Genomic DNA, 144179 nt, shown 5'->3' with positions numbered 1-144179 from the left:
AAGGGGGTCATGAGGTACCATTGATCGCCCGCAGGACCGAGATAGGGGGGACGAATGTGTGAGTGCGTGGGTAACGGACGCTGGTCGGAAGTTGCCGTGAGTTTGTAACCTATCAGTTGAGGCGATTGTCCAGTCGTACGGGGACAGACATTTACCGGTTTGGTGACAATTACAGCTAGACTGTGGACGTACAGTCAGGGAAGTGGTTGCTTGGTCGGAAGTAACCATTTTTCAGTGTATGATTGGGACGCATGCGAAACCGCGAGACGAACAGAGAGAGGAGGGGGACTGCTGCGAAACGGAGGCGAGTGACGTCAGAGCCGCGCTGGGATTGGTCGGCTAGCGTGGAGCCGCGCTGGGATAGGGCGGTTAGTGAGAAGCCGCGCTGGGATTGGTAGATTGTCATCAGGAAGTAAACGAGTGCTGTAAACAAGGAAACGTTGTGGGTTTTCATCATGAAATGTTTTAAAGTGTTGCGGAAATGTTTCAGGGGCGACAACAAGATAGAACCTCGGGGTGGGGAGGAGGCTCCACCCGAGGATACTCCAGCTTATTATATGGCAACGAATGTTGGGTTACACACCATATTGTGGCTTAGTACCTGGTGTAAGATGACAGACGGAAACGGAGAATTGACATTTCCTAAATATGGAACGTTTAGACTAGAGGTGTTGTATCAGCTGAAAGCGATTATGGCTGCGTTGCGACCTTTGCCTAGATCAACACAGTTTGAAGCACTAAATGCATGGATCAGGGCAGCCCATGAACAGAACAGAGATAGGAGACAAGAAAGAGTGAAACGATCAGTTAGGGAGGTCCAAGATGCGAGATGGGATGCCCTGGCCAAGAGATGGAGGGTACAGACCATTGAAGGGGATAGGTTGTACCCGCTGCTGGAAAATACAGGGGAGACTCAGAGGAAAAGTACGGAGGATGAGGACAGTGAGACAGACGACAGCCTGATAGAGAGACTGTTGTCAGAGAGACCACCTCCATACAATCCTGAGTTGGAGGGAATGCACACACCAGCAAAGAACTGGGAAGTCTCTGAAGGAGCTAGTGAGGCTCAAATGGTGAGTGGGTTGAGTACCTCAGGGGACAAGTTTTGCCCAGAAAAGGGAGAAAAGGCACCTCCACCCTCCCCAGTGACGAGAGTAGTGGGGAGATTTACAGTACAAAAAGTTCGGGTAGAAGAGGGCGTCAACTCTCAAAAACTGCCAGATGCTCTTACGGTACCCATTACCATAGGTCCCATAGTATCAGTGTACAATCCAGAACAGAAAGAATGCGAGAGTCCGCCACGAAGGGAGAGCGAGAGATGTGTCAGTGAAGACTGGAGTAACGTGTCGGATGGGTGGAGGCAGTTGCCAAGGCACGTAGAAAGAAGCACTCCTTTGGCAGCATCAGCAGACTCCTCAGAAGAGCAAATGGGTTGGAGAGGACCAATGGATCTGAGGGGACCGCGGCCGAGGTCGATGAGAGAATTAATGCCAGATTTGAGAACTTGGGAAACCATTGTGGACACTCAGAGTGATAGATCGAGGAATGTGTTTGGGTCTGGGAACCAGGAGAATAGGATGGAGTTTCACCGTGCGCCTAGTGAAAGCAGGCAGGAATGGGAACGTGGAAGTGTGGAGAATAGGGGGGCATCCCACCACACCTCAGGAGACGGTAGACAGGAGTGGGACCGAGAAGGTTGGGAACACAGACGGGTTCCCCCTAACACACCTGAAGAAAAAAGACGAGAGAGTCAGGACTGTGGCGGGAGGGACTCTAATGGGACCTCTAGCCAAGGTACATTGAGGGCTGCAATTAAGGCAAGAAGGATAGATATGCTGAGGTTAAAATCAGAAGTGGAGGAAATAGTGGAAGGCACATTGCCACTAGAAAGAATCGAACTCTATGAACCAGACTAGCTGTTGTTTGTGGCGAAGGATGTTACACGGAGGGCTAGGACAGCTCATGAGAAACTCTCTGAATTAGCAAATAAGTATACTGTAGATTTGACGAAAACAAAAGCACTGCAGGGGGGCCACCGGTTACAGTACTCAGATCAATATCTAGAAGAAAAGAGGTTGATCGGATTAAAAACTCACATTAGGGAACTGATTGTGGGAATCCGAACGTGGTCCCAGCTGGAGAAATGGGAGGAAAGGTGGTCAAAGAAAAAGAGTGTGAGACGGAGTGTTATTGAGACATCCCCGGGAGGAGTGTTGATGCATACAGAAGCGTACCCCTTGCGGGAGGTGGCTCATGGGTGATATGTACATGTACCCTGGAGTAGGGGAGATCTGGCCGCCTTTACGAGAGTCCAGTGGGATGGTACAAGCAGGTAGAGAGGTTCGTTAAAATCTCAAAGGTGTTGTGGATTGATTTAAACACGCTGTTTGACATTGTGGTTCCAGGTGATTTGTGGATAGCATGTAAGGTCAGTGTGGAATGGCCCACAGCGGAGCCAGAGCGAGATACTGCCACCAATGGACCCTCGCCTAGGGTGATGGCAAAGTATGAGCAGGCGATCACGTGGTTAAAAACCAAGGTGCCACCACAGGACATTGACTAGGTGAAAATAGACCGGACTAGGCAGGAACCAAAGGAGACAGTGCATGAATATTACGAGAGGCTATTGCAGATTTTTAAACAGTACAGTGGGTTAGATGTGATGGACCCAAAGGACATGGGACAGTTCGTATCCAAATTTGTTCTGGGACTGAGGCCTGATATTTGCCTTATAATACAGCAACATTTAATCTGTTGGCAAAACAAGCCTCTGGATGAGATCTTGAGGTATGCGAGGTATTGCAGTGACGAGATAGACTCGAAGACAAGGAAGCTGAAGGACAAACTGATGTTAGTACAGATGCAATCGGGAGGACAGGGTCAGTCAGGCAATGGCACCTTGGGGAGGAAATCAGGGGGACAGAAGAGGGACAACGAGGAAGGTCCGAGACCAAGGATAGACATAGCAACTCTGAAAAAGACGACCAAGTGTCATCAATGTCATGAAGTCGGGCATTGGAGACGCGAGTGCCCCCATAACCCAGACAATCAGGTACAGGAGGAGGAGGAGGAGGAAGTTCAAGCCCCTTCGGTACGGAAGGTGACAGTGACCAAGTTCCAGACGACGAAAGGGGGGACCTCAGCCCCTAGGGCTCCGGTTCCCCAGCCACCGAAAATTTCAACCGGGAACAAGGTATACAAGCAGATGCCTTTCATAGTGGAAGGGGATGAGTGTTACCCCTTTGACCCAGTGACAGAACGGTACTTGGATGGGGAGGAGGGCTGTACTCTTGGAGCAGTACTGGAGGTAGATCAGAGAGGACCGTTTGTAGAGGCAGATGTAGATGGTCATCCCACCACCTTTTTGGTTGATACTGGCGCCTCTCGCTCCACGGTGCGGTCTGCGGTAGTCCCCAACTTACCCCTTTCAGGACAGACCATCCAAGTTGTAGGAGTTGCAAACAGGAGAATGACAAACCCCCTGACTGAGCCAGTCCCTGTGAAGATCGGTAGTTTCAGAGATAGACACCAGTTCGTAGTGTGTGATTCCAGTCCCGTGTGCCTGTTAGGAAGAGACCTCTTGTGTAAACTCAATTGCACCATCTATTGTACCCCAAAGGAAGTGGAGCTACAGACTGATGATGACGATGCTGACTTTAAAGTTGCAAATATGCATGTGTGCATTGAATTGTACCCTGCTTTGACGGTGGAGGAACTCCCTTGGGACCTGAGAGATTCGGTCTCACCGCAGGTGTGGGACTTCACAGGGGAGGAAATCGGATTGATTAAAGGAGTAGAGCCAGTCAGAATTCAAGTGAGGCCGAATGCTGAATTCCCAAGAACACCCCAGTACAAGTTGACCCCGGAAACAATTGTAGGGATAAAACCCGTGATTGAGTCCATGATTAGACAGGGAATCCTAAAGGAGGTTATGGGCAGTCCCTGTAACTCTCCGATAATGGGGTTGCAGAAGCCAAGTGGGAAATTCAGGATTGTGCAGGATTTACGAAAGGTTAACAACATAGTTGTTCCATGCTGTCCAGTGGTACCGAATCCATCAGTGATACTGTTTTGGATACCGTTCCAAGCTGAATGGTTTTCTGTGATTGATTTGTGCCAGGCTTTCTTTTCCATCCCATTGCACGAGGAGAGCCAATTTCTTTTTGCGTTCAAAATAGAGAGTCGCGTCTTAACGTGGTGTCGTATCCCTCAAGGGTATACAGAGAGTCCATCGATCTTTAATCAGTTGCTGAAAAGGAACCTTGAGAGTCTGGTACTGCCGCAGAACTCTGTTCTTGTGCAGTACATAGACGACCTCCTTGTTGCGTCAGACACAGAAGATGTTTGCAGGATTGACACCATTGCCTTGCTGAACCATTTGGGAGAGAATGGACACAAGGTGTCCCCCAGCAAGTTACAGTACTGCCTGCAAGAAGTGCAGTATCTGGGTCACAGAATAGAGAAGGGAAAGAGAAAAGTGTCGCCTGACAGGATTGAGACGATCATGAGAATGACTGTGCCCTCGACTCAAAGAGAGGTTAGGATGTTCCTAGGCATGGTTGGCTATTGCCGACAGTGGATTGCTAACTTTTCCCTGAAGGCGAAACCATTGCAAAAACTGACGCACAAGGACGTGAGTGATCCGGTACCATGGGACACAGATTGTATGATGGCCTTTCTCGAGCTGAGAGAGGACTTGTGTCGCGCTCCGGCTCTGGGAATGCCCGATTACACCAAATCATTTGCATTGTTCTGCTGTGAGAGAGAGGGGTTTGCATTGTCAGTCTTAGTGCAAGACCATGGAGGAGTCCGTAGACCAGTTGCATACTTCTCGGCTACCTTAGATCCAGTAGCCGCAGCGTTGCCCGGATGTCTCAAATCCGTTGCTGCAACAGGTGTCAGCATTGAAAGATGTGAAAGTATCGTGATGGGATATCCACTGACAGTGCATGTACCTCATTCTGTGGAATTGTTGATGACCAGGACCAAGACGCACCACTTGACCAACAACAGGCTCACACGCTACGAGCAGGTTATACTTGCTGCGGAGAATGTGACTCTTAGGAGGTGCTATGTCTTGAATCCTGCTACCTTGTTGCCATTACCCAATGGCATAGAAGATGATTGGGAAGACCATGATTGTCTTGATGTGACTGAACTATGTACCAAACCTAGGCCGGATATTGTTGATGAGCCATTGACGGACCCTGATGAAATTTACTTTGTGGATGGCTCATGTGTAAGAGACATTACTGGTCAGTTGAGAGCAGCGTTTGCTGTCTGTACTATTTCTGGAATAATTGAAGCAGCCTGCCTGGAAGGAGTACACTCCGCGCAGGTGGCTGAGATAATTGCGTTGACGCGTGCCTGTTTGGCAGCCAACGGGATTCGGATCACCATATTCACTGACAGCCAATATGGGTTTGGGGTGGTTCATGACTTCGGTCAGCTGTGGTCTCAAAGGGGCTACATGACATCATCGGGCTCCCCAATCAGGAATGGCGAATTTATCAGGTTATTGCTGGAGGTCTTGCAAGGTCCTGCAGAGATAGCCGTGGTAAAATGCACAGCCCATACCAAAGGTACAGATTTTGTGACAATGGGGAATCGTTATGCTGATGAAGTTGCACGATATTGTGCGGAGCAGGGATACTCCTTTACTGAACAAACAATTGAGGAACCAAAGGAAAGAACCGAACTAAGCATGATGCTTGAGGTGGCAGACACATGGGAAGAGTTGAGAGACATGCAAGGACAGGCGTCGGACTATGAAAGAAGGGTGTGGGAATCGGCTGGTTGTGTTAAGGGAGATTTGGACATGTGGGTTTCGGCTGACGGAAGAGCTGTGTTGCCGAATGAGTTGGTGAGTGCAATGGCACGACAGATACATGGTCCTGTGCATTTGGGAAGGGATGCGATGATGCGTGTGTTCAGACAAACGTGGTACAACCCGAAATTTAGACAGGCTGCGGAAGCAGTATGTCAGAGATGTGTAACATGTCAGCAGCTGAATGTTGGGAAAAGAACACCAGTTACATTGAGTCACATTGGGAGGTCCGGCGGACCTTTCTATAGGATGCAAATAGATTTCATTGAGATGCCGAGGTGCAATCGCCTTAGATACGTCTTAGTGATTGTGTGTGTGTTCTCTAGATGGGTCGAGGCATATCCCACTCGTAGATGCAATACACTCACAGTAGCAAAACTATTGTTGAGGGAGCTAGTGCCACGATTCGGGGTTCCGACCTCCTTGGAATCGGACAGAGGAAAGCACTTTAATAGCGAAGTTGTGAAGATGCTCTGCTCTGCCCTGAACATTGACCAGAGACTGCATTGTAGCTACCGTCCAGAGGCTTCTGGCATAGTGGAGCAAATAAACGGAACCCATAAAGCTCGAATGGCAAAAGTGTGCTCATCCACATCCCTGAAGTGGCCCGATGCAATGCCGTTGGTACTAATGAGTATGCGTAGTACCCCAGACAGGAGGACAGGGCTCTCACCTTATGAAGTGCTGATGGGGAGGGCTATGAGACTGCCATCTATTTCTACAACTGCTTTGCTGAATATCACAGATGACCTGATTCTTGATTACTGCAGGGGACTTTCTGATGTCATCCGTTCTGTGTCTCTTCAGGTGCAGGCTGCTGAAATCCCGGCTTCTAGCGACCTTTGTCACGACCTGTGCCCTGGTGACTGGGTCCTGGTGTGGAAGCACGTCAGGAAGAGCTGCCTGGATGTGCGTTGGAGAGGACCTTTCCAAGTAATTCTAGTGACTACTACTGCTGTGAAGTGTGGCGGATTGCCAAACTGGATCCATGCTTCTCACACCCGACGAGTCCCAACACCCTTGGAGGGAACAGCTCTTCTCGTAGATGAAAATAATAACGAAGAAGAGGATTCATCAGAGGGGACAAGTCAAGCTGTGGGGGTGCCGGTGGAAGTTGGGGACTCCCCTGATCAGGCAGGAAACTACCACGACGACAGTGATACTGAATCTGCCTCAGAAGGAGGAAGTGGTGGAGAAGGTGATCTGAGCGCAGAGGAGGTTGACAGTGGAGACGAACAGGGTGTGCAAACGAGAAGCAGAAGAGCAAGAAGTGCAGAGGCTCATTGGCCCGAGAGACGGAGGCGAATGAATGTGAGATTGGCTTCCGAAAGAGATCTTGCCCCTTTGTCCGAAAAATCAGATCCGGAGGAGGGAGAACAAGAAGCAGAGCAAAGGGGTCCGAGAAGGTCAAGGAGGGTGAGAGTACCTTGCCGAAGATACGCCACTCCTGAGTGGACCTACCCTTTTACAAATGCCAGGGGTACTGAGGTCCGGGAGGGTGAGGTCAGTGGCTGTGACCAGTACGATCCCAAACGTTAAATTGGAAGTGATACTGTTGGTACTTGGACTTGAAATTGAAGGCGTACTGACACTCACAATTCCCAATCCCCCTTACCTAAGCAAGATACGTGATTTACTCCTGGATAGACTGATTTTTCCTACATTTGGTCTGGATATACCAGCCTATGACGCAGTTGTGCTCCGCATGGAACTTTTAGACTATGTGTTGCAGGCAATTGGACCCAGTATCATCATAGACTATTAAAGACTTTGTAAATAGCTGTTTTACCTAACCTAGAGCCAAGTGGAAGAAGAACAAATTTAGGGACTTTCCACAGAGGACGGAGGAGGGTTAGGGTTGTCTGCTGTTGAAATAAAAGAAGAACCGAAACGGGGATTTCTGATTTCCGAGGTGGTTCGAGAGACTCAAATTACAAAGAAAGAGACTTTTGGGTACTTTCCGAGAACGAACTACTTTGTGCTGAGACCATGGCGCCTGGACACCCGAATAGTAGAGCCAAGTGCATAGTAGTCACTCTGTTAGGAGGAGTGATACTCCTTATAGCTATAGTAGTTTTAGTTTCCTATTTTGCACCACATGAACAGTTAGTGAAGACTGAGGGGACGCCGACACCTACCACCCCTAGCCAGAAAGAAGACAGAGAGCGAAGAGAGAAAGCCTTGTTGGCTGCAGAAAGTCGTAGGCTACATACAGATCTGTCAAAGGGAAATTTTGGGCAGAATGCGTATGCAAAGTTGTTGTATGAATACATTGATGCGATGGATGCGAAGGACTGTTATGTGTGTATGCAATTGCCAGCTTCAGTAGATGAGGGTATTAGATACCATCACCTTCCCTTGACATATGGAATATCCTGTAGTTTGCTGATTAGTATACTTTATGGGCGAAATCATTTTGAATATTTCTTTTCGAATTATGATGCTGTGTTGCCAGAAGTTCCGAATTACAAGCATTTGAACAAGTGGGATTATTATAAGTCAGAGGACAGACTTGGATATGTTTTCATTCCCACACAAGAGCTAGATACCCTGTATGCACACCGACACAACTTGACCTGCTCATTATCTGAGACGGAGAAGAAGTTCATTGAACAAGTGGAAGATAGGTACATGAAGCAAAAACAGTTGCGAGATTCAGGGCAAGGCAAGGTAGATTGGACGGAGGAAGAGAAGCAGCATAAGTCAAGAGGGAGTTATGGTCCAATAGCTCTGGATGAAGTGCAGAAAGGGAAGTTGTGTCTTCACAGACCACAGACGTATTATGAAAATGTGTATGTGGGTCATACTACGTGTGAACACACCTTCACATTGGAATATTAAACCAAAGATTTCCTGAAGAGCGTGGTGCAAGTGATTCCTACTGTATATTTTGTTTGTGGAAGGAATGCATATGTGAGGTTGCCAGAGAAGTGGTATGGAACTTGCTATCTAGCAATTATCTTTCCCAAGATTTATCATACAGAAGATTTTGCACTCTTAGAGGGAGGGCCTCAAAGGAGGGTAAAGCAAGGGGAAAGTGCTGGAGCAATTGTGGGAGATGTGTTTGGAGCAGCGATACCTATGTTGGGTGTCATTTTGAATGACATAAAGATACGGCGGTTGGCAACTGTAGTGGATGAATTGTCAATGAATACAGCTAAGTCATTAGTGCTTGTTGAGGGTGAGATGTTGTCGATCAGGACAATGGTTTTACAGAACCGTCTTGCCCTCGACGTCATTCTAGCGAAAGAGGGCGGGGTCTGTAAACGTTTGAAGGTCCAAGAATGTTGCACTTATATACCAGACAACTCAAAGGATCTGGAGAAATATATAAGCAACATTACTGCAATCCATTACGAAATTGAGGATTTGACACAAGAGAATGCGTGGGAGACGGTTGGCAAAGGATTTGGGAAAGTTGGAAACTGGTTTGCCAATGTGGGGAAGAGTTTCCTTGGGTTTGTACTGAAACCTCTTATCATAGCAGTGGCATGTGTGATTGGATTGTGGGGTTTGGTGAGATTGTACAAGTGGTACAAGTCCAATAGATTGGCGATATCAATGAGAGCGCAAGAGATGCGAATGGAGAGGCTGCAGGACAGTCAATACCGCAGCTTGAGAGCGTTGGAAATGCTCAAGCGAGGGAAAATGGCCACAAGCTCGGTTTAGAGCGGTTCTTACCTTGAGGATGGTGTAAGGGTGGTGATGACACGGGTCATCAAAGGGGGGAACTGAGAGAGCGCCATTTACAGTGAAATTTGTAGGGGTGCATCATATGTACAAGTAGTCAGCACCCGTATATATATAGAGGACTTTAATTATGTTTAGATGCGATGTGGGATGGAAAACTAGAGAAACTGGTATTCGAAATCGGAAGAGCCAAGGTTATGAATCACATCCACACTTGTTGTATAACCTTGAAATGTCGTTAAAATGAAATCTTTCACTTATGAGAAGTGCGTTTAAATGAGCACTATTGTGCATTTAGATCTGCTTATTGAATTTAACTGTGCCTTTATATTTGAACAGCTAGCTTAAAGTAGAAAATGCATTTGCTGTTAAGGTTGGAGGCCTAGTGAAACAAGGGATTGCTAATGTAAGATGTTGGGCCTTTAAATCAAGCTGAGGCCTAGTTCACAGAATTGATGCAGGCCTGTTCGAAAGTTTTGCTTAGCATTTGGATGTGGAAATGTTTTATAAAAGATGCCTTTAGAAAACTTGCAACATTTATAGAATGCGAGCCGAATTATATGTATTCCTTTGCAGGTGCACCATCAAGTAGACGGTAGAGTAGAAGGGCCCATTGTGTATGAAAGTTAGAAATGCTAGACTCAGACATGGAGGAGTAGACCAGGAATTTGAAGATACAACTTGAAGCGACGGAGAGCCTGAGACCCAAGGACGTCTGCATGGACAAAGATGGATAAGAGCCATACTGGAAAGTTTGGAAGTTAACACCTCCGAGAGGGGCGTACCTGAAGGCGTGTCGTTCACATTTTGGGGTTTCGTATTAGGGACAGCACCCCGAGGGTAGAGGCAGAGCAGATGGGCTGAGGAGCTAGAGAGAGCGGTTGGATGGTCAAGGAGCTTAGCTGTGAAGAAGAAGTCTCTAGTTAAGGGAGAATGTGGGCGAACTTCTTTGGGAAGTCACCACAGCTGACACCTTTTTATTAGTTTGGGCTGTTGTTGAGTAGGGATGTCACTTAGTATAGTGTAGGGACAGACTAACCTGAATTTATGTCTATTATCCTGATGAGTACCAGAACTCAGGTTATAGCGATTCTGTTCAGTCTGATGATTCTGGAATTGATCCTCGTATTATTCATCAGTCGCTTGAGACTTTTCCGTAGGATTATGTTTGTATTAGTGCCTGTTTATCTTTTGAACCTCTTGCTGAGGTGTTTGTACCTTCAGTTATTTTTGGTTATGTAATAAACCTTTAAACTTAGTTTTGGTCAGTGGTTCTTGGGGAAGTTATTGGGATTTCTAAAATTTGTTTATTTCCATATGAAAAGATTGCCTAATTCACTCTATGACAGGTAAAAAGGTCTAGTCGACCTGTGCCAGGATTCTGGAGAATGGTAAGCAGACTCTAGAGGTGAAATCCCGCCTTTCCACTATGCACAGGTCCTAGTATCATAGTGCAAGGGTTTGTGTGAGATGTCTGAAATAACATTTTCCCTGAATGGTATGCTTCTAGTATAAAATATTATCCTAAGGTATCGTTTTCAAATGTTCCAAGTTTGTAAATGTGTTGTACTTTAATCAAGGAGGCCTGCATTTTTAGTGCAAATTCTTGTCTACCTTTTTTTGTAGTAGGGCTTTGCATCAAATATCTATGGGTGCAATGCTGATATACCAACCACGGTATGCCCCTTGATGCAAAGCAGTGAATATTGCTACTATGAGTTACTTTAGAGTTACTTACCAGTTTTTTTCTGAAACATAAATTCAAATGTTTTCATTTGCACCAGGTCGCATCACTTTTGACACCTAACCTGGTGCAAAAGTGTTAGTCAATCTGCACAAAATCAATATGACCTGGCACATTTGTGCATAAGCAAAAAGAACAGGTGATGGATGGAATGCTGAACAATTCAAGTATTCACCCCTAGTCACAGATCTAGGTTTAATCCATCATTTTTTTGCTCACCACGCCACCCCAGTTTGGACCCAGTCATATGCAAATCAGTCTTGACCCTGCTCCTCTTGGGACAGTTCAGCCCGAACAGCCAGGCCTGGCTGATGAGGGGTGATACCCTGAAACTGGTCCCAGGATGCTTGTTTCCCCTTCCAGGGAGGACAAGGCCTGGCAGTCTGGGCTGGACTGTTCCCATTGTGGGGGGGGGGGGCAGGCTCAAGACTGATTCACATATGGCTGGGGCCAAACTGGAATGGCGTGGCAAGCAAGCAGAAGATGGATTTAAGGCAGGTCTGTGACTGAGGGTGAATGTTTGATTTATTCAGCCTTCGGTTCATCATCTGTTCTTTTTGCACATTTGTACACAAGACTGTTCCTCAATTGAATGAACATTGACTTCTGCATGATTGGGAATGCGTCTGATTGTTTAGTTGGTAAGGAAATTCACCTGAGAGCTAGCAGTCAAAACACTTTCTCAGTGACTTTAACAGTGCACTGCAGGTGACTACAGGACAGCCTGCATCAGCTTCATGTTATTTGTCAGCAAGCTACACTCCACTGAATAGCTTTTAGCCCCTTCCATGCTTATGATGAGCTCAGCTCGTCATGAGGCACAGTGGAGCTGTGCTCATGACGAGCTGAGCTCGTCATAACTGCAGCGGCCCTCCCACGTGTGGCTAATTCCCCGCCTGTGCGGGCATTCTAAAGGAGTGGGCGGAGTCGTGACGAGACCAGCTCATCATGAGCGCAGCTCCACTGTGCAGCATGACGAGCTGGGCTCTTCACAAGCACCGCCGCAAGTGGCCCCTCCTACCTCGCACCGCGGGGTAATTAGCCCGTGTGGAAGGGATTAAGGGAGAGCTGAGCAACAGAAGAGAGTGTAGTGGTTGCAGGAGTGTGACAATGTCCCTGACGGCCCAACCTATAATCATGGCAATAGGCAAAGACACAAAGTTTTGCTGATCACGGGGTAAAGACATATGTACCTTGTTTTCCACTTTTTTCCACCTTAAAATGAAATAGTTAGCTAATCCCTTCCCTTTGGATATGTCATTCTCAATGTGGTACACCAGACCGTATTCTCTTTTAGAAGCTCACAAAGTGCAAGGTAAATTTAACAAAGATTGCCAAACCATAAGTACAAAAGGTGAATGTCCACCTATTGGGTGTGCTAAGTGGTCACTGGTACAACATTTTGAGTGTTACTGTTATGACTGTATAAGTAGCCACACAGTAGCAAGACTGTCTGTTGCTGCTATCCCTGTACCTCGACATGCCACTAGAACCCACATATCTGAGGATCCTACTGGACAGTGGTATTTACTTCTTGCATGTTAGTATGGAACCATAACTATGTAGCAAGGGTACAAAGCTGACAGCTTAGTGATGGGCAATGATTTTGTTGAACCTGATTTTAGAGCCGATAGGTTTGGAGCGGGAGGTTTTCTACTTTCCTAACATTCAAGCAATTCATATTCAATACTCAATGATTGGATACCAGTGTGTTTACTTCTCTCCCAACTGTCAGACTTTCTAATCATTCCATCTCTTCTTTATAATACCTAATAAATGCACTTGACACAAACATAAAAACCAGCAGGCATGTGTGTGTATGTGTATGTGTAGGTTGTGTAGTGAATGGTCGGCTGCATTGCATATCTGCTAAGGATAGCACCTAAGGTAGATCAGGAGAGTTGCAATGTACAGTGAATGAGTTGGAGCATGTGTATGTGTGCTTATCCTCCTTGACACCAGACACTACCTGCAAATTTAAAGCCTCTGTTGCAGAACATTTCTCAACAGTCACCTAGATAAGATCCCGGATCAACAATGACAGTACTCTTGGGATCAAACCTTTGGCTTTGCTGAACCATCCACAGAAACTGTTGTACCTGCCTTCTCCCTTTCTTTAGATGCCTTCACTGTATTCCCCTCCTTAAAGTGGCTGCCTAAATTAACGCAATGCTTTTGCTATCAATTCTTCATTAGTCACCTGATCAAATTTTGAAAGGAAGAGCTCTATTAGGTTTGAAGATTTTGCACATAGATAAGTCAAAACCCCCCACTACAAGTGGCACTTATCCACAAATCGGTTTCCTGGCAATCAGGAAGATGCGTCGGATATAGGAGGGCACCAGTGCATATGCAATAAATGAAATAAGTGGCACTTGGAAAAAAAACATAAGGCATCTAATAACTGCGACCCTTTACCTCTTTGAGGAGTTACTGGTGCCAGAATAAACACTTGCAGCCAGAATAACCATGTAAAATAAAGAGGATCACCTGCTGTTCCCAGAATTACCAGCCCTTTTGCACAGGACTTTCCCATTTCTGAAGACATTAGCATTGAAATGTCCTACCTGTTGAGAGCAGTAGAGACCACCTGTGGGGGAGGACAGTGTGGGGTGGGAGGGCATTAAACAGATGGAGTATGTAGGATCTCCTGGGGAGCATTGTTTTGTCGCACATCATGTCTGTCATGGCATTCATGTGCGGGGTGTGCTTTTGCCCGCGAACACTGTAAAACCAGTCCAGAAACACTTTGCCCCTCGCAGTTGCCCAGAGTTGTATCCCCTCTGAGAGGATACTGTTCTAGGCAATTCATAATGGAGGCTAAGTTGCACTGAATATGGTTACTTCTATTTAGTCAGTTAAATCTATCAGACATTGTGGGTAGTACATATCTGATTGCAATAATGTCCTACTTTAAAAAAATGTTCCAGACTAGTTTGGTGCATCTGTTTGCACAACGAAGATCTCACACTGGCACCAAGACACCGATTTTAATGTTTGCAGACGATACTCTGATTTTATCCAAGACCCCGAGTGGACTTCAGCACGCTTTATCTATCTTTGATCAATTCTGTGAGGATCATGGACTAGAAATCAATGTGTCCAAAACAAATCTTATGGTTTTTAATCCAAGTCATGGCCGTAGATCTCGCATAGTTATGAATGGTCGCCCACTAGAGGTTGTCAATGCTTTTACATATTTGGGAATCCACATATCAAATGACTCAAGATGGTCCAAACATATAGACATTGCAACTATAAGACACAAACAAATAGCGGGTACCCTTGGCTCTGAGCACAGAAAATCCCTAACAAAACCAGTCAAACCAGCACTTCAGGTGTATGAGGCCAAAGCCCTCGGATCAACCCTCTACGGGGCTGAGCTGTGGGGGGACGAGAACCTCCGGTCACTGCAAACTTCGGAAAACAAGTTCTTCTGGCTCATTACTAGCCTCCCTAAAGGTACTCCTTTGTTGCCGCTTAGGTTTGATTTGGGTAGGAAGGCTGTAACTGATTTAGCAAGGTTGCGTCCAATCTTGTACTGGCGCAGACTCTGGACTACACCTGAACTCTTACATTACGCTGAGGGATTTAAGGACATAATCAATGCAGATGTGTTCCACAAAATAGGATGGCTGAAAGAACTTAGAAAAATGTTGGGTGTCCTCGGCCTACACACGCTATGGGAAAATTCTGAAGGAGCCTTATTCCCATCAAAGTCTATTCTCAAGGAGATCTATTGGGAAAAGGTGGCCGAACGAACCTGGAATGAAACTAGCTCAGAGACTATGGCTGGAAGATTCCTTGAAGTGAAGTTCTTTCCCACCCTCGAACTTTCCTGGGATGTCATCACTAGCCAGAGGGATAGGAAGTTGCTTTTCCAGACCAGAGCAGGTGCTCTTCCCCTCAGATCTCTGACAGGCAGGTGGGGTGGCCCATCGAATAGTTCTTGCCCATCCTGTGGAGAGCATGACGAAACAATTGGCCACTTCTTATTTGCATGTAAGGCCTATGTAGAGACCAGACGCATCTGGCTGACCCCCATGTGTAAGAACTTGGGTATGACTAGCAGTGCGGTAGCCTTAAGAATTATACGTACTAGTTCTTCACTGCCTATAGTAACAGCCACTGCTAAATTCCTCGGCTGGTCATGGGCCATTAGACAAAAGATCCTAGACAAATGATTACAGATGAGGTATTGTCAGAGTGTTTGTATTGTATTTTACCATGTAAAATTTTACCCGATAATGTACTGATGCACTTTTATGAACTTTTAGCCTTATTTTTTAACACAAATGTTTTTTAACATTTTTTTATCATTGTTTGTAAACGCTTTTATGAGTTACTCTCTAATAAAGCAAATTTGATATTGATAAGGCATCTAATAACTGCGACCCTTTACCTCTTTGAGGAGTTACTGGTGCCAGAATAAACACTTGCAGCCAGAATAACCATGTAAAATAAAGAGGATCACCTACTGTTCCCAGAATTACCAGCCCTTTTGCACAGGACTTTCCCATTTCTGAAGACATTAGCATTGAAATGTACTACCTGTTGAGAGTAGTAGAGACCACCTGTGGGGGAGGACTGTGTGGGGTGGGAGGCCATTAAACAGATTGAGTATGTAGGATCTCCTGGGGAGCATTGTTTTGTCGCACATCATGTCTGTCATGGCAGGCATGTGCGGGGTGTGCTTCTGCCCGCGAACACTGTAAAACCAGTCCAGAAACACTTTGCCCCTCGCAGTTGCCCAGAGTTGTATCCCCTCTGAGAGGATACTGTTGTAGGCAATTCATAATGGAGGTTAAGTTGCACTGAATATGGTTACTTCTATTTAGTCAGTTAAATCTATCAGACATTGTGGGTAGTACACATCTGATTGCAATAATGTCCTACTTAAAAAACATGGTCCAGACTAGTTTGGTGCATCTGTTTGCACAACAAAGATCTCACACTGCCTATTATAATATATGAGAAATACTCATTCTTTTTCTATGCATTTAAAATTATTTCTCAGCAAACTCAAATTAGATGGGAACTAACGCTTCCTCTGCAAATGTTACTCTGTTGAAGTTGTTGCCCAATATTAAGACTAGGGAGTTCCACATGAAACAGAATTAAGTCTGAGATGAAACAGCTGTATGTGGAAAGCTATTTTTCTGTAGTATCATAAAAACAGTTGGCATCACCGGGGACACCATCTGGAGCTGAATCAAACTCGAGGTGAAAAATCTGTTTTTCTGAAGCAGTTTTAAGCTGGCATCATTGGCACAAGAGGAAAAGCATGGGCCTTTGGAGGACAATCAAGGATCAGTGGAAAAATCTGTTTTTGAGAAATTGTTCTTCACTGGTATATTTCGTAAACATGATAGGTGAGGTGTTCCCCATGGAACAGACTAAAGCTAGAAATGAAACAAGCATTTATCATTAGCTAAGCCTCCATTGTAGCATATAGATAAAAATGAGCTAGATGGTATTGCTCAAGGAACAGTGTGAGGCTGGTGTGCCTGCCAACAACAGTGTTTTCTAGTACGCCCTCAATTGCAGCATTCGTATTATAGGAATTGTGTTAGCTTCTGTGTGAAGAAGTCTAAGCGGAAACAGCTGCTATGTGAAGTTTGGACAATTCTTAGAATAAATCAAAAAACGCTAAAAAGATTTAGGAAAACGTACACAAGTCTAACATACTTTGTGGCATTTGTTTGCACTTACCAAGAAAATAAGAAGTAAGACATCAACAGCTGAAAAATGCTAATTACAAGTACACTTAGGGCCTCAAGTAAATATCGTTTTTGGATGTCGCAAATGGCCCAATTGGTGTGACCTCAAAAAAGGATTTTGGATTTTGACAAAAGCCAATTTGCGAGTTGGGGGCCAGATGTAGGTAAAATCAAATGTGGGAATCCTTAATAGAGAATTTTACCGATTCGCTATTAAGGACTAGCAAAATTGAATGTAGGTAGGAATCGCTAAAATATTAGCGAATCCTTAATATTCCTTAATAAGGAATCGCAAATAGTGATTCGCTAATAAGAAATACCTACCCATTCATTCCTATGGGCTAGGAGGACCATAGGAACGAATGGGAAGATATTCTCCATTTGCGATTCGCTATTAATGAATGAATCGTAAATAGCGGGTGATATTTTAAGGGTGCCAGGTTATCAAAAGGACACCCTGTTGCACCCCTGAAATGTGCATGTGTGCACATGTGGCGCACATACATGCCCGAAGGGCATGAATGTGTGCCACATGGCACTTTAACTAAAGGAAAAAACTGTTTTTTTAAAGGAAATCGCTAATTACCATCAACTTGAAGTTGGTGGTAGTTAGCGATTCCTTAAGGCAAAAGTGCACTTTCTTTTGTGCTACTTACATTGCATTTAAGGAATCGTAATTTGCAATTCCTTAAATGCAAGAGCAAAATAAGGAATCATAATTTTGTGATTCCTCATTTTGTTAGTAGGTTTAAACTCACCTACATTGCTCGCAGCCAAAAATTTCGCGTTTGCGCTCGCTATTTGTCGACCTACATCTGGCCCCTGGTAGGGGCTTTTTTAGGGCATCCCTTCCAATTACTGAATTGCAGTGGAGTGTATTTTTGTTTTGGATTGAATTAAGGTCACAAAACAATAATTTTTTACCAACACCTGGAAAGAGCCTGTAAATGACACTGACATTGTGGTCTGGTGACCACAGCATGCCACCATCCCTGTGATGGATAACATTCCTAAAAGGCCGCAAACTGCAACCTACCTCATTAATATTCATGATTAGGTCTATTTGGGACCCACTGGAAATAGCTAATCAACTGTACTAGGGTTTCTTGTATTAGGAATTGTGGGATTTCTTAATTGCCATTTGGTAAGAATAGCAATTTGAAAATTTGAATTCCTAACTTTTGTACATTGTCAGTTCCTCTTGTCGATTTTTAAAGGCATGTAGTGCTCAATTTGTAAAATAAGTGCCATTACCAAAGTATTTCTCAGATGCCCACAATCAGTGCTGCTGAATGAAGGAGTTGCCAAAGAGCAAGGCTGTCTAGTCTTGATTGCAGCTTATGCATCTTTCTTCACCACCTTACAGTCCTTGCCCTTTTATCTCACTCCTGAAGTTTTTTTCATTCCTGCTGTCTCTCTTTCTGAGTGTATTTCCTTCTTTCTAATTTCTCCTTCACTCCCCTTTTTCTGCCATTCGCCCTCCTGTTTTGGCATTAATGCATGCAAAATAAGTCACAGACTACAAAAATGAGTGTGTGTGGTCCACACCTGCAACCCCTGGAGCAATTTTTGTACTGGATTCATGATATATAGGCAATGACAGGAATACAGCTTGGTCATCTTGACTGACCCACAGCAGTAAAAAAACAACATCTCTTCAGCCTCTGTGCCTAAACACTTCACACTCCTTAAAAGAGCCCCATGCTTAATATTCTCTTGCGGTTGGGAGCTGGGATGGATATAACAGGCAACATTTTCTCTACTGTAGTCTATACTACTATTATAAAGAGAGAGAGCTGAAAGCTTTGAGGCGGGTAAGCTCAAGAAGTACAGCACCAATCACAACACCCAATTCAGCATTGTAAAGGGGAGTTGCAGCAGATGGACATAGGCTATACAGCTGCCCACCACCTACATTACAAAGGTGAAAGAACCTTAGGGGTAAAGTAGTCCCTTGTGGGCGTGGGCGTTGTGCTGTCAGCGATGGGCGCGGCAAACAAATCTTCACAGGACTCCCTTGTGGGCGTGGGTGTTGTGAGAGGGGCGTGGACAAACAGCAAACAGCAATATGCGCGGCATTCACGGGACGCGAGGCGCGCCATTCCACGTCATTACTGGTAAGCAATATGCACGCCATTCTCACCGTCATTAGTGGTACAAGCGAAAACGGCATTGTAACGTAAAACATTAACGTAACACCGTTGTGGGCCTGGCCGTTGTCAGAGGGGCGTGGCAAAACTTGAATGGGCGCAGCAGGTACGGGCCGTGCAAACACCAATGGGCAAGGCTTAGAGGGGCATGGCCAAACACCAATGGCCAAGGCTTCACGGGCCGCAGCATTGCTACGGTGCTCTGGTGGGGGATCAACACACTCACACTAACAGCGGGGAGCACAAGATTCGCTTATTGCTCCGGTGCTCAGGCGGGGTATAAAGCCACTCAGCCTACCAGATGGGATCACACCCTTCGCTTTTACCACTGCACAATTTGCTCAGGGCCTCAAGCAGGGATTAAGGCGAATGAACGGACCAGCGGATATTACAAACGTTTGACAAAATAATATTTCACACTCGCCAATGGGCAAGGCTTCACGGGCCGCAGCATTGCTACGGTGCTCAGGCGGGGGCTCAACACACTCACACTAACAGCGGGGAGCACAAGATTCGCTTATTGCTCCGGTGTTCAGGCGCACATTCTATTTCAGCCCCGGACACAACGTCGGGAAGGGCTGCTAGTTACTCATAATTTAATGCATAATTACTCATAAATATATAAATATGAGTAATTCTTTGAGAAGCACAATATAAGATTCATCACTATTTTCTTAGTTGAAAATCATCCTTGCATCTAAAATGGAGCAGAGGATGCATTTTGCACTAATAATAGCATTAAATGCTACCGGACATGAACAGCAGTAGCCAGCAGCTGCTCGCTCTCTCTTAGTTCATTGATTGTGTGCTCCTGCAGTGAGATGTATGCCCCAAATTACTCTTAACTACTCAAACTGACATAATTGTGTAAGTTCCGTAATTTCGCATTAGCAGCATAAAACATAATTACTGAAATTACTTTGATTACTCCAATGTAATTAAAATTTCCCCCAGGCCAAGTTGGAACCAGCTCTTGTCCAGCCTTCAATTTTGTAATAGACACTTATACCTTACTTACACCCTTGACTCAGTGCTTCAAAGTTGGCATCATCTAAATGCATGCCCTTCGCATTCCAAGTCTAATAGCGCTAATAAGCATATACAATATCTACCGCTGGCATTCACAGTAGTGGACCAAGAGAGAAATCAATAAACAGTCTCCAGCAGAAGGAGCTGCTACCTCATGGCATCCTCATTGCTAACCTAATGCACCTTCATCATTTTATAAGTTTAGTAATTGTTCAGCTCCATTTTAAGATTTGAGGCTGGAGGGAAGCCGATCCTCATTATTATTTCCACAGTGCCTACAGAATCTTATTTCCACAGTGCCTACAGAATCTTATTTCCACAGTGCCTACAGAATCTGTTGCAATATTTGTGGTGCTGCACAGCAGAAAGTAGGGTGAGGTTGAGGTGTGCTGTAATTGAAAACCTTGGGATGATTCAGTGTATGGTTACTTGGGGATCCACTGTGACAACACTTAGCTCTGTCTAATAAAACCTGTCCTTTGTAGCTCTGAAATTGAGTGAGATTAACATCTCTTGGTGGCCATTTTAGGTAATCCAAGCCCGGCTGAGTACCCATTGGCACAATAAGCAAACAGGACCCTGGCAAGTAGGGAAAAAACATGAGGCTGCCACACCCAGTGCCCAGCCACCCAAAGGACTACCTTCACATCTGCAGCATTCTCCAAGAATGAACAAGCTACCAGTGCACAAGATACCTGCATGTGGACACAAACATAGGATTAGTGCTCAACAGACAAGAGCAGCAAAAGAGGTGACTTAACCCTGAAACCAAACCCTGAGACCAAATTTGTCAAATTTGCCAACATTATTTAACAGCCTGGATAACCTAACCTGCAGAGAGAATGCTTTCAACGCCTTAACACAACCGAAAGGTGATAAACAAAGACATGACACGCCAAATTCAAGAGCGCAATACTCAACCAGACGCAGTGCTTAATTTGCAAAAGAGTAAATTTTAGGGCCCAAAGTTTTGCTCAGAACAATGTGGGCAGCACTATTCTAGTTAGCATGCTGAATTCCATTCCTGTGTAGTCGCCTCTTTAATCTGTCACCAAACACTCTCTGTCCTGCTTTCTCTCTTTTTCAAATGTTTTCAGTTTCCTCCTCCTTTTCCCTGTATGTGTGTCTCTTGCTCTGGGTCAAAGTCTGATGAGGAAAAATAAGTGTCAGTCCTCAAAAAGGAGTGCTGGTGGGCCCCACCTGCAACCAGTGCTCAAATGAAGCACTGGGGTGTACCCTGTACTAATTTAAACACTTGGGGGCTTATTTACAGGCTCCTTGCACGGAGAGTGTGTCACTTTGTCCCATATTAAAAGTGACGCACCAGCAGCACAAGGGGCTTGTACATAAGTGCCTCGGTTATCACCAGGACTTACCCAAAAAGGTCAGCTATGAGGTAACAAGAATCTGTATGATAGAACACAGAATATCATAGTGATATTCCTCACTGCTGAGAAAGGTACATAAACCAGTTTCAGCACTAAACTGAAAACACACAAGAGTGAAAGTAGGCGCTTCTAACTGTGCTTTCATTTGCTCAATGATATCCTGTGAGACAGTTAAATTCTATATTAGCAGGGGAAAAAGACACACAAAGCGGTCAGCTAGATATACGAACATGACAATGAGTACAGTGGCAGCCGGCATGGCTTGCAGGTGGTGAGGTGGGCGGGGAGGGGGCAGCGGGGGGGCACAATGTGAATTAGTATATTTTATAAAACACTAACCTTTCCACCGGGTCCCGCATCTCCCCTCCTGCTCGCCTCCATCTCGGACTCCAGGAAGCACAGCCAAGCACCCCATACCAATCATAACACTGCAATGCAGTGTTGTGATTGATAAGCACCTAGGCTCCCCTACCAAGCACAGCGCTGCAATGCAGCTTTGTGATTGTCTGAGCACCGTGGTTCGGCGCTCAGCCAGAGACTGGAGGCCTTGTCATGTTTTCCATGCAGCTGTGATGCAGCCTGCATGGAGAATGGGGAAAGTGTGCATGACTGTTTTGGGCCACCCAAGAGGGCCGGCCAAACAGTCATTGCCAAATTAGGAGGGTTCTATCACTTCTCCCCTGCTCTACAGCCCCGTCCCGCCCCATCATGCAAAGTTGCCACAGCAGGAAGGCAAAATAAAATGATAATAACATTACGTTATTATAATTTAATTTTTTCCTTTTTTACTGCTTCAAGGTGGTTGGGCGACGCTCCTCTGCCTTAGCGGAGGAGCCCCCGCTGAATGTGTACATTATAAAATCTCCTCACTGGAATGCCTGTGTGATGTGCTAAATTGTGATTCATAAGAGTACGAAACCTTTCTGTGTCAATGCTAGATGTGCATCAATTGGTGGGTCTCGCCAGGGTCAGACTGGAAATCAAAACTAACCCTTGCAAAAATGGTTTAACAGCTCCACACTACAGGAGGATATGTCTAAAATGGTACCGTGGGCATGTAGCCGAGTTATGGCCCTTGCACCGTGCCCTGAAGAAGACGCCCTATCCTGCTGCCTACTGGGAAATTATCAGAATGTAAAATGGGTATCTAAGCAGGGAATTTGGACAAATCTATAAGCTATATCAGGACCTGCACGCTCTCGGTCTTATTCCATTCTACATTTCCCTCAGGTGTGACACTTCCTCACTGGGCATATCATGCTGGACTCAGTATCGTATATCAGCACTATCACCCCTATCAAAGTCATAATTTCAACTGCGGATCAATAGAAGATTAAGCTTCTGTCCTAAAATTGAAAAAACAACAAAAAATAAACAAAACAATCATAATAAAGAGAACACAAAATGTAATAAACTGGTGCCAATGACGAAGAACCCTAAAAAAAATTAAAAAAATTATATAAACCTTAAAATAAAAAATAAAAAATCAGAAAAAGTAAAATCGCTGCAATACCTTCCCTAGTGAAAGTTACACAGCAAATATGCGGTATAAACACATAGAGAAACTATTTTTCATTAAACAAAGAAATAAACACATCACATGGAGATTCCTTGTGGAGCAATATATGTTGTCTCTAAAAAAAGTAAAAAGAAAGCAAAAAAAAAGGAAAAGCTTCAGCTGAAACAAGTTGACCTGGGGCGGGGCAGTCATTAAGCTCTCATATACACCTAAATTGCTGTTCTTAACTTTGCCAAGGTTGCTTTTCATAAGTAAAAATTAAATTAGCAGCTTTGTGCATTTTTTAATTTCCTTTTTCCAGTCCCCTTGTCTAAAACCTGCAGGCCACAAAACAAAGTGTTCCTCCACTTAGAGATGCTGAGCCCAACCGACCACAAAACCATACAGGGAGAGGACTCCATAATGAAGCATGTCACACAGAAATATGGGTGTGGCAGTTTGCCAAAAAATAGGTGCTCTGTCTTTTGTATAGCAATACTTTTTTTGTCAATAGCTGAGTTTACCTCCTTGTGATTTTTGAACAAAGAGTTGTAGAGCAGTTTTGGTGTCACAATCCTATGCCTTCCTGCAGAAGGGGTTATGAGGAAAAATATTTAAATTTCTCCTCGTTTTTTCCTATTTGCATTTGTGCTGCATTCTACAGCACGCATACAAAAAGGAAAATGCCTTAAAGCATAGGGCCTCATTTATGAGGCCTTGCGTCAGTTTCTGCGCTTCCGATGCGTCACTTTTTGTGACGCATCGGCGGCGTAAAACATGCCTCCTGTTGCGCACTATTTACAAAGTGACGCATCTAAGCAGATGCGTCACTTTGTAAACCCCTGCGCTACATTATACCTGCACCAGGTATAATGTATGCAGAGGGGGCGTTCCCCCGCAAAAAGCCTCGTAATAGTGACGCAGTGAAATCTATGAGATTTCACTGTGTCACTTTTAGGATGCTGTTGCGTCAAACTCTTGCGCCTGCCTCACAGCAGGCGTAAGACTGACGCAAGCCCTTTCACATGGGGCTTTCCCCATGTGAAGGGACGCATTGCTGGAGTTGCGTCACTTTTCTGACACACCCCAGCAATGCGTGACTTTTGCGCTTACAGATACGTCAGAAATACTGACGTATCTGTAGCTCCTTGCGACATGATGCGTCATACTGTAAATATGACGCATCAATCATGTCGCAAGGAGTGCGCACTGAGAAGTGACGCATCGCTGCTTTCACGCAGTGATGTGTCATTTCTCATAAATGAGGCCCTCGCAATGCGTCACTTTTGCGCTTACAGATACGTCAGAAATACTGACGTATCTGTAACTCCTTGCGACATGATGCGTCATACATTAAATATGACGCATCAGGAATGTCGCAAGGAGTGCGCACTGAGAAGTGACGCATCGCTGCTTTCACGCAGCGATGCGTCATTTTTCATAAATGAGGCCCATAGTTTTTATACACCAAAACACTGACACCCTTGCACTATGGTGCAATTGAGTCTGCATTGACGCATGGCAGCCAAATGTGCGCCAGCACAGGGGGAGAGCTGAACAGTGCCCCATCTTAGTAAATATGGCGCTGTCCTGCTCTGTCCCATTAACACAACACAGTTTTACTTGCTGCACTGCGTCACCTGACTTTTTGTAAATCTAGCCCTGCATTCCTGATCTTTGCAGCGCGAATTATTTGTGTCAAATTTTAAAACAACTGGATATGGCATGGCTTTCTAAAACAGTCTTTGCAAAACATTCTCTTCCATTATCTATTTCAGATTGCCTGATCTATAAAATGTGTAAAAGCATGTGTCATAGTTTATTTTAGCAGATGAGCTGCAGCACACATTTCGCATACTCCCTTTCTTCTTTCCTTCCAATCAATACCTCATTCTGTAAATGGAAGGAAATGGAGGGATAATGGACATAATATTTTAGCATACACTAAGGACGTAAATCTGGACGTATGTTATCCGTTTACAGCGCAGCATTGTATTTTGTTCAATTACAGCACGCAAGACTGCATAGCTCAGCACCACCCAATCAGCTGATAAAATGTTCCAAGCAATATGCAAGCAAAATGAATTGTTACCTCTGACTTAAGGTTCGATACACCCAGGCTCATCAGCAGCTGACATTTTAGGCTAATACATTAGGATCAGGATTAGAATCGTGTCAAGTGGTTCTGGTGGTGGCTGCAGACTCTTCATGCCGTCTGGAGGTCTGACCACATGCTGACGTCGAAGGAAATTATTTTTCTGTGCACCATGTCAGCTGCTCTAAAGATATTTTTTACATTCTTACAAATGATATTGGCGGACACTGACATAACCCAGCCGGGAAGGACCCAATCATACGGCAGCGGTTACCAAATAATGCAGCATTAATAGCTACAAAAACAATGTAAACTTTAAAAGAAAGTAGAAATATTAGACATGGACAATACAAATGGCTTGATATCAGAAAAAAAGAAAATCGGTGTCACGATGGCCCATAGGAACATTGTTGTTTTTCACTAACTTAGCACGAGCATGTTGCAGCTTGCCAGCTGCTTTGCACACGTTACTACATGTCTTTATTTTTTGCAATATTTTCAAAGATTGCTTTCACATGAGAATTCATTGCTGTGTTCACTCTTTGCATGTTCCTGGGATTTTGACTGAACGTCATGTGCAAGATCGAACAATAATGCCCCTTGTTACTTTATTGTGGCCAGTCCTTAGCCCTTAGTCAAAACATACTGATACAGCTGTTGTTTGGACAGCGTACTTAGGTTTTTAGTAGGGTGCACGAATAGGTGACACACACTTGGAGAAGGACCTTTCCAGGGAGAAGAGAACCCATGATTTAGATATACCACCTATAGGCTAAGGTATAGGTTCTGCTGACAAAGCCCAGAGATCTTCTGTTATATAATAATACTTCTTCTTAGCAAGGGGAGGAAGGTTAGGCACTATAGTCCTTTCTCCATTGTCTTTTTATGATGACATCTCCCTTCATGATTTATGGACTAGCTGCTATGCTGACTATATTTGTATTAAGCATTTTCCTGCTTGTTGTGGCACATATACTGCATGCTAGTTAAAATACATATTTTAAACTGTTTCGTGTCTCCGTCAGATCTTATTGTAAACGAGTACAAGAGAGTGAGTGAAAGGGTGTGTCCTGTTACAGCGATTCCTGAGAGATATGAGAGTGTTGTGTTCTGTGGTGTCTAATCATTTGTTTCTCTGTGAGGAGTAGGAGAGCATGTGTGACACTATAGCTAGTCGGTCCTGGGTTTGTGGGTACTAAGGTGGTGGGAAGACTCAGTCCCTATACACCAAGGACACATTTCCTGTGCATAGTTCTATATTTGTGCAGAATCCCTGCAACACTGGTACAAAAAAACAAATCCAGGAGGAGATGGCTCGTTGGGAAAGAACTGGAATACAGCACACCCTAAGGGCTTCATTGAGAACAGTGCATTGTCATTTTGAGTACTAAGCTTTCTATCCACAGTCTATGCCAGCTGAGGTCTGTGGGATCAATGTAGGAAGGAACATAGTAGGTCCTCTCTTTCATACCTTACAAAGATGTGTCGTATTTCAGACAATGTCCGTAAGGGTCACACAAGTGTTTCTTCTCTAACCTCTCAGGCTGTGCTGACTGCCAAAGAGGCCTTACCTGAAGAATGTGGAACAGGCCAAATCAGAATAGAAGAAGAAAGGACTATACTGACTGAAACAAGAAATCAAGGAATTCTGAGTACTAAAGGATTCCAATAAATGAAGGGATTATTACAGCCTCATTCACTCTCCAGATTCTCCACCTTATTAATTTAAGCCATATGAAGAAATGCTTTTGGACCCAGTATCTTGTTCGCTTCAACAGCTTCTAAAATGCATAGATGAGCACTAAGGAAGATTTTGAAATGCATAAGGAATAACACGAGGATCAGGAAGGCTTGTTTAAATTGTCAAGGCTTGCCTTTATAGTTTTCATTTAGTGGGACATATGTGGATTGATGATTGTTTTTGGGTGTCCTATTGTCAGCAAGCATAACCTTTCTCTGCTCGTGAATAGAACATACAGAGGTGGAACACCTTGTGTGAACAGACAGATTGTCACATTCACTGTAGAAAACAGAAGGGAAGGCAAGACAAATCTACAGGGCAGATAGCACAGCTTTTCCAAGTTATAGGAGGATTTTCATACCAGTAAGGAAAAAGATAATATGACAATTATTTAAAATACGTTGGGAGAGGAGAATGTTGTGGGGGCAGTAATATGGGTGAAGAGAAAATGGAAATTGAGTAGATATCAGACCGCGTTCAGGAGGCCAGTAGCATACAGGGGCTACTGGGCCACAACCATGCACTGCCGTCCCAGGGCCAGAACTACAATGGCTCTACGATGAGGACAAGTCAGTAATTTATGCTCAGTAGTAATATGGGTCTGCAGTAATAGCGTTCTCATGGTGGTTAATATGGGGAAAATCAGGCTCAAGAATCAATACCAGCAGCACACTAACCCCCAGATTCATCAAAGTCCTGTTTTGCGAGTCCTTAATAGCGGTTTTTAAGGAATCGCTATTAAAGACTCGCAAAACGGGATGCATGTAGAAATCGCAATATTTTTTGCGATTACTACTGCTTCCTTATTTGCGGTTCGCTAATTGCTAATCGCAAATAAGGAATGGCTGTCCCATTCATTCCTATGGGCCTAAGTCATTCCTTATTTGCGATTAGTAAATAGCGAATCACAAATAAGGAAGCGATTTCAAGGGTGCCAGGGTGTCCAAAGGACACCCTGTAGCACCCCTGAAATGGTAATGTACACTGATGTTGCGCACACACATGTCCAAAGGACATGTGTGTGTGTAACATACAACTTTGAAAAATGAACTAAAGTGCATTTTTCTAAGTTTTCGCTATTTACCACGTAGTTAGACTTCGCGGTAAATAGCAGCCCCAGATTGCGAATTCGCAATTAAAATTGTTCATGAATTGCATTTAAGGAATCTCAAATTAGGAGATTTCTAGAATTGTGATTTTTGCTTTTGGGATGATGAATCCCAAATGCAAAAATAGCGCTCGCAAAGGGCCAGATTCTCAGAATCTGGCCCTTTACGAGACGATTTTGTCTTGATGAATCTGGCTGTAAATCCAATGTCCAACCCAGTGCTTTTTTTGTAAAAAGGCAAAAGCACTTGAATACACAAAAAACACAGATATCCAATACGCAATCAATCATTGAAGAATACCTAATTCATGGATGAAAGTCCTTGTGCTCTTAAGGACCTCTGCTGACTAGGCCTCAACCTGTCTCTAGTGGGTCAAATACCCTCACACTGGGTCCCTTTATGCAGGTTTGGGATTTAAAAAGCCTTTATTGGTACAGCTTTTGCCTCCCCTGGTGAATTGGAGCAATATGGGCCTGATTCACAACTGTATTTATCTGTAGCAAAGTAACGAGTGTGTAGTCTCCACACTTGTGGTAAAGTCTCTGTACTTGGGGCCAAATCTCCACACCCGGGGCAGAATCTCCGGAATGAGAACTGCAGTGCAGAAATGCTACACTGAGTGTGGAGATTCCACTCCAAGTGCAGTGACTCCACTTCGAGTATGGATACTCAGCACTCATAACTTTACTACACGTAAGTACCTTTGTGAATCAGCTCCTGAGTCTCCCAGGCCTCGAACCTGTTAGTCTTTCCCCAAGTGTGTAGTGGCTATCGCTGGGTCTTGTTCAGCCATACCACAGCAGCTGGATCTCACCAGAAGTAGGCTGGACCCTACAAGCAGCACGCGGCAGTCCAGAATCAGTGCTGGCACGTGTTTGGCCCTCCCACAGTAGAGAAATCTTCCCAGAGGCAGATAGGAACTTCCAGGCAGCAAATATCTGTCATTTAAAGGTGCACGCCTGTCAGCCATGCAGCACATCCCTCAAAGCGGAATGCAGCAGGAAATGAGGAATCTGTCAGTGGCCCTCTCCCGGGTGGCTGCATCAGATCACTGCTTGCGCCTGCACGCCTGTGGAAACTTGACTCACATTGTGGCTCACTCAGGTGCTCTCCCCACACCCACAGATGATGATCCCTCAGGGGGACAGACGTGAGGCGCTATCTTTGGCATGCAGTGCCTTAAGGCAAGAACCTCTATTTTCCATGATGATAATATAAGAAAGCATAAACACAGATGGTTATCTAAAACCTAAGCTAGCTCAAAGGCATGATGCTAATTGAAGCCTGAGGTTCCAATTGCAGGCACAGGGAACAGTTTCTGAAAACAAGTTAATTGCATCTAGTTGTTTTAATGAAAATTTCTTAGGTATTTGAGTACTAATAATGATGTCACCATTTCATGCACCTGAAGCTAAAGGTAAAGAGAAATAGAAAAATATTTGATCGCCCGTTGCTGAAGAACAGTTTGTGAGGCCCAGTACTGGAGTTTTGGAGCAGGGGGGGTTTAATCTTTTTACATTTATTTGTATTAATTAAACATAGAGTGACTGTAGTTGCATTTCATGTCTAAGGATATTGTAATAGTTCAAAAGCACCAGTGCAGATTTGACTACTTCTCTGACACATGAGACAGCTTGATATATTATGTGTTTATGTCAATATATAGGCAAGGTAATTAATCTATCATCTTGATAAGGGCAGGTGGCGTCATACCCCCATATTATTTACAAATCACACATATTCTTTGGTTACTGATCCATAATATTGTACTGTTACATAAATCAATACTGTTCATTTCACAATACTTCCAATATTTCTTACAGAGGCAACCTATAACCATCAATAATAAACGAAATGTCATGACAATACCACACACACCTCTTTATCATTAGATGTAGCACCTTTCATAGGTTCGTTCTCGTAATGTGGGCTGATTTCATCTTTGGGGGCTCTCCCAAGCTACAACCTCCTGCCTCCTCCCACTGTAGATTTACAACTTCCTAAAAAGTGACTAAGCCCAAACATAATTTGATTGGTTCTGATGCTCCGTCCATCACCACCCCCTTTTGTACCGCTTTTGGCTGCCATAAGAGTGGCAGGGTATGCTCAGACGTGAGTCCCTTGCTCACTTTGCCACTGGTTTCAAGCAAGCCGGGCTGAAGACGGCTGGAATGCCAGAAACCGGTCCTCGGAAGCTTGTTTCCAGTCCAGGGAAGGCATGGCTTGGCAGTTCGGGCTGGACTGTTCCCATGAGGCACAGGGTCAGACTGATTTGCATATAGCCATGCCGGAACTGGGGTGGCAGAGTGGGCTAAAGAACGGTGATGAATCAAACCCAGATCTTTTGACTGGGTGTGAGTGTTTGATTGGTTCTGATGCTCCGTCCATCACCACCCCCTTTTGTACCGCTTTTGGCCGCCATAAGTGTGGCAGGGTTTGCTCAGACGTGAGTCCCTTGCTCACTTGGCCACTGGATTCAAGCAAGCCGGGCTGAAGACGGCTGAAATGACAGAAACCGGTCCTCGGAAGCTTGTTTCCGGTCCAGGGAAGGCATGGCTTGGCAGTTCGGGCTGGACTGTTCCCATGAGGCACAGGGTCAGACTGATTTGCATATAGCCATGTCTGAACTGGTGTGGCAGAGTGGGCTAAAGAACGGTGATGGATCAAACCCAGATCTTTTGACTGAGTGTGAGTGTTTGATTGGTTCTGATGCTCCGTCCATCACCACCCCCTTTTGTACCGCTTAAGCCCAAACATAGAAATCTTCATGAAAACTTCGTCCAGTGGCTTACCAGAGATGACACTTCATCCTCAAACACTGCCTGCAGCTTTGTTCCGCTTGAACTTTACCTCCTCAGATCTTTTTCCTCACATTTTCTTCCAAGTCCGAAAGTATGTGCTCACTGGGTCAAATCCACTTCCTGTGTCCGACCTGTGCTCCATCGTGAATGGCCATATTTTTAAAATGTTCGACCACGGGGAGGAGCTACGCCAGCAACCAAGATGGCCGCGTGAGCTCCCGGCTCCGCCGACCTCCACCACCAGCTCGTATATCCTGTTCTCAATCCTGAATTCGCACCAGTCTCCCGGGTTCGTGAAGTATTCCTGTTTCTAAAGGTGTAATCCCGAGCTTTTTATCTTGTCGGATGCCAAAGATACGCCGTGTTCCCATTCTCGGCCTAACATCGTGTGGAAGCCGGGGCCTCGATTTCTAGCCAATCCGGGTTGGAGTTGATCAACAATGGCCGCTGGACCTGGACTGAGCCCGGTCCGCCGGAATGCATCGTGAACTGCTTGTTTGATGCTGACATTGGGAGCGGTCTACACCGTGGAGACAACAGTGTACCGCACCGGTTGCCGTGTTCGGGGGTCCGACGCCCGGAGACCCTGCCCCTTCCCGGGGTTGACGGGCCGGGGCCCTCGCTGCCGGCGAAGGTGTCGATCTGGCACGACGGAGAGCGCCCATTATTGTCATCGGATTTGCGTGGCCTGTTACCCCGGAGAAGCCGGCCTCCGCGGTTCGAATCCTGCTCTGCCTCTTCGTGAGAGGAGATGGGGCGGACGGAAAGTACGCCATCGCTACAGGCCGTCATGGCCGCCATTGAGGCGCTCCATTCACAATCCACCGCTGTATTCCGGACACTGATCGTGCAAGTGGACGGTATCTTGGGACCGGCACACGACTCTCTGTTTAGTCCTACTACATCTGTGGTACCAGCAGTGCAACGTACGCCTAGGTTTGAGGTCCCCGGGCAGAACCTGGATTCACTGTGCTTTGTCGGCCCCCAATCCACACTCAGCGAGCCCGTGATTGTCGCTATCGTTCCCTGCTCGATCCTGCTGCCGCCTCGTACAGATATGGACAGTCTTCTGTGCTGTAACAAGTTCCAAAGTGACTGTTGGGGAGCTTTGCTATTTCTGAACTCATTCCCTCACTCGTTTTGTGGCTATCGTGACCCTCTATCCTTTTGTCGATCCAGCATTACTGATGTGGACTTTAATGAACATTCTGCCTTTTCCTTTGTGATGGTGGTTCGAGTGAAAGTGACTCTCCCGAAATACCGTACTGGTCAGGGTTGAACTTGAGGGCTTGGACTTTATAATATGGCTTGACTCAATGCCGGGATTGTCACATGTAATGTGCTGGGAGTTGGGTGGTGCTTTGTTATACTCCCCCGGTTGATTTGTATATTTTGCTACATGTTGGCTCGATCATATCTCGGGGTGGTCACTGCTGGCGGGGGGTATGGGAGACCGGGGGTGTGTTTGCTTTTACGACATTCCCTCCTCCATCTTTTCCCTTCCTTGGGGTTAGTTTAGTGGGCGACAGGCACGCTGCTAGTGGGTTAGGTCGTAGCCATCCGCAGGGGTGCAGGGTGGGGGGTTGAGGGGGGGTTTGTTATTTTTCCTTTATTTTGTTCTATGACCTTTCTTTTTCCCTTTTACCTTCTTCACAAGAGATGTGGCGTATTCTCCTGATCTTTATTCATCATATTCGGGTATCGAGTGTCTGGTCTTCATCTCCTGTATTCTGGGTGGGCGGGATTCGGCGATATTTGCTTAGGTTAACGGTAACGTATTGTTTTGCCTCTGCCCTAAACTGCCATTGACGTCTCTCGGATGCTTGTAATCGTTGTGTATTTCCCCAATTGTTTTGCCCGTCCACCATTATGATTTGTTCCTCCGAAGGATGCCCGATATGTATATTTTTACTCTTGTGTTATAATTATTTAAAATATATATAAAAAAAAATGTTCGACCAGTCTTAGTTGACTAGAAGTCCGTGGTTGGCGCTCTGATCTTTTAGGCATTAGTTTTCTCTAAACACCTTTCAAAATTTATCACTCTAGTTCTACTGCTTGGCCTTTTATCATTTTGGTATCAAATTATTTATAATTTTTTTCTAAATTGGTGTGGATTTTTTCTTTTGCTTTGTTTTCACTTTAATACTGTTTGTATGCTGCATAAATACTTTACACAGTGTCTCTAAGTTAAGCCTGACTATTTTTGTGCCAGGCTACCAGAAACTTAATCACAGGTTACTTTAGTGATTTTTGTGGTTCACCCTAACAGGGAATATGGCTGTTGCTTGAACTGGGGTAAACCTCCAGTCAATCAGCAACCCTATTTCTCACTTTGGTGTTCAGTGGTGTGGTTGTGTTTGTCAAGTGCCAGACAGGGATTGGTGTTACACAAAAATGCCATATAAATAATTGGACACAAAGTTGATCTCTTTTGAATTTTCCTATATTGACCATACTTTTTTCTTTTTCCAAATTCGATTCCTGACTCACATTTTGTGTGTCTCTGACTCTTGCCTGTCATGGTGGAGTTGGATATCAACGTCATTGAAAGCTACAGCATGGCTGAGCTAAGGAAGTTATGCAGGGAGAAGGGCTGAGACTACGTAAAGGAACTCCAAGGTTTGAGTATCAGTTAGCCTTTGTAGCCTGGGAGGACCTCCACACAATGCAAGCTGGAGCACAGGAGTACAGTGATAAGAAGGATATACTGGATGAGGAAGAGGTGGAAACAGAGGCTGAGGAGGACAACTTTGCAACAGCTCGAGAGCTAGCGAGAGAGGAGCTTCTTATTTTCCTTGGCCCAAGGACCAGAAGACATGAGAAGACCCACAGGAGTGATGTTCCCTTCTGGGCCAGCAAGAGGAAGCAGTGTGTGTTTCCCAGCCCCAAGGACCTGGGAGAAGAGAGCTAAAGGGGCATGCCAGCTGAAGCTAGTGGCAAAAGCAGTGAGGGTGGAGGCAGAGCTATCTCTAGCCCTACAGGAGATACAGCTCAGTAGAAAATACACTGTTGTGGGCTCATGAACTGAGTCTAGAGGAGCCAGACCTAAAATTAAAACAAAGCGGTACAAAAGGGGGTGGTGATGGATGGAGCATCTGAACCAATCAATGAAACACTCACACCCAGTCAACAGATCTGGGTTTAATCTATCACCGTTCTTTAGCCCACGCTACCACCCCCGTTCAGACATGGCAATATGCAAATCAGTCTGACCCTGTGCCTCATGGGAACAGTCCAGCCCGAACTGCCAAGCCATGCTTTCCCTGGACCGGAAACAAACTTCCAAAGACCGGTTTCTGGCATTTCAGCCGTCTTCAACGAGGCTTGCTTGAATCCAGTGGCAAAGTGAGCAAGGGACTCACGTCTGAGCATACCCTGCCAACTTATGGCGAACAAAGCGGTACAAAAGGGGGGGTGATGGACGGAGCATCTGAACCAATCAAACACTCCACCCAGTCAACAGATCTGGGTTTAATCCATCACCGTTCTTTAGCCCACTCTGCCACCCCAGTTCAGACATGGCCATATGCAAATCAGTCTGACCCTGTGCCTCATGGGAACAGTCCAGCCCGACCTGCCTAGCAATGCCTTCCCTGGACCAATTGAGCGGACCGACTCCCTGGACCAGGCAAGCGGTCAGTGCACTACCCAGACCGGTAAGTCCCTGTTGGGTCTAAGGGAGCCTGAGGTGTCCTTGGAGGCTGAGACATTTAGTCTGCATAGTGCAGGGCTGCCGGAATCTGGGTTCCAAGAGAATCCTGTAGCCAAACCAACACAGCGCGATGGGGGAGAAAACCCAGTCCAGGTACCAATGCTGGCAATACCTACAATTGAAGCCCCGGATAAAGCAGTTGACAGTAGCAAACAGCTAGATACAGTGCTATCTGGGCAAATAAAGAAGGGGAAGAACATAGGGCAAAAAAGGGCCTTAATAAGGGATCGAATGACCCACCAGGGGCATCTGAGCAGAGTCCTCCTAACCAGGAGCTACGGTGAAAGCAAAAACCTGGGGAAACTCCAGGAACCTCAGTATCTCATGTGCTTGTAGTGAAAAGGAAATGGACTCGGAGGCTAATGACTTTTTCTCACTGTCGGATGCCACCTGGTCAGAAGTAGGGTCAGTCACTGGGTCCAACTCAGACTCAAGTGAGACAAATTGTGCACCTGGTACTAGCGGTAAGGATTATGTCACCACAACTCGAAAAACGCACGCCAGAGTGGGCAGAACAGACAACCAGAGGCAAAGGGACCTGAACTGGGACTATTCTCTCGGCGAACAACTAGTTGGAGATATCAATAAGACCACCAGTGATGATCAACCCTCAATACCTCCAACACCGGAGTCCATGCTGCAGTGTGTAGTAGCACATCGGGAAGAAGCTTGTCTGGAAAGCAGACGTTCACAGACCGCAGCTCGCAAACTTCAGGGGGCGGTAAGGAAAATCACAAAAATATGTAATGCCATCGGTGACCAGATGCCAAATTTGGAGTCAAGAACAACCTCCCTGGAGATGGACATAGCAGGCACGAAGAGACAAGTCGAAGCTCATGAAGCACAACTATTGGATATCCAGTGGAAGCTAGAAGAGAATGAAAAATGCCAGAGCCAAAATAATTTACGATTTTTGGGAATTCCGGAAAGAAAGGAGGGGCCGGATGCGCGAGTGTACATGGTTTAACTGTTGCAGAACTCCCTCCCGGAACTAGAAGGCTGGAACTGGTCTCATGAAATGCAAAGGGCACACTGAGTCCCGTTTACTCTCCAACAGCCAGTCAGCCCAGAAGCCAAGCCACTGGCATTTTTGGTATATTTTGGAAACTTTTTGCTAAAGCAAAATGTCTTTGAAGAGGCAAGACCAGAAGCTATGCGATTTGCGGATGGGTTTTCATTCTTTTCTAGACCAGATTTCTGCCATTTCACAGTTTAAAACCATTGACACCAGCACCAAATGATGAAACACTTTCAGGAGAAAGATGCACAGACCTTTCTCTTAAACCCAGGCCGATTGAAAGTAATCTGAAACGATCATACCACATTCTTCACCTCAGAGATTAAAGCAAAAGAGTTTTTAAATGCAGGTGGGGTATGATTTTGTGACTATCACTTTGACTAGGACTTCAAGATATATATGATTAGCTAGGATAAGTTCTGACTAATTGGTTATCTCTTGTTTAAGTGTCAAGTCTTTTGCTTGTCTCTCCCCGTCTTCTCTGTTCTCTCTTCCGGTAATACTAATTTTATGTAGTTGATTTAAGGAGGAACATTAAGGGCTTCAGTCAGGTAAAAAAAAAAAGAAAGGGTGAAGTGATTTGGAATCACTCTAGGGGTTTCACTTAAGTCATATATATGTTTAATAGATGCCACTATTTGGGAGGGCACCACAGACCATCATTTACACACCGGTATAGGTTTGGTGCTTCACAGAGCCGGGTTTGGGGGAAAGGGGCAGGAGAGGGTAGGGGAAAAGCTGGGGGTGAAGGTGGTGGGAAAAACTCAGAAAAACAGAATGGTGGTGTAACATAAGGAGAGAGGTAGGAGTAACTATGTTTAAATGGTACAATATCCAAGTTAGGTGCCTAGAAAGCTTGAGGGATGAGTAGGTTGACTATTTGTTCTGTAAACATCGGGGCCTTGAATGATAAGAGTAAGAGAGGTATGGTAAGTGAGGTATTACGATCCTTGGGGCAGATATTATCTACCAACAAGAAACCCACATCCCTTGGCAAAAGAGAGGGTTCAACGCTATCCCGGGGTATACCCAGGTAATATGCTCATCCCAGACTACCACGACTAGATGTGTTGCAATTCACGTTTCCAACTGGATGCTTCCCATAAAATATACACTATCGGATAAATGCCAATCGCCTCAATATCAAGTGACTTAACACTATGCATGATTTACGGGTCGAATCTAGATGACCCAGGCTTGTTGGAAGAACAAGAACTAGAACTGGCTTCCTGGCCATTCCCCCTTATTATCTGTGGTGACTTTAATATCTATGTGGATGCACATGGTCCCTTTAGGTAGGGATATCGGGGGAGAAAGCCACTGGTTTTCAAGTCTCTAAAAGCTCTGGTGGCAAGCCATGGGCTAATTGATATATGGTCTCTTAGAAAGCCAGGAGACTTATGCTACACATATTTCTCTTGTTCACATAGAAAATATGTTAGGCTCGATTATTTTTATGCCTCCGCCTCTCTTATTGAGGGTGCCAATATTAGTAAACTCTCTAAAATACTATCGTATCACAACCCTCTGATGTTGGAAATCATGGTACAGGGCCACGATCGACCTTGTACAAAATGGACTTTCGATAGGAAACTTCTGGATACTGAAGGATTCAATAAACACATCAGGGGGTGGACCCAGCAGTTCTTTGATATACATAGGTTCAGCACCTCCAGAGAAATTGTTTGGGATGCGTTTAAGGCGGGGTCAAGGGGGGAGATAGTTAGTTTCGTTGGGCAACGTAGGAGAGAGGAAATATACCAACTAATGGATAAGCTGTCCAAGTGTGAGGAGGAGCATATATAAGACGCTATTGCTCATAAACAGGTGGAAACAACAAACCCAGCTAGAACTAGAAGTTATAAGAACTAAGGCTAGAATTAATGGGTTTTATAATAAATCAGTGGAGGGAGCATTTCAAACTCACACTAGAGATAATTATGAATATGGCGAGTTAACATTGAAACATCTGGCACTTCGGCTAAGACAAAAGGCTGCAGCAAATAACATATTGAGACTAAAAGGGAAGGATGGGAATATGGCGACAGACACACTTTAAATATTTGTAGACTTCTACAAGGATTTGTATCAGACTAGGGATGAAACTCCAACAGTAGTATGTTCGGAAATTGATACAAATTCCCCTATCTTGAAGGGGCTAGAGGAAGATATTACAATCAATGAGGTTATTGAGGCACTCCAGACAATGGCCTCGGGTAAGGCGGCAGGCCCTGACGGGATCCCGCTGGAAGTCTATACGCCTGTACAGGTAAAATTTTGTAGACTTGTTCCTGGCCGTACAGCAGGCGTGGATCCCGCCTCATTCCTGGCAAGAGACTAACATTGTTATCTTCTTGAAGAAGGGGAAGGCGACTGAGCATCCGGCTTCATACAGACCCATTTGTCTGCTAAACGCAGATGAGAAATTATACTCTAATATCATTGCGCTCAGATTAGCAAGAATGATCCTCTCTCTGGTGAGCCCATGGCAACATGGCTTTAGCCCAGGGAGAGGGAATTATGGATCATGTTCGCCAGGTAATATCATTATTTGATATAGTGGAAGCCTCAGGGGAACAGATGTCCCTCATCCTGCTAGACGCACAACAAATGTTTGATCAGGTCAAATGGGCAGGCCTGTGGGGTAATTTAAGAGCTAATGAATTCGGACAGTGTATATTAATTGCCTTAAGGGCCATGTATGAATAATCTTTCGCAAGGATACAATTGATGGGTAGGGAGTCTGAAAGGATTCCGATAGCTTGTGGTACAAGACAGGGCTACCCTGCTCTATAATCCTTTTTGTACTATATGTAGATCCACTAATTAGATCAATTTGACAAGATCAGGCAATTGAAGCAATTGTGGTCAGGGGATTTAACACCAAAGTGCTATCCTATGCTTACGATATAGCTGTCATCACCCCTGACCAATGGGAGCAATAGAAAGGATCGAAGCCCTGGCCCTGGAATTTGGTGGCCACTCAGGGTATGGCTTGAATACTGACAAGACTAACATTCTATGTACTAAAAGCACTCCATGTCAGGATCCAGTGCAAGACGGAGGATGCTACATACCTTGGGATAAATATCTCTGCGGATGTTGGATCCATATGGGATCTTAATTCGACTCCTCCTATAGAGAAGAATGGTAGAGATCTAAGAAGAATGGATAATTCACATCTGTCTATTATAGAAAGATGCAATGTGCTTAAAATGATAATGTTTCCTAAGGTATTTTATCTATTCTTTTGCATCCCGTTGGAACCAGCAAATGCTTTAAAAAAAAAAATTAGACAGGATTTTCTCACAATTCATTTGGAGCTATAAGAAGATTTAGGAGATTGATGAAATTCCTGACTCTACCACAAGACTGGGGGGGGGTGTTGGCTGCCCCAACCTATTATTTTATTAATGGGTCATAACGCTGCAGCAAATGGTTATACTGTTTAAACCCAAAACACGGGCAGAAACAAACCCGGGAGGTCGGGAAGGAGAAACCCACCTTCCACCTTCGAGCTAGCTATAGGGGATGCAGCACCAGGGGTCTTATTGAGGCAGCTGGAGAGTAGCTATTACAAGAAATCATGCTTTAAGCCTCTGAGAGCAGCCTGGAATGTCTGGCACAAAGTGTGTAAGCCCCTTGAAATCCCCAAGTTTCGGAGATACCTATTATTGTGGCGATCACCAGTTTTTTTGGCCCCACTCCATGACAAAACAAGTAAAACCTGGGAACAGGTTGGAAATAGTAATTTAGGAGATGTCACTGGCCTGGGTTATGTTGTTTGCAGAACTTCAGGAGCGATAAAGTGTGGAATCCAGATCGCTCTTTAAGTATGTTCAACTTAGGGAGACAATTAGACCTGTTGTATCACAAATCATTAATACGGATTGAATCCTGTTGTTAGAGTGTATTGTGTATACGCAGCCTCAAGTCAAGGATTTATATTCTATAATATGTGCCAACTCTGATGACATAGTCAGGATTGAAAGTGCCTGGGCAGGTAAACTGGAGAATCAGGATGTTGATATAAGTAGATATTTAATGTTGTCTAAGAAGGTGTTTCTATCTGCCAATCTAAAAGACCAACATTTAAAAAAAAACTATTTAGTTTATACTTTACACTGACAAAAGTGTTTTTTGGGGGGAAAAGGGTGAATGATCATTGCCCAAGGTGTGGACAGGGCCCTGCAGATATGGTCCAAATGTTATCCGACTGCAGTAAACTAAATGCATTGAAACCTTTTTTTATCAGGCTTTAGGATGGGCTGTGTCTCTAACATCAACTATGATGTGATGAGACCTTACAGCTGGAATTGACTCAAGAATGTTTTTGTTTCATGGTAACAGCAATAACTTGTATAATGGTTGCATCAAAATGGAAGGATGTGGATCCTCCTACATTTCAAGCATGGTACGCTAGCCTCTTTCATGTATATAACTTGGAGATGGCTTTGTATAAATGTAAAGGTCAGAGAGCGAAGAGATGGGGCAGTCAAGTTGGGGTCCGTTGATGGATCAATAGAAAAGTATGGTATCTTGGTGTATTTTACCCAGTGCTTAATGTGTTAAATATGAAGTGCAGGTGCTCAAATGTTTGTTGGGGGCCATACCTACTTTTCTCTGGCTCCACCCACTACTTCCACTGGCTCCACCCACGTACTCTTTTAACGCCACCCACATCTTCAACTGGCACTGCTAAAAGTCAGATGTAATACCTTACAATTGGGGTGGGGTCGCACACTGCTCACACACCAGCGGGATCGCCCCTAAGAACTGTGGTAAATGTAGTATATGTAGTTCGATTCTCTGCTTTCTTCGCTGTCTTCGCCATCCCTGGACACGTGTTTCGGGGTATTTACCCCTCATCAGCAGGGATTAGGCCATCTTCTATCCTCTGGGGTTGCCGGTGGCTGCCAAATATCACCAGGTTTAGTACCACTCCAGGCGCGCAGGTGCGGGGTCCCGGGCTCGTCAGCCAGCTGCTCGAGGGAGCTTTAAACATTACAATTGGGGTGGGGTCGCACCCTGCTCACACACCAGCGGGATCGCCCCTAAGAACTGTGGTAAATGTAGTATATGTAGTTAGTGTTCTGCGATGCATCTTCTTTCGATTCTCTGCTTTCTTCGCTGTCTTCGCCATCCCTGGACACGTGTTTCGGGGTATTTACCCCTCATCAGCAGGGATTAGGCCATCTTCTATCTTCTGGGGTTGCCGGTGGCTGCCAAATATCACCAGGTTTAGTACCACTCCAGGCGCGCAGGTGCGGGGTCCCGGGCTCGTCAGCCAGCTGCTCGAGGGAGCTTTAAACATTACAATTGGGGTGGGGTCGCACCCTGCTCACACACCAGCGGGATCGCCCCTAAGAACTGTGGTAAATGTAGTATATGTAGTTAGTGTTCTGCGATGCATCTTCTTTCGATTCTCTGCTTTCTTCGCTGTCTTCGCCATCCCTGGACACGTGTTTCGGGGTATTTACCCCTCATCAGCAGGGATTAGGCCATCTTCTATCTTCTGGGGTTGCCGGTGGCTGCCAAATATCACCAGGTTTAGTACCACTCCAGGCGCGCAGGTGCGGGGTCCCGGGCTCGTCAGCCAGCTGCTCGAGGGAGCTTTAAACATTACAATTGGGGTGGGGTCGCACACTGCTCACACACCAGCGGGATCGCCCCTAAGAACTGTGGTAAATGTAGTATATGTAGTTAGTGTTCTGCGATGCATCTTCTTTCGATTCTCTGCTTTCTTCGCTGTCTTCGCCATCCCTGGACACGTGTTTCGGGGTATTTACCCCTCATCAGCAGGGATTAGGCCATCTTCTATCTTCTGGGGTTGCCGGTGGCTGCCAAATATCACCAGGTTTAGTACCACTCCAGGCGCGCAGGTGCGGGGTCCCGGGCTCGTCAGCCAGCTGCTCGAGGGAGCTTTAAACATTACAATTGGGGTGGGGTCGCACACTGCTCACACACCAGCGGGATCGCCCCTAAGAACTGTGGTAAATGTAGTATATGTAGTTAGTGTTCTGCGATGCATCTTCTTTCGATTCTCTGCTTTCTTCGCTGTCTTCGCCATCCCTGGACACGTGTTTCGGGGTATTTACCCCTCATCAGCAGGGATTAGGCCATCTTCTATCTTCTGGGGTTGCCGGTGGCTGCCAAATATCACCAGGTTTAGTACCACTCCAGGCGCGCAGGTGCGGGGTCCCGGGCTCGTCAGCCAGCTGCTCGAGGGAGCTTTAAACATTACAATTGGGGTGGGGTCGCACACTGCTCACACACCAGCGGGATCGCCCCTAAGAACTGTGGTAAATGTAGTATATGTAGTTAGTGTTCTGCGATGCATCTTCTTTCGATTCTCTGCTTTCTTCGCTGTCTTCGCCATCCCTGGACACGTGTTTCGGGGTATTTACCCCTCATCAGCAGGGATTAGGCCATCTTCTATCTTCTGGGGTTGCCGGTGGCTGCCAAATATCACCAGGTTTAGTACCACTCCAGGCGCGCAGGTGCGGGGTCCCGGGCTCGTCAGCCAGCTGCTCGAGGGAGCTTTAAACATTACAATTGGGGTGGGGTCGCACACTGCTCACACACCAGCGGGATCGCCCCTAAGAACTGTGGTAAATGTAGTATATGTAGTTAGTGTTCTGCGATGCATCTTCTTTCGATTCTCTGCTTTCTTCGCTGTCTTCGCCATCCCTGGACACGTGTTTCGGGGTATTTACCCCTCATCAGCAGGGATTAGGCCATCTTCTATCTTCTGGGGTTGCCGGTGGCTGCCAAATATCACCAGGTTTAGTACCACTCCAGACGCGCAGGTGCGGGGTCCCGGGCTCGTCAGCCAGCTGCTCGAGGGAGCTTTAAACATTACAATTGGGGTGGGGTCGCACACTGCTCACACACCAGCGCGATCGCCCCTAAGAACTGTGGTAAATGTAGTATATGTAGTTAGTGTTCTGCGATGCATCTTCTTTCGATTCTCTGCTTTCTTCCCTGTCTTCGCCATCCCTGGACACGTGTTTCGGGGTATTTACCCCTCATCAGCAGGGATTAGGCCATCTTCTATCTTCTGGGGTTGCCGGTGGCTGCCAAATATCACCAGGTTTAGTACCACTCCAGGCGCGCAGGTGCGGGGTCCCGGGCTCGTCAGCCAGCTGCTCGAGGGAGCTTTAAACATTACAATTGGGGTGGGGTCGCACACTGCTCACACACCAGCGGGATCGCCCCTAAGAACTGTGGTAAATGTAGTATATGTAGTTAGTGTTCTGCGATGCATCTTCTTTCGATTCTCTGCTTTCTTCGCTGTCTTCGCCATCCCTGGACACGTGTTTCGGGGTATTTACCCCTCATCAGCAGGGATTAGGCCATCTTCTATCTTCTGGGGTTGCCGGTGGCTGCCAAATATCACCAGGTTTAGTACCACTCCAGGCGCGCAGGTGCGGGGTCCCGGGCTCGTCAGCCAGCTGCTCGAGGGAGCTTTAAACATTACAATTGGGTGGGGTCGCACACTGCTCACACACCAGCGCGATCGCCCCTAAGAACTGTGGTAAATGTAGTATATGTAGTTAGTGTTCTGCGATGCATCTTCTTTCGATTCTCTGCTTTCTTCGCTGTCTTCGCCATCCCTGGACACGTGTTTCGGGGTATTTACCCCTCATCAGCAGGGATTAGGCCATCTTCTATCTTCTGGGGTTGCCGGTGGCTGCCAAATATCACCAGGTTTAGTACCACTCCAGGCGCGCAGGTGCGGGGTCCCGGGCTCGTCAGCCAGCTGCTCGAGGGAGCTTTAAACATTACAATTGGGGTGGGGTCGCACACTGCTCACACACCAGCGGGATCGCCCCTAAGTACTGTGGTAAATGTAGTATATGTAGTTAGTGTTCTGCGATGCATCTTCTTTCGATTCTCTGCTTTCTTCGCTGTCTTCGCCATCCCTGGACACGTGTTTCGGGGTATTTACCCCTCATCAGCAGGGATTAGGCCATCTTCTATCTTCTGGGGTTGCCGGTGGCTGCCAAATATCACCAGGTTTAGTACCACTCCAGGCGCGCAGGTGCGGGGTCCCGGGCTCGTCAGCCAGCTGCTCGAGGGAGCTTTAAACATTACAATTGGGGTGGGGTCGCACACTGCTCACACACCAGCGCGATCGCCCCTAAGAACTGTGGTAAATGTAGTATATGTAGTTAGTGTTCTGCGATGCATCTTCTTTCGATTCTCTGCTTTCTTCGCTGTCTTCGCCATCCCTGGACACGTGTTTCGGGGTATTTACCCCTCATCAGCAGGGATTAGGCCATCTTCTATCTTCTGGGGTTGCCGGTGGCTGCCAAATATCACCAGGTTTAGTACCACTCCAGGCGCGCAGGTGCGGGGTCCCGGGCTCGTCAGCCAGCTGCTCGAGGGAGCTTTAAACATTACAATTGGGGTGGGGTCGCACACTGCTCACACACCAGCGGGATCGCCCCTAAGAACTGTGGTAAATGTAGTATATGTAGTTAGTGTTCTGCGATGCATCTTCTTTCGATTCTCTGCTTTCTTCGCTGTCTTCGCCATCCCTGGACACGTGTTTCGGGGTATTTACCCCTCATCAGCAGGGATTAGGCCATCTTCTATCTTCTGGGGTTGCCGGTGGCTGCCAAATATCACCAGGTTTAGTACCACTCCAGGCGCGCAGGTGCGGGGTCCCGGGCTCGTCAGCCAGCTGCTCGAGGGAGCTTTAAACATTACAATTGGGGTGGGGTCGCACACTGCTCACACACCAGCGGGATCGCCCCTAAGAACTGTGGTAAATGTAGTATATGTAGTTAGTGTTCTGCGATGCATCTTCTTTCGATTCTCTGCTTTCTTCGCTGTCTTCGCCATCCCTGGACACGTGTTTCGGGGTATTTACCCCTCATCAGCAGGGATTAGGCCATCTTCTATCTTCTGGGGTTGCCGGTGGCTGCCAAATATCACCAGGTTTAGTACCACTCCAGGCGCGCAGGTGCGGGGTCCCGGGCTCGTCAGCCAGCTGCTCGAGGGAGCTTTAAACATTACAATTGGGGTGGGGTCGCACACTGCTCACACACCAGCGGGATCGCCCCTAAGAACTGTGGTAAATGTAGTATATGTAGTTAGTGTTCTGCAATGCATCTTCTTTCGATTCTCTGCTTTCTTCGCTGTCTTCGCCATCCCTGGACACGTGTTTCTGGGTATTTACCCCTCATCAGCAGGGATTAGGCCATCTTCTATCTTCTGGGGTTGCCGGTGGCTGCCAAATATCACCAGGTTTAGTACCACTCCAGGCGCGCAGGTGCGGGGTCCCGGGCTCGTCAGCCAGCTGCTCGAGGGAGCTTTAAACATTACAATTGGGGTGGGGTCGCACACTGCTCACACACCAGCGGGATCGCCCCTAAGAACTGTGGTAAATGTAGTATATGTAGTTAGTGTTCTGCGATGCATCTTCTTTCGATTCTCTGCTTTCTTCGCTGTCTTTGCCATCCCTGGACACGTGTTTCGGGGTATTTACCCCTCATCAGCAGGGATTAGGCCATCTTCTATCTTCTGGGGTTGCCGGTGGCTGCCAAATATCACCAGGTTTAGTACCACTCCAGGCGCGCAGGTGCGGGGTCCCGGGCTCGTCAGCCAGCTGCTCGAGGGAGCTTTAAACATTACAATTGGGGTGGGGTCGCACACTGCTCACACACCAGCGGGATCGCCCCTAAGAACTGTGGTAAATGTAGTATATGTAGTTAGTGTTCTGCGATGCATCTTCTTTCGATTCTCTGCTTTCTTCGCTGTCTTCGCCATCCCTGGACACGTGTTTCGGGGTATTTACCCCTCATCAGCAGGGATTAGGCCATCTTCTATCTTCTGGGGTTGCCGGTGGCTGCCAAATATCACCAGGTTTAGTACCACTCCAGGCGCGCAGGTGCGGGGTCCCTGGCTCGTCAGCCAGCTGCTCGAGGGAGCTTTAAACATTACAATTGGGGTGGGGTCGCACACTGCTCACACACCAGCGGGATCGCCCCTAAGAACTGTGGTAAATGTAGTATATGTAGTTAGTGTTCTGCGATGCATCTTCTTTCGATTCTCTGCTTTCTTCGCTGTCTTCGCCATCCCTGGACACGTGTTTCGGGGTATTTACCCATCATCAGCAGGGATTAGGCCATCTTCTATCTTCTGGGGTTGCCGGTGGCTGCCAAATATCACCAGGTTTAGTACCACTCCAGGCGCGCAGGTGCGGGGTCCCGGGCTCGTCAGCCAGCTGCTCGAGGGAGCTTTAAACATTACAATTGGGGTGGGGTCGCACACTGCTCACACACCAGCGGGATCGCCCCTAAGAACTGTGGTAAATGTAGTATATGTAGTTAGTGTTCTGCGATGCATTTTCTTTCGATTCTCTGCTTACTTCGCTGTCTTCGCCATCCCTGGACACGTGTTTCGGGGTATTTACCCCTCATCAGCAGGGATTAGGCCATCTTCTATCTTCTGGGGTTGCCGGTGGCTGCCAAATATCACCAGGTTTAGTACCACTCCAGGCGCGCAGGTGCGGGGTCCCAGGCTCGTCAGCCAGCTGCTCGAGGGAGCTTTAAACATTACAATTGGGGTGGGGTCGCACACTGCTCACACACCAGCGGGATCGCCCCTAAGAACTGTGGTAAATGTAGTATATGTAGTTAGTGTTCTGCGATGCATCTTCTTTCGATTCTCTGCTTTCTTCGCTGTCTTCGCCATCCCTGGACACGTGTTTCGGGGTATTTACCTCTCATCAGCAGGGATTAGGCCATCTTCTATCTTCTGGGGTTGCCGGTGGCTGCCAAATATCAGCAGGTTTAGTACCACTCCAGGCGCGCAAACATGTGGGCATAACTTGAGCCATAGCCCTCAGATTAGGGCAAACATGTTGCTCAATTGCAAATGCTGTCTCACATTGAGGGTGTGGGTATCAGATGAGAGTCAAAGTATGATTTGTGTGCCGTCAGTGTGTGACAGAAAGTTGAGTCCCGGGTCCACTAGCGGATTAGCAGAGGAGTCATATACAGCTAAGAATTAGCAGGTCTGAGTTGGGCGATGTGTGATACTTTACAGATAACAAAATCTGGCACTGACAAAATGAGGTGAGTGTCAGGGGTAGCAACCTTCCAAGTTTGACCGTACCTATCCCTCAGAATTGGTAAACAGTGCCTATGGTTCTGAACTATGTAGATAACTGTGTATATACTGAAATCACATAAGTATACACAAACATGGAATCCAGTACAAGCCCTTATACATACCTGCAGTGTAACAGATTTGCTAGCTGTGTAAAGTTGTTTGGATCCATGTCAAATATGAGCCCTTGGCCACATTAAGGCAAAATGTGCACGCAAGACAGCACAACAAGGCAGACTGGTGTGGTGCACTGCATGAAAGGCAGAGCACAGGCGAAAAAGTTCTACATGACCAAAGCTACTTTACTTACCCAGTGGCAGTAGAAACGTATGCGTACAAGATTGTATGGTCACTTATTTACTAAGTACTGCAGGCCAATATTATTCCAGTTGGATTACAGGTTAGGATTGAACCTGCAATCTTCGTGGACATGCCCAAGTTCATGTAAAACTGTAACTTTATAGCTAACAACTGCTTCCACCACTGGATGGTTCTAGGGTTGAGACTGCCTTGGAACAAGTAGAAACATTGATGTAAGAGAATGCTGATTTCAAATGACAGATTACCGAAGACACTTCTCAAGGGAATGCCAGAGAAGCTCTCGAACACTTAGAAAAAAACATACTTGATTTCGATACCAACACTCAGGCATGTAAATTAGACAAACTGATTAATGATTTCAGATTTTATGTCAAAAAGATAACATATCCTTATCTACAAGAAACATATTATAAACAGGATACACAGGGCAGATGTACCACGAGGGGAAGAGGGTACTTTAGAAGGTTCAAAAGATTCACAACTTTCTTCGAGTCCTCTCGAGTAAGTAGCACAGGTAGCATCACAGAACAGCCAGGAACCAGGGATGTACATGGAGGCAACAATGCCAAGCCAATCATTAATCTGTCATGTATGAATTATCCCCCAATGAACAACAGATACTCAGTAAAGGATTCACCATTGTCGCTTTCACCCTGCCCAATTCCTTCAACCTCAAAATGGAACTCCTTCAATTTTTCCGCAAAATCAGTTTACAATATTATTTCAGCAAAGTACCCACATGTTCAGCCCTCTCCAATACTTTGAGAAGTCCATTGACTTTCATACCTCCAGCCCAACACATGGCCCACAAAATATTTGCATATCAGCAAGTAGTCTTGAGGGATGTAATGAACTTGGTTTCTGAAGAAGAAATATGTCAATTACAACATCTCTAGAGCTGATCGTGAAACACTTAAATCACTGACAGAAGGATGACAGGGACATCATTATTATGTCAGCTGATAAGGGTGGTGCCATTGTTGTACAAAATACTACAGATTATAAAAAGGAGATTGACATCCAACTCGCAGATGGAGTTAGCTACACTAGGCTATGTTCTGATCCCATGAAGGAGATCAGTAAACTTAACAGGGCGATCACTGATATCAGACTAAAAGGGGAGTATCTCACAGAATTGGAATATGATTTCCTCAACAAGGAAAGTCATTGGTTACCTACTATTTACACCCTCCAAATGTCCGTAAAAATCTGGAACAACCTCCGGGCAGCCCATAGTCTCAGGATGTGGTTCCATATTGGTACCTATATGTAAATATGTCAAATTTTTCGTTAAACCCTGTGCTGAGTCCACCAAAGCCTTTTTGAGAGACACAGACAATGGTGTTTAAACTTGCCTTTAACCCTGTGCAACAACTACTAGTCACTATGGACATCATTTCCTTATCTACCAGCTTCCCACAAAAGCCTGCCTTGTAAGTAATAAGAACTGTTTCAAAGAATAGACCTCAACCTGTGCAAATTCCTACGGATTTCATTGTAAACCTACTAGAAATTGGTCAATTTTTTCAGGGAGACTACTTTCTTCAAACTAAAGGAGTTGCCATGGGTACCAGCTTTGCGCCGATTCTGGCAATTTTGTACATGACAATTAGGAAACCATCTTTATTTTTAATGAGGACAATCCATATCATCATAATATTTCCCTTTGGAGACGTTATATCAATGACATCCTACTAGTCTGCAGAATCTACAGCAATTCAATCGACATTTTAGATGTGGACTTTGCAAAGCATGTGCCCTTATGATTGAGACTAAAATGTTCAGCCACAAGGCACATACATTTGTGCTCAAGAGTCACACTAACTGCAATAGCGTACATGTAATATATGCTATTTTATGCCCAAATGGATTATTGTACATTGGCCAGACCCACCAGAAAGTCAAAGCATGTACACTACAACATTGTAGCCTCGTGAAATGCAAGGTCCAAGGTGTACCTCTAGTGGAAATATTTTCACACATTAAATCATCTAGTGGAGAGTCTTAAATGGCTAGTTTTAGTGAAGGTTAAACTGGGCCATAGAGGTGGGAACCTATTGGATATCCTGGATTTGTGTGAATGCAAATAGTTGCACATTTTGGATACTGTGAATCATGGGTTGAATGAGTATGAAGAGATCACAAGATAGGTGATTCTCTTAAACACAGGCTGATACATACCATGCTCAATCATTGTCGTTTTCCTGGTAATGCCACCTTCATATTGTCATGAGAAATAACACTTAAGGAGAGGGATATATCATACATCAGTATTAATTACTTTTGTACAGTTTTCAGTGCTGAGATTTCATATCATCATCATCATACTGTTGAACTATGTATATATACGAAAAATTATGCCTTTCAACTCAGCACATACATTGTAACATGTCAAAGTCCAGGTCAGTTTATTTAGTTGTGCAACTCCTTGTTGTAATTTGTTTATAATTGTATTTTTTATATTAACTTTGACAGATGGCAGTTAATAATAATTTTTTCACTGTCATTCTGAATCAATTTTCCGATGCAGAATGTAAAAAATGTGTGTGTATACATTCCCTTGTATTAATGAATTTGATTCTGCAGGTAATGCATTTGTTTGCATAGAATGTTTCCTTAACCAATAATAATTGTTTCAAGCGATCATAAGATTGCCACAGCCCTTTTACTCATACTGTTTTTTAAAAAGTCTCCTGCATGCTGTAATTACATACCTTCTGTTGTGTCATGCTTTGGCACGATTCACGCTCTGGTTCGCGGGTTTGCGGAAGCAGCTAGCGACTGTGCTCCCAGCATAAGCAAAGCCGCGTGACACTGACAGCACTCGGTGCTGTTTTTAGACCTTGATGTCGGAAGGCTCATTGAAACAGGAGACGCTTCTGGGGACACATTGTTGCCACAGGTAATCATCGCAGTGGGACCGCCGGCTGGCTGTATTAGTTTTATTTTTATTTTTAAATTTGACTTATGCATGGAGCAATCTGATAATTTGGATGCTCTCTTCTTTTTCTTTCCTCTCATTTCAGATTCATGACCTTGATTCAATCAGGATCCATACTTTGATTTATTGAGCAAATACTGAAATAATATTTGGAATTGTTTTGCCAGTTGCAGAACCTTCCCGGTATGTGACCTAGGGGTCGATTAGGATGGCGGACGGAAATGGGTACTGTCCGCCATGTTCGGGGAATTTTAACTCCCGGCAGCGCCGCGGAGAATCCACGGTTGCGATTAGGATATTTATGTCAAGAAACTCCGACCGCGGCGGACGGATCACATCAAACACCGTCCGCGGTGGACGGAACACAGCTAACACCGTCCGCGGCGGACAGACCCAAATTAACACCCACCGCCGCGGACGGACATGACCGCGGACACAGCCACATTTACCGCCATACCTGTGAAAACTCCGTGTCCACAATTAGGATAACGCCGCCTATACCACGGTACGCACAGCCGTCCACGTCCGCGGCGGAAAGAATGCAAGGAGAAACAGTGCATCACTGCGGAAGGCCAACACGAACAACATCCCTATCGTCAAACCAATGTCAAAAAGTGTGCCGCCAGTAAATAGCAAACACACGAAAAAGGACAACCCCCACCTGAAACACCAACACCAATCACAAGCCACTATGACACCCCCCCCAAGTACCCAATAATGCACACTAATCAACACACCCACCTACCACCTGACTGCCAACAACCATTGAGACACGACTATAAAATGACACCCACCCACTACCACAATCCTTTGCATCACAGCATTGCTGCTAGCAAGAGGCCATATACTATCTACAGCATACTCAAATTTAAGGCACACAACCACCACCCTACCACACCCACCACACAAACACCCACCACACCATTCCTACACACCACACACCTGCACCCCCAACTCACTCAACCCATTTCGAGTGTGTTGGGGGGTGCAGGTGTGTGTGGTGCATTTCGAGTGTGGTGTGCTTCGTGATTTGCTCTGTACAGTGCGTTCTGGTTTCACTGGGTATAGCGCTTTCCTCTTCTGGCCTGAGATAGTCTTACCCTTGCATAGCGCTCCAGTTATCATTGTGGCTTTTGTTGTTGGAGACCCTCGCAACATTTGTTTACCTGACTGCCATTTTGTTGATTTTCGGCCCGTCCCTGACCCTCCCTGCACCTCGCTCCCGCCTCCCAGCTGCCCCTCCCACCCACAGAGATACAGGCTGCGCACGCCCTCGTGGAGAGCTGTGACCGCCCTGCTGCTTCCAGAAGCGGTCGCTCCCCCACCTCCTCTCCTCTCCTGGTATCGTACTTATAGCTGATTCTGCTCGCATTTTACATTGTCCTATTGCTGATTTCTACCTCGCATTTTACATTGTTTGGAATCATAGCAGCGCCGTGCTCTGTGACACTGCTGTGCCTTGCTGCCTATTACTATTGCATTTCGAGTGTGGTGTGCTTCGTGATTTGCTCTGTACAGCGCTTGCTGGCTTCACTGGGTATAGCGCTTTCCTCTGCTGGCCTGAGATAGTCTTGCCCTTGCATAGCGCTCCATTATCATTGTGGCTTTTGTTGTTGGAGACCCTCGCAACATTTGTTTACCTGACTGCCATTTTGTTGATTTTCGGCCCGTCCCTGACCCTCCCTGCACCTCGCTCCCGCCTCCCAGCTGCCCCTCCCACCCACAGAGATACAGGCTGCGCACGCCCTCGTGGAGAGCTGTGACCGCCCTGCTGCTTCCAGAAGCGGTCGCTCCCCCACCTCCTCTCCTGGTATCGTACCTATAGCTGATTCTGCTCGCATTTTACATTGTCCGATTGCTGATTTCTGCCGCGCATTTTACATTGTTTGGAATCATAGCAGCGCCGCGCTCTGTGACACTGCTGTGCCTTGCTGCCTATTACTATTACATTTCGAGTGTGGTGTGCTTCGTGATTTGCTCTGTACGGCGCTTTCTGGCTTCACTGGGTATAGCGCTTTCCTCTGCTGGCCTGAGATAGTCTTGCCCTTGCATAGTGCTCCATTATCATTGTGGCTTTTGTTGTTGGAGACCCTCGCAACATTTGTTTACCTGACTGCCATTTTGTTGATTTTTGGCCCGTCCCTGACCCTCCCTGCACCTCGCTCCCGCCTCCCAGCTGCCCCTCCCACCCACAGAGATACTGGCTGCGCACGCCCTCGTGGAGAGCTGTGACCGCCCTGCTGCTTCCAGAAGCGGTCGCTCCCCCACCTCCTCTCCTCTCCTGGTATCGTACCTATAGCTGATTCTGCTCGCATTTTACATTGTCCTATTGCTGATTTCTGCCTCGCATTTTACATTGTTTGGAATCATAGCAGCGCCGTGCTCTGTGACACTGCTGTGCCTTGCTGCCTATTACTATTGCATTTCGAGTGTGGTGTGCTTCGTGATTTGCTCTGTACAGCGCTTTCTGGCTTCACTGGGTATAGCGCTTTCCTCTGCTGGCCTGAGATAGTCTTGCCCTTGCATAGCGCTCCATTATCATTGTGGCTTTTGTTGTTGGAGACCCTCGCAACATTTGTTTACCTGACTGCCATTTTGTTGATTTTCGGCCCGTCCCTGACCCTCCCTGCACCTCGCTCCCGCCTCCCAGCTGCCCCTCCCACCCACAGAGATACAGGCTGCGCACGCCCTCGTGGAGAGCTGTGACCGCCCTGCTGCTTCCAGAAGCGGTCGCTCCCCCACCTCCTCTCCTCTCCTGGTATCGTACCTATCGCTGATTCTGCTCGCCTTTTACATTGTCCTATTGCTGATTTCTGCCTCGCATTTTACATTGTTTGGAATCATAGCAGCGCCGCGCTCTGTGACACTGCTGTGCCTTGCTGCCTATTACTATTGCATTTCGAGTGTGGTGTGCTTCGTGATTTGCTCTGTACAGCGCTTTCTGGCTTCACTGGGTATAGCGCTTTCCTCTGCTGACCTGAGATAGTCTTGCCCTTGCATAGCGCTCCATTATCATTGTGGCTTTTGTTGTTGGAGACCCTCGCAACATTTGTTTACCTGACTGCCATTTTGTTGATTTTCGGCCCGTCCCTGACCCTCCCTGCACCTCGCTCCCGCCTCCCAGCTGACCCTCCCACGCTCCGCCCCCTCTACTATCTATTTTTAGACAGATGTCCCAACGCGCAGCGTCCACGCGCTGCGGTCGCGCCGAAGGTGCGCCAAAGGTAAGCCCGTCTACGCCCGTCCGCGCCTGGACCGCGCCCAGTGCCAGACCCCCTGGTCCCTGCATCACCCACCCCTCCCGCATTACATACGAGGCCTCCACCCTCTTAGCTCTTAACCCCGGCCAACTCCCTAACTGCTCCCAAGCAGCACCAGGACACACCCACTGACCCTTCAGCTGCCACTCCTGCAAATTCACCTGCATCAAGACCCACATCAAACCCTCAAACATCAAACAAAGATCCAATACCAACCACCTTAAATGCATCCTTCTCAACACCCGCTCGGTTCACAAACACGCCATCGACCTTTGGAATCTACTCGACACCATTTCTCCGGACATCGCCTTCCTAACAGAAACCTGGTTGAATGCCTCTTCAGCTCCAGACATCGCCATAGCCATCCCGGACGGCTACAAGATCATCCGTAAGGACCGCACCATCCAAACAGGAGGAGGCATCGCCATCGTCCACAAGAACACCATCCGCGTCTCAACCAGCTCAGAAGACAACCTCGCTATCGCCGAACACCTTCACTTCCAGATCCACACCGACCCCAAGACCACACTTAGAGGCACCCTCCTCTACAGACCACCAGGACCCCACACTAGATTCAGCAAAGACATCACTGACTTCATCACCCCACACGCCCTCCCCTCAGAGGAATACATTCTACTGGAAGACCTCAATTTCCACCTGGAAAAGATCAACGACAGTAACACTACCACCCTCCTGGACAACCTCGCCAATCTCGGACTCAAACAACTTGTAAACACCCCCACACACTATGCAGGACACACACTCGACCCTATCTTCACTTCCAGCAAGCACATCTCCTTCACGCACACCACACCCCTCCACTGGACGGACCACAGTTGCATCCACTTCATTTACAATAAGACCACGATCCACAACCACCCTCAACCAACTCTGCGAAGAAATTGGAACAAAATCACCATCGAGCAGATTTCCACATCGCTTCTTCAAAAAACCCCGGCCTACTCAACGAACCCTAACCAAGCCGCCATCAACCTCACACATTGGTTAACCCAAACCGCCGACAAACTAGCACCATTAAAAAACATCAAATCAAACAAGGAAGCAAGAACGTCCCCTGGTTCAACGATGACCTTAAGAAATACAAGAAGCTCTGTCGCTCCCTTAAGAAAACGTGGAAAAAAGACCCAAACACTATCACCCAAGCCGCCTTCAAAAACGCCACCCGCAAACACCACCAACTAATCCGGACAGCCAAGAAATCAGCACTCCAAGACCGACTAGACAAAAACGCCCGCAACAGCAAGGAACTTTTCAACATCATCAAAGAATTCACCAACCCCACTGCCAGCTCAAACGACATCACCCCCTCTCAAGTCCTCTGCGACTCCCTCACTTCATTCTTCCATGACAAAATCGCCGACATTCATAACAGCTTTGACAACCAACCCGCATACAATTCAACCGCACTTACCTCCGAACCTGTAACTCCTCCGAATAACCTTCTCAACTGGAACCCAATCACCACAGAAGACACCATTCGCCTAATGAACTCCATCCACTCAGGATCCCCTACAGACCCATGCCCCCATCACATCTTCAACAAAGCAAACTCCATTATAGCACCCCATCTCCGAGACGTCATCAACTGCTCCCTCAACTCCGCCACATTCCCAGAAAGCTGGAAACACGCCGAACTCAGCGCCCTTCTGAAGAAGCCCACAGCTGACCCCACCGAACTAAAAAATTACCGCCCCATCTCGCTCCTCCCTTTCCCTGCCAAAGTCATTGAGAAAGCCATCAACAATCAGCTTGCCGCCTTCCTCGAAACAAACAAATCACTCGACCCCTCACAGTCTGGCTTCCGAGCCAAACACAACACCGAGACCGCCCTCATCGCAGCAACAGACGACATTCGAACACTACTGGACAACGGAGACACAGTCACCCTCATCCTCCTTGACCTTTCTGCAGCCTTCGACACAGTATGCCATAGCACCCTGATACAACGCCTCAGTAACATCGGAATTCAAGGAAAAGCTTTGGATTGGATCATCTCGTTCCTCGCTGGAAGAACTCAGAGAGTCCGCCTCCCCCCTTTTAAGTCAGAGGCCACCGAAGTCATCTGCGGCGTCCCGCAAGGATCATCTCACAGCCCCACCCTCTTCAACGTCTACATGAGCCCCCTCGCAACCATCGCACGTCAACACAACCTCAACATCATCTCCTACGCTGATGCCACTCAGCTGATCCTCTCACTCACCAAAACCAACCTACATGAAGGGATGAAAGAAGTAGCCGAGTGGATGAAGCACAGCCGTCTAAAACTGAACTCTGACAAAACGGAAGTCCTTATGTTAGGCGCACCCCCTTCCGCCTGGGACGACTCTAGGTGGCCAACGGCCCTAGAAAAAGCCCCCATACCGACGGACCACGCACGGAACCTGGGCATCATCCTGGACTCCTCACTCTCGATGACCAGACAAGTCAACGCCGTTTCATCATCATGCTTCAACATCCTACGCATGCTCAAAAAAACTTTTCGCTGGATTCCCACCGAAACAAGAAAAACGGTCACCCACGCACTGGTAACTAGCTGTCTGGACTACGGAAACACCCTTTACGCCGGTACCACCGCCAAAGTGCAGAAAAAACTCCAACGCATCCAAAATGCTTCTGCCAGACTCATACTAGACATCCCCCGCACAGACCACATTTCTGCAGATGAGGAGACAATTGGGCAACAAGCTCCATCAACCGACGTCGATCAAGCCGGAATTTCCTAATCATCTCCTCGTCAACCATATCCTCCAGCACAGTGTATGGCCGATGCACATTTGGAGCCTAGGACCTGCGTGCTGGCCATGTCCACAACCGGCGTGCCGGCCATGTCAGCCACCGCCGTGCCAGGCCTGGCCTAGGACCTGGGTGCCGACCATGTCCACAACCGGCGTGCCGACCATGTCAGCCACCGCCGCCATGTCAGCCACCGCCGTGCCAGGCTGGCACGGCGGTGGCTGAGGTTGGCCGGCACGCCGGTCCTAGGCCAGGCCTGGCACGGCGGGGGCTGACGTGGCCGGCACGCCGGTTGTGGACATGGCCGGCACGCAGGTCCTAGGCCAGGCCTGGCACGGCGGTGGCTGACATGGCCGGTACGCCGGTCCTAGGCCAGGCCTGGCACAGCGGGGGCTGACGTGGCCGGCACGCCAGTTGTGGACATGGCCGGCACGCAGGTCCTAGGCCAGGCCTGGCACGGCGGTGGCTGACATAGCCGGCACGCCGGTTGTGGACATGGCTGGCACGCAGGTCCTAGGCCAGGCCTGGCACGACGGTGGCTGACATGGCCGGCACGCCGGTCCTAGGCCAGGCCTGGCAATGCGGTGGCTGACATGGCCGGCACGCCGGTCCTATCCCAGGCCTGGCACGGCCGGTGGACGGTGGATGATGCAATGTGACTGTAAGAGGGGACATGAACTGCCATGTCCATTGACTACATCTAAAGGGTGTGTAGTCCTGCACCTCCCCCGCAGAGTACGTGCACCGCCATGGTGGCGCCAGTGATAGAACATTGTTGCAACTGAAGCACCCGTGCCGGAAGCTTGCACGTGCGGTTGCCGATGTGTGACCGCGACGGTCCGTGCACATGCAGCCAATGGGAAGAGGGAACGCTGGCCGCGTATGGCCAATCGAAAGTAGCGGAAGCAGTGCACCGCAACACCAGGGCCAGTCATTGGCCCTTTTACGAACACGCTTCCAGGGCTGACCAATTGCTGGCGACGTATGCCACTGACACGTGCTGAGGGCCCTATATATGTGTGATGTCCCAAAGCACACATCCTACCATGGGAACCAGTGCTGCCTCTTCACCTCGACCTGCTGCTGCTGAGCTGACCACCGACTGCTGCCTGTGACCATCACCTCGACCTGCTGCTGCTGAACGGACCACCGACTGCTGCCTGTGACCATCACCTCGACCTGCTGCTGCTGAGCTGACCACCGACTGCTGCCTGTGACCATCACCTCGAACTGCTGCTGCTGAGCTGAGCACCGACTGCTGCTCCAGTCCCATACTCCGTGATCTTGCCATGTCGAGAGCAAAAGAGATCCGGTCTCGTCCCTTCACCGCCGCGGAACTTGATGTCCTCGTGGACGGTGTGCTCCGCAACTTTGGACGGCTCTACGGCGCACCCGGACAGGTGGTAAGTGCAGTGTGGGACATGTTGGTGTGCATGAGGTGGCCAATGACTCCTGGTTTCAGCAATCTTAGCTGTGTACTGTGGCCTCGACATCTTTTTCGGATTGTGCATGGCGGATGACACATACGTGTTGCCCCTATCTGTGTGACAGGCCAACTGTCCACTGACTTGCACCCTTTTGTCTCCCATCATGGTAGGTCAAGCTGCACCTTCGCAAGGACGTGTGGAGGAGCATTGCACGTGATGTACGGGCATTGGGGGTGTGCAACAGACGACATACACACTGCCACAAACGCTGGGACGACATTTCCAGGCTGAGCAAGAATGTAGCGGAAGTGACACTGGGGATGATTCCAAGGACGCCACGTCTGGCCCGACGCTCCATGACCCCTCTCATGCACCGTATCATTGCTGTGACACATCCTGACTTGTCCGAACGGCTGAGTGTGGATCAACAGCAAACTAGCGGTGAGCATACTGTCTGTGCAATGCATGTATTGATGCCCAGACACAGTATTGAGTTCCGTGGTGCGTATGCATCTCTGCGATGCCATGTTGGTGCCATTGGGTGTGTGTAATTTGACATCCAGGTCCGGCTTGTTGACAAGCCACTTGCTTAGTAGTTGAGTGTTTAAGCACATGCCGTAGTGGTCCGTGGACCCATGGCAACACATGTGTGCAGATGTACGTGCTCCTGCCCTGTCCGCATGCTGTACATGTGTCACGGCCACCAACGCTTATGTAATGTGAGGATGACTGGTAGAGGTGGGCCGTGTGCTGGATGGGGGCTAGAAGAACTTTGTCAGCTATGGAATTAGGGATTCCTTGGCCTTCTGTACGTGAGTGTGCCCATGACTTACACCTCTTTTCTGTGCATTTCAGCTTTGACAGAGGGCACTCAGCCACAGACGGCGGAGATGAGTGGAGGCAATGCATCCGGATCAGACTTTGCACACATGCTGACTGACACAGAGGAGGGCAGCGCCGGAGAGGGGGACAGGTCGTCCCTGAGGACTCGCATGTGGAGACACCATCGTCCTCATCTTCGGAAAATCTTGGTGAGCCTGCACTGTTGTCTTAGACTGGGAGTGGGCAATCAACACCTTCTGTCGGGACACAGCCCACAGGGCCCACACTTCCGCCAACTGCACCATGTACTGTTCGTGCACGCAGGAGTAGGGGGAGCAGAGTGGCATTCGGTGCAGGCACCGCTGCCCCTGCCACGGTGAGCCAAAATGCACTGTGTGCTGAGGCTGTTGATCTGCTGCGACAGCTGTGTGTGGGGCAGACCAATATGACAAATGCTTTCCAAGACCATGATAGGAAGTTGGGGCAGGTGGTGGCATTCATGGAAGGGATGCATGGCGATCTTGCTGGTCTACACAGGACAGTTAAGTCATTGGCAAGCAGTGTGTCATCTGCCATAGTACAGTCGCATGGACAGGGTGCTACTTCTGTTTCCCCATCTCTACCACTGGATATCTCAGGGGGTAGTGAATATTCTGACCAGGACTCTAATACAGGTTATTGCACTAGAAGCAGCGTCAGACAGCACGTCAGGGCACGGAGGGCACAGACACCATCCCCTACGTCATCAAAATCTGTTCACGAAGACAACATCAGATACACTGGAGTACACACACAGGATCCACAAGTGATGTTGGGGGACATGCCTTCACATGCTACACAGGCATTCAACACAGAAGGTACTCCCAAGGCAAGGGATACTCCCAAGTCCATGGACAGTCCCTTGGACATGGCTGTCAAAAGACAAAGGCAGCTCCTAAGAGCAGGGAGAGTCCCAAGGGCAGGCCCACAGCAGAGGAAAGGGCCACGCCCAAGGACATGGACAGTCAAAAGACAAAGGCAGCTCCTAAGAGCAGGGAGAGTCCCAAGGGCAGGCCCACAACAGAGGAAAGGGCCACTCCCAAGGACATGGACTGTCAAAAGACAAAGGCAGCTCCTAAGAGCAGGGAGAGTCCCAAGGGCAGGCCCACAACAGAGGAAATGGCCAATCCCAAGGACATGGACAGTCAAAAGACAAAGGCAGCTCCTAAGAGCAGGGAGAGTCCCAAGGGCAGGCTCACAACAGAGGAAAGGGCCACTCCCAAGGACATGGACAGTCAAAAGACAAAGGCAGCTCCTAAGAGCAGGAAGAGTCCCAAGGGCAGGCCCACAACAGAGGAAAGGGCCACTCCCAAGGACATGGACAGTCAAAAGACAAAGGCAGCTCCTAAGAGCAGGGAGAGTCCCAGGGGCAGGCCCACAGTAGAGGAAAGGGCCACTCCCAAGGACATGGACAGGGACAGTCATAAGACAAAGGCACCTCCTAAGAGCAGGAAGTGTCCCAAGGGCAGGCCCACAACAGAGCAAGGGCCATCTCCCAAGGGCAGGGACACACACAGTGAGCAGGTGTCTTCTGGATACAGGTACACCACAGACGACAAGTCTGCTGGCAGGAACAGGGCACCGTCCAGGGCACAAGCAAAGTCCAGAGACAACACTCCACCTACGGATAACGCACATCCTAGGGACAAGGATTCTCCCATGGACAATGGTGCAGTCAAGGACAGGCATACGTCACCCCTGGCTGCACTGCGGCTGATGTTTTCGAATGAACGGCAAACAGATGTCTCCGCGGCGGAGTCCCCCCATATCTCCACTCCCATCCAGGCCAGTCAGAGGCAGAGGAGGGAGTCCCCTGTTGTTGCATCCCCCATTACACATGATTCTGAGTCCAGGCGGCAGGCACACAGCAAACGACAAGCAGGCTCCAGCACGTCCCCAGAAAGCCGATCCCCGGCAGCAGATGCTCCACCTATGGTGGGTGATATTTGTTTTGAGTCACCACCACTTGCCAGTCCTGTCCTGTCCAGGGTGCTCTCACATATCCCTAAGAAACGCAGACACACACCATTGACACCTGCCCACCCCGATGTCGCTCAAGTACAGCTATCCCCAGCTCCCAGTGCCACCCTGCCTCCTGGCCCATACAGCCCTGTGGCTCATCATTTAAGTGGTCCCAGTGGCGCAGGTGCAGTTGACTCTCATGTATCAGATAGTGCCACTGTGTCTGTTGTTTGCTGTCATGCATCATGTAGTAGCACAGTCTCAGTTGTGCCCTCTCCTGTTTCAGGTGCTGGCAGTGTATCTGGGTCTATGGCTCATGTGTCTGTGAGTAGATCTGTGGCTGTGTCTCACACTCCTGTTTCTGGTGCTGGCAGTGTGCCTGGGTCTGTGGCCCATGTGTGTGTCACTCGGGCTGTGGCTGTGTCTCACACTCCTGTTTCTGGTGCTGGCAGTGTGTCTGGGTCTGTGGCCCATGTGTGTGTCACTCGGGCTGTGGCTGTGTCTCACACTCCTGTTTCTGGTGCTGGCAGTGTGTCCGAGGCAGGTAGTTCACACAGTCCACCTGATTCTGTGATGTGAGGTGCTGTTCACTTCACTCACATGTTATTTCACATGGTGTGTGCATTGTCCATTGAGAACAGCCTTGCACCGTTGTGGTCCCTGGGACAGGTTGGTTGGAACACGTACTTGTGCTGCCTCTGATGTACCTGCTCTGTTGTCCACATTGCCCTGTTGATGCTCTGATACTGCATTCTGCCCTCTCGTTTACTGCCTCTGATGTACCTGCTCTGTTGTCCACAATGCCCTGTTGATGCTGTGATACTGCATTCTGCCCTCTGATGTGCTGCCTCTGTTGTACCTGCTCTGTTGTCCACAATGCCCTGTTGATGCTCTGATACTGCATTCTGCCCTCTGATTTGCTGCCTCTGATGTACCTGCTCTGTTGTCCACAATGCCCTGTTGATGCTCTGATACTGCATTCTGCCCTCTCGTTTACTGACTCTGATGTACCTGCTCTGTTGTCCACAATGCCCTGTTGATGCTCTGATACTGCATTCTGCCCTCTGATGTGCTGCCTCTGATGTACCTGCTCTGTTGTCCACAATGCACTGTTGATGCTGTGATACTGCATTCTGCCCTCTGATTCGCTGCCTCTGATGTACCTGCTCTGTTGTCCACAATGCCCTGTTGATGCTGTGATACTGCGTTCTGCCCTCTCACGTGCTGCCAATGATGTACCTGCTCTGTTGTCCACAATGCCCTGTTGATGCTGTGATACTGCATTCTGCCGTCTGATGTGCTGCCTCTGTTGTACCTGCTCTGTTGTCCACAATGCCCTGTTGATGCTCTGATACTGCATTCTGCCCTCTGATTTGCTGCCTCTGATGTACCTGCTCTGTTACGAACAATGCCCTGTTGCTCTGATACTGCATTCTGCCCTCTGATTTGCTGCCTCTGATGTACCTGCTCTGTTGTCCACAATGCCCTGTTGATGCTGTGATACTGCATTCTGCCCTCTCGCGTGCTGCCAATGATGTACCTGCTCTGTTGTCCACAATGCCCTGTTGATGCTGTGATACTGCATTCTGCCGTCTGATGTGCTGCCTCTGTTGTACCTGCTCTGTTGTCCACAATGCCCTGTTGATGCTCTGATACTGCATTCTGCCCTCTGATTTGCTGCCTCTGATGTACCTGCTCTGTTACGAACAATGCCCTGTTGCTGTGATACTGCATTCTGCCCTCTGATGTGCTGCCTCTGATGTTCATGCTCTGGTGCCCACTTTGCCCATGCTCACGCATACACTGTGAATATATCCCTATTATGTGTAATAAAGGTAGTCAATCATGTCTCATGGTTTGTCGTTGTCATTCCTGCTTGCGTACTACAAATGTGGATTTCTATTTGCTTCTCATCAGTGGTTTCGGTAACATGACACTCCCCCTCCCTACGTCACGACCCTTGCAGGTATTCCCTCCAGACAGCCAATGGTTTGTGCCTTACCTGCGTCGGCGTCGATGGTGGGCCAAGACTAGGACGTGGTGGATCGCGAAGAGCATCGGGAAAGCGTGTAGCGCTGGGTCCATGGTGGCGAACAGCTTGTGGTGGGTATCTCTGCTATGTATCTTATCTTCGCTGTGGGGAATCCGCCGTGTTCAGACAGGTTGTTTTTCCGCTGCGGTTTTATGTCTATTTTCCGCCATCTTGATTTGGGGGACGGTCTTAGACGTCAGTACGTACGGCGGAGTCTCAGGATTTGTTCCGTCCGCCGCGTGGTCGGGTGTAGTTGGGCGGCGGTGCGTGATTTTCCGTCGCGGACGGAATTTTGACACTATTTCCTATCCTGATATGGCGGACGGAGTGTCATCATAATGAGCCCCCTAGTGTGGAGAAATCTGATACTCGGATGCTCTTTCCTTTTCTCTTGTTCCAGATTGATTACCCTGATTGATTTTTGGGTGCATACTTTGAATTGCTTAGTACGTATAGAAAGTAAACTGGCATTGCTTGGCCAATCCAAGAAGTCCATTTGGTGAGTATTTAGGAGCAGTCAGTGGCTACTGTCTTGATATGTTAAGTAATAGCTAACTTCTTGATGTGCTATTTAATTACAGCACAACAACAACATTTTGAATCTGTTCTAGACCAATGAAGGGGTCCTTGTTGGTTCCTCTGATTAGGATCTGTCTGGCCCTCCTTTAATCCTCCCCACCACTTGGTATATAGCGATATTCAGGTGAGCATGTGCACCATGTATCATTGTACCCATGTCAAAAACACTGCAAACTAGATTTTGGCTGGTGCTCTCTTTCTATTTTTTAGTTAACTCACTTTTTTTCTCCTGATAAAGACCCCACCTTAAAGTTTAATTGGCCTTTCCACTTTCTGGGGGTCGAAACGTCATCAGTCTTAATTCAATTGACCTGTACTGAAAACCATGTCCCACACAAGTATAACATGGAATTGTTACACCGTATCTTCTTATTGTGGATTACAAATATGTAAAGGTTTCAGTCCATGTGTTTGTAAATATTGCTTCTATATTTCTTTACTATCTCTTCACTTATTCACGAGCACTTATCCTAAACATTCATTACCCACTTATCTTGGAGCAACTTTTTTATACTGAATAATATATGTATACTGTTGAAAATCATTACAAATTCCGAAATCATTTTGACTAAACGTGTGATTATTTAAGGTGTTATGATTGTCTTGGGTACTTCTTATTGTTTAACCCCTTGCGTGCTCCCTAGTGCTGCCAACGGCCAACGGAGCCCCGCCCACCCTACAGAATGCCCGCACCTTAAGGCATTACTATAAATACGCTCTGTTGGGACCAATTTTGTTTTATGTCAAACTATACCCATGTCCAATGGTCTACTGGGTTTCCCCATTATTGTGTAATGGGTGGACTGAGTAGTGGCCAGAGAAAATGTAGGCACCCTGGTGACTTGCAGCAATGTGTACAGTAGCGGTGTTAAAAAGGTGAAACTCCATTCAGTGTAGCTCTCGTGAGGAAGAAAGGCAATCTTACCTCAGCTTACACTCCCTGGCAGGGTAGGCCAGGCTAGCACGCTGTGTAACTGTGTTGCAGTGTGTGCTATGACACATATTTTCACCCTTGTGACACAGGGATCCTGAGAACAATGTAGAGATATTGCCATCTGAAAGGCAACTACAGTGAATATGGGCCACAATTCCTATGAGTAATATATGTCCTACACATCAATGTTTAACTGAGAGTGAATGAGAATAATATATCTATGTCTGCTAAAGGTATTCAAGTCAACGTCTAGCATAAATCACCATTAACATATTTCAATTTCATTGCAGAGGGAGAAACAACACCTCCTGACGACCAGCCTCTCAAGACTGACACATCTGTTCGTGGTGAAATCCTGCCTTCTAGGGACACCTTCCAGCAACTCATGGACTCCATTGTAGCACCTTTTCCAGTCAAGCAAGGGGTGAGAGTATTGCTGGTTCTCCAGAAGAACTGCCTACCACAGAACATGCCCCATCTGCCATACAAAATCCTGGACTCTGGGGACCCCCATGTTGTCTTCCAATGGTGGTAAGAGTCTAGCAGAAGCTGGTAGATGAGTTTCAGGAGGGGAGGGAGACCATTGCAGGCAGCCCAGAGAGAGTCCATAGGTGCTTCAGTGCCAATTAGGAGTGCTTTGAGGTATCAAAGGCATTAACCTTCTCTCCATAGAATGGAACAGTCTATGGCTGACATTGCTGTTGTCATGAGGCAGAGGCAACAACAGTCACACCAATGTGATACAAGTAATGGCCATAGTGGCCATCTGCACTATCCTCCAATATATGGAGAGGAAGCAGGACTCCTACATTGCTACTGTGGGTGCCTTCCACCATGACTTTCTTGTTTTGCTAACAGCCCTCAGGCCCTTGTCAGTACTATGAGGCCCTCCTTGCTGGAACAGAAAAATTCTGCCGGGGACAGGGAGACACATCTTCAGCCCCTGATGTGTGTGTGCCTCAGATGGCTCTTGCATCAACAACGCCACCCTCAGGGGAGACATAACACACATCAGAGGAGGAAGATGTGGTATTCACCACTTTCTGGGGGCGATCTACCCAGCAACATTTGTCTGTGCCTTTCGGACCATTTACCATTGGACCTGTGTTAATTATCATCCTATTGCTCTTGTCACCTGGTACCATCCCCTTTTACATGCCCACCTGGTAATCTGATCCATTTGTGGACTATCAATGAGGCCTACCTTCTCTAATGGCAATTTGGACCTCCTCCTCACTGGAATATTCTTCTTCTCAACATGTCATATGACATGTATCCCCCATGGACTCTGTCTGGACGTCCTCTGGCTCTTGAAAAATGTTGGGGTTGTTGCTGCAAGAAGTGATGCTTTGAATTAGTCCATGTACACTCCTGTAAATAAATACACTACCTTGAACACGTGTATAGTATGTCTGTTGAAGATAGGACTAACTAGAGCATCCTGGGTGTGCAGAACTAAAATCCACTTCCTACCATCTCAAGGAATTTTAGCTACAGACCCTAATACATGCTCCTGTTGGACATGGGCAAGCATCATGAGCTTTTCTTGCCATGGCATTATGTGGAAAATCGCCCTGAACTATTGAACGTCATGGTGTTACAATAAGCATATCTACCTTGAGTGCCACACAGTGAAAAAGGCCAACTAAGCACACAATTGCAGAACTTCACAAATTGGGTCCTGTGAGGCATGTGAACTAATACCACATGTTCACATCTCCACAGATATCTTGCTCAATTATCATGATAATGTCATCATGCACATATGTCAGCCTCAATTCTTGAATTTAAGATATCCTATGAGTTCTATTATAATGCATGCACTGACAATATACAGATGCTAAAGGCCTGACCCCTTCTGTATAGCATCATACCTATGCCACCTAAGGATGTAGAAGCTCAGTGCTACACCTTCGATGTTATGAAGCATGAACTGCAAATACTAAGTATTTAGGGTTGTGTGTCAAATGACAAATGGTGTAGTAAGGCACCCTGTGATATGTAGGAACATTGTGTTTGTTTGCCCCTAAGAGCCCTCACATGCATTAAGTGTGAGTGTAATCACACATTACATCAATTGTATTATACACACACACACACACACACATAACAATATATGGGAGCCAGAGCACAGACCAGGTAACCAAGCTACACATCCTTATGGGAAGAGGAAACATCAGACTAGTGTATTTTCTAGCCTATCAAGTAGATGCACAAACTCACATTTAGCAAGTACTCAATGCCAAGGATGGTCGACATTTTCAGGCAGATGGCGGTCACTTTTGTGGATACACATAAGCAAACAACAATGACATACTAATACAGAGGTGAAAGGTTGGGTGCATAAGTGGCAGGTATCCGTGTGTGTCTCAACACAGCCATGAATGGGTACATTGGGGTGACAGATTCATTCCTACTATACATGTAGTGTTGGACTTGGCCCTTTTTTACAGGATCATCCAAGAACTTTTTGACTTCCTCCCGTATTTTTTCTGACCTTTTGTTAGTGTTTTTATGACTCCGGGCACTTTATCACTGCTGTCCAGTGCTAAGGTGCATGTGCTCTCTATGGTGAAATTGGTAAGATTGGTCTGCACCTGTTTGGCATATTTAATTTACCTGTCAGTCCCTTGTACAGTGGTATCCCATATACCCAGGGCCAGTAAATGAAATGCTACTGGTGGGCTTTCAGCGCTGCTTGTGCCACCCAACAAAGTAGCCTTTCAAACGTGTCTGAGGCCTCTGTCACTGCAGGGTCTGTGCACACAGTTTATAGCCGGTGTGACGTGGCACATGAAGAGGCTGCCACGTCTGTGACTCCCCTTTTACTACATATCAGTCACCCCTAAGGTAGGCCCTAGCTAGCCCTATGGTCAGGGTTCAGTGTAGGTAAAAGGTAGGACATGTGCTTTATTTTTTTTATTTTTTTAAATGTTTTATATAGTGCTGGCTAGATCCAGAGGTATCAGAATGCTTTACATGAGGAAGAAACATTGCTTCAGAACAGGGTTACAAAGTTACATCAATTACTGAATCGTGGTTACAGGAATTACATGAGAACCACAGCATAGCAAAAACATGAGGAAAACGAATAGGCAAGTGAGGAGAAGATTAGGCGAGATAGAGGTAAGGAATAGGGGAGTTAGACAGAGAATAATGGAGGAAGGAGGAGGGGGAGAGTGTAGGAGGCACAATGGGTAGACGAGGAAAAACAGTGTCCGGCATCCGGCTGGGTAAGTGACGGCCGAGGAGTGAACCAGAGCCAAACTCCTCTATAGCTACGGGGGAATGCTCCACCGGTCATCAGCCAAAGGTTGCTCGTGTACCGCAGTAGATACGGAAAGGTTATAGTTTTAGCCTAGGGTGGCACAGTCCAAAAGTTCCATCGAGTGCACCGATCACGGTGTACGGTGCTGTGCTTCCAGTGGTAATGGAATGAAAACCCAGGCCTCTGCTGTGTGAGACTCCCTAGTTGCTGTAGACTCTCTCAGAGGGGTCCCTGAGACTCCAGGGCATAAATGCTGGATCCCTCCCAAACAAGGGGAGAAGGAGTGCTTTGGAAAGCGGCCCACTCATGTTGGCCTTTATTGGAAAATGATAGAGATTGAGAAAAGGATAGCGATCAAGGAATACTCTGAGAATGTCAAAATCCTAAGGGAGTTGCAAGAGAAGCTGACAGGAACCGGCTGGGGGCCTTGAGGTGTATTTATCTGATAGAAACCGGTTCGGGGGTATTTAATAGAGAATGCATTGCAGCCCAATGGTTCCAGTTTTAAGTCAATTCTTTGAAACTGGGAGGTACTTCCTGGGGTTGTGAGAATTCTATGCTGGCTCTTCCGCAGGTTAACACAGGAATACTTGAGCAGTATAGAACGCAGTGATTGTGCTAATATTTCTGATTAGTGCTAATTTACAGTTGTGGGGAATATAGAGTTTTTCATGTTAAAGAGCTTGTTCTCAACGTTTCCAGGTGTCTGTTTCCAAACTTGAAGGATTGCCAATGATTATGTGCCATTTCAAGATGTCTGCCTGTTTTGCAGGCTGTTTTTGCATTGGTATATGAAGCAGTCTTCTTTTTGTTTCTGGTATTCTTTTTCTCAGTTCTGATCTCTGGGGGGTGCCATCTTGTGTGGGTTGAGTGATTCTTCCTAGATTTGATCAGCTAAAATGGTGGGAAGATTTTTATTTATTTGCTCATTGTAATCCTCAGGCAGTTGGCATATCTGCATCCTTCCCTCTTGACTTGAAACAATAGCCCTGCGCAAGACCAGAGGACAAGAGGTCTGGAATGTTCGACCTAAAAACCATAGAAATTCACTGCTCGGGGGTATCCTCGCTCACTGTGGCCAGCAGAGTCCTAGCAGACGTCATGTTTGCGGTGGACCCTGAGATGGTCTCCAGTGCAGGGGTTGCAATACGGGCCCTGATTCAGTCCCTCATTGCGGTGCCGCCCTTCCTCTCATGGCGGCCGTCACTGCCGGCATCTGCGCGCTGCTCCCACAGGTGTCCGCGCGCTCGACCCTCCACCGCCGGCGCGTGACCAGGCATGTGTACTGCCCTGCAGCACAAGCACACACCATTTCCTGTGCTTGCCCTCCATGTCTGATAGGTAATAGTCTCCCCTTGGACCGTCACAGCACGAAAGAGGTGTATACACCCGAAACTACTATGCAGCTGTGACCCCCGTTGCTGCTGCTCCTGTTAGTACCACGGCCACCTCCCAGCCTCCCCAACATGGCCCCCCACACACACACTTCAGCAACTTTCGAGACCTCTGACCACTTCGGCTATTTCCGGCACATGTCGGTTACCGAGTCTCTTTGATTCTTTCCGGTTAAGTTCGGGTCCCACTTAAAAAGGGACACGAACTGTGCTTTAACTGTGTGGCATGTCCTAGTAGTGACAAACAGCCTATTATGGTTTCTCACTGCTATGAGGCTGCCCTCTCATAGAAATGCATTGGGGAGTCCCTGATATGTGCTTCAATGGTCATTCCTGATCTGAGAGGGGTAGCGTGAATACGTTTGGTATGTTTGGAATAGTAGTGATAAATCCTGCTTATTGGTGAAAGCAGATTTAGTATTACTATTTTAGAAATGCCACTTTAGAAGGGGGTTTTCTGTGTGCTATGTGTCTTTGTGCCTGCCTGATGTGTACTGACTCTCTGGTTCTGACTGACAGGGGGAGAAGGGATGTGCATTCCCTCCAGCCAGGCTTGTGGGGGTTGAGTTGCGTTATGCCCCGCCTGGGTGACTCAGCGCTAGGCTAAATAGGCCTGGTCTGCATTTGGGGTGGTGGAGCACCTGCACCTGAATAGGGCTGTGCCTGCCTTCCACAATGATGCCTCCACCCAACTGTGTGTGTCTGGAGCCAGGGCTTGCACTTTGAAAGGGGAGTGTGGTGCTCTTTAATTATATATATTTTTAGAGTGCCCCAGAACAGGTTTAAATGTGGGCTCAGGGCCCTGTGCCAGGGCAGAACAAATACTTTTTGTACTATATGTGACCCCATGTCTAATGACCTGAGCTTGCTTGGAACTAGAAGAGACTGCATGAGACAAGGGGGATTGATATGGTGTCAGGGAACCACCATCTGGACTTTTCCTGTGTGCTGGCATGAGCCTGCTTCCTGCCCAAGGGGGGCCTTCCCCACAACGCGAGCAGAGGAGCATGGTGTGAGACCTCGACAGGGGCCCCCTGAGTCAGGATCGCTTCCCCTTTCCTGGCGTTGTTGGGATTGCATCACCTGATTGTGAGCAGTCGCTGGTTCACTCGCAGTATCAGGGGCATTATTTGGCAGAGGCAGGGTGAGTTGCACCCTCGCCCCCTTGCTTGTGGCGTTGTGACCCGAAAACGGTTGAAATCTCGACGGAGGTCCCTGGGTACGAGGACTGCTACATTTCCTGGTGTAGGTGGGCACATGGCCCGGAAGCCTATACAAAGGACACCAGGTACCCTAAAGAAGAGGGCAGGTGTCACGCTGATGGTGGTGCTCATGTAGTAGTGTGTGCACCTTACAAGTGGTTAGGGTGATGCACTGTGGCTATGGTTTCTTTCCCTAATGCTTTTGCCTAAATGTGTACACTGCTACAAGTGAGTATGGTGCACAACTGATGCTGGAGCTGAATATCATTAGGGTGCAATGTGGCTGATTATGTTTTACATAGTGTGTTTTGCGAAGTGCAATCTTCCCAGTAGGTACTGGCGACCCTAGCTGTAATGAGATTGGCCAAGTGATTTATGTAAATCCCTGTAAAGTCATGATCAGTGGCACAGTGTAATAAATGTGATTGGGTTCTAGTGTGTTTTTATGGATAATACAAAGACCATTTTTATATAGCCTCGTGTGTGAGTGTGTTCTGCAAACGCTTTACACATTGCCTCTGGGATAACCCAGACTGCTCTGCCAAGCTACCAAGGGGGTGAGCAGGAGTTATCTTCAGTGTGTAGCTCCCTTGCACAGACTAGAGTGGTAGGTTCTGTCTGGCTTAGGTGCATACCCTAGCCAACCAGAAACCCCATTTCTAGAATTTAGCATAACTTACACACACAGTGCTACAGTAGGTGACTATCTGTGTTAAAATTGTGCGGCCATTCATACAAAGAGTGCACAAAGAATGTTGAAGTTTCCCTCAGTGACTCCATTGCAACGTTGACTCTTGTCCACAGGCATCTCACAAAGTTAAACATACCAAGAAACACTGTAGGGAATTCCAACATCTTTTACACAAATCAACCCATGCAAGTATGACAACTCCTACGCAGTAAATTATTAATCATTTGTGACAGAAGAAATTGCTTATATATATGAAATTGTATTATATGAAATTGTTATACTCACTAACTAAAACTACCTACCTTACACTAACACTATCTAAACTAAGCCTAAATGAACTTAACCTACTTTTTCTATTCTAACTTACACCATCTAAACTAAGCCTTAACTAACTTAACCTACCTATCCTACAGTAACATATCTTAACACTATCTTAACCTACCTGAATTTAGCTTCAGACTTGTAGAGAAAATCATGAGGAGTCATACTTAAACCTACTCATGTACACACGTCATCACAAGGATTCATTTGGTGCCATATATTAAATGAATATAGTATCTCAGTTGCTTGTGTCTGCTTGATGACTAGTCATGTGGTGGAAATATTTATTTGATATGATACATGGAGCCATGCTCTATAACGATGAGTGAGGCTCAAGTACCACTGAGGCTGGATGACAGCAGACATACCTCATGGTAGACTAATACATCGAACATATAAATGTCCATCCTATGAATAATAAGGACAGGAAAAACACACATGTCATTTGTTGTCAGTCATGGCCCAAATATATTACGTATGAAGTTGTAGGTCCGTCACATAAAACATATGCTTCAACTAACAAATTCTTTTGTGTTTACATAGTGATGGCAACCCAGATGCCACTGACATACATGTTGACATATTTCTGCATCCATTTTGTCATATTGCTATAGGTATAGTTATGATTTCTGCAAACATTATGCATAACACAGAAGATATGTTTGCCTACCATTTTAATCAGTGAAACTGCAATATTTCATCTGCAAGTCCCAGAGTGCTGCATGTTTGAACCCATGATGCTGGATGTCAATGGAACATATGTTGTAGGATCACAACATGTCGGAATCTTATTCCATGTCACATATCCTGTCCATGATTGGTAACAATGGCTTTGTAGAAATAATGCACATCATCTGGTCAGTTTTACTGTACAAATTTGGTGTAGCCACGTTTAATTTCAGACCGTTTCCTGTTGCGGACACTAGGCCTACCCACATAAAAAAGGTACAATTTTTCTAGGAATACTTCGGAGAACACAGAATTGTAGCGCAACTGTTATTATCTATTGACTTTTCATGCATTTCTGCCTTCCAAATGTAAGACACTGTTTAAAAAAGAAGTCACTTTGAAAAATGTCCTAGAATTCACATGCTAGTATGGGTACCCACAATTCCAGAGTTCTGCAAATAGCTACTGTTTTTAAAATCTTTATTTTGTTCCCATTTCAGAAATACATAGGTGTCTTTCAGACCAATTTTTCACAGCTTTTATTTTCCCAAATGAATTGCTATACACCCTGTACATGATAAAAAACCATTGGAAGACGCTGCTCAGTTATTGGCTCTGGGTTCCTCGGGTTCTTGGTGAATCTACAAGTCCTATATATCCCAACAACTAGAAGAGACAAGCCGATGTAACTGCATATTGCTTTAAAAAGTCTGTTATACTTGGAAGAAGTTACAGGTGAAAATGTTGGAACAAATGGCAGTTTTTCTCAACTCATTTTCCATTTTTTCATATTTTTAGCTGTTAGTTTCTATTAAAAAAAACTCAAAGGATCTACACAAATGACCCCTTGCTTAATTCAGAATGTTGTCTACTTTTCAGAAATGTATAGCTTTACGGGATCTAATATTGCTTTTACATCCATTGCTACCACTAACTGGAAGGAGGTTGAAAGCACAAAAAGTAGCAAAAATAGGCTATGTCCCAGTAAAATGCAAAAACTGGGTAAAAAAGTTTGCTTTTCTAACAAAAATCTGCCTGTCTCTGAAATCTGGTAAGATGATGATTTCAGCACCATAAACCCTTTGTTGATACCATTTTGCTATATTTTGGCTAATTTCTGGGTCCCGTCTAGGGGAATCCAAAAACCCTGGATACCTTTGAAATCCCCATTATGTTTGAAGAAAAGAATGCAAATTTGGTGTGGATACCTTATGTGGACAAAAAGTTACAGGGGTCTAAGTGCAAACTACCCCAAATAGCCAAAAAAGATCAGCACGGGGGGGGGAAACGCCTAGCGGCGAAAGGGTTAATATGTGATTTTGGTGCACACCTTCATGCAGTTCACCGATGTCACATGGATTGTTATGATATTTATTATCAGCATTCAGCTGTTGGTTTTGGCAGAAAAGTTTTCATGTCACACTTTGATTGACACACGAGCCAGACCCCTTATACATGTAGCCCTATCTCCATCAACAGACACAGAGCTGGCTATTTTGTCATACATTTCTTACTTCTAGTAGTTATGTTATGTTCTTCAGATTTGCTTACCAACAATTAGGCCATTCCCTTAGTGACCATTCTGGAAGTGCTAATTGATGATGCAGTGCCTGAAGAGGTAGGCATCATGCACACTCCCTTTTTATTTTGGTAGCACATTGGTGAACATACGCCATTGTTCCACGATGGCCTGGACGATGATAGCATAGGTGTGTTTCTGGTTCCTGTACAGGTTTGATGTTGCTGAAGGGGGTACCACTTACACATGTGTACAATCCATGTCACCTAGCACATGTGGGAATCCGGCAATGACATAGAAACCTTTCTTGGTTTCCAGCTGCTGTTGTTGTGTCTTGGAGAAGAGGAGGTACTGGGGTTTTAGGCATATGACGGCATCCAGGACAGAGAGGAGGAAGGCAGAAAAAAATGGATGCAATATTCCTACCTCTCTGGAATGAACCAGATGCCAGCATCAGCTTGACCTTAGGAGGTATGTTGGTAAGCCTGGCAGTTGGTGGCTGGAGACTTGGAGTCAGTAGTATGTGATGACCACATCTTCCCTGAGGTCAATGTGGTAAGTCTGCTGGCAAAAGACATTCTCCCTTTTCCTGTTCCAGTTGTGAGTCTCCTCACAATTCCCAGCTGCAAAATAAGCACTTCCATGGCTTGGTTGAAATTGCTGAACTGTTTTGAGTGGCTTGTGTTCATGTACCACAGCCAATGCGTCATTTCCTCTGCCTGGGTTGCAGATGTGCAGGAATATTGGTGCATTTCAGGTTCTGCGTAATGCTTGACAATGATTCATTACGCATTGACAAAACCATAAATATCAGTGCATGGGTTTTATGCTGTATTTTACGGGGAAGAGCCTACCTTGAATATTTTAATCGCTGCATGGCACAGCCAGTTCCGGCACAGGTATTTTCCGACGCTGGCATACCAAAACTGGTGCATTTGGCCACATGCATCTATTGGAAATATGGAGTACTGCCTATGCCGCCTACATATCAAAGTGAGGCAGTGGCGGCACAGGCCCTCTCATAAATAAGCCCCTTAGTATCTTTTCAGATGGTTGCAACACATTTATTCGTAGAACACTGAATTGGTTTTCGAAGGGAGCACAAAAAACACACCGTATCTGAACACATTTAGAGATTGGGAAAATATTTTCTGAACTGCAATAGATTTTATAATTCTAAAGTAGAATTTTAGGATTTCAAATACTGTGACATACTAATTCAGAGAGTTTGTGTATACTAGAGTCCTTTGTTAATCTGGCCCAGGATAATACATTTTTCTAATCAATGTCATCAAATACTGCCAGCATCGTAAAAATGCAGCATGCTACAGGGTTTCTTTTCGTCAGTGCAGCTGCTCATTGATCACTCCATGTATTTCACACAATAATATCTAAATCTCTCCCTTATTTAGTATTCTGTAGCTCTGTTTAATTTTTCAGCCATTTCCCCTGCTCATCCATTCAGAATTCTGAGCGTACCTGCATTATATAGATTTCTTTCTCCTTTCACCCAGGTATGCAAATTATACGTGTTTTTGTATGAAGCTTTATTCCTTTTCATTATACTGTTGTCTCCTCAATTTAGATTCATGTGTAAATTTGAACACCTTGTTGCACTTTGAGCCTTCTTTTATATAATTTTGATAAACAATCCAAGCTTGGGATCAAAGACTTGATATCTGCATGGTAGTTCACAATTTGTAATTTATTTGAGGATGAAAGATTGGATATTGTCCAATTTAAATATCATCAGCCTCTTTTAAAGTTATTAAACAGCTCTCATGAATGTGCTACATTGTATCTATGAATAATTTATGTTTTTTACTAGGGAAGAGTTTTTGACCTTCATTTTCTGGAGGAAGAATAATAGTGGCTTAACAGTGAACTTTTTCCAAGTTCCTTTCTAATAATTACGTTATCTTAGTCTATTTAAAAGCTGGCATGACTTTTATCATGTGTCTAAAATCAGAAACTAAGCCATGTTATGAGAAGCAGAAATTCAAGTAGTCATTGATGGGCAGAACACTTAAGTGCTCTTTCAGCATTAATCTGTTATGCCGACCAGGACACACAAATAGGATTTCTGCCCAAATTGGGGAACCAAGTATTACACAAATTTTCTACAGATCTAAAGGATATCCTTCACACAAATTACACCATATAGCATCAAGGGAAAATGTGTGGTAGTTCAGTGTTATTCCCCGTTGCAACCTGCAGAATTCATAATCGTGAGGTAAATCTGCATGGGGCAAGCCCATGGGATAGGTATTTAACCGGATGATGTTATCCCCACGATATTTCCTCAAACCTTGAAATGAGGCACGATAAACCAACAAATAGATAGAAGACATGGGGCAGATATTCTTAGTCTCATACCAAAAGCTGACTTTTTTGTTTTCTAAACACAATCATGTACCTGCATGATTATTTAAAGTGCATAACATTTAATTATTTTTCCAATGTATAAGTCTGACTGGTTACACCTCACCATTTTACACTGTCTTGTTAGCCAATCTGTGGCAGTCCTTTTTTTTTAAACAACCCAGCAATAACAATACTGGGAGTTCTTATGAAGCGTGTCTATTGTTTCAAAATGAAAATGAAATAAATGATCTGAAGTTGCTTCCTAAGATGGAAATGTTAAGATCTCTGCAACTATCAATTATTAATTAAGTACCAAAAAATAAATAATGTTTCAATCACACTAAACTATTTATGAAACTCTTTGAATTTCTGGCGGATAATGATATCAAGAAGTATCAATAGTTGATTGAACTTCTATTTGAAAATCTTCTGTCACTGAGGTTTAGTGTCTCAATATCTGCCTCCCCTCAAAAAAGACTTGGGGGCAGATTTACAAGCCCTTTGCGACACTTTTGCACCGCGGTGGAGTAAACAGTGTGTGAGATGTGTCACGTTGTAGAGGCCTGCGCCACATTATACCTGCGTCAGGTATAATGTATGCAGGGTGGGCGTTCTCACACAAAAAAACAAGCCTTATGGAGAATATGGTAGCAGCATATATGAGGAGACAGCAGATGAAGATGAAACTGTGTGTTAACTAGGAGGCTAAAAAGCATTGTTGGTGCGTGACCTATTGATTTTTAGAAAACTAAAATGTCCTGAAGCTGTGTGAAGTTAATAGAAGGCTTTCCAACAACACAACAATAGCTCCTGAATATTCCTTTGAATCACATCTGGCCACAAGGTGGTCTCTAATTATTAAGTGTCGGATAAATCCTTCTAATTCAAAGCATTCACAAATAAGTCAACCAATTCATTTTGGCCATGTAGCCTTGTAAAACTGCTATCTTTAGACACCACTAACTATTTTGACCTTAAGAATACTTTCTAATTGTTTTATTTAGAGCTATATGTGATTTAACCAGTTTGTCCTCATGTAATGGTAAAAACTCTGTTAAATTGTCAAACATGTTTTGACCATAACCCCTTAATAAGCATAGAGGATTTTTTCTTATCCAGTCGAAATCTGTGCTCATCAATCACACCTAGGAATGTACTGAAGACTCTTATCTAGAACATCCAATTCATGGCCAGTTCCCCAAGGTGTTGCAGAAATAGTGGTGGTGGTATAACATTCTGCTTGGTGACCTTTCAGAGAATGAAATGTTGTCATTAAAAAATTGACAATTCCAGAAATCACATATAAAACGAATAATATGTGAGAAACAACTAACTGAGGCTTCATTCCAACAGAAAAAATACATACAAATTAAATTGGGAACACTATATATAAAAGAATTAAATTAATGATGGCGTTCAACATATGAACATATAGGGCCCGATTCACAAAAGTAATCTGAGACAAAATGCTAACTTTACTACTTTCGTTATTCACAAAAGGCACTTAGGAGTAGTAAAGTTAGGATTTCTAACATTAATACTCCTAAACTGAGACAAAATCCTAACTTTATGACTTTTGGTATTCACAAAAGGCATTTAGGAGAAGTAAAGTTAGGAATCCTAACTTTACTACTCTTAAATGCCTTTTACGAATACCAAAAGAGGTAAAGTTAGGATTTTGTCTCACTTTAGGAGTAGTAAAGTTAGGAATTCTAACTTTACTACTTCTAAATGCCTTTTTTGAATACCGAAAGTTGTAAAGTTAAGATTTTGGCTCAGACTACTTTTGTGAATCGGGCCCAACGTGCTTCTTTGGAAAGGGTGCATATTTCTGTGATCTGATCTGCAACTGACTCCAATTGCACATAAATTCTGGTAAATGTATCTACATCCTCAACGCTGCTGAATGTAGATCACTGTAATATTCTCATATTTATTTTTTAAATTAATAAAGTTGCAAAGAATGAAGACCATTGCTATCTTTCAATATCTGTGTCTAGTGAACACTTGACATGCTATGCAAAGTAGCAGTGAGGAGACCAAGAGGAATAAACTTCATTGTGATATACGTTGTCCTTCCACTGGAAGTAGTCACAGTAACAAGGTAACGAACAAGAATAGGCATCACGGAGAGATTGAATAAGACGACACCCAGCTGCTGTCAACAGATTAGCGTCCTTTTTGGAACACATGGATGATGTGTTAAATACCATGACAGAGTGTGAGGGTGTGTGTAAGTATGCTGCTTTGCACAGCTCAGGAATGATGCACTGAAAATCAGAGCATGTGGATGTTCCTGCATAGAATGGTGCCTTCCACACCCCAAATGAAATGTAGGCAACTGCAACTTGTACAGCTGGTCTTCAGCATCGAAAGGCAGAGTGTAACATGCACAAAGAAACAGCCCCTGACCTAATTACTTTCCGAAAATCAAGATGGGAAGAACACCCCACCAGAAATTATTGGTCCCGAATACAGAGAGAGTCTTGTATGCAAAGCACCTTCATAGGGTTATAATACATTACATTACTTAGAATGGTTACTGTAAACAAGTCAAATTCTCCACCTAATGTGAAACCAAAATGACAGTCTCAAGCTAGCATGTTGAAGAAAACCTGAAGAGTTTATGGTCTTAACAGATACAACACAGAAACCTGTGCCGATACCAGGACCCAATTGGCATGGAGCTTGGAAGTCCACATAACCATGTACAAAACCATAGAGAAACCATAGAACACACCACATGGACACCACATCCTCATCCTCTCTCTCTTGGATGTTAGCACCCACACTGAACACCCCAAATAATGTCTTACATATTGACATCTGAATATTCAAAGGTGTGGCAAAATATTGTCCTCATGCCTCACTGAAGGCCCTCTAAGGTCCCCACCAATCTCACATTATGTTCAAAGCTAGTTTCATCACTTTACAGAACAATAATCAATGCACTGGCATGCATGGCACCTCACAAGATCAACATAACAAAAATAACCCTAATGTAAGGGATTAAGCTGTTTCCATCCATGCACTGAGGATCTGAAATAACAACCATCCACAAATCAGTGATCCAGCATTACTCTTGTATTTAAGGAATGTGATAACAACCCATTTCTTGAAGCAGCACCAAATAGTTGAGAGATAAAGTACCTGTCAGCTCCTCAAGAATCTGCACTGAAAACAGACATCTCCTTCGCCACTCTGAAGTGACATTCTACACAATCTCCAATGATGCCTTCCTTTACACAAGCATAGTTTATAAGCTATCCAATGAACAATGTACCGTTTCTTCTCCAGTAAGAATGTTCTAAATCCATATTGATGCAAGCATTCACATTCACTTTATATTTACTCAAATGAAAAAACTATAAGGTAATCAATGTTCAAAAACAATAACATATATTTAAGTTAACATTTTAACATGTAATGCATTGATGTATTATTTGCTACTTTCCAAAAGTCAAGAATTGTATGTAAATATTCTTTCCAAAGACAATTTCTTTCATCACTTTCAAAATGCAATCTTTCATCCTAATCGATAGTGAATACTTAACTGTTATAACAACATCTACAGTTCATCCTTTGCATTATATTTCAAATCAAGACCTGTATAAACATTGTTTCATTGTTATTTTTTAAATCTATTATTTAATTTAAGCAGTTCAATGTGATTCTTAAATATTTGAACATTAAACCGAGTGCTAGGATTGTCGTCCTAGGGAAATTCAGTCATGGTTTGCAGACAAAAAATGACAGCATTCAATTTCAGATGTAAGTTTACAAATTAGAGGAAAAAGAGAGACTATATTTCGAACAATAGCACAGATTATTAGAAAGAAGGGAAGTATTGAAAGGATGTCAGTCTGTAGGTATGGGATAGTGTTAAACTTTCTGACATAAGTAAGGAACTGAGTGAAGATTTGCATGTGTGTTTGTGGGTGTGTGGGTGTCTTATCAGAAAAGACCAGAAAACGTCTTTGAGAAAAATACTATGAGACAGAGATGAAAGAGGAAATTAAGTAAGACATAGCCTTACTAAGGTTACTCTGGGTCCCAGATGCTGCGTCCATCACCACCCCCTTTTGTATCGCTCTATCCTTGTTTCATGGCATTCCAAATCAAGCTCCACAAACACAGATGGGAAAAAGTCCCTAAAAACCATCATGCTTCTCCTTTAAAATAACTTGGCTGACCTAAAGGCATTAACGGCCAAAGCTGTTGAGGAATGGAGAAATCACCAACTGCAACTTTTAAATACATCATGAGATAAATAATGTGAGGTATGAGTACAACCTAATGTAAATAAATACCATCATGTAACTACCTTTAATACTAAATTTTCAACCTGAAACAGGAAAGTTAAGAATAAAAATACACTTAATCAATATATAGTATTAGTCTGCGGCATCTTGCTACACGTGCTAGCAAAGGAAAGGGGCAAATCATTTAAATAGCCAAACAAGGTATTTGATGGTGATGATATCAAATTATAGACCGGGCCATGAGTGGATTTATTTCCCCTGCTTACAAAGATTTAGTCTGTTTGAAAAATTTCTTTGGATTTTGAATAATTCTTGTAGCTCAGTTAACTGAAATAATATGTTTCAAGTGGTGTGTAGAGAAGGTTTCATCAATCTCCCTCCAAAAAAGACATTTTTGTTGAAAGAAAGACAGAGGGCCCCTAAAGGTGAGGCAAGATGTGTAGCTATTTAGCAACTCAACTCAACTCAACATAGACCACAACTAGCTAGATGACCTTCATTTAGGATTCATGGTGGATTGCAGCACAAAAACGGCTATTATGCACAAAAGAAGTGACACACTGTGCCTAATTGACTCTACTACTAACCTTTAACTTTCAACATCCTTTCACCACAGTCAGCCACAACATACAATTGACTATCTTAGAAAAATACTGAGGATAAAAGAAGTTGTCCAGAATTTATTCACTTAATACCTTAGAAACTGCCTTCAACAAATAAAGCTAAGTGTAATTCTTCAGTTCCCAAAATCCTAGGACAGAGAATGTCACAAGGCTCAATACTTTCCACAACTCTCTTTTATTTCTAATTGGAAATTCTCACCATGCTTCTCAACTAATCAAACATGTATTGCAATCTCTTAGCAAATGATATACAATGATTTTTTTAATTTGACAGCCATAAGGACATACGGGCACATGCATCAACGATAATTGCATTCGCAAACGGTGCGAATCGCAATTTTCGGCCGTTTGCAAATGCAATTATCAAAATTGCAATGCATCATGTATTTCGCAATTTTAGGAATCGCAATCATGTTGCGATTTCTAAAATTGCGATTGCATTTCAGAAATCGCAATTTCAGATTTCTGAAATGCAATGCATGATCATTTTTAAATTGCGAATTATCAATTTGGAAGGGGTAAATTAGCATGAGGTTGAACATCGTGCTAATTTACCGAAAACCTTCAAACATGCACAAAAATGCATTTTTAAAAGTTGCATTTTACACACTCACATGTCCTTGGGACATGTGTGTGTGTAAATTGCAGTTAAGTTTAATTTCAGGGGTGCAGGGAGGGGTTCTTTGGACCCCCCCTGCACCCTTGAAATTGCATTTTCAATTTGCGATTCGCAAATTGAAAATCGCAAATTGTAAATGCCTTCCCATTGATTCCTATGGGCCTCTTGGCGCATAGGAATCAATGGGAAGGGTTTTCCTTAATTGCGATTCGCAAATTGTGAAAAATACCGAATCGCTAAAAAAAATGCGAATTAATCATGCATTGCCGTTTGCGAATCCTTAATTGCGATTCCTTAATTTTCGCAATTAAGGATTCGCAAACGGCAACATTGATGCATGTGGCCGATAGTCCTTTTAAGAAAAATATTAGAGAACTTCCAGTCAGATTACTTTTTCACCCCCTACTGGTAAATGCTTTAAAAATATTTCCTCCTCATCTTCTCTTTGTAGAGCTCAGTTCTAATTGCACCTTGTCTGAACTCACTTAACATACTGGTATTGCAAATTTAAGATCCCCAAAGGAATGAAATTACTTGACTTCATACTAGGGAGAAGCCTTAACATATGCACGCATTAATGTAGTCAGAACCAGTTGAAACATTTTAAGGAGTCAATCCATTTACACCCATGAAAGACCTCAGAATGATGGTGCAATTACTTGTACCATTAAGATGTAACTATGGAAGCACTCTGCTTATCGGCATTGTAAAACTACACCTGGCTCTCCTGAAGAGAATTATACACACAGAGCGAGGGTCATCACAAGAAACATTTTAGAGACATCATGCTAGCTCTAAGACTTTTAATTTGCTTCCCTTTTTACAAGAAAATGCAAAGCCTTCCGCCATGTCTTACCAAGATAACTGGCACTGAAACTCAGCACTGGAGCATGAGACCCTCTCATTGTGAAGTAGTGAATCCATACTTCTGGAACTGCCAGGATTCAAGAAACATAAAGGTAATCATGCTTATTATTACTAAGAATAAACCTTTTGTTTAGATCTTTCAAAAAGGATCTGAAACATCTAATGCTGCAGGTTGTATGACAGAATCAGGAATGGCTAAACCATGCCTGCTTTAAGAACACAGTAGCACCAACAAATATGTCTTAACCACACTTTCCTTTACCACACATGCCTTTACCATACATGCTTTTACAATGTATTTTTCTGTAAAGGCATAATTGCTAAAGGAATATGCCTGATAAATTACCACTACCTTGAGCCCCTTCCCGTCCGAAGCCCTAAATTCCTACCCCTACCTCGTCCACCCATCCTGAGCCCTATAATCAACCCCTCCCTACCCTTAAAACTACCCCATCCCCTCCTCCACCCTGAGGCCTAAAGCCTTGCCCCCTACCAAAACTACCATGACCCAAACCCCACCCTGAGACCTAAAACTGACCCAAGCCCTTAAAACTATCCCTTGCCCTCCCCCTCTCTGAGGCATAAAATGCTGCCCCTGCCAAGAACTACAGCAACCCCAGCCCCCCGTCCTGAGCCCTAAAACTGACCCTCTCCCCTGAAAATGGCCGCTTCCCCCCACACTGAGCCCTAAAAACCCAGCCCCAGCCCTTAAAATGACACTAACCCCCCACCTTTAGCCCTAAAATCCAGGAGGTGCATTACAAAAAAACAACCTGACTTCCCCCACCCCGGGCCCAAAACCAATCCCACCCTTAAAAATGACAACCCCCCCCAAACCTGGCCCCAGCCCACTTACCTGTCTGTGTCAAGAGCTTCCTGTCCTGATGCTTCCTCTTCCTCTCCCCACCCATCCGGACATCTAGACTGATAGCTGCCTTAACCATGCACATGTGTGGTTAAGGCAGATGCTTGGTTCAGGCAAGCATTGTTCTGCTTGCTGGGAAATGACACTTGTGACTCAGCCCACGTTGTAAAGGCTGTTTCCCAATGCTTCATTGTTTCTATAATGATACTTTCTTAAACCATGGTAAGTTTTGAGCCAGGACTCAAACATGGAACAGACATCTAGTTCCCCTGTTGGAAATCGGCTTGAGACTTTGTTCCTTGCAGCTATTTTTTTCAATGGGGATATGATGTGAAAATAACTCTATATTCATATAAATTTTCTACACTCAATACAATTGTCCCTCAACCTTCCCACCATCCCCAGCCACTCCATCCAAGCGAACAGGGACTTTGCAAGACAATTACTCACTCACTCCCCTGGAACTTTTCATTACTGTTTTAGACCATCCAGGCATCCCTCGAGGCCCCTCTGCTCCGCCAGATCTCTACACACAACCTCTATCCTTTAACCAGACCAGGTGGCGCGTTTGGACGAGATATCTCTCCAATTGCATGAACTTCATGAACTGAAAGCCCTCTCAATTGAGCATCTACCCGTGCTCAGCTCTCTCATTTCCATAGGAAAGCTCCCACTGTCCCCGCTAGTGCAATCCCTGGCCTTGACCAGCACTTCTCTCACCCTATCTCTAAAACCTTACCCTTCCCAAACGCCCCCTCCCACCAAGGAAGAATGAAGGCTGATCTTGGGACAAGTGATAGTGATGATCTACTCCTCTCTTGCTCTCTCACTCTAGACCCCGACAAGACTCCTCTGGTTCAAATTCAAGCCATTCACGGCAACCCACACATGGAACCCTCACACAACCTCAGAGTCACATATAGTGACAACCTCAAGCGAGTGAACATCATTCAGACTCATATCTCCCACACGCCTGTACGGCTGAAATGCGTACTACTCAATTGCAGATCATCCAGTACACACGCCTCCGATATCTTTGACCTCATCCAAAACAGTGAACTAGATATCATCATCCTCAAGGAAACCTGGCTAAATCCCTCTTTCACCCCTATCCTGGATCTCCTAGTTCCTCCTAATCCTGACATAATTAGTCTAGACAGATATAAGAAGCAGGGCGGTAGACTAGCCTGTTTACACCGTAATACACTCTCGGTTTCCCGCACAGAGCTCAGCACGCCATCATCCAGTGAATACTTTTGCCTCAACATTTCAAGTAAACACCTCCTGGTTTGCAAACTACATACATTCTACCACCCCCAGGGAGACAATCTCTCCTTCATTGAACAAATAATGGAAATGATCTCTTGCAATGACGATTCCTTAGTGTCCCAAATCTTCCTTGGTGATTTCAACCTTCACTGGCCTAACTCTAATGACCAGGCTGTAATCTGCCTAAAATCATTCTTATTGGATCACAAGCTGACCCAATTCGGTGACCGGCCAACTCATAACAATGAGAAATTCTTGACCTCCTCATATTAAAAGGAAACACCATCACATTGGATGCCAATACCCCATGTGATTGGTTCGACCATCACAGCATCTTCTTCTTTATTAACAGGGAGGTGTCCCTGAGGAGGGATCAACCAAAGAAAATGAAGCAATGGAAAAGGGATCTCAGAATATCAATATGGAAGAACTAGCTACCCACTATAAATATGCCTTCCAAAGTTGACATGACAGATGTTCATGTACTCACTGACTTCTATAATTCAACTATCTCTAGTATGCTGGATTCCATAGCACCACTACACCAAAAAAATGCCTCTACCAAAATCCATAAATCCTGGTTCAATGGCAACCTAAACTCGGAACACTGCATCTTAACGGCAGCTGTCTGATCCTGGAGATCCAAACACTCCTCAGATCAATTACATGTCCTTAGATCGGTAAGGAGCCCCTATAATAAAAAAATTAAGAGTGCAAAGGCCGATTACTTCAGATGCCAACTTAATCAAGCCTCAAATCGCCCCAAGAAACATTTTGAAATTGCTAAACAGCAATCGGTGAAAGCATCCAACCGCCTTGATCCAGGTGACGGCCCTCCTTCATGCGACAAAGTGGCTGCTTTTTTTACAGAGAAAACAAAACTCATCAGTATTCTTCCATTCTATGGGACTGTGTATCCTCCATCCCCTTTGAGAGGCTTGAGCCACTTAGTCTTAGCGCAAAGAACAGTGCCTCGTTGTGTACCTTTAGTCCTCTCACAAAAGAGCCATTTACAAGCTTTTTCTTATTATCAACCCATCTAATCACTTCAGTGACCCGCTACCACCACCCATCAATAAAGAAATCAAGGATGTCTTCATTCCCCTTTGGACAAAGATTTTCAATGCTTCATTGTCACAAGGCACGATCCCTGAATGCGAAAAAGCAGTTCATGTTTCACCCATTCTAAAAATAAATAATGCAGACAGAACTAATCTTAACAACTTCTGCCCTATCTTCAACATCCCCACTCTGGTTAAACTCCTTGAAAAATATGTTCAATCACAAATCTGTGCATACACAGACAATTTCCAACTCCTAGATAAATATCAATCGGTTTTTTGGAGTAGTCACAGCACGGAATCGGCACTCACTCACTATATGGATGAAATTTAAAAAATGCTAGACCAAAATGGATCTCTCCTCTTCTTAATCCTTCTTGACCTTTCTTCTGCTGTTGACACTGTTAATCACAGCAACCTCCTATCCATTCTTGAGCACAGAATGGGCCTTTCCGATCTGATATTGCAATGGTTTTCGTCCTTCCCTCACAACAGATCCCAAAGAGTCAAGGTGAATCAAGCTCTATTCCAGCCCTCGACAGTCTCAATGGGGGTCCCACAAAGGTCTCCCTTATCTTCCATAGTCTTCAACATATTCTTGGAACCGTTAGCAAATGCACTAAACTCCACGAACATTCTCTTTCATATGTATGCAGATGACATGCAACTTTACCTGAAAACCACCTCTCCTGAAGATTTCACATCACTCAACTCTACCCTAACAAATATTCAAAACTGCCTCCTGCTCAACACCTCCAAAACGGAATTCCTTCTCTCTCCTCCTAACCACACCACCAAGTTAGACCTCTGGATGAAACACCTCACAGCCTTCAACTGCTCTCCTCTTATTATTGATTCTGCTAAAACTCGGAATCACCCTGGACACGCAGTTGATCATGAAGAATCATATTAGTAAGGTGCACGAGAGTGCTAATCACCAGATGAGGACTCTTAAGAATTTCAAACCATTCCTTCCACAAGATAACTTCAAGCAGGTGATTCAAGCACTTGTTTTGCAGAGGCTAGACTATGGCAGTGCTACGCTCAGTAGCCTTCCCAAATATACCTAACCTCAATGTTGTCACTAGAACATTGATCCTGATACAGATGCATTTTCCTCTTTTCCCAGATAATAATGATATTCTTTCAGAAATCTTTAAAATACCATCCGTCCTTGGCTCTGGTGTATTGCATATAGTGCACACCTGTTACATTCCTTCACTTACTAGGACAGATTTGAGTTTAATGCTACTCTAATAAATTTAGTTTCCATTCTGCATTCCTCATTCATGATTATCTGCCAATAGTATTGTGTTTGCTGTACGCCCTGTTCCCTGAGTCTTCTTTTCATTTTCACAAAGTGAAGACATAGTGAAACTGATATGATATGTGCTATGGTTTACTACACTTTCTCCTCATGCGCAACACAGCCAGGCATTTTAGGGTGGCAATTTACCACCATTTCAGTAAATCACTGTTTCTAAACGATTCTTCCAGCTTATTTCTACTTTATATCCATTTTCGTACTTAGGTGTTCCTAAGCAGCTGTCTAGAAAATATTTCTTCATATATAAAAAATGTATTGCATTTATCCTTTGAAGTTATTTAATACTCTCCCTGAAGAATATAAGAATTAGATCATAACCTACATTATTCAAAATATTCTGTTCTACAATTATGACAACTTCTGTCAACCATGGGTGAACTCACAAATTGGTTAAAGGAAATGAAAAATATTTCTCTTTGTATTAAAATATATTGATAGTGAAATACATTAAAGATGAATGCACAATTCCTAAGTGCAGCATATGAACATGAATTTTACACAATGAATAAAAATGGCTTTAAACTCCCTGATTCATATTAAGTTATCAGAATGGTGGGTGTGTTTTGTAGAAATGTCAAAAGAGGAAAGATAAAATATTGTCAGTGTACTTGAGATGTGCTAATCATATAGTACCCACAATGTAGAAATGCTGTTTTCAATAACTTCCCCTTGATATAGGTCTTTATCAGGACAGAAACCCAATAAGGAAACATGAGCGTATTGGGTATAGTTGTTATAGAGTTTATGTTATGTTAGTTAACTTTCATATTCTAAATGTTAATGCATTCTTTCTTCCATAATACATTTCTAATACAACTTTACTACAAGTCTGTTGATAGTTGGACTTGACCCTCTCCGCAGGCTCACCCCCCAAACATTTTGCCTTTACCCTCCATTTGTTTTGTGCTGAATGTGCTTTTGTTGGCCTGAAGACACTGTGCACTTTACCACTGCTAACCAGTGCTACAGTGCGTGTGCTCTTTCCTTTAAACATGGTAAGATTGGCTTACATCTGATTGGCAAAATGTATTGACTTATAAATTCCTTGTAGAGTGGTATCCCATATGCCTAGGGCCTGTAAATTAAATTCTAATAGTGAGCCTGCAGCACTTGGTGTGGCGCCGCGGCCAGGGCGACTGACGCTGGAATCTGGGGACCACGGTTCGATCCCCGGCTCCGGCGGCAGGTTAGCCCAGCACCATGTGACTCTGGGCAATAGCTCGCTTAATCTTCCCGACGGCCCCCAGCGCCTAGAGACCCTTACGGGTGATTGTGCGCTTTACAAATGTGGACTTTAATTGTGTTTCTACTTAAGTAACCACTTAAACCTTGTCCCAGGCCCACCATTTCAGCCTAAATGTTTTTTTTTATAAAGTTGGACATTTATTTTTAAGTTTTACATGTCCTGACCGTGAAAAACATATACATTTATTTTGCACTATTGTGAGGCCTACCTGTCCCATAAGATAACATTGTGTTGCCTTATTACATTTAATACATTCTAAATTTTGATTTGGGACAGATGAGCATTTCATGTTTGGTGTCTATGAAATCATAATTAAAACTCCTCCTTAATGGTAACGTTGGATTTTAAATAACAATTTAGAAAAAATCACTTTAAGAAAGTTGACTTTTTCCTGCGTTCTGCCATTCGGTGCGTGCAGCATTCCCTTGGTCACATGACTGGGTGCAGTTGCCAGTTAGGGTTTTGCAAATTCCTCCCGGACAGCCACACAATGGAGGGATTAGTTGTACCTGAATGGACTATCTGCTGGCAGGATGGGGTGTAACAACTAAGGTGAAACCCTGTATTCCTCAGAACCTCGGTATATAATCATTTTAAACACATGTGGTTCTGTCAGAGTAATTTTGAACACATTTTACAAAATTATATGGGATGTATTAATCTTTCCTTCAACCTGTTTCACACCCAATACATTAAGTGATGACTACCAGGCTCAATAATTTGTTGTCCAATTCATTTAAACAGTATAAACTATTTTACATATCAGAATGTTTTAAGGAATAATTGGATGTCCAGGTGTGATTGTGGTTGTTAAGAACACAAACACTGTTAGTTCAAAGAAACTATTCTCCAGTACACATGTTTTTTATTTCTTCATGAATAGACTTGGCTACGATCCATTTACCAACAATCATCTAATGACGAGGCAATGAGAAGAAAGTATCCTGATCAGATGCCAGTAGTCCAAGTGCTGGTTATAAAAGCATTGATATTTAAACCCCTAGATCAACATGTGCTACTCATATCATCCAACCGGAGTCTTCTTCAGGAACAAACCACAAGTCCAAGTCATCCAAGCCTCACACTGCTGGAGAGCCCAGATGGGTGCTCTGATATGTTTCCTTGTTGTTCAACTAGATAAACCCGAAATAATCTGTGCCAGCCCATCCCAACAAATTACTGGATCGGGTGGGGAAGACCAGCTGGTTACTTGTATCATGGCTAACTATGGAATCTACAACCTCTAGAACCATCTCCAACCTTCAAAGAAGGCACATGGTATAAAAATAGCGCCTTCATACCTACTTTTCAGTACACTTTCTCGATTTGCGGAAGGATTCTCAGAGGACTGACTGCTGCTGTGGCCTGCTTTGTACTCTACACGACTGTTTTGATGCACCGGGAGGGACTGCTGTGCTGCCTGGAGTCTGCGTTGAACTCTCAGAGGTCTGCCCTGTTACTTGAGCTTTGCTACTTCATCTCAATCAAGGACTATCAGAGTGATTTCAAGAACAAGTTTGCTTGCTTCCTGTTCAGAGCCACACTGACATAACAGGCTCCATCATCTGAGCCTTCGCCAGGACCCAACCTGAGTGAGCTGTAGTCCCCCAAGTGGTGCCCCTCCAGTTCTGGACACTGGGTGGTGGTGCTAAAGGTGAACAGGGGGCCGTATTACAGAAACTGTCCTGGGTGCACAACAGGCATTTTCACCCGCTTTGGTGCCCCAGGGCACTTTCGTATTACAGAAGGGGCCACAGATGCTTGTGTTATACAGGTAGAGTGGGCACACTTTAAGCACCAGCACGATCTTCAGGCGGCATTCCCTCATTTGCATGAGGGCGTACCCCATGCAAATGAGCAAATCTCTTTGGCGCCGGACCTGCGCCATATTACACACGTGGGCGCAGATGCAAAGGCACTCTCAGGAGGTGCACTGATGGTTCACCACCTAAAAGGTAGCGCACGGTCAGTGCACCCATTGAGAGCAGCCCTCTGGTGGGGGAAAGGAAGTCCCATGGACCCCCCCCCTTGAAATCCCCTTGCAGGCGAGTGCCGTCACTGACTGTACCCACCTGCAAGGGGATCGCTAATACTCCTTCAAAGTGCAGGTGGGTTGCTGCCTGCATAGTGAATCATGAAGTGACTGCTTCAAAGCCGCTCCGTATTTAACTTGAATGTGTTGCACCAGAGCAGCATGAGTTTGCGGCTGCTCTGGTAGCAGCATATTCTGTGTAATACGGCTCACTTTCTCTGTTTGTGCCCAGCGCACCTGTTTTAAGGTGCAACAGGTGAAAAGCGGGAAATTGCGCCCTAATGCATAATTTGTCCGCTGATAACCAAATAGCCAAATTCCAAAACTTGAAACTTAGAAATAGATAAAAACTGCTCTGAAAACCAAAGGGAGGCTGGTACCAACCTGCTCGTTGATCCTCCTGCATCACCAGTTGACGTGACTTTGCAGTTGCTACCACTACGTTCATCCCACAGCAGCATATCCTTTTCAGTGGTTCTTCGACGAAGGGGTATCTGTGCTCCTGAAATTCTCATTGGATAAAGCCTTCTCCCTTATCCCACTAGAGATTTTTGTCTTCCATAAAAGTGACTATGTCACCATGTAGAAATCTTCGCAGTTACTTCGTACAGCGGCATTCCTTCCTCAGATACCACCAACAGCTTTTCCCCACTGAACTCTACCTTCTGAGGTATTCTTCTAAGTCTGAATGTAATAGCAGACCAGACCCAATCCACTTTTTGTGTCCAACTCGATGTCCATCCGTTCAAACATATTTTTGGACTTTCACCCAGTTTTGCATGACTAGATGTCCATTGATTAGGCGCTGAGCTTTTAGGCACTAGTTTTTATTAAAAACATAAAACACCATAACTCTGGCTCTACTGATTAGATTTTTGTTGTTTTGTTGTCAAATCCTTTATTACCTTTTACCTTATTTTTTCTAAATTGGGGTGGGAGTTTTTCTTGTGTTGTGTTTTTACTTTATTACTGTTTGTGTTCCGCATAAATAATATATTCATTGCCTCCAAGTTAAGGCTGATTGGTTTTTGTGCCAAGCAACCAAGCGTTAAGCACAGGTTAACTCAGTGACTTTTTGTGGTTCACCCTGCCAATAACTGTGGCTGTTGCTTAACCAGGGCTCATACCCCAGGCAACCAACAATCCAAATTCTAACATTGATGGATAATGTTTACCTAAAATGATTAAAAAAATCTCCGTGGACATAGTGCAACTTTTTGCACTCATGACATATACAATGTGGTTCTTATTTAAGTAATAGAGAAGGGTCTTCCTAATCACAATATTTCACATTTGGGTGTTAATTTCAACAATCTCAGAATGTAGCCAAAAATGTATTGTCTGGTGTTGAGATGAGTAAGAAATTATTCATACCTTCCTACAGTCTAAGGTGAATATAGACTTGTCATGGTAGCATCTTAAAACTATATATATTCTGTGAAAAGCTTATATATTTTTTACATTGGTTAGGGTTCCGTATAGATGCATGTAATTACTTTTTTAGTTTTTTATTGACTTTTTCTTTGAGGCGGTAAGTTAAAAGACTTGACCCATATAAGTCCCTTATGCCAAACTTGGATAATGGAGTGATAACCTTTGGTTGTTTGCCTCTTCCCTATTTAGGCTAATTTCTTTTCTGACGAATATCAATTGGGAATTAAGATAAGGTGATTATGTATACTGTTACAAGGGTGCTTGCCTAGAGTTTACCAAAAGGTACCCAATGGGGATATATTATTGATGGTTGTTCTATATTTTAAAGTATAATAAAGTTAATTAATTAAATTATCAAGCATCAAGACTTGAGTGCATATATCTAACACAATGTGTGAAAGAGATAATTTTAATTGGGCACAGGTAGTTCTGCAGACTGGAACATGTTGTCTTTATGGTTTCGTCCCAGCATATAAAGCAATGAATTGTATTTTGCGTTATGCATTTATGGAAGTCAATTATGAGAAATACCTAAGGGCGAAACAAGACTGTTACATTCAGATGCTCTGCAGAAGCGTCTCTGTCCGATGCTATCAACAAGATCCCGACTGCCTCATTTTGAACCACACTTCCTTAAGGGCAATGTAGGAGATTAGAGACAATGACGTTGTGCAGCGAAAGTAACTGCGGAAATGTTTTATGAATTGTTATGATTTGCACTGGTATCACTTTGAAGAAGTACGTTTGCACTGTCACTTTAAAGTTGCAGTGTCACTTTAATGTTTTGGAACTCGCCCTGAAAGTATTTAAAGATTAAAATTGCAGTTACTACTCGTTTTGAGCTGCAGTTGAAACACGTCAACCAGTAACCACAATAAAAGCTTACCTTTGAAGCGAGCCCAGGACACCCACTATAAATCCGAAGAGGACATTTCCAAGGTGAGTGCCAACTCCTAACCCTTCAACCACTATGCAGACCCTCTCCGCGCCTCCCTGGCAAAGAACCTCAACCCCATCCTAACCCCACTGTGGACAACGATCATCAGCAGCTCCCTAAACCACGGTCTGATGCCCGACTGCCTCAAACAAGGCCAAGTCACCCCCCTTCTAAAAAAACATGATGCAGACCCAAACTACCTCAAAACTTTAGGCACATCACCAACCTTCCTTTCCTAGCCAAAATCCTAGAGAAATGTGTTCTCACCCAACTGAACCAATACCTGGAACCTATCTGCTGCTTTTGACATGGCTAACCACACTCTACTTCTTGAGACCCTACAAAGGCGTATCGGAGCAGATGGCAACATCCTAAAATGGTTCTCCTCTTGGAAGATCTTAAAACTGCTGCAAAGCACCAGAAATGGAAGGACACTAACCTAGTGCCTTTGAATTCTGATTGTTCAGTGACAACAGATGCAGGCTGGACCCTGGTGAAAGGAGCTCTCGGTTGCAGAACTCTGGTGGCACTGCGGCTGTTATGAGAGGTCTGCCAGTGCCTGCGTCAGCTTTTAAAGATAAGAGCCATCTCTGCTCAGCTCTCCCAGACTCAAGCATGAGCTGAAGTTAAACATGTGTAAACGTTCTAGTGTTACCAGGCAACAGCAACAATTGAGTGGGGGCCTCGGGCTAGGGCACAGGAAGGAAATTGAACATGACTATTTGACCTCTGCAGTGCTTAGGTTGGACACCTTTTCATGTTGCCGGGCGGGTGGCAGAAAAACTGTAAAAACAGATCCTGCCAGTGCCTTAGCCAGGCTACGCCAACTGGGCCCCCCTGGCTCCTGCCTGACAATCAATCAAATGAAGAGCTGAGGATCAATCTGGACTCCAGGCCACTCTGTCCCACATGAGACCCCGGCTGAGTCTATACCAAAGCAAACAATAAGTGAGAGGCCCCTGAACACAGACCTCTTCTCAGCTGCCTAATACAGAGAGTCGACAGGCAGTGGACTCACAGACTTACAGCCGTCACAGACAGCATCGGGCATGGGCAGCCTCAGGAGAGTCTCTGAGTAGTCAGGCTGGCTGAGGCACACATAGTTGACAGAGTCAGCCAGGCTGTTGTGGCATGAAGTACAAATAAAAGGCTAGGGGCCAATGTCAATCAGTAATTTAGCCTACATTTACCATAACCGGTCACATATTAGCTGTGTGATTAAGTATGGTGCCTTTTTTCCATCATATTGCTGTGTGAGGCATCAGCAAAATATGCTACTCAGGGCGCTCTATTAAAAAAGGTCCTTTTATTAAAAGCTCAGAATAACTCACTCCAGAATCCCCTCAAAAACATGGGTGAGACTGTTCCCCAAATATCCAGACCACATTCCAAGTATGTACCATGCAGCACCTCATTTCTGCAGGCCTCCCTCCACCTGCCAATATTCTTGAGTATGTGTCTCAAATATGCACCAAAGCGTTCATTCCCCAAATGAGCAGCAGGCCTTCCATTACAATTTTATCAGTGCTTTATGTATGCAGTGTGCCAGGACTCTCACCATAGATGCAGGAAACTGTTTATAAAATAATTGCAGAAAACACAACCACTTTCATTGTTCTTGCCACTATAAAGAAGCCATCCTCACATACCAGCACTTTTTTAATCAGAGGGATTTAACTCAGAGCATTATACTGTAAAGTATGATAAGTTCTGCATTTGCTGGTAGGCCGTGGACTATGGGAGCACTGAAGCGACTGGCTGGGTACTCAGGCTAAAGTAATAGGAGGGCAACACTTGCTGGGCTAGCGGGCCTGAATCTCTTCATTTTACTGCCCAATTATCTCATAGCAGATGAAACAGGAGAAAGGATCCTGCTCCACAACAGAAATATTCAAGCCATTGCCAGTTTCCTACAGACCCCAGCCTAGAAAAAAATTATGTATATATTAACCTTGCTCTCTGAGTGCTGAATGTCACTCAGACGGCTGCCTGGGTGTCCTTCTTGAGACACTGTTTAATACATTGTAACATGCCAGGCCCAAGTGTCGGTTTCCATGGCAATCACAGTAACCTCTCTGGGCTCTGCTCGCGCTACCCCTGGGCACTGTGAAAGAGAAGTTGAGAGCATCTCCTGTAGGAGAGAAAAGTGCCTTGGTCAGTGCTGCAGAGGAGCTAAATATGGGTGACAACACATTTTAGGGCTGTGATGAGGGGGCACCCACTAAAATGTGTTGTATTAACTCTTGATGCAGTGTACTTGGCAGGGCAAAGGCTTTTGCTTACTTCCATAAATGGCTACACAGTGTACATTTGCCCTTGACTGCACATGTACTTCTTCAAGTCCTAGATCTACTAGCTTTGTAAATGAATTACTCCTGCCTCTAGCACTTTGTGCCATAGCACCAAGTGTTCCTGTGTGAGAAAACTCCCAGTAGAGAGGGCCTGCTGTGGCTGCTGTAGGAGGAGCATGCTTGTATCTCAGACATACCAAGCTCCCACTTCTTTTCACTATGTTTAAGGGACCCTAGTCAAGGATAATTGCCCTGGGCCCCATAATAAGTGCAGTCCCCCACTTAAGCTCACAACAACAGATATGCTGAAGACTTATGCTCGCAATCCATCTGGCAAAACAAGATCTGGAAGTGATTTTAGGATTTTATTCATCCAGATTTGATAACTTGCTGAACCTGATGAAGCATGGTTTGGTGGAGATAGCAGAATGTATGCATTTTGTAGTGTTACTGCTACTTTTATAGCTGCTCAAATCTTTTTGCTAAATACTGAGATTCTTATATATTTAAATATTGAACATAATTTATGAATTGACCTGCATTGGCACATCCTTGTCAGGACTTATATAATGCAGTAGCATGGGACATGTTGCAGCGGATGCCAATACACTTACAAACATATCCTTAACACTTCTACTGGGCCCTATATGGGTAGGAATTCTACTATGTTTCAATACTTCACCTCAGAGGCAATGATTCTATGATGGACCTTTATCTGTCGTAGTGAGGAGTGAGAAAACATGATGTCTGACTGTCGGCTGCCCAATGAGGACCATTAATTGGTAGCCAAATCACAAATTGGTGAACAGGTTTAGGTATATTACTCTAAAAATCATGCTGTAGAAATAAAGTATCACAATTGGTAGACTAACCTATAAAGAAGTTTAGTCTAACAAGGATCATACAAACTAAATTCTTTGCTGTGGCTACACAGAACAAGAGTAACTTTTCCTGATCTAAAAATAATCTGTGACTTTCTCTGTATACATTTAAAGTCTGCACAGTTTCTATGAAAAGAACATTAGACACAATAAAACTCAAACAACTTTAGATAATTTGGTTATTGTATTAAAGTTCCAAAATCAATACATATAAGTAACATTTTAAGAAGCTCAGTCATAAAGCTAACGGTTCGAAATATAAACCACACATCTAGTTAAAATATTCTATCCCTCAATTGACAACTCCATAAGAGGATGGTTTTCAAAACAAAATCATTTCAACCACCAGCAAAGAAAGAGGTTGGTTCTCAAAGGTTCTCTTAGCATGGGCAAGGGAATCAAGTTATAGTCCTCTAGAGGAGTAGTCCATGGGAATGGGCAAGGGGGGATGGAAGAAAAATCAGGAAAGTTCATAGCAGGTCTCTCACCCATCTGCTTCAAATAATCCAAGAGGCAAGTTCATCAGCAAGGGCAAAAAGCAATGGCATAAAAGTAAGTCCAGCAGGCAGGTTGCAGGCAAGGAAAGTGAAACTGGGGTCGTTTAAACTTAAGCATAACCTCTCATCCTCCTCCTTCTCCTCGTGAATAATATGGTTTTATTGTTCATATTTGTCATTACAACATCAATGGTTAGTCCATCATGGTCTGATCGTCATGTGATCATACTTCTGTCTTTCAGGTACAAATTGATACTTCAGCATATTTTCCCGTGCACAGCATGAGAAATGATTGTCCATTCCATCTACACAGGTTAGTTGGCAATGATCTTTTTTATTTTGGTGCTCTCCACGGATGTAATAGAAACTTCATCTCCCACCATTCAATTACAAAGAGGTATAAGAAAGATCTTTGTTGTCCAAAGGAATGTCACATGAACAAGAATAAATAAAGCAACATTTGAAAAATGTATCAAAGTCCATTGCACAAGGCTATGGAATAATGCACTCTACGGAAAAAAGACATCTCAATCATATTTTAAATTCCACATTTCATATTTAATAAAATCCGAATTAAGTTTCAACACATTAAATTAATCACACAGATCATATATAGGCCCTTTATAATGTTGTCAGTGGTGGTTACATAGAATTGTTCAACTTCAATTGTGGCCTACTATCACAATTTCAAAAAGAAACAACGGGTACATTAATTCTAAAAAGCATTCAAATGAAATCTTTGTGATTAATAAATGTTCTTTATACTGGTAAGCACTTATACTGAAAGTTTCAAACATCTAACACATTTCGTTTAGGACTTGCACCAATGTCAAATTTGTTGGGACACTCTACAATGAAATGAATAAAAATACTAAGCGGTCCATTAGGATGTTGGGCGGATTGCCTCCGCCCGACAACCACTCTCGGTTTCCCCTCCACCAGATTAGGATGGCGGAGGGGAAAGCGGCGGACAGAAAGACCGTCCTCCTTTACCGCCGCGGTCGCCTTGCGACCGCGGCGGTAATAGATTAATATGGTGGCGGTGTCTATCAGACACCGCCAGCTATATTTTGATGGGCATTTGGGAATGCCTTTCCGTGGCGGCAATGCCGCCACGGAAAGGCATGCAGAGAAGCCCTGCGGGGGCCCATTGCGGGCCCTCAGGGACTCCGGGGGGTGCACATGGGGGGTACAGTTCCATACACAGCATGGCAGGCACCGCGTGGTGCCTGCTATGCTGTGCACGGAAGTGCACAGCATGCTTTCCTGCCATTGTGATGGGGGGTGCTGAGTGCACCGCCCTCCGCAATGGTAGGAATGCAGGATGCACCCGCCACTGTGGCCGGTGCATCCTAATGCAGGGGACGGACCCCCGCCCTTAAGGCGGGTGGTCTCTTTTAGCACGAGGATGGCGGGCAGGCAAAGACCGCCCGCCATCCCAATGGACCCCTAAGTTCTTCATTTTTATGACATCTCTGTTAATGACATAAGGTAACTAGTTACTTAAATGTCTTAAATTCACTATTTAATTAATCCTACTGTTTCCATCTACTGAATCATGCTTTTTCAGAGCTGGTACATCAAATGCTTTCAGTTTCTGTGTCATTTTTTCTCGACGAATGCAAAGTGCATATTTATGTTTTCATTGTCAGGATAGGTTTTAGTGTTGTGTAAGGCAAGATCAGCTTTTACCCTGCATCAAATGCTTCATGTTAGAGATGAGGTGCATTGGCAGAGCTGCTTGTGAGTCTCATGTTTGTAATTATAAATTTCCTAGCTGAAAAGACTAGTGAGTGATGATGTAAATCAGAATTGGGTGTGCAGAGTCTTTGTGTGTGGATCCAAGAATATAAATAACTGGATTGCCCCAAATTAGGATTTTCTGCAATTTCTGGTGAAATTATAGAAAGAAAATGGGCAGGAGTTATGTATGTGAGGACTGAGGTGCATAATCTAAGGGTTGTGTTCAAAGGACTGGTACAGCAATAGTGTTAGAGCTTGGAGTTGGGGTGCAGGGACTTCATGAGTCTACTTGTCAGGTGTGTTACACATAGGCAGACCGGCCAGTGCCAATGTTGCAGTAAGGCCTTTGAAGGCATCTGCCTTATTTTGCCACCGAGCATGGCAAAAAAGAAGCAGATGAACTATGGAGATGTGCCTGCGAGCAAATGTGAGCAGTGCATTCAAAAACAAAGTGGTGCTAGAGGAAAGTGCAAGAACAAGGGTAGACCTTTATGGGAAAGGGAGCTTGGTGCAGAGGAGGGAGAAGGAGTCTTTAAGATATAAAAGAAAGTGGCAGCGGTGCTGGGTGGAGATGCAGTTAATTGGTTGAAGAAAGGAGGGCATGTAAAGGAAGGAGACATGCTGAGTATGCCTTGGGAATGAAAAGATGTATGAATTAGTTGCATGGACCCACCTAAAAAAGTTTACCCGGGGATCCTCAACATTCTGCCACAGCCCTAATTCTATAGATAAGTAGATGAGACAGTCCAGGTCTTATCTTTCTGTTAGGGCACTTGTTCTTTTAATTAACACACTAATAATTCAGGAATGCAAGAATCAGACCCAAACAAAAATATGGACTGGCTCACCTGCACAAGCATATAATGAGAAACAAATGGATTTTTGCCTCAAAGGTCTGGCTCAGCCAAGAAATCTCCAGATTTAAGGTCTGACTGTGACATCCTTGTTTCCTATATGTTGGTCTTCCTAGTCCTTAGAATGTGACTAGCCCATTTACTACTGAGCCAAACCATTGCAGAATTTGGATGAAGCACCAGCCATAGCCCTCCTCTGACATGCCTGAGATACTTCAGAACCATTTTTGGTTATGCACTGATTAAGTTTTCCTCCACCTCACCAGAGGGTACCCAGATGAGGAATCAGCAGCTTGATACTTCATCTGGAGGCACGCAATCCCCTCACAGGCTACTTTATCTAGGCTGTGTGCTGCAATAGAGATCAGAGGCTGAGGTCACTGTAGCTTGCGCACTGGGTGCAGGGACAGCTCCTCCATTGGGGCGAAGGAGCAGAGCCCCACTTAAATGACACCGAGATGATAAATAAAAGGGTAATTTATTACCATTTTATTTTTTATCCCTGTCCTGAATGGAGCATCAGGATGGGAACAGGGCCGTTGCTGAGTGACAGCAGCAGGAAGGGGGTGGGCTATCTATGCACTTGTTAACATGTGCTTTTTTTGACCAGCCGTCATGCGATGGCCAACTACACAGGCTCACTTTAAACATCTCTAACCCAGCTGACTTAAGACAGCTGCGTTGGAGCAAGTGCAGATCTCCAGAGCTCTGTAGAGCGCCATGTGAGGTAACTCCCTCACTTGGCGTGTTGCTCTCATGCTGCATGAAAGGAGCACTAGGATTGGTCAAGAGAGCTTCCTGGTGGCTGGGCTGCAGTTTCGAGGAGGACGTCCTGAGCGAGGAGATTCTGTAGAGTTTGGAACATATTCTTTTATTTTTATTTGTGCACAAGTTCCTGCCCCTCCCCCCTGTAGATGTCAGCTGCCACTAACTGGGTGGCACAGGTTTCTTGGCGGATTAACTTGCTGCATAGATCATAGAAATATAGGAATCCTGAGGCACTCAAAAAGAATGTTGGAGCAGACTGAGTACTGGCCGTAGTCACTAATGGTCCTCCACTGATTTCTGGGATATTGAAAAAAATGGTTGCTTACAGCTGCGGCTCTTCCGCCAAGGTGGAGGAGGGCTGCCCCACTGCTAAAATTGAAAAATAATAATAACACAATGTGATTAGCATTTTATTTTTCCATACTGAGGCAGTTTTACGTGGTGTGAGGCTGGCCTGTCGTCACAACCTGCAGGGGAAGGATTGGTAAGCGCACTTATGTGCGCATGACAGTATGGCCGGCCAAACAGTCATAAACACTTAGCAAGTTCTATAACTGGCTGTATTGCACTGCCTGGGTGGAGAATATGCACAGGCTCGAACTCCCTGTTTTAGGGCCGAACCAGGGAGCTCAGACCAATCGCTACTCTGCTGTCATGCAGGTGACAGCAGCGTTCTGATTGACTTATGGGAGCCTGTGTGATTCCTCCTTCCGGGAGGAACATAAGAGGATGGAGGAAAGGTGGCAGCCACCAGCCAGGTAAGTAAAAAAAAATCCTACCCCACCTGCCCCCACCTCACCTGTACTATTCTGTGACAGCTGCCACTAGCTGCCTAGCTTTTTACCCTTTCTGTTTCCCCGCTATCATGTATCACCCAGAGGTGCTTGTCCTGGTCAAGCATACCTCCTGCAGCATTATCTCCTGGATGGTGGCTATCACTGGGTAGTCATGTAGCATGGTAGGGCTGGACCCTGGAATGATGGGAAAATGGAACTCTGGAAATTGATGAAGACTGCAGATCTCAAAATCTTCTGACCTGGCCAGTCCATGTAAAATGGAAGTGAGTGGACTAGGATCTGCCACCTCTACATCAATATTCACCCAGAAAATGCTGGGGAATTTGGAAACCAAGCGCTTTCTGAAATTCTTTTCGCTTGAATTTAACACGAACTGGCCTGCCATGCTTTACCATTTTGTTTCAACTTATAGGGAATGCGTCCCTTCGTTCACCTACACGAACCATATGTCTCTGTATTTATTATACCATTTACGCAACATGTATTACCTTTAATCTTTACCTGTAATGAAGCTGTTGGAATCTCGCAGAGCAAAAATGAAATCAATGGGGAAATTTACTTTGCACTTAAACAAAAAGACATAGAAGCAAATAGCGATAACTTTACGCGATACACTATATAGATTTTCAGCTATAAATGGTGTGTGCCTAATGAACTGGATGACATATTTATAGGAGGAAAACGGAAATGGAAGTCTATAAAACATAAGCTGCAGCACCATGCAACCAGCCCAGTCCTTACTGGCACATGCTGTTTATATGTTGTTGTTTTTAATGTTTAAATCGCTGCCATTGTTCAATATTGTGATATTCTTGGAAATTAGCGATTATTTCACATCTCGAAGTGAAACAGGGCACCACTGTACTTGCAACTGTATTCAGAAAGTTCTACAACGAATTTTACAAATTAGTTTTTTGTGTTTCTAACGAATAAAATGGTGTAAGTCTTCCCATAGGCGATTTTGTCCCTTTCCCCCACATAGTGCAAGCCTTCTCTGTCAAGTGTATAGTTTAATTGCAGATTCATGATGCTAAGGCTTGTAAAATCTGCAAAATGGAGCAAAATCATGTCTGAAAATAAGGAGCGATTAAAATTGCAAAATCAATTCAACAAACTCCGACATCCTGCTAACACAAACACATAGATTTATCAATAAAAGTCGTTCGAAAGATGCACTGTAATGACTGTAACATCAACAAATAATGTTTTTACAACAGGAACAATAAGATCGTAATTAGCGTAACTTTTTTATGTCCTACAAAGGACACAAGAAAAAGTAATAAACTATTTCCAAAGGAGAGACTTTGAACATGGAAGGGCAAGATAACCCAGCCTTTAGCCAGCATTCAGCCCTGTCTATCAGCGTGAACCCTTTTGCTTTTCCAATGCTTGTGTAAGATAGCCGCTGTGGATGGGTGTGCATCTATGGTACCCATGCTGAATGTCTCTGTATAAACAGCAACATCATAAGGATTTTGTGGGCCCAGGGCCAAACGTATTTTTAGGGCTCCTGTTCGGAACCGCTTTGAATTTATGATTCAATTTCAGCTCTTTTATGCCCTCTTTGGCTAGGTCACTGACAGAGCACAGGCACACTCGTTCAAATTCTAAATGTGTTTGCATCTAATATTCACAAATAGTGACGTGTTTTCAATATTGCAACACAGCCGCAGCCCATTAATATTACTGCAATTTCTGTGACAACCTCCCATTTCCCATATGTGAAGGCCTATTGTGAGCTAAAAGAAACTATTTTTATGTACTTTGCATGAAAAATAAACAACATTTCTCAGCAAAATATCAGTAATAGCACACATTGCCCATGTTAAAAATAAATTAAAAGAAAATGGTATTTAAAATATTCTGTTTAAGAATTATTCAAGTTCATTAGAGCAATACTCTTCAGAACAGAACTGACTGTACCCGGGGCCCCCTCTGAAAGTCTGGGGCCGCGGGTCAGAGTTCACAATGCCAGTGGCGTCACTAGGGTTGGTGTCACCCGGTGCGGGTAACTCATGGTGTCACCCCCTCGCAACTTACCGGATGGACCAACTTACCCTCTGCCTGCACCATGTCCCCTCCGCCTGCACCATCTCACCCCCTGGCCGCACCATCTTTCCCTCAGCCTGCACCATCTCACCTTCTGCCTGCACCATCTCCCCTCTGCCTGCACCATCTCCCCTCTGCCTGCACCATCTCTCCCTTTGTCCACACCATCTCCCCTCTGCCTGCACCATCTCTCCCTCTGCCTGCACCACCTCTCCCTCTGCCTGCACCATCTCCCCTCCGCCTGCACCATCTCTCCCTCTGCCTGCACCATCTCTCCCTCCGCCTGCACCATCTCTCCCTCTGCCTGCACCATCTCTCCCTCTGCCTGCAACATCTCCCCTCCGCCTGCACCATCTCTCCCCCTGTCTGCACCATCTCCCATCCGCCTGCACAATCTCACCCCCTGCCTGCACCATCTCTCCCTCTGCCTGCACCATCTCCCCTCCGCCTGCACCATCTCTCCCTCTGCCTGTACCATCTCCCCTCCGCCTGCATCATCTCCCCCTCTGCCTGCACCATCTCACCCTCTGCCTGCACCATCTCACCCTCTGCCTGCACCATCTCCCCTCTGCCTGTACCATCTCCCCTCTGCCTGCACCATCTCTCCCTTTGTCCACACCATCTCCCCTCCGCCTGCACCATCTCACCCCCTGCCTGCACCATCTCACCCCCTGCCTGCACCATTTCTCCCTCAGCCTGCACCATCTCACCCTCTGCCTGCACCATCTCCCCTCTGCCTGCACCATCTCCCCTCTGCCTTCACCATCTCTCCCTTTGTCCACAACATCTCCCCTTTGCCTGCACCATCTCTCCGTCTGCCTGCACCATCTCTCCCTCTGCCTGCACCATCTCTCCCTCCGCCTGCATCATCTCTCCCTCTGCCTGCACCATCTCTCCCTCTGCCTGCAACATCTCCCCTCCGCCTGCACCATCTCTTCCCCTGTCTGCACCATCTCCCATCCACCTGCACAATCTCACCCCCTGCCTGCACAATCTCTCCCTCTGCCTGCACCATCTCCCCTCCGCCTGCACCATCTCTCCCTCTGCCTGCACCATCTCCCCTCCGCCTGCACCATCTCCCCCTCTGCCTGCACCATCTCACCCTCTGTCTGCACCATCTCCCTCTCTGCCTGCACCATTATTCCCCCTCCGCCTTCACCCCCTCCCCCGCCTGCTGCTCTTTTAACCCTTTCCTCATCGCCTTGTCCACCCCCCCCCATTGTTTCTCCCTCACAGTTCTCGGCTGTTCTCAAAGTGACTGAAATAAACTCATGAAATGTGCTTTGAATTTGTGCGCGCGATACTGAGGATAAGTTTCTGAGGCCTAGTCGGGCAACTTCCTTTGACCCTGACTTGTGACAGTGCGTACAGCGCGCTGGTGGCTGCAGGAACTGACTGCAGCTGCGCTAATCTATTGATCTGATCACGCTCAGCGTGAGCCCATCAACATCAAATAACCAGCAGAGGGGCGTGACTGATACTCACTGATGACTTCAAGGAGCCTGGGAGAGCAGCCTCTGCGCTTGTCAGAGAGGCACAACGCTTCATTAGGATCAGGGTTCCTCCTGATGATAAAGCAAAGCAGAGCAGAGGCGAGCTGCAGAGCTGTGTTACATACACAGCGTAACCAGATGGTGTCATCCCATGTCAGGGTGTCACCCGGTGCGTTCCGCAACCCCCCGCACCCCCATAGTGACGCCACTGCACAATGCCCATGCCTCAAAACATCTCTGTGCATAAACATTAAAACTGCGTATGAAAATGCCGGCGTGGATGTGAGTGCATCCATCGCGCCTCTATGAATGCATTTTCAATATCTGAATAAACCGATTGAAACATGACATCTTTGAATGAGTTAGTCCCAATGGAAAAACTCCTCTCTTGATGCCGAATGTGCAATCGTGTGCATGGGCACCCATTGGTGGCAATCTTGAAATTTCCCAAAGTCCAATAAAAGATGGACTCAAATCAATTGTATGGTAGGCGAAAGAAAAGTCTAAAAACAGAAAAATTTGAATAAACAAGGGTGGAGCAAGGCTGAAGGAGCCATATATGGTTTAATAAAACATGGGATTTGGCTGGGAAGGGGCAGGGATGCAATACCATGAGCTGTGGGAATGGGAGGCAACACAGAGACCTAGTAGATGGAGGCAAATTGAAGGGGGAAGCATCACACGCAGTCCCATGGAATGCTTTAAGGAACAGAAGAAAAGTAGTTTGCTGAATGCGCATCAGTGGTGAAATGAAACAAATCAACCAACCAGAACACAGTGAGAATTAAATGCAGCTGGATGACCTAACCACAAGAATAGAGAGGAAAGCTATTGAATCAGGAAAAGAAAACTGAGATGGACAACAATTCAATCAAATCATGAGTTTGGAGCTGACCCAAAGCCCAGTCCAGGTAAAAAGGTCTGACCAGCAGACAACTAAAGCCCCTTGTAGTTGAGAGCTACAAATCGGGGGAGCAATTCAAATAACGAAAATATCTGTGCAGGCTTATGTATACTCCTATGATTTGTATCGTTCCCTCTAAGAGTGAGTCAACCTGAATAGTATGTTTGTCACATTCACCTAAAAAAATATTAACTCTTGAATATCAATAGCACTATGTAGATGATGTCAATAAGTTAAATATATCTAGATAAGTATAGATTTACTGGTTCTTAACTCCACATACAGTGACAAAAAGTTACATTTAAAACGCCATTTTCACATAACAATAACGTCACTTTAACCTTTGTTTCTTTAATGAAAAAAAAAATACATATATATATATTCACTGAAAAAAACAAAGGTTACAAGGGCGATATAGTTAGGCTGACATTTCACTCGTACAAAGCCAGTAAATATCCCTCTTGTTACCTTCAGTAAGTCCCACACAGCGGGATTGCAGAGACATGGTAGGAGGCAACACCATCTTTCTCCACCGCTCTGCAAACACCCCTCCTGGCGCACTGCTAGTATGGGGATGAAGTCCCCTTGGAATGGTGGTCCTTGGGGGCCAACTACCCCTCCTGTTATCTCAAGCAAAACCGCACACAGTGGGTTTGCTGAGAGGTTTTCAGTGGCCACACGCCCTTTCTCCACCACTCTGCAAGAGCACCTCCTGGCACTCTATTTGTTGGTGGTTGAAGTACTCTTGACTCTTGAGTGTCCTTGGGCACAAATAGCCCTCCTGTTACCTCCAGTGAGACCCACACAGCTGAATTGCTGAGAGAAGCCATGTCCCTTTTCTTCACCACTCTGCAAGCAAAGGTCCTGGTGCACTAGTGGTTGGGATAAGAAGTCCACTTTAGCCCTAAGGCCCTCATGAGGCCAGGGGACCTCAACCCCCAACAGCAGTGCACTGAAAAGTACATTTGCAGGGTGGTGGAGAAAGGGGGCATGACCTCTAACCACATATCAGCAATCCTGCTGTGTGGGGCTTACTGGCGGTAGCAGAACGTCTTGCTGGCCCCTAATGTCCCTCAGCAGCAAAGGGGACTTAAACCCTCAACCAGCAGCACACCACAAGGCGCATTTGCAGATTAGTTTAGAAAGGGGGAAGGGCCTCCCATGACTATCCAGCTTTTTTTTGTTCATTTTTGATATTTTAGGAAAAGGGGCCACGTGGCTCCCCTTCCATGACCATTTAAAATATTTTTGAATATAAAAAAACTGGAAGGGGGGCCATAAGGCCTCCCTCCCAAGTCGATTCTGGCCCCGGGGACCCATCCCTTGGACCCAGACTTTACTTTTTAAAAAACATTTTAATTCAAAGGGGGGGGCTGAGAGGCCGCTTTCCCAATCCATTTTCGGCCCTGGGGACCCCCATCCCCGGGGCCTGGCCACTTCGTTGTGGACCACGGGGGGAGCCTGAAGACCCCCATGGTCCCAGCTGGCTCCCACCTCTAGGAGAACACAGCCATTGCTTTTACACACAGGGAGCTACTGACATGCAGCTCCTGATGTGTAAAAGCAACGTGTTCTCCGCTTTGCGCAAGCTATTTGCTATGGCATGGCGGATGAGCACCCGACAACATTGCTGGAGCTGGCCATGGGGGTGGCGGTCCCCAGGACCATCTAGGGCTCTAGGAGGGGGGCCAGCCTGCCCCTCTCCCATATTCAAATTTAGCCTGGGGAGGTGGTGGTCCCCGGGGCCCGAAGTCCTCAACGGTCCCCCTTCATTAATGTATGTGTGCCCTGCAGAGGTGGCTTTCCCTCGAGCTGTCTGGGGGCAGCCAGCGTCCCCCACACATCATTATTTATTTTTGAACCAGGGGGGAGGCTGTCCCTGTAGCCGCAGGGGGCATTGCGACCCGCGCATCGTTATACAACAATTTATTAGCCCTGGGGAGGTGGCGGTTCCCAGGGCGCTGGGTTGCGGCAACCCCCACATACATATTAAAAAATACGCCAGGGCTTTAGGTATTCTAGGATGGGGCCGGGAACCCTCCTCCTATATTTTCAAATGCCCCGGGGACCTGCCCTGGATTAAATGAAGTGTGTGAGGTTGTGCTTTGTTTTTTGCGAATCGAACGCAACTTCAACCGAAAAAGAAATGTCAAATGCTGTTTTGGCAGGGACCCACCAAGAGGTCTAGGGGGCCAGGGTGTTTCTACCCTGCCCCCATTGCATTTTTACTTTTGTTTTCTTGTTACTCTGCTCAACAGAGTGAGAAGATGGTTGGCAACACTTCCTGATTTGAAGTGTGGCAGCCAATCAGATCACAGGCACAAGATCAGGAGGGGTTGTGGCACCATCGCTGCCTCAGTTGTAAATCTTTACATTTCTCAGCAACTACTAAATTGATTCACACCATTTAACAAAAAGAGTGCCTACTGGACCAAGAGATACCTTTCTGCCAAAGTTTTTGTAATTACGCTTAACAGTTCGGACTCTAGCCGTGTCTAAAGTTTACTATGGAAATTAACATAGAGAAAAAGCATTTTAGGACCCCCCATTTATCTTGACCCCCACTTGATGGATCACCCCCAAACTTTCAAGACAGCAGTGACTGCCCCGATAGTTTTGTCAATTTCATGAGGATTTGTCAAAGGACGCCAAAGTTATTTATTTTTTATTTTTTTGTCCTCATTAGCCACGTAGTCGATCCAGGGGCGCTCCAACCACGAGACCCAATCTCCTCTGTAACACCGAGAGACCAATAAATGGTCACCTAGTACACAAGAGGGCAGACAAGGTATCTCAGGGAAAGAAGAACCCTGCACGAACTATCTCCGTTCGAGCCATTTGTAGGCAGGTAGTCCGACAACAATTCGGCTTGGGGTGCCTCCCATTGGACAAGGAGATTTAGGCCTAATCATCGGACCCGGGAAAAAAAAAAAAACCCGGGTTGGCTAACTGCACCGTCTCCACACACTCAAGAAGTCCCAGAATCTCACAGAACGAGGACTGCATATTCTAGCTAGATCTACTTTCGATGTTACGTATAATGAAGACAGCCACTCAGTATGTGTCGGGTAGTTCGTACTAACCCAGTTCTTACAAATTTCTCTTCTAGCTAGTAGAATAGCATAGTATAGAAAATCTCGTTCTAATCCCTTGATGTTCTCGTCAAGGCCAAAGATGATTAAAGACCATGACAGTGGGATAGGGATTCTGAGAATTGATTCGAGTGATGTCTTGATTTCTTGCCAGTAAGTAACGATGTTCGGACACTCCCAAAACATATGTAGGTCTGAGGCTGCTGGGAAAGAGCATTTACTACAACATTTCCCGGGTTGGAATTTCGAGAGTTTCTTGGGGGAGTAATACGCCCGATGTAATGTAAAGAAATGATTGCGCCTCAACCATACTGGCTTTATGATTTTGTAGAGGAGGGTGAAAGATTCTACCCATGTGTCCTCTACCTGGAGTTCTCCCTCTTCTCCCCACAGTTTTATTGGAAGGTTGAACTCGCTCTCTCCATCCTCTATGATATTCCAATAGTAAAGTGCGACTTCCTTCCTTCCCGCGGGTTTCTCCACTAAGTTGTTTTCTAGGGGGCTGTGTTGACCCAGTATCGTTTTTTTCTTTGTTTGAGTTCAAAGCCAGCTGGCCATTTGTATGTACACTATCCAAGAGAGTGGTGTTGTTACCCTGGCTTTGAATGATTCCCATTTCGTAAGGGATCCTTCTACCACTAGTTCCCCCCACCGTGTTATACCAGCATCCAATGGGACCGTTTTCACTGTTTTAGAATATTGTGGTGAGAGCCCGGGTAGTTCCCAAATCGGTGCGTGGTTGGAAAGATACCCTATCCCAGCCTTAGACTTAATTTGAGTCTATTCTTTTATGGGGCCAAGTAGTGACTTTAGCCTGACTTTTTTAAAGAATTTCTGGTGGCCGAACTTGAATAAGAAGCCATTCAGCGGAAGGTCAGAACCCAATAGCATTGCCTTAAACATGTTGCCATTTGCGTTATCCAGAGGGATCTTAAGTAGCATCCTGGAGTGAGTCAAGTGGAACGCCCAAGCATAGCATTCCAAGTCTGGCAAGGCGAGCCCCCCTTTTACTCTTCTTCTTCTTAGTTTCTTCCACACCAGTCTGCTTGACTTGTAGCCCCAGATAAATGAATTGATATTTTGTTGGCATTTTGCAAGTTGTTTGGTTTCAAAGTTTAGTGGGATGGTGTTGAAGATGAATGTATATTTGGGGAGAATACTCATTTTTACCAGGCTAGTTCTCCCAAAGATGGTAAGCGGGAGAAAGGACCAGGATTTCATCAAGATTTTAGATTCACGGGAAATCCGGTCTAGGTTGTTTTGAGCCAGAATATTCAAGTCCTTGGTGATTGTTATTCCCAAGTATCTCATTGAGGATTTTACCGGGAGTTGGAGATTTGTGATATTCCAGGTCATTATTTCTGTCTTCCCGGCATTTATTTCGTATCCAGAGAATTTCCCAAATTCCTCCGCCTTCTTTATAACCGTTGGGAATGCCAGGGCCGGGTCCGTTGTGCATATAGCCCGATTTTCTTCTCCCACCCGGAAAAAGAGAAGTGCGGGATGTTAATATCCTCTCTTATGGACTGCGCAAATGGCTCTACGTACAAATTAAAAAGGAGGGGGGAGAGGGGACACCCCTGCCTTGTCCCTCTGCTAATTTTAAAGGGATTTGTTCGCGAGCCATTGACCAACAGACAAGCATTGGGGTTATTATATATTAGGCCTATCACTCTGCAGAATATAGGACCAAGTTGAAATGTATCCATTATTTTATTCAAATATGCCCAATTGACCCTGTCAAAGGCTTTTGTGGCGTCAAGTGTCATTGTTGCAAGGGGTAAAGAAAAAGTTGAGGCGATGTCAATGGCTCCCACTAAATCGTATGTTAAATCAGCCAGTTGTCGGCCTCTGATAAACCCCTTTTGTTCGTCGTGGATAATTGATCCAATCTCGCTACCCAGTCGTGCAGCCAAAATTGAGGCAAAGATTTTGTAATCATTGTTGAGTAGCGAGATTGGACAATAAGATCCACACTCAGCTGGGTCTTTACCTGCTTTTGGTATTAGGGCTATATTTGGTTCCCTGCAGGAGCTAGGTGGTATCTCGCCCCTGATTAATATATTATTAAATAGGGACGTTAGAACCGGGGTGAGAGTAGAGCTAAGTATCCGGTATAATTCCCCTGGAAGACCATCCGGCCCTGCAGCCTTTCCCTGTTTTAGTTGTTTGATGACATTTTCGACTTCTGTTTCTGTTATTTCTTTATCGAGGTTTTCCCTTTGGGACCTATTTAGCTTTGGAAGAGTTACTTTATCCAGCCATTCGAAGCTTTCCTCAGAGTTAGCATTAATCACTTCTGTATAGATGCTTCGGAAAAAATCACTGAAGGCTTCCCCAATGTCAAGATCAGTTGTCCTATTGGTCGTTTCCCCAGTCACTCTCACTTCTTTGATATAATTTCTGGTCTGGTCAGCTTTTATTTTCCAGGCTAGCAGTTTCCCAGCAGATTCGCCATATTCGAAATGCGAGAGTTTACTGGCCTGCCATCGTTTATTCAGTCTCTCTTGCAATAGCTTATCTAATTTACCTTTTAATTCTCTTTTCTCCTCTTGATTAGCTGAGGGAACTTGGTCTGCCGCCTCCAAGCGAGTCAAATCTTGCTCTATTTTTAAGATCTCGTCTCTGTATTTCTTTTTCCTATAAGAGGCCCTGTTAGTAATGCAGCCCCTTATATACGCTTTCCAGGCCTCCCATACATTTACCAGAGAGGCAGAGCCTATATTCCACTCCAAAAAGGAGACGGTTTCGCATGTGAGATGTTTTCTTTCCTCTTCCTCTAATAATATAGTCCGGTCAAAGGACCATGATACATGGGCGGATTCCTGCTCTAGTTTTAGCGAAAAGAGGATAGCTGAGTGGTCCGACAAGTGCAGAGGTAAATATGTTAAGTTTTTAATCTGGTCTTTAAGAGAGAGGCTAAACAGGGCGTAATCGATTCGTGATTTGTGTTTGTACTTATAGTTATGGAAGGAAACTCCCATGGTTATCCCAGCTCTTTGCCTCCAGAGGTCGTTTAGTCCCAGATTTGACATGCAGCTCCGGAGCGTATCCCTCATGTTGCTTTGCACTACGGCCCTAGAACTGGGAGATTTATCCAATTTTGGATCTAGCACTAGATTGAAATCTCCTGACCATATTATAGGATTCGAGCAGGTAATCAGATGGGAGGAGGATGGAAAACATGGCGGCCGCTAGCTAATGCGGCGCGCTCGGTCCCGACAGTGTCTCCTGCAGAGATGCCCTGATTACTAACTAAGCATATCGGTCACAGGGTACCTGTTTTGTGGTGACTTCTGGCAGCTTGTGGAAGCGGAATCGGACCTGTGCGGTCCTGTGCGGACAGGCAGATCAGCGGCTGAGTGTCTCACGATCAGACGCCGACTCATACCAGAACGCGAGAGCGCCGCGGTCACAGCCGAAGCAGCCGATGTGTTTGGGACGGGTTCTCCTTCCTGCGCCCTACCGCTGGAAAGACGCAGCCGTGGAGCTGCGAAGAAGCCGGAGCGTTTTTTCGAGGAGAGTAACCTTGCTGGCTGTGAACACACAGGGCGGTAAGGAGGATCAACAGGGTGGGAGCTTGTTGCTGAAGGGAGAAAAACAGTCTACATTAAAAACCGGCTCTTTAGTTAACCAGGACTCTAACTCTGGGCAGAATTTTGAAAGAGGGTTTCACCCAGTCCTTTTGTCAAATCTGTTTTGCTTTAAGGGTAACCTGCAAGTTCCCCCCTATGTAGCTCCCACCCAGAGTAATATTAAAGCACTGCCTCAGGAAGAGACCTCGGGAGTGAAGAAGGGACTTGCCGCTGGAACCCAGGGGAAACGAAAGGCGAAGGGGAGAGGGAAAGGGAGTAACAAAGATAAAGACTAAGGAGCTTGTACGGAATTTGGGGATATAGGTCAGTCGCAAATACCCGTTAGAAGTCCAGGGGAGCAAACTGTTATAGAGTCAGAGACAGAAGCTGTCCTAGAGTCAACACAACCTTTGACCCAAAAAGCGCCAAGGAGGGGCAAGAGGCACCAGCCACTGTACACCAGCCCGAAGGAATTACCTCATAAGGAGAGTCAGAACAAGGGTAGTTCCAAAAAGATTAAAGCCTCCCGGATTACACCTTCATTGAAGTATTACTTCAAGGTCCTGCCTCAGGTTCTCAATATAAATCAAAAATCTCAGGAGCTGAATAATACGCAAAACGTACCTACCCCAATTGAAGTTTTTGACTCAACACCTGCATTTAGCAACCTCGGGGTGATAGCTGTGGAGGCAACAAGTACGGAGGAGCAGGCTGGTGTCGTTAAGATGGGTGATCCAGCAAAGCAGGCTATAAATATGATGCCCCCTGGGGACCACCAAGCAGCCAACCTAGTCGAAACAGAAAGGGCAGCCGAAGACCCAGATATATGTGCAGGAGATGTAGTAGAAACGGATGGCAATGACACCCTCCAACACATACTTCTTAGTATGAGGAAGGAGATTAGGAATGGGTTTGAGGAGTCAAAAAAATGCTTTGAGGAATCGAGACTAAATCAGTCAGAGATCCGTACGATGTGTGAGAGTCTGGAGACCAAAGTAGATGGGCTTTTTCAGAGAACTGGAAGCCTAGAGGACACCGTTGGTGAACTCAAAGCAAAACTGGACCATGCAGAAACTAAGATCCAGGCCCTACGAAGAGAGGGAGAGGCAGTTAAGGAAAGGGTAGAGTCCCTTGAAAACTTCTCAAGAAGGAACAACCTGAGGCTATTAAAAATTCCGGAGGGGAAAGAGGGAGGGGAGATTAAGAACTTTGTGGCAACCATACTCAAGGACTCCCTTAATCTTGAGGAATCTGTGTCAGAACTGGAATCTGACATACAGAGGGTGCACCGTGACCCCTTCCGCCTCAACCCAAACAGAACCAAACCGAGAAAGATCCTGGTGAACTTCCTAACATATTCATTGAAAGAAAAGATATTGAACCTAGCACTTAAGATCAAGACCCTGAAATCTCCAGACTTCCCTTTCGAAGTCAGATCAGACCTATCCAAGACTACATTGGATAGACAATGGGAACTTGGTCAGCGGATGGAGAAGTTTAGAGGACTTGGAGCTACTGCACAGATGCGATTCTCCGCCTTCTTAAAGATAATGTACAATAATAAAATGTACAATATTAAGTCACCTCTCGAGGCGGATGAGCTAATAGCCTCCATCAGCCACTCTGCAAAGACCCCCTTGTCACTCAGCAGCAGCTAGCAAATAGTAAAAGAGAAATACAAGGGTTAGCAGCGGAGCTAAAGAGTCAAGGAGATAAAGAATCCAGGAACCACAGAAAAAAAATAAAGGGGAAAGAAGTAATGTGTATCTTGGAAAAATAAAAAAAATAAAAAATAATAAAATTAAAAGGCGGGGAGGAGGGAAGGAAAATAAAAAGAAAAAAGAGGGGAAAAAAGGGGAAGGAAAAGAAGGTTAACTGTTAAAGAGGAGAAAGTTAAAAAAAAAAAACGAAAAAGAAAGGGGGGTAAGAAAAAGAAAGGAAAAGAAAGAGGGGGGGGAATAAAAAAAGGAAAAAGGGGAAGGGTGGAGGGGAAAGGGGGAAAAAAAGGGAAGAAAGAAGGAAAAAAAAAAGAATCCCATCACCAGACCACCCTCTCCCTTTTTTTTCCCGTTAAGTCAACTTTGATAAGAGGATCTGTGCAAGACCAACTCTTTTTTGCAATCTAAGGGAGATCAATAGCAACAACATATTTATCATAGATAATACATAGATAATACAAAACAAAATCAAACTCTCATTACCCATAAAACATCAAGTTTATCGACCGATAAAGGCGATAACGAGGGCAACGGACAGGAGCACGTCGGAGGACGATAAACTGGCAAGACACCCAGCCAGAGTAAGTGGGGGGGGCGTTTCCAGGGGTTGGAGGGGGGGAAAGCACAAAAAAAAGTTCTCATATGCTAAATGTTAAAATTTTAAAAAATATGGATCCGAAGGCGCAATACAATAATTGTTTGGTTAAAATAGGAAATGGTAGGCAGACAACAAGCAAAAAAGCAGTAGGGCAGTGGGATGGTAAAATTAGATGACGGATATCGGATTTCTATCCTGGAACGTTAATGGTCTGCGAGTAAGGGCGAGAAGACACAAAATCTTTCAGTACCTTAGAGACTCACCCGCGCAGATCATGGCGATCCAGGAGACTCATCTAAATAAACAGGAGATTATGGACATTCTTAAAAAATTTGAAATGGGTCGACAAATTTGTAAGTACAGATCACAACGCCAGTATTCGTGGGACTGCCATAATTTTTAAAAAAGGAGCGAGGGCTCATATTATGGATTGGAAAACAGATGCGAGTGGCAGATGGCTGATAGTTAATGTCCAACTGTACTCAAGATGTCTCACTATTGTCAATTACTACGGTCCTAACCAGGACGATTCCTCCTATCTAAGGACGCCAAAGTTATTGACAAATGAAAAAAATGTCTTCCTATGGAAACGACATCCTTACTATAGCTACCTACTGGCGATATATATATCCTGCCTCTGTCCTTGGTCCTTGTAACGTTCTTAGACAAAAGACTCAGGCACCTAGAAGTTATGCAGCAGCCTATTGGCGGAACGAATAATAAATGATACAACTCAGAGTGTAAATCAGCAAAAGCGCCCCTAAAGTTAGCAGTTACTGAGCGCGACCAACCTGGGATAGCTCTGGCACGATGCAGATATAAGGCTGTGCTTGCTAGTGGCATGCAAGATTTTGCTAATAAAAACTGGCAAGATTTACTATCAGCTGTAAGGTGCAATGATAACCGATCATTTTGGCTCCTCATTGCACATGGAAGCTTGAAAAGTATTACGACCCTTACCTACCACATCCAGCCGCAGGTATGGGTTGGCCACTTCCCTATGCTATATGCCAGGCATGAGGATTTTAGCTGTATAGCGACCAGTAGTGCTAACTTTAATCTTCCAGGCATTAATTCTCCTCTAAACACCATTAGTACCGAGTTGGTCTTTAGCCTGGATGACACTGTATCAACAATCAACAGACTGAAAGCAGGAACAGCCCCTGGGCCTTACCGGATACCAGTCAGTTTATATAAACAATATATAATACCCAGAGTTTCGGTCACCATTCTGTAGTTTCAGTTAGGATTTCCAGGCATAGGATTTCCTCAGAATTTGCTCGCTAATAACGTTGCCCTTCTTTGACAAATATCCAGGAAGCCATCCAGACCAACAGCTTTTTTGACATTGGCAAAAGGGGGAGTGTTTTGTGGTGATTAGTCAAGGGGATGCAAAGATAAAAGGGGAGGGGCCCAAGGTTCTTCAGACAGTCATGAACTCAGCCACTGACCCAAGCATTAGAGGTCTACCGTGCAAATCCCAAAGTGGCACATTGCATGGAGCTGAGATATGGGGTTACACTAACACCCATAATTTATGGTATGTGAAAACATCTTTGTCAGGTCACTTATTTCAGTACCTGTTACCATCCCTCTGACACCATTATTCCTCTATTTGGGATGAAATGAAATGTAGATGTGGTCTCGCTTAAACCCTTAATGTAATGGCTGCGCTTGTGGACAAAGCCCAGGCTAATTGATTACTACAATTCACAATGGAAGATCCTGAAGATTAGTGGTGCAAAAAAAATTACTGTGATTCAAAAACATTACAAATTGGTGTAGACTATTGGAAATGCCGAACTTGTGGGATCTTTCAGAGGGGGTGAGCAAAAATGAATTACCTAGAGCAAAGGTGAAGCACTGGGTGTACGTGGCAGTGCATTATGCAGTGAAAACGACCAATGGTCACTTAACAACACAGTTCTTAAACTTTAATCTCTGCCCTAGATTTGAATCCTATTTGGATTTGATTTCTCCACCACTAGGAAAAAGTTTATTTGTAAGGTTTCGACTAGTAGCTTATTTTGAAAGATTCTTAACAACCAGGTTGTTGACTTAACATCAGAATGATGTCCTGCATGTGGTCAAGCACAGTAATCTGAAGAACACACTTTGTTTTTCTGTACTAAATATCACCAGATCCACAGGAGGTGGGTACAACCAATTTGCTTAAACCTAGGAGTTAGACAGAATTGGGTTGCTTATAGAATTCTGAAGAGCGATAAGTTTGATCTAATAGTTTTTGCAGTAAGTCAATTTTTATTTTACTTCTGGATCAGGCGACAGAAGTTTGTAACCCAGGTCGTTTAGGCTGGTCATGTGTTTAATGTCCAAACCCTGCCATCATCATTATGGAATCAAAGGATACTGTGGAAGTTATGTCCAGGAAAAAAAAGTTGAATTGTGCTTTGTATTTTAGATCATATTTCTTAATATTTCAACATGATGTGAACATTTTAATCGGAAATTTGATTGATTTATTGTTCTTACTCTTTGATCCCATGTATACTTATGATGCTAATTACATGTATTTTATAATTTTTTTGTAAATTCTTTAAGACTGCGCAAATGATGGATTTCGTATACCATGATGGTTCGAAGTAAACTTTACTATTGATTGATATATAGAAAAACATAAATACATTTCCCTCCCTATTCCCACTTTAATAAAGTGGTAACAGGTAGGGAACAACAATAAAACCCACTACTTACCTATATCTTAGGCCCATATGCATCAACATTGCCATTTGTGATTCCTTATTTGCGAAAAATAAGGAATCGCTAATAAGGAATCGCAAATGGCAATGCATGAAGAAATTGCTAAATAAATTGCGATTTCTTAAAATTCCTTAATTGCGGATCGCAATTAAGGAATAGCTCCATATTTATTCCAATGGGCATAGAGGCCCATAGGAATGAATGGGAAGGCATTCTCAATTTGCGATTAGCAATTAGCGAATCGCAAATTGAGAATGCGATTTCAAGGGTGCAGGGGTGTCCAAAGGACACCCTGTTGCACCCTTGAAATCAATCTGTGCACATATGTTGTGCACACACATGCCCTAAGGGCATGTGTGTGCACAACATGACACTTTGAAAAATGCACAAAAGTTCATTTTTCAAAGTCTTCGCAAATTACCATCAGGTTCAACCTCATGGTAATTTGCTCCCCCTAAGTGCGAATTTGCTATTTTTTGAAGTATCATGCATTGCATTTAAGGAATCTCAATTTGAGATTCCTTAAATGCAATCGCAATTTAAGAAATCACAATTTTGCGATTTCTTAAATTGCGAGAATAACAAAAATTATAATGCATCTGAAATATTCAAATTGCATTCGCAAACGGCCGGTTTTTGCGAATCGCACCATTTGCAAATGCAATTTGAAATGATGCATGTGCCCCTAAGGGCCTAACCCACAATGAAGCAAAATGTGAAAGTGTGTTGTAAATGACAGAGCTGCCTTTTATGTTTTGTAAAAACAGCATTTAGCCAATCAGATACTGCCATCTCATTGGTATGTATCGTGGTATACCGCAAACTTACTGTGGTATGCCCCTGCACAATTATAACTACGTTATTTAACACTTATGGCTTTAACATGTCTTACACTATTTACACACACTACCAAAAATTACCATTTACACCTAGTAATCTATATTCCTGCCACATTAGATCTGCATTTATTTACCCACTTTCAAGCTATGCCTGTTTAAATACCACACTCCACTCCGCTCTATACCACTCCACTCTACGCCACCCCATTCTACACTATTCTGTGCACCACTCTACCCTACATCACTCAACTACACGCCACTCCGCTCGACTCTGATCCACAGTACACCATTCCACTCTACACCACTTCAATCTAAACGCGACTCCACTCAATACCACTCCACTCTATGCTATCACAGTTTATGTTATTACACTGCATGGAACTCCACTCTATGATGCTGCGCTTTACACTGTTCCACTCTGTGCCACTCTACTATATGCCACTCCATTGTACACCACTTTAATGTAAGCTATTCCACTGTACGTCACTCCTCTTTATGCCTTTCCACTGTACAGAACTCCACTATACACCACTCCTCTCTGTGACAATACACTGTGCACCATTCACCTATACACCACCCCATTTTTTGCCACTCCACTCTACAACACTCCACTCTAAAGCACTTCACAGTACACTAGTACACTGTATGCCACTACAGTCAATCCCGTTACACTCTACCCTCCTCCACTCTACAGCACTCCACACTACAGTATTGCACTCTGCATTACTCAACTGTACAACACTCCACTCTACGCCACTTCAGTCTATGCTATTGCACTATATGTCACTACACAGTACAGTACCTCATTCCACTCCACTTTATGCTACTCCACTCTACAACACTCCACTGTACACCGCTCAACCGTACTCTATTCCACTCAACACAACTCCACTCTACGCAATTCCACTCTATGCCACACCACTGTACTCCGCTCCAGTGTACCATACTCCACTGTATGCCACTCAACTGTACACCACTCCACACTATGGCACTCCTCTCTACACCATTCCATTCTAGTATATTCTACTAAAGGCCAGCCCACTCTACCACACTCCTCCCAACACCACTGCATTGTGCACCACTCCAGTCCAAGCAACTTCATTGTATGCCACTACACTGGATGTCAACCCACTGTACATTATTTCATTGTACACAACTCCAATCTGTGCTATTCCACTCTATGCCACTCTACTCTATGACACTCCACTATATTACACTCTACAATAGGCTATTACACTGTATGCCACTCCACTGTATGCCAATCAACTCTACGCTACTATAATCAACTCCACTCCATTCAATCCAAATCCACTCTAAGATATTACACTCTACGCCACTCCACTCTCTGCCACAGTGTAATCTTTACCACAGTGTGCTACTCCACTCTTTTCTACTCCACTGTATGATATTCCACTGTACACAACTCCACCCTCACCACTCCAATCTATGCTATTCCACTCTTCTCTGTGCTACTGTACTGTACACCAATCCACTATACACTATTCCACTCTATGCCACTCCAATGTATGCCACTCCACTCTATACCAGTCCACGCGATCCCACTCAACTATACGCCACAACGCTATACTCTATTCCACACTGCCACTCTACTCTACGTTATTCCAATCTATGCAATTTTACTATATGGCACTCCAGTGCACGCCACTCCACTCTATACTACACCGCTGTATGGTATTTCAGTGTATGCTACTCTACTGTACACTATTCCACTGTATGCTACTCCACTCCATGCCAGTCCCCTGTATGGCACTCCACAGTATGTTTTTCCACTCAACACCACTCCACTCTATGCCACTCAATTCCAACCCCCTGTCTCCCATTTCACTTTATGCTATTCCACCGTACACCACTCCACTATACCCCACTCCACTCCACATTACACACCAGGCTACTTTACAGCACTCCATTTTATACCACAACACTGTACTCCACCCCATGACACTGTTCTCGAAACGATTACACTATATGTACCTCCACTGTACCCTACTCCACTCTACATTATTCTCCTCTATGCCACTCCATCTCTACGCAACTCCACTATACGCCATTCCACTCTATGCTTTCCATGCTATGCCACTTCACTCTACACAACTCCACACCACGCCACGCCACTCCACTGAACTCTGCTCAACAACATTATACTTCACTCAACAACAATCTGCGGCTGTCTACTGTACCACACTATGCTCCACTTTATATCACTATGCTGTACAACGATGTATTCCTGTCAATTTCAGCCTACAAAACTCAAAACTCAACGCTGTACACATCCACCCACTTCAGATACTGAGGGACCTCCCCCTTTTTCATTAAAATGTTTCTAATCCCACAAGATTCTCAAGGAGCCACTGTCAACCGGGGGACACCCGCTGTTCTCCTGAAACACCTTATAACATGTTTGAAATGTGCCACCAGGGTAGTCCCTCAGGGACACTCAACAGGGTAGAGGGGTTCAGGGTACCTCCTAGCCAGCTCCCTTATACATCCATATCCTAAAATGGCAGTCACAACATTTCTCTTCATGTTGTGGACAGCCAGAATGTGCGCTCCTGCAAAGGTTCACAGAAGGCATCAGCTCCTGAGGGAGTTAGGCAGCAGATTGGAAAAAACATGGCCATTTAAAATGATATATTATTTGAAGTTGCATGATTGCTGGACTTTGGTGATGCAAGCCTTCAGGGCTTATGTTCAACTCAAGAGAAGGAACATGATTTTACTCATCTTGAAGGAGACAAAGGGCCTGATCATGAGTTTGGTGGATGGGATACTTTGTCACAAACATGCCAGATATCCCTTCCGCCGTCTTACAATTCCATAGGATATAATGGCATTGAAATTTGGCATACTGGATATCCGTCATGTTTGTGTCTGAGTAACCCCTCTGCCAAACTGGTAATCAGGGTCAAAGACTCAAAAGTCACAAGTATCTTAGTTCTACAATAACTGTGTGGGGAGAAGAAAGATCCCAAGGATGATGGAGTGTAATTCAGTAGTTGAATCAAAATTCACAAAACCTTTATGGCAAATGGTTGATTTAGGTGTGAATAGTTAAACAATGCAAATGCATGTCAATATCTTGCAAACTGCATCGGTCATACATTGAGAAGCAACCTTTACTAAATGTATTACTCAGTTAAAAGAATATATGGACCTTGTTGAATATTTTTTTTAAATCATAAACAGGGACATCAGCAGGATTTTGATTGACCTCAATAATGCATAAATTTCAGTATTGAAAAAGGAAACCTTTTCCAGGCCAAACTCTAAATAAACCCCTTCAATCTCTTCTGATATGATTTTCCACTCTAAACTAGGATGTCGGTCTCATTTTAATTAATATGTCCGATTTTGATCCTACTTCATGCTGTGTGTACATCATTCATTAAACCAGTGCATACAATAATCTGTTACAATCATGAATATATAAAGAGAAAGGACAGAGAGAGCCATGATACTTGTCTCCCACTGTCTCCCACTGAGTTTTAGGCAGAGATTTAAAGACAAAGAGAGAATGCTAATAATGAAAATTCATGAAAAGTGAGGAAGATAAAGTGGATTGAAGAGACAGGACATTTGTAAATGTATAGTCATATATCATTAATTGACTGTTCTTTTCCTCCAGAAGATGATGATGAACACAGAATTATAGATGATCCTGGAATTGTTCCGGCGTAAAAACCTCTTAGCAAATTTAACCAATTTACGGGTACAATTCTAAGTCAACAATTTCAGATGATTACCTAAATGGGTTTGGGATCTTATCATTATAATGTGTCTACCGCATATCACTCAGCATTTTTTTTTACTATTTCCAGAGTGATGTAAAAATAGACCTTATTATTATTATTCATCTCTATGGCATACAAAAAGCAGCCTAGAAAGGATGAACACACTGTGAGAAATACAGTTTAGGAGTCCTAAAGTTAGTAGTCCTAACTTTACTACTCCTAAACTGAGAAAAATCTTAACTTTAAGACTTTTGGTATTCACAGAATGTATTTAGGAGTCCTAAAGTTAAGAGTCCTAACTTTACTGCTCCTAAACTGAGAAAAATTCTAACTTTAAGACTTTCGGTATTCACAGATGGCATTTAGGAGTCCTAAAGCTAAGAGTCCTAACTTTACTGCTCCTAAACTGAGAAAAATCCTAACTTTAAGACTTTTGGTATTCACAGAAGGTATTTAGGAGTGCTACAGTTAGGACTCCTAACTTCTGTGAATACCAAAATGAGTAAGTGCTTTCTGTGAATACCAAAATGTTAGTACGTTTAGTATTTTGTCTTAAGTTAGTTCTGAGAATCGGGCCCATTGATTCAAATAGGGTATTTTTCTCCCTAATGCAACTTAAGACTCTCCTACCATGGATAGGCGAACATAACATTGGGGCGATAATTGTAAAGAACTAGAATGTCCTTCCACTGGAGGTAAAATTTACAAGGTGCATTGCTGACAGAAAAGGAGGTACAAGCATTCAAAGCTAGTTGCTTACTTGTTTCATTGGGCAGCTGACTCGTATTTCTGTTTTTAGTGATATACTTATTTTTTTACAGATCCAGCACCTAGCGACAATTTGGATTGTGGTCTGTGACTTATAAATATTTAAATAAAAGTGAAAATACAAAGAAATGAGAAACAGTGGTGCTGCTGTATCTGTTTTGATTCCAATAATGGGACTTGCCTTCTCATGTGGAGGTAATTTCAGTTATTTAATAATATATTCCTCTATGGCACACTTATTCCTTGTCTCAACATGTCTCTGGTGTGTAAAGCATTGTTGACAGTTTCTTCTCATTGAGCTCAGCTTGGGGTATTGATGCAGCTTCATAGATTTACAAAGTCCGTGGTCCAAGAGGCAACAAGTGGGGGGCAAAGGTTTGGTGGAAGACTGCCCTAAGGCCCACAGATCTAACACAACCTAATGCCTTCTGCGATTTGTGGTCCTGCTTCAGCTCAGATAATATGAACACTCTAGAAAACAATGATAAGTAAAAGATAACATTGAAGCATGATTTAGATGTTGACGGGACCACAACAGAGCAGGCTTTTTTGGTGGTCTTCTCACCCAGCTTTCTGGTGGTTCGCCTGCCTAATTCTGATGCTGCCTTGCAAATGGGCGAGAAGACCACCACTGTCCTGCCGACTCTGCCAGGACCTTTCCCACCCCTTCTGCGGGTTGGGCTGTAGGAGGCTGCGGTGGGAATCCAGCCATTATTACTGTTGTCAGTATATGGACTCAACATAGTGGCAGATCCAGGTTCTGCTAGAAACTATTCAAAGTTAGACATGAAACAAATTTTCATGATGTATAGAGCCCAAAAACGTGTAGCATCAAGTGGACGCCTCACTTCAGTTATTCTGTATAATAAATATATGCAAAGTGAGGGTTTCCGATTGTACTTGAGCCAGGTAACCAAACCAGCTCATAGGTTTGTTCTGACTAGACTTAGACTTGGGTTGGCTCATGGGTTGGTGGCTTTCCCACAATTAAAAAAGCATGCAGTTGGACCATGCCCATGTGATGGTCACTCGAAACAGAGCACCCTGCACTTTATGCTAATTTGTACTCTTTTTATGAACTTGAGGATTGTTTATCTAAAACCAATTTTTAAAAAATATGCTATTTTTAATGTGGAGGATGCCATGAAACTGATTTATGAATTGAATTCTCCGGACAAATGTTTTTATATTGCCATGTTTTTATGTAAGTTAATGCAGCTTAGGAAAAGCATGATTTTTTAATTTTGTTATATCTGTATAATTGTGTAATCATTTTGCTTATGTGCTTTTATGGTCATTGTTCTTTTAATGCACCGAATAAAGATTCATGAAATGAAATGAAATGAAAATGACTGGTATGGACCTGCACTCCAATTTGATGGACTGGCAGGTAAGTGTTGGTGGTGGGTGTGGGTATACATTGCATGGTGTGTGAATGTTGGTGGGGTGCAGTACAGAATGTACACACATCCCATAGACACACATGTACACTTTCAAAACATATATATGATTTATGTTAAAAAATTGGCACTTAACTCTCTCTCCACCTTCAGGTTCAGCCCCTGTAAGTGCTCCATGAACAGGACACCACCAGGCCAACAGAAACATCCATATCAGCTCTGCAGGACCCCACCATCCGGACGGCAATGGCGGGCGGCTCTCCAACACGGAAGACTGCCACGGTCTTCTTTCTATTGCATTTACATCTAGCTACGGCTGGCAAACGGCCATCAGTTTGACAGTGTTTCAGAGACTGCTGCTGTGGCAGGCAAGCGGTCGGACTGCCAACATATAAATCAGGCCCTAAGACTGGAGCATTTGGTAACCTTTCACACTATGTTGTAGGTATGGTAAGAAATAATTTTTTCCTAAGTCCTGTCTCAGGAGATAAATGACAACGGTGGTTGAAGCTAAGCCACAGCTTTTAGTTTAATTTGATCCTGAAAAGCATATGAAGATTTTATAGACATTAACACTTCCATTTTCTTTTGGAGAGAGTCCCTGAAGTGTTATGTTATGTTATGTTATGTTATGTTATGTTATGTTAAACTCATTTATTACGCGCACAGATGCTCCAGCAAAGAAGCGTCCTGGCGCCCGACAAGGTAGCAACACAACACAACAGAAAGAAGTAAGATAAGAGATCTAAGGAAACAGAAGAGTTTTTACAGCTCGACGAAAAGTGAGCAAGTCACTTAGGGCACGTATCTCTCAGGGGAGAGAGTTCCACAGAGCAGCGGCGCGTACTCGAAAGGAGCGTCCGCCAGCATGGCTACGCTTAAAGCGGGGGACTTACATTCAGTGGGTGTGAGTTGTGCAATAGCTTCCATCGGATATCCTATTGAACAAGAAGTTTACAGCACTGACTTGCTTGGAATAGTTAGTAATTGTACTTCACTGGAGCTGTGCCTGAGCTGCCTACATTTCAGCTCTGGGCGAGATGTACCAGACTTGATTAGGTGCAGAGGAGCCTAATTGGGAACCCGCTAACAAGGACTATTAAGGACGCAATTGTCTCTGTTCAGCCTTTCCTGAGAGTTTGGCTGACATGAGCTGCACAGCCAGCTGCACCGGTGACGAAGCAGAGAAGCAGAAAGGCTGTTTTAAATCCTCAAAACCATAATTATTTCTCTTGTAAAAGTCAACTTGTTATGCTCCAGAAAGCCTAAATCATTCTAGTCCTAGCTTTAATTTAAAGACTGCTATCTGGTGGAACATTTTATAGTTTCTAATGGTTTTATTTCTTTACATAACTGCATGAACACATCATCTGTTTGCAACATTTTCATCGTGTGTGTCAGTACAATGAAAATCAAGGGCACATCAAATGGGTAAATATGAATTATGATGAAGTATAATATCATATGATCCCTATAATACGTGTAGGAGGAAACTGTAATATGCTTACAAGGTAGCACCCTATTTAAATTTGTATCCATTATCATGATGTGGGTAATATTATCTCATTAAATATAACTGTTCTCTAAAATTACATTATTGCACATCTATCTATCTATCTATCTATCTATCTATCTATCTATCTATCTATCTATCTATCTATCTATCTATCTATCTATCTATCTATCTATCTACCTGTCTGTCTGTCTGTCTGTCTGTCTGTCTGTCTGTCTGTCTGTCTGTCTGTCTGTCTGTCCGTCCGTCCGTCCGTCCGTCCGTCCGTCCGTCCGTCCGTCCGTCCGTCCGTCCGTCCGTCCGTCCATCCATCCATCCATCCATCCATCCATCCATCCATCCATCTACTATCTATCTATCTATCTATCTATCTATCTATCTATCTATCTATCTATCTATCTATCTATCTATCTATCTATCTATCTATCTATCTATCTATCTATCTATCTATCTATCTATCTATCTATCTATCTATAGAGTATATTTTTACTCTGCAAATTGGAGCACTGTTAATCAGGCCCCAGAACATGGGCTCGGAACCCTCAAACATTTCGAAATTGGCTACACTCCTGTATTTTGAATCTAACTATAAGTCTCCAGTATTTGGTAGAAAGTGTTCCCAGGGTCTCTAAGTTCAATGTCACTAATGGACTGTAGCACATAGTTTGCCCCCACTAAAGTGAGAATGAAAAACATTTTTTTAGACCTATAGTTCATCCCTAAAATAGGTCTCAATTGCTAAGTGATTCACTGACTCATTTAATAGTAATATAATGTAATGATCAAGTTGAATATCATATTGCTTTTTTGAAAATAAAAATTTTAGAAAGTTATTATTATAATGACTGAGCTAAATGTTCCTTTCTGACAGTGTTAGTGTCACCCAGGAGCTGAATGGCTTTATTATTAGGTGTGAAGGAGAGAGGTTGATCTTCCACTGACAGGGTGGCCATTTGCGAACTTAATTAACTTCAGAGTTTGTCTACAATGTCACTGGCAGACATAACTCACACCTGGCCCCCTTGAACTGGTTCATTTCCATGGCAACACTTCTAGGTGAAGAAAGCTTCTGCCAAGTTGGGTTTAGGTAGAGAGGAGCACTGTGGGTTTAGTTAGAGAGGTGAAAATTGTTTTAGTTTACAGCACAAGACACAGGAAGTGCTGCAAACATGGATAGGGTCATCCCTGGAAACTTTTACTCCATTGGTTAGGGAGTAGACAGGAGTCCCACCCACACAGGCTGGCACTGAGCGTAAATGTGGCACTCCCGCTACCCTCCTCAGAACACAACTGGATCTGCGGAAGACAGGACTGCACTTGCTATTGTGACATGTGAAGAGAACCCTAATGAGTGAACTTCAATGATCAGTTAGCTCACTTCCTCCTAAAATACGGGGACACAAAAAACTACAAGAAGTTCACATTCCTGTTAGAAACCAGGTGACCTGTTCCAACTGGACCTGCCCCAGGCCCTCCTGGTGGCTTATATTGGAGTGGATCCTGAACCCCAACTGCTGTTGCTGAGTTGCTGGAACTGTTTCTAGAATGTACTCCTGCCCAAACTGCAGAAGCTGAAAATTAGCATAAAAAATGGGTGTGAGCCGCAAACCTTACTAGGCCCCAGGTACTCTGGGGAAAACAAATAAAAAATGGGAGGGGCAGTGCACCCTCCCTCCCTGAGCTTTATTAGGCCCCAGGGACCCCATCCCCTGAGTTCAAATTCCATAATTAGGGGGAGGAAGGCATGCAGCTTAGTTTCCTGACACTTAATGGGCCCTGAGGACCCCATATCCAGGGCCAACAGGCGAGTGTCCTTCTGCCGTGGGTTGAGCCCCAGTGCCCCCATGGCCCCAGCAAGATTCCCGCATATTGAGGGAGCTTATATTGCTCCCGCCCAGAGGCAGCTATCTTGGTGTGCTCCCTCCAAGCAGGGGCAATGTCTGTTCCCCTGCCTGCAGGATTACAGGCAGGGTAACAGAAGTCTGCTTGCACCCAACTGGAGCATGTTCAAATCTCCCGCCAAATGGGATCAGACTTGCCTTTCTCTGCCCACACTCCTGCAAGCAGGGAAGGCGACTTTGCTCCCATCTGGTAAGATATTTTAAAATGCTCCTGTCAGGCGGGAGCAAACACATGTTTCATACCCACATCAGTAAGGGCAGGGAAACTACTCTTGCCTGGGGAGAGCTCCCCAGGACAGAGTACTACAATCTGCCCCAGGGAATTGGGTCCCCAGGCCCTTTTAAGGCTCAGGATGGGGTGTTGCATGACCCCTCTTATAAGTTATTTTATGGCGCTAGGAAATGGGGACCCTGGGGCCTTTTAAGGATCAAGGAGGGCGACCGCACCACCACCCTCCCCTTATTTTGTTTGCCTTTTCTTGGGAGAGTTGGTCCCAGAGGACTATTGAGGCTCAGGGAAGAGGGGTTGGACTTCCCTCCCCTTTTATAAGAAATTGACTCTGGGGGATAGTGTCCCTGGGGCCTAGAAAAGCTTGGGGAAGGGGGCCCTGTGTCACTCCTCCCCTTTTCCCACATTTCAGCCCCTGGGGATTGGGTCTCTGGTATCACCGTCAGCATGGGGAGATGGGTCACGCTCCTACCCTTTCTTAATGTGCCCGGGCTAGGGGCCCAAAAAGGGCTTGAGGGGAGGGGTCCTATTGACACCACCTCACCAAATATTTGCTTAAAAATTGCAGGATATCTTTTTTTTTTTTTGTGATTCAGTGGGACTACCTCTGGATCACAACACAAATGATAGATTATTGTATTCTGCTCCAATGGGAGTTCCTCTGGGCCCCCCATTATGTGTTTTCTGCATGGCCCATTGTCGTTCTCCTATGTAAGCCTAGTTGTACATTTTGTAGGCCCGGTTCCTTTTGCACACGTTACTACATGAGCACACTCGCTTTTGTGCCACATTGTATTTTCAATCAGAACCTGCATATGGTTTGGTGTTCTGTTCTTTTCCCGGGATTTAGTCTGAACACCATAGACAAGGTCAAATGACAATGCCCCTGGTTTTTCTCTTTGGTCAGACACTAACACCTAAACATAACATGACAATGTAGCTGCTGTTTGTGAGCAAACATGTCTTGTCATATAACTGAGGACAGGAGTTTAAAACACACACACTAAGGAAAGGTCCTGTGGCAAGATTACTACATCTGCTGAAATGTAGAATGTCCATCTATGTCTGTCAAGGTTCGAGATCCGCCACTAATCCCACAGGTCTTTGATATGTAATCATTTATTTAGCTTCAGTAGGAAAGGGGGGGTAGCTAATCTGTGTTGTGACAGGACATGGCTTTCAATGGTATATGGTTTGTTAACAAATGCTGGCAATATTTATCCTAACCATTTGGTTTTTATTTGTGGGACAAATACTGTATCTGAGGACATGACAGTTTAAATAAATATTCTAAACTTCCTTTGTGTCTCTTGTTTATCTAATTATGGACAAGTACAAGTGAGAGAGTGAAAGGGTATGTCCTGTTACTGCGATCCCTGAGAGGATCGAGAGTGTTGTGTTCTGGGGTGCCAACTCACTAGTTTCTCTGGAAAGGTTTGGAGGGAAAGTGAGGCACTATAGCTATCCAGGCAGGGCTCATAGATACTGAGGTAGTATGGTGATTCAGTTCCTACATGCCACTGTTCTATGGTGCAAGCATAGTTCATGGTGCCAACAAAGATTTGGTCAGGTACTTAGTTGCGGGATACCTGCTTGTGCTTGTCCATAATACCCTCACACCTTTGTAACAAAAATGTCCAAGGTATTGGGGATCCTCCATAATTTTTAAGTAGAACCTAGTTCTCTTTGATTTTCGAACTTGAAAATTAGAAATTTTCAAATCCTGTTTGTGCTACTCTTTGAATGGCCTATAAAATGTCTTATGGTGTAACCTATTGCGATTGTGGCCAACTGCCAACCAGCAGTATATGCCCCTTTACAACAACATGGAGTCCCTAATTCGGGAGCTACTGTAACTTTGGTTCTAGAGGTGGACTCAGCATTCCGCTTTGAAGATTTTTATTCATGAGTCACATTTCCAGCTGTGGATGCTAACACTAACACTTTTCATGAGTACAGTATACCCCAGGCATCTGTTGCCTATCCACCTTTGGCCCATCTTGAAATTCCTCTTACAGTTTGGGAACACCTGGCTTGGTTTAATGCCACCCTTTCCCATGCGCCTGGGCCAATTCAAATGGGACCTCTCTGTAATTATGGGGCTCTTGGCTAGCCCTAGCAGGATATACACCATATAGAGATTTAAGTTGTTTGAATCTAGTACAAACCCTTGCTTTGTATAAAGTTCCTGTCACCCTATATCGACAGCTAACTCAATTTATTTCATGTACATTACTAGCTGGTCCAGCTAGACTTGGCTTGCAAGCACAGTTGTCTGCAGTGCCTGTAATAAGTCCTGTAATTGTTCATTCAGTTATATGCAAATGACCCACTAATCATGAGAAAGAACCATTTTGCATTGCCCCAAAAAATGTATCAACTTGAAGATGTATTTCCACTTACAGAACCACAAGACAAGCACAGAATGATAATTATGTGCATACCCTGTGGACTGGTTTCCACTCTAGCTGACTGCAACACCTGGGGACTATTTTTGTCACAGTCTACACTCTTTGTCATGGCACTCCCTCGATGGCCGTTCTACCGAACATCCTCAAACAAATAAAGAATGAGAATGGGGAAAGCCTTGCCTTCGATTTGGGGATGAAACTCATGGGAGATTTTCCCATTGTCTCTGAAATTATTATTTCTTGTTTTAAAGGTGAAGCAGCGTCTTTGGCTAAACATCACTGATTTGCGGCTGTGGCAGTAGCTGACAGCAAACGTGATTTGCCAGTTATCATTGCTAATATATATATGTCTTTAGAACACAATAGTTTGGGAACCAGACCTTTAATGCCATCACTTGACAAGCCTTCCTCTGACAAAAATGTCAGCCATGTCTGTGAGTTTGCTAAAACAAATATGTGATAAATCTAAGCAAGAACAACAGAAAGGTAGACAACATGGGGATTCTTCACCCCCAGAGTCCTCAGAATGACAATACGATTTTCAGGATTGCACTAAAATAAAATCTCCTGATCGGTACCAGGCTCCTGATACACTTGCTCCTCATTCCTTTCAGGAATCGCCTGATCAACAGTATGACAGAGGAGGGCGATCTGACCGCAGACAAGAAGAGTACGTGAAAACAAAAAGGGAGACACAAAGCTTATCTGACGTGAAGATAAAGGAGAACATGCTTCCTACATGTAAACCCCCTTTTCAGAAAAAGAGTGTTGCAGCTTTAACTACTAAATGTGCCACAAATAGTGAGAACCCTCCTGCCAAACAGGGATGGGGCAGTGACACCATAGTACGCCGGACTCTCTACCAATTTTTGGTAGTGAAAGTAACTGAAATGTTTTAATGCACTAAAACAAGAGGTACTCAAACAAACAGCGAAAACAACAAATCTCCATTCACAAACAGAGACAAAATCGACAAAATGTCTTCTTTAAAAAAGCTATTTGAGACACAGATGGAAAGCAGCTTACAAATTGCAATCTCTAAATTAGACCCTATTTTCACTTGCAAAACAATACAGGCAAGTAGCGAAAACCTTCAGCAACACCCAGTGGAACTTGCTTTTCAACTACCCCTATTGTTATCCAGGAGAAATACAAGAAATAAGGGATGTTTCCCCAAAAAAACTCGTAATTGTGGAAAACAAGAAAGGAAAACTGCAAAAATATAAACCAAACGCATAAAAAGTAGGAGGAAAATGAATAACCGCATACTCATGAAAGCAAAGCCTTGAAAAATAAAGTTTTCCCAAAGAAACCTGGTGGCTCAGGAACACGGACAGAAAACAACAACTTACTTGTGGACACGTTAGGTAACACAGACAACAATAACAAGAAGAGACTATCTCCTCAATCTTTACAGACAGTTTCATTAAGATAACTAAATCCCCTGGCTCTTAATTTTATAATTAGGAAGGTTATTGACAGACCACAAGCCATCTTGAGCTGGATGCCCCTGCTTTTAAATCTAAGGCTATGATTAAAGGGAAATGCCAAATTCAAGACGTTTATCAAACTTTAGAGTTATCCAATCTATTTCCTGTAGGAAATGACCCATTAAATTGGAAACGGGTACTTAACCTCATCTATACCCTCCCTCCCTTGAAAATGCTTTCATCTTCTGAACTTAGGGGTCTATTATGATTGCGGTTATTCCGCATCCTCCGGGCCGGCGGAAGCCACCGCCGGCCCGGAGGATGCGGAAAAACCGCAGCGGACCCACCAAAGACCCACCGCCACATTAGGATGGCTGGTGGGTCCTGGTTTCCGTCCGCAGCTTTTCCGCCGCGGTTGGCTTACAACCGCGGCGGAAAAGCTCTAATATGGTGGCGGTGTCTCTCAGACACCGTCCGCCATATTAGGAAGGATTTCAAAACCAGCTTTTCCTCGGCGGGTTTTCCCCCGTGGAAAAGCATGTGTAACTTCACTGCGGGGGCCCGTTGCGGGCCCCCTAGGTGAAGGGGGGGTGGGGGGTGCACATGGGGGTACCTATGGTACCCCCCTGCATTAGTATGCAGAAATCGGCAGGGCCCGCACGGTGCCTGCCGCTTTCTGCATACAAATGCAATGTATGCATTTTTACCATTGCGGCGGATGCAGCTTGAAGCCGCACCCGCCGCAACGGTAAAAATAGAGGATGTGACCGCCAGGGTGGCGGTCACATCCTAATTGCACAGGAGGAAACTCCGCAGGCAATGCGGAGGTTCCCTCCTGCTCTATGGTGGCGGACGGACTCAGGTCCGTCCGCCATCATAATCGGCCCCTAAAACTGATTTCCTTTCCAGATAAGACTGATCTCTTTACAGTCTGAGTTGACTTCTGGCCTGGCATGATTCTTGCAATTATTTTAAATGAGCAGGAAACCCTTTATATGTATGGATTTAAAGTGATCGGAAGCAGACAAAATTCTTCACAGGCTTTATTGAAGATACCATCATTACCTCAAAGGGAACCTCCTCATATCTCCTCAACCTCTTATCAAAATAGGCTTTTACAAAGTCTGTCGGATTAGCAAATCGACAAGATAACAATATGTATACCAGATGGAGAACGATCAATATGGAACCATAACCACCTTTAAACTGCAAAATGAAATACAGATAATTCCTGGTCTTGGCTCATGGACAACCTAAATGCAAATAGATTGGGTCGAGGCACACAACTCTCTGTTTAGTGAAAACTCCACCTCCAAAAAAACTCATTGATCTTTTCTCATGGAATATTGCAGGCCTAGAACCTCAAAAATGATCCCATCTTCTTAAAAGTTTGCCAGCAATGGTCTGCCTTCAGGAAACCTGGTCTCTTGAAAGTTTTTGTCAAAAGTATTATTTCCCATTCGAAATCCCAGCACCAAGGGTGAAACAAGGACACGCAAAGGAGGGGGGGGGGGCTGATGCTCCGAATGAAGGTAGACATAAACTGGAATTTTGAAAGAATCAATACGGGAAGTAACAAAGTGCAATGCATAAGGATAAATTCATGTAATAAAAATCCTCAAAATAATGAAACCATATTTTGGTTCAACGTCTACATTCCGCCCGGACCTGAATTTAATCCAATGCTTGTAAAAATATTTGACCAGATAGTCTCAATACTAGATTTGAGTGGTAGACATCAAGTCCTCATTACTAGAGACGTCAATGCAAAAGTCTCCAGCCACATGATTAAAACTTGTAAAAATACAGATGAAGAAGTCACCTGGGCTATTCCAACCCCAATTTTCCTGATGCCATCAGAGCAACAGATGGGGAAAGATCCTACTTGAATTAGCAATTGGACTCAGCGGAGTGATCTTAGACGGAAGGCTTGATGGGGATGTACCTTCAAGTTACACTAGAAAAGGAGTCAATGGTTTCTCTATACAGGATTCTATATTATGCAACCCATTGCTATACCAAAAATGTGATTACCTTGACTCCCATTCCTCACCTGATAGCGACCATGTGATACTCCATCGAAATCTCATTTTAAATCTCTCTTCACTCTCCCCATGGGCTCTCTCTTGGTGAATGAAGCAGGGCCAAATCATCTGGAATATGGCAAGCATCAATATAATCGATGAAGTAGTGTCCTCTCAACAGCTCTGGTAGCCTCCTCAACCCAATTAAGCATTTTGAGCAAACTCTCACTACCATTACCAATAAACTCCATAAGAAGGTTCCTCCATATAGTCCTGCTTTTAAGTCCAAGAAGATCATTGGAGGGGAGAACATCTCCAAAACATTAAATCAATTAATCAGACATCAATTTATCATCTCAAACGATTTACAAAGGTGACCTTAGACATATAATATTGCGCTTGTTACACTGTGAGGCTGGTGTCTAAGTGGTGCTAAGATCAGGGGGGGAAATCCTCCTATTCCCCTGTTAATGGAAAACATCCACACATACACAAACAAAATGATGATCAGCACCCACTATTTGCAAACAATTTCAATAATGCATCAAAATTGAGATAGACTATTGGGATACTGATTGGACCCCAACACGTGTTTCAAAATCACATTTGATAAATCACAATTTTATCCATGGAGACTTTTTGTCAGTTCTGAAATTCTTTATTTTTTACGAATGCGGGGACTACACACGAAGATTGACTATGCCCACAAACAAACTAAATACTAGGTGCGGTGGCCGACGGGTCTGAATCCATTCTTGATGAACCAGACTGCAACCAAGGATTGGCAATCAATATTTATATTACTAAGATCAATATCTCGTGACCTGAACCATAGAGAAGATACTATGCATCAGAAATAAGGAAATTAATATACATATAAAAAACAAGTCCTGAAGAAGTCCCAGGATGGGATGAAATGTGTTCGCTACTTTTGGAGGACATTTTTTTTGTAAAGAATAAAGAATTTAAGAACTTACAAAAATGTCTCTATTGATCTAATAGCAATTTATCACCTTTTCAAGTTCGCAAGAAAGGCAGAAATAGCTAGCCTGAAGAAAAAACTGCAAAGACTTATTAAGGAAGAACAATAGAGCAGCCTGTGACAAACATTGGATTGAATTACACATGGCCACCACCAAACGGAACTCCAAGCAATTCTGGCACCTGATTTCCAAAGGAATAGGTAGCACCAATTCCATGAAAGTGATGCCGTTATCAGAGACCAAGTGAGAGACCTACCTTCTGTATCTCTACAAATCAAACATAGAGCTTTCCGGCAGTAGGGATGCACCATCCAACTTGAGATCTTTTGATCAGACCAAACAACCTTTATTTTCCCCCTCAGGAAAACAAATTGAGTTTATATCAGGAAGGCGAGAACGTCAGCAGCCATGGGTCCAGGTATTATACCAAGAAAAGTACTACAGTGCGACCCGGCGAAGTGGAGTGTGTTCCTTATGCCACTTTTTCTATATTGCTACTCCACAGCCCAAATTCCTTTCCCATGAACTGGAAGTATCATCGTTTCAATACTAAAAAAAGGGCACTCAACTTACCCTGGGAACTATAGGTAAATTGCACTCCTGAACGCTTCAGGGAAAATATTTTCAGCAAGCATTCTTGAGCATCTAAGGGACTGGGCTTTCTTCAGGAGCATAATCCCAAAGTTTCAAGCGGTTCCGGGCCAAACATTCTGTGATCGATAATATAAGTATTCTAAACTCAATTATCAATAAGTGTCTACTATCTAAATCACAAACGATATATAGTCTTTTTTTTCGATTACTCAACAGCCTTTTATAGGGACAATAAACCATCTGTCTGGAGGAAACTAAAGAAAATAGGGATACCGGATTCACTTTTGAGGCTGATAGTAGCCCTTCACACCTCAACATGGTGTAAAGTTCAGATGGGAGGTGACAAAGGCCTGATTCATAAGATACCCACTCATAACAGCTTAACGCAGGGCTGCCTCTTAGCTGCCCTCCTGTTCTCGCTTTACATAAGTGATCTTCCCAAGATTTTTCTAAATGTGAATAATTTCCCTCTGAAAGTAGCTTTTGAAAATATACATGTGCTAATGTATGCAGAGTGCATGGTCATTTATGACCTTACCCTGTTGCGCTTACAAAGAAATAGAGATGCACTCACAAAATATACAGAAGCAAACTACCTAAAGGTGAATATCTCTAAAACTAAGGTAGTTACAATTAGGGGTAGGAAACATCATGCCCATTATAAATGGAAACTAGATGGCAGTGCAATCGAAGTGGCAAAAGCCTATACCTATCTCGGGTGAGTCTTTTCACCTACCCTAGAAGCTCTTTCTCACCTACATCAGATGAACCAAAAAGTAGTAGCACACATAAACGCCTAAAGGACATGTTACACTTACTCAGGCAAGAGGCAATTTCAAGCTCCTTCAGAAATACATAGGGCAAAAATTGGACCAATCATAACCTATTCTACAGAGTACATTCCCATAGCCAAATTGAACATTCTGAATATCAGGGAAGGTAAATGTTACGTAAATTAACACTATTATGTCATGCTGTTCCAGTACAGATCCTTTGCCTGGAATTTGCAATTGTAGGTACATTCTCAATAGCTTTGGCCAACATAATCAGATGGGCTTTCAAACTATTGCACACAGAAGAAGACTCTCTAAGGGCCTTACTGAAACACGAAACATTTAAGTCAGGGAAAAAACATGATACATTCCGAAAAAATCTTAGCACTGCTTTACAGTATTTTCAATGTACGGAATGCATTCGTCAATCCTGGTATCCAGTACACTGGGCTATGCGACAAATGCAATCACTGAATGCAGGACTTAATACATATGTTATGGATATGCTCCAATAAGGCAGTAGTAGAACCTAGAAATAATTTTATAAAGCCTATTGTTTTTAGATATAACCTCTCCTCCTCCACTGACCTGATCTGTTTTTATAAATGTCCACCGGATGAATTTGTCTGTTATAAATTGTAAAAAGTTATGAAATCTGTCTTATTCATGTTCTAAATGAAATTAAAAAAATATTCTTTTAGAAGAATTATATGTAAGAGATGGAATTATGTGCAATTGTTGATCTAATAGATCTAAATCAACAAAATGAAATTGAATTGAATTGAATTGAATTGAATTAAATTAATTATTATGGTTGAAATTGCAGACACCCACAGGGCCCCTCCAGGTGGACTAGGTTACTTAAATAGTCAACTTGAAGGTAACATTCAACGCCCCATTAAAGCAATATTTTGGGAAACTTTACTACATCTTATGACATACTTCTTGTGGAAGTCGATTGGCCCCCACCTTTTGTTCTTCAATCCCCCCAAGGTGAGGAGGGGATTCTACCTTCATTTTCACACCTTGTCCGGACAACGCAAAAAAGCTTATGCATTCGAATGGGCCCTTGCATTAGCCCCTGCACTTTATAATAACCATACTTGTTGGGATAAAGATTCCCCTTACCATGCCTTTCCTATACAGCCCACACCGCCAGTACGACCACAGTATCCTACTGTGAAAAATACACAGTCTCATTAATAGCGTACTCTGAAAAAACACAAAACCACTTTGGATATTTCCAATGTTTTTTCAGTCACAATTTGGCTCCTGAGAGCCATGACTGGTCTTGCTTAGCGCCTTGAGCTTTCAAATGCACTATTCTCGACTCCCTTTGGGCTATAAGACTAGTCTGGAAGTTTTTTTGTCATGCATTGTGCTGCGAAAGGATGTGGCATGTGAGAGGACATATCCTAATGGCTAGAGTAGTTTACCTTGAAGCTGGGGAACCATGTTCGAGTTTCGGCAGGGACGCTTAACATCCTGTGATTCTCTGCAAACCACATAATCTCCCTGTGCCTAACAAAATTAATTTGTCTATCTGTAACACAACTGGTGTTTGTGTATTGTGCTCTGATACCTTCAGGTATAGTTTGATCAATGTAAAACTCCACCCCAAACAAATGTGTGTCGATTCTTCATGAGATTGGCCCTGATGCTCTGTCCTATGTAGAGTAGATTACATCTACCTGTTGGACAATGAATTAAACCCTTTCTTGACCAGAGTGGATAGATAGCATTGGAATTTACTGAACTTGGCTACAAGTTCAACTTTAAAAAATCTAACATAGCTTTTCTCTGTGTCCTTTTCTTAGGATATGAGTTTACCGATGAGGGATAGAGTCTTTGCCCCTCATTTTTCGGAGAAATGTGCACAATTGCACATTTCTTGAAACCCGACACTTGTTAAGGCCTCGAACCTTGTCATATGACTTTTACCAAGTGCAATTGGATTTACATATGTCATCTTTAATGAAGGCTAAACAGTTCCTATAGGATATAAATCCCATTTATATTCCACTGCAGAAATGTGTTCTGCTTCCACTGAGAAAATCCTGACTGCTGTGCAGATGGCCATCCATAAAGGACGGCCCCTTGCACAAGGGAAATGCTTAACTGTCGCTACTCCTGTGCCGGCTTTAGAGGTTTTCACAAAAGCTAGTGTTCCTAATACTAAAGCCCTTCATCCCCGATTGATTCAATGGACAATGTACTTAACAGCAGTAAATGTAGAGTTTGTCTGCAGCCCTTCTTTGGAAACACAATAATTTCTACAGTATGTGCATGTCTATCTTTTGCCCTCAAATGTTCTGCCTCTTGATCAGTATATACATGTTATTTAAACTGATGGTTCAGCTGAACCTGCTATAGGTTCTAGGCAGTAGTACTCTGCCACATGTGCCATTGGTATTGGTGTTATGTTAGATGGTGTTTTTCACCCCCAAACAACGTGCAGTCTCTAGGAGACTGTACTGTGCATTTAGCTGAACTTGCTTCTTGTACTTGGAAATATGCATCCTAAATTACACACACCTACAGTGTGTGATTCATATTAATGTTTATTATAATAATTATTCATGATAATAATTCACATTTTTTGTGACAACTTGAATTCAGAGATTCAAGGGGTAGCACAATCAAGTGCAAACTCCATTGAGTTAAAATGGCAGATCATAAGTATATGTTGCCACAAATTCATGTAATACATACATTGAGTCATCAACAAGTGGGAACCCACAGTGCAGGGAATTCTCTGGCTGATGAAGCAGCCAAATCTGCAGCTACCACAGTTACAATAGCTGCAGTCACATGCTCTAAAATTCAAACCGATAATGATATCTTGGCTGCTTTGAATGCTTTTAAAAATGGCACCCCTTTACCAAAGGGCATTCCTTCTAAATACTCTTATCACTTAAATGACCAGAATGTTCCTTTTGTAACTATCCCTGGAGTTGGCAAACATGTGATTCCCAATAAGGACTGCAGATAGGCTTTAATTGGTGCCGCACATGAAGGTGTAGCTTCCACCCATGCAGGAGTGGCTGCCCTAGTTCGCTTTCACACCAATGTTATTGGTGGCACCGCTTATACCAACAGACCCAAAAATATGCCCTGTATTGCAACCTCTGTCAGCAGATTAAAAGCTCCACTGTGTCTCTACCACTGCAGACACATCTATTGATTTCTCACAAGCCTTTTGGATGTATTTACCTCGACCTCTGGGGTCCACTGATTTCGGGTAATGCGTTCAAATTTATCTTGATAGCAGTTGAATCTTCCTCTAGATTCCTCTGGGTTTGGCCTCAGCTCTCAGCTGGTGCTCGAACTGGTATTAAAGCCTTGCACGTCTTCATCCGGACTTATGCCTATTGTGCATTCCACTCACACCAGGGTCTGGTTTTTGCTTCCAAAGCATACCCTGAACTGATTATGTCCATGGGTGCACAGGTGCATTATTAATCTTTATATAGGCTAGAGGACAATTCTGTTGTGGAAAGACTGAACCATGACTTCAAGCAGTCCTTAACAGCTAGAGTATTTGGGACAGGATGTAGTTTGTTGAACCATCTCTATGAGGTTCAACAAGTACTTACTAACATCCCCAAAAGATCTCCGGGTAGGCAGACCCCGTAAAAAATACCTTTTGTCATCAAGATGTAAATTCCAGACCTTGACGGTCTAGACATTGGGACTGCTGCTGTAACCTTTGACGTTGATAACCATTGTCCTGTCTTACACAACCTACAAAAGATCTACAATGCTCAGTCTTGCAAACACATGCCTGCATCTCTATCTGAGGACAGAGGTCCACATTCCAGTGTCCGACTGGCTTCCAAAAGTTTGAGATCTGGTTCGGGAGAAGGTGGCGATAAAAAAGGAATTTGGCCCAAGGTACCGTGCTTCTGTTCCAGTTCTTGGCATACAAGATACATGAACTGTTATCTTGCCACTACTTCCAGGATCTAAAGACAAACATTTTGTCTGCATTGAACATGTCAATCTACACCATGTGGTCAATTCTCAATAGATTTCCACAAAGTGTTCATACGCTTCCGCAAATACTTTCCTTTAGAGCTGGTGAGCACCACTGATGCTGATTCTCACCAGTTTAGTGGGAGGCTGCGTCCTCCACTGATAATCTGACGGACACAGTACCTGTTTCTACTACTACATCTTTAATGACGGATGTTATTTATAAAGATTCAACACTGACAAGTCCTTCTAAATGGATTTCCGAGTCCTGCTGAGTCACATCCTCCAGTTTTCCAGCTGAGTACCTCCAGGTGCTATATGGATCAAGATGATTTTTCTTCAAACAGTTCTTCTGTTTTGCATCCACCTCCGTAATGGATTTGTGTTTTTATTTCATGGGTAAAATGCACTTATCTAGTCCTGCCTTGCATATGTGTCTGGAACATACTCTCCCTGCTTTCTCTGTTCATGTGGATTGGATTTGCGGCTGGTTGTTTCCCTTTAATCAATGGCCATTACCTCCTGGTACGTTCTGCTACAGAAATGGTCAACAGGGTATTGGCCCCCAATTGTTTATTGCATAAACTGAAAAGAGACTTGTCCCAAATCAACATTTCTTCTGTTCTAGTGACTGATGGAATTGTTTGAGATGAAGTTCCTTTTGATATATCCGGCCCTGCGGCGATCCTGCAGGTACCATATGTGTTCAAAGTTTCTATGGGGGATGTCAGAGTACCTGGGTTACATTCGGATGATTTGGATGTTGATACTGTAATTTCAATAATTTCGGAACTAGAGTCTTATACTGTTTTCAAATCAGAAGACCTATATCTTCATTCTGCTAACTATGCCGATATATTCTGTTATCATTATGGAAATCATTTTGGAACAGAGCCAGTGGTCAGCATCCACATTTTAAATAAACAAAATGAGAACATTGTCCAACTCCCCCACAAAGGAGTTCCAAAGGGTAAAAAGACAAATTCACATATTTTGCAGGATATGACACTTCAGATCCTGCGTTATTTTATTTCAAATTAGTTCCTTCCCCAACCCAACAATAAATGCTCACCCAGACTAAGCTCATATACACAGCTACATTTGACCAGTTAGCCCTTAAAGGCTATGATTACTGGACGGACACCATTGATTTATAGTCAATTTTGGGAACTCATTCTTGGCAGGATCAGGAAACTGAAACATTATTTCAAGCCTGTTTAATTCCCACCCAAATGATTTTCTTGAATGAAATGATCCCACAAGACTACCTGTCTGTCATTGGCAAAAATTAAAGAACCAACAATTTCCACTATTAACTGCTTTGATAACTGGCAGAGTTTCACAAATTACACAGAAGAACGAATAAATAGCATGGTTCAGAATGGTACATTTAAATTACTAATTGTCTAGTCCTGACGGGAGACTGTTGTGGCCAGTAGACTCTAATGGTTGCCATGCTCATTTTCTTAATTCCACACCTGAATTCAGATCAAATAGACCTGTTCCTCAATATGTTCAGTCAACACTTTCTGGTATTATTACCATCTATTCGGTGGGAAAGTTATGTCAACAATGGTTGAAACATTCCACACTGTCTGCAGTAAAGCAACATCTTTCTCGCCTGTCTAAAGGCATGGATTTATCAGATTTTCTTTTAGGTCCCAAATCTCTACGTTTGAAAAGATTTATATTGCTACTTGTAATGAAATTGGGAAATCATCCCAGATGAAAGCTGCCTCACGTTTAAGACAAATTGACCAAGATAATTTGGAGAACGTGCTTGCTGATATGTTGTCATCCAGTATTTACAATCTAAATAACATTGTATCATCTGTTATTGATATTGTGCAGAGTGAAATTTCAACATTGTATCATGGGCAAAATCAGCTTAGATCTATAATGCAGTTTAGGCGGACGCTTCAAACACTTAAAAATGGGCGCGTTCCTTTGCATGACTTGAATTGCAGTTGTTAGAAATGTGGTATCTGGTTGGCTAGGTTAGGCATCTAAGCCAGGCAAAACCCACCACTCTAGTCAGAGCAAGGGAGTTACACACTGAAGATAACCCCTACTCACCCCCTTGGGCAGTATGATTTACAGTGCACTGTAAGTGTAGACACACCACAGGGGACGGAGCCATCATTGTAGGAGGCAGGCACATCCCTATTCAGGTACAGGTGCTAATGGTCCCACCACTCCAAATGCAGACCATGCCTATGCAGCCTAGTGTTGACTCATTTAGACTCTCTGGAGCCACTGCACATCACCAGCCCCTGTCACTACCAAGCCAGACAGTCAAATCACATTCTAGCAGAGGACCAAAGACACATAGCACACAGAAATACCTACTTCTAAATGTGGCATTTCTAAAATACTAAAAATACATCAGCGAACACCAATAGCAAGCATTTATCACCAATATTCCAAACATACCAAACTTGATTACGCTACCCCTCTCATGTCAGGATTTACCACTGAAGCACATATCAGGGAATCCCCAATGCATTCCTATGAGAGGGCAGCCTCGCAGCAGTGAGAAACCAAATAGGTCGTTTGTCACTACGAGGACATGCCACACAGTTAAGGTACATGTCCTACATGCCTTTTACTTACATCGCACCCTGCCCATAGGGATAGCCAGGGCCTAACTTAGGGATTACGTTTATGTAGTAAAATGGAGTCACAGACGTGGTGACCACTTTATGTGCCACGTCACAGCGGCAGTAAACTGCACGCGCAGGCCATGCAGTGGCAGAGGTCTGAGACAGGTTTGAAAGGCTACTTTGGTAGGTGCCACAGCAGTGCTGCAAGCCCACCAATAGAATTAATTTACTGGCCCAGGGTTTATGAGATACCACATTACAAGGGACTGACAGGTAAATTAAATATGCCAAACAGGTGTAGACCAATCTTACCAAGTTTATCATAGAGAGCATATGAACGTTAGCACTGATTAGCAGTGATAAAGTGCCCAGATCCATAAAACCACCAAAAAAATACAGGAGGAAGGCAAAAAGTTCTGGAATGACCCTGCAAAAAGGGCTAAGTCCAACAGCAGTGATTTATTTCTGCCTTTTAATTTAACACGCAAACAGCAATTGATGGCCATGAAAGACTCAACCTACACAATGCTGCATTTAGAAAAATTTGAATAATTTTCATCCACTATAGCTGAAACTCCTATGGGTGTGTGGTTTATACATGGAGTTATTTCCCTGCTTATCTTGACACTTCAATTCACAGCATGCATGAAACATTTCCTTGAAGGTATATATGAACCCCTTGAAAGCAGCTTCATTTATGAATTATGGTCACTTCCTTTTACATATCATTGCGAACGTGCCAACAAGGACGTTTTTTTTTACTGGATAAGAAAGCGACTCTATGGTCGGGCATTCAATCATTTGTAAACAGGTTAATATTTACGGCACATGCAATTTGGCCAGTTATTTGAAAGGAATCCTGGTTCTCAATATTCTCCCCCTGATCACGACACTCTTTCACAGGAGTTATTTAATGCTTAGTGATCAAGATTGTTGCAAAATCTGAGCGGGGGTTCCATATATTTTATCCGTTCCCAGCTACTCACTTGTTGCAACAATGCCTTCAGGTGAAATACATGTTTTTTGGTTGTTTTTAACAAAATGTTTCCCTTGAGGAATTATTTATCCAAAATAAGATAAACAATGTTTGATCCGCGCTGGGAGTTCGTCTACACGCCAGATCTAAATAGATTCATTAGAAATGTTTATTATGGTGGTAGTAACACTGTGGCATGGCTTGGTATACAAGTCACCGGTTGTTTGTTGATACATGTGGTCACGGGATGTATTGATTGGTTTGTTTTGTTAGTATTTACAGGAGTCATCACTCTTTGCTCAGCGCTGAGTCCTGAAGATTGTCTTGTGGGCCAATTTGGCCATATACGACCGAAGCGTCAGCAACGCACCTTTATTTACTTGAAATATCACCAATTAATTCTAGTTATATAACCCATTCATGCAAATATTTGAATGTTTGATTTAATGGGTTGTTAGATTTTGTCCTCACTGTCTTAGTTAAAAAGGGTGATTACACTCCCATCAATCCCTTGATAGAGTTGAGAGAGTTGAAGGGATTGTTTTGGTAGTGTCAGTGTTGCTATTTGTACGTACTGCTTGTATCAAACATGTTGGATGTTTTGTATAATGAACTGAATATAATAAGTTAAATACAAATGAAGTAAAATCATCTGTATTTTGAATACATCCCTGAATGTAACTATTTTATATTGTAACTTATTTATATTGTGATTAAGTAAGTGGATCACATTTGTGACCTTAAAAAATTGTTATACTTATTTTGGGCATAAATAATACCTTAGGGGATACATTTTGTAAAAAAAAACATTTATTCTACTCAATTCCTTGGGGATTATTGAGTTGCCCCATTGTGTCAATTCGAGTGAAATAGTCATTGTTAAATAGGAACCTTCCCCTGCATTTTGAAGAATTAGTGCATCAAATTTTAATGCCTTTAGTACGGCCAGCCTCGCCCACCTTTTTAAAGTTGTAGGCTCCAGCCTTGTTATTTCATTCCAATCTAGGATGCAATGTGCTCTGCCCAATTCCTGAATGCACCAGACTATACCAAGCAGTTTATTGTGTAGGTCTGATGCATCTGAGCATGGGATAGGTACACTCCTATCCCAAACAAATGAAGAAGGACATGACTAACCTGTTGCTTTTGTAAGCAGGAGACTCCTCCCTAGAGAACAGCATTGGAGTGCTATAGATAGGGAAGCCTTTGCTGTCGTGTAGGCCCTGAAGAAGTTAAGGCCATACCTATTTAGAACGAACTTACTAGTTCAGACAGACCACAGCTTCTCAGGTAGTTACAACAGATGAAAGGTGAGCATCCCAAACTGCTAAGGTGTTCCATATCCCTATGGGGAATGGACTTCACAGTGGAACAAAGCCCTGGGACTGTCCATGCCAATGCAAATGACCTTTCCAGGTTCTTCCACTTAGAAATTGAAGACACTTCAGGGGAAGGTTAGTTTCATACTCTTTCCTTTTTTTGAGGTGAAGGGGGTCATGAGAGAAAGCGCCATTTTTGCATGGTTAGCCCCCAATTGTTGCCTGGTTTCCACAGGTTTTCAATGTAGTACATAGGGTCCCTGCCAATCAGTTGCATATGCCCTATGAGTACCCTGAGCACCTAAGGCTTGAGACCTGAAGAGGGTCCCTTGGGACCCCCTCACTGAGACCATGCCACTGCCCTTGCAGCCTGCATACCCCTTTGAGGGAGAAAATGACAAAGTCGACATGGCAGCCTGTCTGGGTGCCATGACAGTTACCAATCTGCCTGGCAGCATAGGTATGTCACTCATCTAGCAGGCCTCACAGCCCAAAGGCAGGGTGCCATATACTACAGGTGAGGGCATACCGGCATGAGCAGATATACCCATACAATATTAGGCACCATCTCCTTATATTGTAAGTGCCAGTGACGCTTTCGGGAAGGTGTGGGCTGGGAACTCTGCAACTCGAATTCCTCAGCATCATGATGACCTCACTGAATACAGGAGTGTGGGATGTATTGTACCATATACCCAGAGGACAACTCAGAGGTGCCCCCTGAATCCCTACCAACCCTGGTGAGGTCTCTGACTGGCTGTAGGCAGCCAGCCACCACCAGAAATGTTTCTGGATCCCTGGGTAGAGAGCCCCTGCTCTCTGGGACCAGAAACAATGCACGTCCTGGGCAGAGGCGCCAACCCTTCTTTCCCCAGGATGGACCAGTGCTCAAAGAAGGAAAGCTTCAAAGGCCTGCCACCTTTGTAATGCAAAACCCTGCCTCTGCTGCTTGCATTAGATGGCAGTCCCTAGTTCACACCCCTTCCTTGAGAGGGAAAACTGGCAGGAAAATAAAAAAGATAGG

The sequence above is a fragment of the Lissotriton helveticus genome, chromosome 11 (assembly GCF_964261635.1).
Source record: "Lissotriton helveticus chromosome 11, aLisHel1.1, whole genome shotgun sequence".
Classification (NCBI taxonomy): Eukaryota; Metazoa; Chordata; class Amphibia; order Caudata; family Salamandridae; genus Lissotriton; species Lissotriton helveticus.
Note: the sequence above shows the minus strand (reverse complement) of the source record.